This window comes from Erpetoichthys calabaricus, chromosome 17 (assembly GCF_900747795.2).
Source record: "Erpetoichthys calabaricus chromosome 17, fErpCal1.3, whole genome shotgun sequence".
NCBI lineage: Eukaryota > Metazoa > Chordata > Cladistia > Polypteriformes > Polypteridae > Erpetoichthys > Erpetoichthys calabaricus.
In genome coordinates this window covers 9,866,652-9,988,547 of record NC_041410.2, presented here as the reverse complement: position 1 = coordinate 9,988,547, position 121,896 = coordinate 9,866,652, and the positions used below count along the sequence as shown (strand labels likewise).

The following is a 121,896-nucleotide window of genomic DNA, read 5'->3' as shown; positions in this document are numbered from 1 at the left end:
AAGTATGCACGAAAACATAGGAACTGGGGTGCAGAAAAATGGCAGCAGGTGCTCTGGACTGAGGAGTCAAAATTTGAAATATTTGGCTGTAGCAGAAGGCAGTTTGTTCGTCGAAGGGCTGGAGAGCGGTACAATAATGAGTGTCTGCAGGCAACAGTGAAGCATGGTGGATGTTCCTTGAACGTTTGGGGCTGCATTTCTGCAAACGGAGTTGGAGATTTGGTCAGGATTAATGGTGTTCTCAATGCTGAGAAATACAGGCAGATACTTATCCATCATGCAATACCATCAGGGAGGCGTATGATTGGCCCCAAATTTATTCTGCAGCAGGACAACGACCCCAAACATACAGCCAAAGTCATTAAGAACTATCTTCAGCGTAAAGAAGAACAAGAAGTCCTGGAAGTGATGGTATGGCCCCCACAGAGCCCTGATCTCAACATCATCGAGTGTGTCTGGGATTACATGAAGAGACAGAAGGATGTGAGGAAGCCGACATCCACAGAAGATCTGGGGTTAGTTCTCCAAGATGTTTGGAACAACCTACCAGCCGAGTTCCTTCAAAAACTGTGTGCAAGTGTACCTAGAAGAATTGATGCTGTTTTGAAGGCAAAGGGTGGTCACACCAAGTATTGATTTGATTTAGATTTCTCTTTTGTTCATTCACTGCATTTTGTTGATTGATGAAAACAAATGAGTAACACTTCCATTTCTGAAAGCATTCTTTGTTTACAACATTTTTTCACACCTGCCTAAAACCTCTGCATAGTACTGTATAATAATATAATTTTTTTTTCTGCTGATATCTTGTTTGCCTGTCTGGGTTGGTCTCACATTTCTTTTCTACTTGTCACTCTACACGGTGTGTGACTTCCTTTCTTTCTTTTAATGGGTCCTTTTGCCTGCCACTCTGCTAATTTTCTCTCGTTATCACATTTTTAATGCCATTCCCTCTTTCCCATTTTTGGGTGGGCAGGTTTTCTTTGATTTGTTCATTTACTTTTTTCTTCTTCATGCCTCTTTGTTTGCTCTTGGCTGTTCATGTATTCTCATTCTTCTTGGTTTTTACACAATGGCAGAGGCCCGGCAGATGGGGAAACTCCTTTGTGTACAAATGTAGTGACCAGTGTTTTCAATGACTGCACTAAGTAAGGACTGATTAAAGATGTAATAATTAACTTTGCTCAAATACATGTTGCCCTGTCGCACATCACAGTATTGTATGCAAGCAAAATAAAAATCACAGCTTCTTTTTTTTTTTTTTTTTATTAATCTTTCTTACCTTCAGTCTTCCGCTGTAGACCGGCCAATCCTTTTAGATGTCGATGTCCAGATCTGCGTGTTCTCGCAGTGTGTTACATTAGAACCCTCTAGACGTGAACAGGCCATTCAGCCCAACAAAGCTCGCCAGTCCTGTCCACTTATTTCTTCCAAAAAAACATCAAGTCGAGTTTTGGAAGTCCCTAATGTCTTACTGTCTACCACACTACTTGGTCGCTTATTCCAAGTGTCTATCGTTCTTTGTGTAAAGAAAAACTTCCTAATGTTTGTGCAAAATTTCCCCTTAACAAGTTTCCTGTGTTCTTGATGAACTCATTTTAAAGTCACAGTCTCGATCCACTGGACTGATTCCCTTCATAATTTTAAACACTTCATTCAGGTCACTTCTTAATCATCTTTTGCTTAAACTGTAAAGGCTCAGCACTTTTAATATTTCCTCATAATGTCATTTCATAATTTCTTTATACAGTTTGCGGGAGGATTCACATTTTGACAGCCATTGTGGCCCCTGGTTTCGTTCTGCGCTTTTTGTATTCTGCTGCCCCTTTAATATGGAATGGAGCGACATTATTCTAGCAGGGGTGGAACTCTCCTGACAAAAACAGCAATTCTGCTTCTCTTTCATGGCATAAATATTGACATGATAGAGAGAATGTCACATAGCACTGCAATAAAATTGGAATAATTTGGTGAAGTGCTTTCTTAAGGCCTGTCCAGATTTAAGAAGTGCACTATATAAATAAAAGTCAGTCATTTTCCAACCTGCTATATCCTAACTACAGGGTCACGGGGGGTCTGCTGGAGCCAATCCCAGCCAACACAGGGCACAAGGCAGGAACAAACCTCGGGCGGGGCGCCAGCCCATCGCAGGACACACACACCAAGCACACATTAGGGACAATTTAGGATCACCAATCCACCTGACCTGCATGTCTTTGGACTGTGGGAGGAAACCCATGCAGACACGGGGAGGACCCGGGACAGGAACCCTGGTCTCCTTACTGCGGGGCAGCAGCGCCACCACTGCACCACCATGCTGCCCAAAATAAAAGTTAAAAACTAAATTTCCAAGAATGATCCTCAATAACCAAATACTGAATTGCTTCAATACCTAAATAATATTTAAGTATTTCATTGTCATTTTCTAACCTGTTTAATCCAGACCAGTGTTGACGGGAGTGTTGGAGCCAGTCCCATCTAGCATAGGGTGCAAGGCAGGAACAAACTCTGGACAGGGTGCCAATTCATCACCAGGTGAACATACACACACACACACATACCCCAGGGCCAATTTAATGATGCCAATGCACCTAACCTGCATGTCTTTGGACTGTGGGAGGAAACCCACGCAGACACGGGGAGAACAACAAACTCCACGCAGGGAGGACCCAGGAAACAAACCCAGGTCTCCTAATTACAAGGCAGCAGCACTACCCACTGCGCCACCGTGCTGCCCATTATTAAAAGTAGTATTATTATTAGATGATCCGTCTCCCAAGTTATCACACCATTAGGTCCTGTTGCTGATCACACCACCTCACTTTCAGCTCACAGTTGTTAATAGGAGTGCAGTTTTGTCAAGGCATCTTTTTATCTACTTATATATATAAAACCAAATACCACTGAGTCACTCATCACAAAATCTCCTGAACCATGAGGACTTGGGACTTGAAATTTGGACTGTAGGTTACGTTTGGCCCATAGGGGCTCGCTAAGAAACAGTTTTAAAAATTTCGTGGTCCAAGCATGAAAACTCCAACGTCTGTCTCTCTGTTTGTATATCTGTTTGCTTTTCACGAGATAACAGATTTAGTTCGGGGTTTTTTTTTTTCTTTAATTTGCTTAGACATTCCGGTTGATTTTGCAACTTTCTCATCACGCTAAGTATCAGAGTTCGCTTGCAGGACCGATATATTCACGCTAATCCAAGACAGAGGCTGCGCGCCGAGGGGAAGGGGAAGAGTGACGTCAGGAGTAGAGAGCGGACTGGGTTTCAAAACCGGCCCAGGCATCCTTCATCGAGTGAGGTGACGAACTCGACCCCCTCGGCCCAATATTCATTGTAATTTTCTTAAAATTTGTGATGAGTACGCGGCTCGCTACGAGCCTATGATATGAACTCTGTCTAAAACTGTTTCCAGACTTAATCTGTACACTGTTGTTTAGTCACAACTTAAAGTTTGACGACATGCTTAGAAATAAAATGTAATGAAAAATTTAGTAACACGGCTTACACGTTATTAGAGTACGTGTCAAATGTCAATGTCATGTCCAAGTGCCAGTACCCTAGTAGCTGCTCATTTACAATGGAATAAATGATATCCGAGGTTATAATGAAAACCTCACATGATTGAAATGTTCCATTAACTTAACGATAAACTATAAATGTTCCGTCCTAATATGAAAAATTCCTATCCTGTGCTTTATAACTTTATTTCATCATACTAATAATCCATCCATCCATCCATTCATTTTCCAACCTGCTGAATCCGAACACAGGGTCACGGGGGTCTGCTGGAGCCAATACCAGCCAACACAGGGCACAAGGCAGGAACCAATCCCGGGCAGGGTGCCAACCCACCGCAGGACACACACAAACACACCAAGCACACAGTAGGGACAATTTAGAATCGCCAGTCCACCTAACCTGCATGTCTTTGGACTGTGGGAGGAAACCCACGCAGACACGGGGAGAACATGCAAACTCCACGCAGGGAGGGCCCGGGAAGCGAACCCAGGTCTCCAGGTCTCCCAACTGTGAGGCAGCAGCGCTACCCACTGCGCCACCGTGCCGCCCCATACTAATAATCATAACTGAAAACCAGTAATTATCGCTCACGCCGACGACCAGAGAACAATAAAATGCATAATACATAATCTAAACTAAATTATTAGTACCGAAGAATTTAAATACTAGATATGAGATAAAAAAAATTTCAATAATGTATATGCTAACCAAAATGTCGAGGTAACGAAACAGAAATCGGCAAAAGGCAGTTTTGACCAAATTTTTCTCTGCAACGTTGTGTACTGACAACTAAAACAGCTTTATGACGTCCATCCATCCATTATCCAACCTGCTTAATCCTAACACTTGGTCACGGGGGTCTGCTGGAGCCAATCCCAGCCAACACAGGGCACAAGGCAGGAACCAATCCCGGGCAGGGTGCCAACCCACTGCAGGACACACACAAACACACCCACACACCAAGCACACACACTAGGGCCAATTTAGAATCACCAATCCACCTAACCTGCATGTCTTTGGACTGTGGGAGGAAAACCACACAGACACGGGGAGAACATGCAAACTCCACGCAGGGAGGACCTGGGAAGCGAACCCGGGTCCCCAGGTCTCCCAACTGCGAGGCAGCAGCGCTACCCACTGCTCCACTGTGCCGCCCCCATCCATTATCCAAACCGCTTAATACTAACCCTTGGTCACGGGGGTCTGCTGGAGCCAATCCCAGCCAACACAGGGTGCAAGGCAGGAACCAATCCTGGGCAGGGCGCCAACCCACTGCAGAACTTGATAACGTAATACGGTATAATATATAGGACTATAGAAATCGCAGTACCGGACAGATAATGTGTAGTAGTTTAGAAAATTAATTTTAATGTCAAACAGTAACCAGTACATCAAATGTATTTTATGAAACGGCCGGCCTATGACCAGACCAGAGTTCGCAGCCCACCGGGCATTGCCCAAATGCCCTAATGCCCAGTCATTGCCCGGGGCCCTCCTCACTGTCCTGTTTCATTAATATGTGGGCAAAGCCGCAGGGGATGGCTAGTATACACATTGTGACAGGCAGCCGGGTCCCTTGCCCAGCCGGGACGCCCCTTCTATATATATTCCGGGGGAGCAGCTATGGACATCTCACTACCTCCCCCGGGACACTTGGTGGCAGCCTCCCTGGCTGACGATGGTGCCTCAGTTTCCCGCAGGGTTTCCTGGGAGATGGAGTTCTCCACAACCCTGTGGGGAGCTGGGGTGGCCGCCAGGGGGTGCTGCATGGAGCCAGGAACCCACCTGGACATCTCTGCAGCCCCACCTGGAAGTGCAATTAGCCGCAGGTGATCAAGCACCTGGAGCACTTCCGGGTGGGCTATAAAAAGGGCCAGCATCCACCACTCAGGAGCCAGAATCGGGAGGAAGAGGACGAGGTTGCCTGGGAGGAGTGGTGGTGCCAAGGTGGAGAGAAAAGAGTGTTGTTTGTGCTGTATAAGTGCTTATGGGACTGTGTTGTGGCTGGGGGGATTACGGGGAAGACGTGCCCTCCAGTTGAAGAAAAATAAAAAGACTGTTTATTTTACACGTGCCTCTGCGTAAGTCTGTGCCGGGTCGGGCGCTATATAGCGCCTTTTCTACAACATATATATATACTGTCACGTAAAAAAGGAACTCTTGATATGTGGACAAAGCAGGATCGGATCTTCATTTAAACTGTGTCTTTATATAAAGTTAATGTAATTGGAAAAAAGTGAAAACTTGGCATTGCAATAATTTATTCAATGAAACATGAGCAAATATGCCAGTTCTGTCTGTGGAAAATGAAAGTCCCCACCTTGGCTGTACTAGCTAAGTCGTCATTTCCTAGACCCGTCTAGCAATCTCTGACATCGACTGGGAGAAAACAGTTTGTCCCATTCCTCCATGCAAAATGTATTCAGCTGTGTGATGTCTGAGGTTGTCTCGTGTGACAAGCCCATTTCAATTCCCCCCACAGCATCTCGAAGGGATTCAGATGCAGGCTTTGGCTTGGCTATTCCAGAATCTTCCATTTCCTTCTTTTCAGGTATTGCCTGTTGCCTTTACTGGTACATTTAGGGTCATGTTGTAAGATTCACTTTTGGTTGAGCTTCAATCTTTTAACAGATGGTCTCACATTGTTGTCAGGCCTCCTCTGGTACAATGAAGAATTCATAGTGGATTCTATGATGGTGAAAAACACATTTCACCACCATGCTTCACAGTTAATATCAGTTTCTTCTGGTCAAACACTGTCTTTGGTTTTTGCCAAACATGTCTCCTGGTATTGTGACCTTTGTCTTGTTCCAGAAGTCTGGGATTTTGCCTGACTGTTCAGGAGGAAAACTTCAGTCTCGCCCTGATGTTCTTTCTGGTTTCCTCTTGGCACCCCTCCTATGTAGATCTAATTTGTGCAGCATCTTTCTAATAGAAGACTCATGAACTTTGACATCAACAGTGGCAAGAGCTACCAGGAGGTCTCATGATGAAATTTTGGGGTTCTTAAGGATGGATAGGATTAGGAATGAGTTCATTAGAGGGTCAGCTCAGGTTTGGAGACAAAGTCAGAGAGGCGAGATTGTGTTGGTTTGGACATGTGCAGAGGAGAGATGCTGGGTATATTGGGAGAAGGATGCTAAGGATAGAGCTGACACATAAGAGGAGAAGAGGAAGGCCTAAGAGAAGGTTTATAGATGTGGTGAGAGAGGACATGTAGGTGATGAGGGTGACAGAGTAAGATGATGAGGACAGGAAGATATGGAAGAAGATGATCTGCTGTGGCAACCCCTAATGGGATCAGCCAAAAGAAGAAGAAGAAGGGACTCACTCCTTTTAGCATGCTGTTTTCTGCTCTCAGACTAACCTTGCTGAGGTGGCCCTGCCTGGACAAACTGGCAGTTTTTAGAAATCATCTCCACTTCTAGATGATCTTCCTGACAGGGGAATGGTGAGCATGGTGATAACACATACTGTATTACAACAACAAAGAGCAAGCGAAATGTCTGACCTTTAAACAAGACCGGTTTCTCCGAGTTCCTTTTTAATGATGTTCTAATCATTTGCACTCGATCTGCTTCACCTGATTCTAATTTTTGTAAATTTGAGAGGTAGAGTCCTGTGCAGGTCAAGAACTGAATCTGACCTGTACCTGCATCTATTAAAGTGCACTCGAACCGCGGCCAACAATTAAGTGTTGATTGAAACTGCAGCCGGACCTGCCCTGCTGATTTAAGAACTATGACCCAAGCTGCACCTACAAATATTCGTAATTAGGGACAATTAGAGGTCCTAGAAATGCTGTCAAGACAGGCAACAGCAACATTTTGACCAATACTCCCTGAATATCCTAGAGGAAAGTGTGAAGGATCAAGGCTTAGAATGGCCAAGTCAAACTCTGTTGACGTGATATGCATAAATGACGTGTCGAACATTAACTCTTTGAGGGCTGAATATCCATCCATCCATCCATTTTCCAACCCGCTGAATCCGAACACAGGGTCACGGGGGTCTGCTGGAGCCAATCCCAGCCAACACAGGGCACAAGGCAGGAACCAATCCCAGACAGGGTGCCAACCCACCGCAGGACACACACAAACACACATTAGGGCCAATTCAGAATCGCCAATCCACCTAACCAGCATGTCTTTGGACTGTGGGAGGAAATGCATGCAGACACGGGGAGAACATGCAAACTCCACGCAGGGAGGGCCCGGGAAGCGAACCCGGGTCCCCAGGTCTCCCAACTGCGAGGCAGCAGCGCTACCCACTGCGCCACCGTGCCGCCCAGGGCTGAATATTTTTTCCAAAAAACACAGTTTTCTGAAAAGCACACAAAGCAATGGTTTCACACATAAGTCAACATAAAACGTCTGTTGCTATGTGCTGTGGCTGCTGTTGGCGCATGTTCGGTATCTGTGGCGGCAGTGGCTGCGTTGGGGGCACCTCTATGGTCAGCAGGAATACATGGTGGGCTGGCTGTCTTTGCACAGCAGGTGGGTGGCAGTCGCAGTGTGACACAATCTGGTTTGTACCTCTTGTCATCATAAGTGGTGGTCCTCCCATGCAAACATTGCTGTAGGCACATCTATATGAAAGTGTTCATCACTTGAGGACCGATCAGATGATGCTGGTACCTCACTTTCGTTTTTGATCTCCATCTCCATATCTCTTGCATCAACTCAGAGTCCTATTCAGCGAAATTACGTAAAACATCCATGGAGTATTTTGCTTTGCACATTCACTTTGGTCTCTCGTCAGATGTCGGTGCCATTTTAGAGGTTGTTTGCTCTTCGCTACTCATGCACGCGTAGGGAATCGAGGTAAAATCAGCAAAGCTATGTAACTTTCCTTCTAGCAAAAAGAGTCGAACTAAAAGGTAAGGGTGAGTTTTGTTGCAAGTTTACAGCTGATTACCATCCTCTACTCCTGAATTTGACAAAAAGTCGACATCATCCCTGAAAGAGTTAATGAACTGAAGCGTTGCAGTTATGTTGGACAAAATTCCAGCAATTTGCCGAGTACTGCTGAGATGCTCTCTGGTCCAGAGCCTTTACAATAAAAGAGACCAAAGATCTTGCACAGAAAATTATTAATTCAAATTATTGTTAATAAAGGTGGTTCTACGATATGCTGAGTCAATGGGTGTACGTACTTTTTCACACATGGCCTTGGAATACTGGTTTATTTTTTTGGTTGAATTTTCCTGTTAAAACGTGTAACATGCCACCTGAGGGATGACTGATTAAATTTTTGGACTCAGTGGGGACTACATACATAGGCAGAACTTTATTTGACCCCAAGGAGAAATTTGACTTTTTACAGAAGCTCAACAAATAGATAAATAATATAGCAAACAACTCCTCCCTTCTCAAATACACAGCAGAATGACTAAAGTGAAATAAACAAAAAAAGAAGCTTCTCGTTTGGCTAAAGATAAAAAGCAGCCTCAGTAAGACATCACAAGGGCCTATTGTGTTGGTATAATGGAGCCTCCGCAGCATTTCCTGACACACTTCTGTTGAAAGTCCTCAGTGTTAGTGTGTCAGACAGAGAATGTGCAGCATTGTTCATAATGACACTCGGTTTTGTCTTCATTCTCACCTCCACTACTACCTTCAGCAGGTCCCGAGTGTATCCCATAATTGATCCTGCCTTCTTAATATGATTGTTGATGTCACTGGCCCAGCACACCACACTGGCCATCACAGAGTTGTAGAACACGTAGAGGATATCAAACCCACATTAAAGGAACACAGTGATGTTTTGATATTTAAAACTACAGAAATTACAGAACTGAAAGAGGAAACACCTACCTCTACACCTGACTAGTTTATAATGGTGGGTGTGTATATTGTGAAATCATCCCTGGCACAGACAGACGCAGGAGGCATAAGTTCAAGCACACGCTTTATTTTTTCTTTTTTTCCTTTGTGGGAAACGCCTTCTCTGATGCCCACAAGCCCAGCACAGTCCAAGCAAGCACAACACAGCACAATTTCTTCCATTTCACTTTCACTTTTTCCTCCTCCAGTCCTCTGATCAAGCTTCGTCTCCCTCCTCCTGCCTCTGGCTCTCAGAGTGATGTCTGCTGGCTCCTTTAATAAGGCACCCAGAAGTGCTCCAGGTGGTCAATGACCTACTTCTGGCAGCACTTCTGGGTGTGGTGAAAAATTGGCCCATACGGGTTCAGCAGCAGCTGCAGCACCACCTAGTGGTGCCCCTAGATCCCAACAGGGCTCTATCCAACTCCAACTCCCATGGAGCCCTGCGGGAGTCTGCAACCCATGCTTCCTCCCCCAGTCCTTCCATTGTGGAGGTGTCGTGGCTGGGCAAGGGCCCTGGCCGTCCACCACTAAATATATTGTCACACACATGCGCTTGGGAGGCAGCCAAAGGGTCCAAATGAGAGTGAATGTATGAGAGATAAGGGGTTGGTAACAAGCACTAGCACCTTTTTCCCTCTTTTGGCAGAAGAAGAGAAGAATAACCATACTCTCCCGCTTCCATCTTCATCAGACGGCATCACTTCCGTTTCCATCTCTTTGAGATCACTTCCGGCATCCAATAATGAATGTCACTTTCCGGCTCCATCCTGATGACGTCACATACGTTTCCACTGTCTAGTGACATCATTTCCACTTCCTCCAACAGCCATTTTCTTTAGTATAAAAACCTCCATGAACCATCTGTCAAACTGTCAAATGTATTTTTGTAAAAACACCTTTCTCTTGCAAACAATTCTCATCCGAACATTCCAGACATTACATGGGGAGGCTTCCCCAAACCTTTATCTTTGTTTTGTCTTCTGATTTCTTGACAATATATATATATATATATGGTTGAAATAGTTTACTGTCAAATAATGCAAAGATTACGCGACACGTGTTTCGCCCTAAATCTGCGATCATCAGGTGTACACACTCACTACACCCCCCTCTCAGGGAATCGAACCGCGAGGGAGTGCAGTGAGTGTGTACGCCTGATGAGCCCAGAATTAGGGCGAAACACGTGTCGCGTAATCTTTGCATTATTTGACAGTAAAACCATTTCAACCGTTCTATGATCTGCTTGCAACTGAAAGAAGGCACAGTGGCAGATGTTTGCCGATTTGCTGACCAACCACAATCCATACAATCAGATTGTGATTCAGACTACGAATGCCATATATATAAATAATATATATATATATATATATCTTACTAAACCACAGGTAATTTATGCATGGCGGACGCACCGAGGCGCATGCAACTGCGGCCTTGGCACCCGCCCCAGAGGCCAGAGTCAAACGCAGCGGCTTCCCAAAACGCGGCGGCACCCGCCCCAGAGTCAAACGCAGCAGCTTCCCAGAGTCAGTAGGTGGCACCCAAATAACACAACGTGCTGCGCCGTGGCGCCCGCCCCAGAGTCAAATGCAGTGGCTTCCCAAAACGCGGCGATCTTCCCAGAGTCAGTAAGTGGCGCCCAGACAACACAATCTGTACAGTCATGGATACAAACAATGAACGAAGGCGCCCACACGAAGAAACCGCTTTAGTTCAAATAGGGTTAGTGAATTAAACGGAAACTTTACCATGCCTACGACCTGTGAACTACACCTGAGGTAAAGCGTGCACGCCAGGTTGTACAGCCGCCCGGACGTGACCGCCCAAACCACCGCATATACCCTCCATGATGTGTCTTCACGTCACGGCTTCCCACCGAGGCACATATTGCGCCGTGGCGCTCGCCCCAGAGTCAAACGCAGCGGCTTCCCAGAGTCAGTAGGTGGCACCCAAACAACACAACCTGTTCAAGCAGTCGGTGTCAGCGAAGGCAACAGAGTCACGTCTCCACAAAACAAAACCGCTTTAGTACAGATATGCTTATTGAATTAAATGACATTTCCCCAGACGCACCCACCCTCCATGATATGTCATCCATCCAGATATCGGACGGAACAGAAACTGATTGCCATTCTTGGATTTCCGATTCGCTAGCGAATCGCGGGCTTACTTGTATAAGAAAAAAGAGTGAAATCCACAAAGGGAGACAATGAATGACATATCCTGAAATAGACTTTTATTCCTGAGCTTTCAACACCTATCAGGTATCATCATCAGAGGAAAATGATTAGACATACAGGAATCAAAAGCAATATACAACAAATGAGGAAGTGGGGGTGTCAGTCATGAAGTCTTTTTTATTATTTGGATGTTCTTAATTTTAAGCCTGCATATGCTGGGTTCGTGTCCAAATGTCTGTTAATGGTGTCTTCATTTGAGAGCTATGATTGAACCATCTCTCTCTCTCTCTCTCTCTCTCTCTCTCTCTCTCTCTCTCTCTCTCTCTCTCTCTCTCTCTCTCTCTCTCTCTCTCTATATATATATATATATATATATATATATATATATATATATATATATATATATTATGTCCTCACAGGTGGCGCAGTGGTAGTGCTGCTGCTTTGCAGTAAGGAGACTGTGGAAGATTGTGGGTTCGCTTCCCGGTTCCTCCCTGTGTGGATAGCGCTTTGAGTACTGAGAAAAGCGCTATATAAATGTAATTAATTAATTAATATATATATATATACAGTATATATATATATATATATACACACACACACACACACACCAAGGGGCTTTGCTCCCTGCTCACAGCGCTAGCCACTTTGCAGTTCTGCCACTTGTGTATGTGGATGCAGATATACATTTTAAACAGATTGTTATTTTCATGGGAATTGTTACATTTGCATAATAGAACTAACTATTTTACATTACAATGAGTAATTAACCATAGTAAAAAATAGTAAAACGTAACAATTTGAAAGAAAATTATGTTTTATGTTGCGTTAGGGTTATTTGTTGCTTTGTATGATTTTGTTCTGTTTGGCTTTGAAATTAATACACAAATACATTTTAAACTTACACTTTTACTGTAAAATTTCAGTAAAATCAATTTTTTGAATTAAAGTTTCTTCAAAATCGCGTTGAATTTTGATTCTGTGTTCAGCTTACATCGTGACAACGCGACGTATAACTGCCAGTGAGTGAAGATCATTTCTTTCTCTACTAATAAATAAACCAACGTTTTTGAATGTTTGCCTCTGTGATTTGTTCATTGTCTTTGCAAAAGTTACTCTAACAGGAAACTGTTAACGTTTTAATACGAATGGCATATCAAGATCTCCTTTGCTGTCTAATGTTATCCCCTGAAGATGGACTATATTACCTTTCTTGGAAACAAAACAGAGTCTCTTGTTGTATGCCAATGCTCATTTAGACAAGCCAGATTCATTTTGGAACAAAGTGCTTTGGACTGATGAGACACACAAATGGAGTTATTTGGTCAGAACAAAAAGCGCTTTGCATGACAGAAGAAGAACACCACATTCCAAGAAAAACACCTGCTACCTCCTGTCAAATTTGGTGGAGGTTCCATCATGCTGTGGGGCTGTGTGGCTAGTTCAGGTACTGGGGCCCTTGTTAAAGTCGAGGGTCGGATGAATTCAACCCAATATCAACAGATTCTTCAGGATAACGTTCAAGCACCAGTCACAAAGTTGAAGTTACGCAGGGGTTGGATATTCCAACAAGACAATGACCCAAAACACAGTTGGAAATCTACAAAGGCATTCATGCAGAGGGAGAAGTACAATGTTCTGGAATGGCCATCACAGTCCCCTGACTTGAATATCATCAGAAATCTATGGGATGATTTGAAGCAGGCTGTCCATCAAATTGAGATTTTGTATGAAGAATGGTCAACAATACCTCCATCCAGAATCAGACACTCATCAGAGGCTATAGGAGGACAGCGTCTAGAGGACAAAAGGAGGCTCAACTAAGTATTGATGTCATATCTCTGTTGCGGTGCCCACATTTATGCACCTGTCTAATTTTATTATGATGCATATTGCATATTTTCTGTTAATCCAATAAACTTAATGTCACTGCTGAAGTCCTACTGTTACCATAAGGCATGTCAGATATTAAAAGGAAGTTGCAACTTTTAAAGATCAGCCAATGAGAAACAAAAGTCCAAAGAATTAAGAGGGGTTCCCAAACTTTTTCATAAGACGGTAAGTTGATGTTTTCATCTTCCGCACCATCACCACCAACTGTTTCAGCAGAGTCTATTGATACGCATTTAAACAATTTGCCGTGTAACTGATCGACAATTTTCACGTTAATTCATTTGACTTCATCATTTCTTGGTGCTAGGATTGCCTGTGTACTAATTTCTTCTGTTGATAATCCTTCAGGATGAAATTCTTTGATAAGATTTGGACATAATAAGTCTTCTTTTATTGGGAACTTAAAGTGAGGAAAATATAACGTATAAGAGCTGAGAGCGCAGGAAGTGTGTCTGTCAAAAGCTTTCACACGAATGAGAGGTGAGAGGATCGTGGACGTGGTTCAATATGGTTGAGAGGAGGACGTGACTTGAAAACATCTCATGGTAAAAGGCTCGTCTCGTGGGACTTGAAAAAATCCCTTGGAAATATTCTTGTCTCGTCTCAAGATTTTCTTTTATAATAGAGAGATATATACAGTATCTCTGAAAAGAAAAGAAGTTAAGAGACACAACGTTTAGGCTGCGTAGCCTTCATTAGGTATACTGTATAACTCAAAAGGATAAAGCAGGTAACAGACAACTGAAGGAGGAAGAAAGCCAGGAAGATGAAATGTTTGAAGGGTTAGCAAAGGTGTGAAGAGGTTCATTAGAGAAGATGAAGTGAGAGATTAAAAAGTTAGAAATAGGTCATCCCAGGATGAGAATGAGCTCATCTTCTTTGGTTTTCTTTGAAACTGCTTATTATATATTAATAGATACATGGCCATGATTAACTCACTCATTACTGACTGACAAGAACTTCTTTGCTCACAACCTAAAAGAAAAATGTTTTTTCACTAATGGATCAATCTTATGGCCCTGAGGATCAGAAAAATCCAAGCATTGAAAAGTTAAACTAATCATTGAAAAGAAAGACATAGCGGCATTGATGTTTCACGTTTACTATTCAGAAAGGCCAGTCCTGGTGACTGCAGAATACAGTAGTGCAGATAAGAGCAGGTCAGTGGCATGGTGGTTTTTGTCCTGCCTGTACCTTTTTTTTTTTTTTTAGTATATATTGATGTTATTTATTCTTCGTATGCCATTTTTGACTGAATCTCTTCAGTGCCCCGAGAGTTTAGTGTATCCTTAACAAGCACACACTACACATGTACTTTTCTATAAAAGCCTGCAGTTGTACGCAGTGTATCTCTTTATCTGTCTACGTGTGAGTGGGCATATTAGCTTTTTTCTTTTATTGCATTTGGTCAAACATTAGCTGTTGTAATGAGAAGCTAAAAATGGAAACAGAAATATCAAACCACAAAAGCGAGCTGATCTGAGTGTGCAGGTCTGGCTCTTGCAGTAAGTACACATGCTTTGTTAACCAGTTAAGCTAAGATATATTTTTAAAATCTTTTCTTTTTTTTTTCTTTTCAGATACTTTCCACCAGAACTTAGTAATAGACTTTTAAGTAAATGTAAACTGGTAATTATAAGAAAACCGATCACCCACATTTTCAAATATTCTTAATGCACCCCTGCTGTTATATACAGTATGTGGACTCTAAGGTGCTGATGAAGAATGCTTGTTTTGCCAGAACAGCTGTTGATATGGAGATGAAGTAATTAAAGTGAAGAGTAATGAATAATAAATTAGAATACATTAATAATGTACAATATCACGAAAGAGCTTAGCAGGGTAATCCAAAACAGCATTCATAGACACAACAATTACACAAAGTGGGCAAACTAAGCAATTTGTACTTAATATAAATCAGGTAACTTTATGTTAAATAGCACAATTATATAATAAAGAAACATCACAGAATATATTATGTATACAGTGGTGTGAAAAACTATTTGCCCCCTTCCTGATTTCTTATTCTTTTGCATGTTTGTCACACAAAATGTTTCTGATCATCAAACACATTTAACCATTAGTCAAATATAACACAAGTAAACACAAAATGCAGTTTGTAAATGGTGGTTTTTATTATTTAGGGAGAAAAAAAAATCCAAACCTACACGGCCCTGTGTGAAAAAGTAATTGCCCCCTGAACCTAATAACTGGTTGGGCCACCCTTAGCAGCAATAACTGCAATCAAGCGTTTGCGATAACTTGCAATTAGTCTTTTACAGCGCTCTGGAGGAATTTTGGCCCACTCATCTTTGCAAAATTGTTGTAGTTCAGCTTTATTTGAGGGTTTTCTAGCATGAACCGCCTTTTTAAGGTCATGCCATAGCATCTCAATTGGATTCAGGTCAGGACTTTGACTAGGCCACTCCAAAGTCTTCATTTTGTTTTTCTTCAGCCATTCAGAGGTGGATTTGCTGGTGTGTTTTGGGTCATTGTCCTGTTGCAGCACCCAAGATCGCTTCAGCTTGAGTTGACGAACAGATGGCCGGACATTTCTCCTTCAGGATTTTTTGGTAGACAGTAGAATTCATGGTTCCATCTATCACAGCAAGCCTTCCAGGTCCTGAAGCAGCAAAACAACCCCAGACCATCACACTACCACCACCATATTTTACTGTTGGTATGATGATCTTTTTCTGAAATGCTGTGTTCCTTTTACGCCAGATGTAACGGGACATTTGCCTTCCAAAAAGTTCAACTTTTGACTCATCAGTCCACAAGGTATTTTCCCAAAAGTCTTGGCAATCATTGAGATGTTTCTTAGCAAAATTGAGACGAGCCCTAATGTTCTTTTTGCTTAACAGTGGTTTGCGTCTTGGACATCTGCCATGCAGGCCGTTTTTTGCCCAGTCTCTTTCTTATGGTGGAGTCGTGAACACTGACCTTAATTGAGGCAAGTGAGGCCTGCAGTTCTTTAGACGTTGTCCTGGGGTCTTTTGTGACCTCTCGGATGAGTCGTCTCTGCGCTCTTGGGGTAATTTTGGTCGGCCGGCCACTCCTGGGAAGGTTCACCACTGTTCCATGTTTTTGCCATTTGTGGATAATGGCTCTCACTGTGGTTCGCTGGAGTCCCAAAGCTTTAGAAATGGCTTTATAACCTTTACCAGACTGATAGATCTCAATTACTTCTGTTCTCATTTGTTCCTGAATTTCTTTGGATCTTGGCATGATGTCTAGCTTTTGAGGTGCTTTTGGTCTACTTCTCTGTGTCAGGCAGCTCCTATTTAAGTGATTTCTTGATTGAAACAGGTGTGGCAGTAATCAGGCCTGGGGGTGGCTACGGAAATTGAACTCAAGTGTGATACACCACAGGTTATTTTTTAACAAGGGGGCAATTACTTTTTCACACAGGGCCATGTAGGTTTGGATTTTTTTTCTCCCTAAATAATAAAAACCATCATTTAAAAACTGCATTTTGTGTTTACTTGTGTTATATTTGACTAATGGTTAAATGTGTTTGATGATCAGAAACATTTTGTGTGACAAACATGCAAAAGAATAAGAAATCAGGAAGGGGGCAAATAGTTTTTCACACCACTGTATGTCATAACTATTTTCATATTGGTAAAATACAAGCTTTGGCATATAGAGCTATCTGGTGGTGTGATTGGGGTGGCACAGTGGGTAGCGCTGCTGCCTCGCAGTTGGGAGACCTGGGGACCTGTGGTTCACTTCCCGGGTCCTCCCTGTGTGGAGTTTGCATGTTCTCCCCGTGTCTGCGTGGGTTTCCTCCCACAGTCCAAAGACATGCAGATCAGGTGGATTAGCGATTCTAAATTGGCACTAGTGTGTGCTTGGTGCGTTTGTGTGTGTCCTGCGGTGGGTTGGCACCCTGCCCGGGATTGGTTCCTGCCTTGTGCCCTGTGTTGGCTGGGATTGGCTCCAGCAGACCCCTGTGTTCGGATTCAGCGGGTTGGAAAATGGATGGATGGATGGATTGTATTTTATTTGTTCCAAACGAGAAATGCAGCTTGTAAGAGAAGCTTAATAAATAAATAAATAAATATATCCAGAAGGCTCTGGTTCAGTTCTGGCCTGTCCACTGCTTGACTGGTTTGATGATACGTTCTCCTGGTGACTGTTTGGATTTTCTTGTTAGGTTTTCCTTCTGGTCATCCACCCAAGTCACGAGCATTTAACATGATGTTCCTGTAAAACACTACATAATAACGTCTTGTAAAAACACAAAACCTATCGATAGTTCACAAAGACGGCCGTTCTTCCCCTGAGTTCATTTGTTAGGTAATGGTGCATTCTTTGAAGGCTTTGCTTGTTCTCTCCGTCTGGTTCTTCTCCTGCCAGGTCTGAAACAACTTAAAAATCGGGCACAGCAAGAATGATTGGATGGTAGTGTCGTGGCCCTGTGTCCAGTTCGGGGCTCTTTCTGCCAATTATAACTGTAGAAGAACGATAATCGCGCAAACTTACGTTATATTTTACAACGTTGCATGCGGGACAGAAGCGCGTAGGGCCGCACAGGCACAGTACAGTGTTACCAGAAAAGCGGTATAAGAGGAATTAATATTGAATAGCCTATAAATGTATGTGTCTCCCTATGCGATAATTACCATTTGTTTTTGTTTTTGTCTTTATTTCGCCTTATATTACTGCTAATAGCTCACGTTCCTATTGATGAATCTTCCATTTGAATTCGTATGAAACTGAACAAATCAGAAGTTGCACTAAAAATGCAAACGTAGTTGATTTGAATTTTGAAATCTTTAATTTTCTTTTGCGTTCCGCTCAAACCGGTAGAGTAAACACACCTCTGTCACCTACGGTGTCAATTAAGTTCACGCACAGCCCTTTCTGACACCTACAGACCAATCGGAGCGCGAGGAGGCGTGGCTTCGACGGCCAGGTTGTCTAGGGCTCATTCTTCCTTGCGAGGTTATGTTGGAGTCCCTTTGGAAGAGAAGGAACTAAAGGAGCTAAAAAAATAAATCAATAAAGCAGTGTGGCAGAAGGGCGCATCGTTTTGTTTTTCCACCCCAAGACGACGAGTTTGCCTTTATGCGACTAAACGAAGAGTCTGGAAGTTAAAGCGGGCAGTAAGGAGCTACGCTGAAGACCAGAGCGAGTAAGTGTGCCAGGAGCTAACGAGTGAGCGACCGGGCCGGGTCGGGCGGGGCGACGGCGTCAGACACTCCCGCCTTGTGCGAGTCTCGCTACGCCGCCAGCTCGCGCCCCGACCCGAGTTCTAATGGGTTTAGAAATTCTTTTTCGCACGTTAGATTTCGGCATGGAAGTGTGCAAGTTGTGTTTTTTCAATCAAACGTGATGATGCAGTCGATTTTGAGAGCGATGTATTATTTTTTAAACTGAAAAGTTTGGAGGCTCTTCCGACTCCACGTCGGATCAGGCATTAAATACTAAACACTTTTTTTTTTTTTGTGTTCCACATACAATACCATTGGAGCATTGCATTCTCAGACTCGTTTAATCCAGTTCAGGGCCTCGGGGGACCGGAGCCTATCGGGGCAACGCAGGGTGGGGATGGGTGCCAGTCCAGCAAAGGGCAGTACCCCAAAGTACTTCCATATAAACACGGGGAGAAGGTGCAAACTCCAGATGAAAAATGTCCATCTGCAATCCTGATACAGGGCGTTTGATCAGCGAGTCCGTATTAACGATGGTTGTAGAATGAAGTTGTGTCCGGTTATGTATCCATGCTTTCTTCGCGTTTTAATTATTGATGTAAATGCAACATGCTGTCTCGATTAGTCTTTATCAGGCGGTGTAAAAAGTGTCCTTGTAGCACTGCTAGAAGTACTGTATACTTTTCAATGTTAACGGGGGCTGCATTTGAATACGGCCTCAGAGGGGTCTTGTTTGTGGGCATAACGTGCCAATGTGTTCCTCCAAGTGTACGTTCTTCCTTCCATAGTTCAAATGCATGCTGTCAAGTTGACTGTCAACTTAAAATGGACTTGAGGCGAGTATTAGTGACCTGTTAAGAAGCAGCGTTCTGGTGTGGTTCTAGCCTGGGGAACCTTGCTGTTTGGGACAAGCGGTTTTAAATAATTCAGAGGAAAAGAAATCACATGTACATTTAAGAAGACTATTGTACTGTTGAGTCTGAGGATAAAACAAAGCATGGAACATGGAAAAGAAGAAAATAAAAATGTCTGGGTGGTATCGTAGCCTTACTTGGTGGAACCCTGGTTTTGAGTGTTCCTGCTGGTAGACTGGCAAGCATCAGTGCTGCAAAGGACTGGCTACAGGTGAACTGACAGCATGATGTCACAGTAGGTAGCATTGCCACCTAACAGCAGTTGACCCACAGCTCCCATTCCACTGGGTTGGTTGCCCTTATTACAGAGTTATAATAATAATACATTTTATTTATATAGCTCGCTTTTGTAGCTTCTTATTAGCATTTGTTTTTTGTGGCACCGTCCTAAGGGTGATTCTGGACAAAGTGTGGCAGTGTGTCCAGCAACAGACTGGCAACCTGTCCAAGATAGGTTCTCCCATTTCACCATTGCCTCCAGGATAGGAGCCGTGTTTTCGTGACCCTGTAATGGAATTTACTAGTTTAGAAAAATGTACGGGCGATTGACTTCATTTGTGCAGTTCTGGTGTTTTCAATTAAGGCTCTGTGCACGCATACCGTCAAGTTTGAGACCACGCCTGCATCGTTTGGTGCCTACAGGATTGTGACAGGGTAAGAATGCAGTAAGTGACTCGATAGTGGGTTGTCCATGCGATTGTAAATTTGGGCTAGAGGACATTTTAGCATTGAACTTTCACATTTAGAATGTTGGCATTGTTCCATTGGTTCTGTTTATTTGTTAACCTCCCTCTCGTTATTTGTATAATCGATGATTAGTTTCACAGTCTACTCCGTGTTTTGAAAGGAAATCTAAAAAGAAATGTGACGCTCCCCCCAAATTGCAGGATAGAACAATAAATAAGACGCACTTTCGCCTCTGTTTGCGTCGTGATTGTCTATTGTCAGGCGTTTCTCTTCCACACCACATTCTCCTCAGTCCTGCCCAGAGTCGGTATGTTTACATTAGTTTCAACTTGCAACACATCAGAGATGGCCGTTCACGGTTTTTAAAAAGTGTCTGAATAACAAATCTGAGGGAGATCAGGAGTATTAATGTGTTAGGCAGATTTCTGGTTTAGTCCCGTGTCCCTTTTGATGTTTGGTATACTTTTTGAATCGGGTCAGAAGCTACAATGTGATGTTTTCTAAATTAAGTTTCAAATCCTATGCATCTATATTTGTGTCATCTGGGATATGGCTTTACAAGTGAAAAGGCCAAGTGACAACTCTGATTATTCACTTTAACTCTATATTTTATTGTTTACTGACTGCATCACTGATCTTAAGCTATGGGTGGAAAATCACTTTCTCAAACTTAATGCCAATAAAACTGAAGTGTTACTGGCAGGTCCAAAATCCCAGCTTTCTAAGGCATCCGATTTCTCTGTTTCTGTTGATGTCAAACCTGCTCCTGTTGTCAGAAATCTTGGTGTTTTGTTTGATTCATCACTTAACTTTGAGCTACACATTCGGCCTCTTTCCAAAATTTCATTTTATCGTCTCCGTCACGTTGCCCGCCTCCGTCCATTTCTGTCCTTTAATGACGCTCAATCTCTGGTTCATTGTTTCATAATGTCTCGCATTGATTACTGTAATTCCCTCTTCATTGGCCTCCCTGCAAAATCTCTACAGAAGCTCCAGGACATTCAGAACTCCGCAGCCACATAATGCGTTTTGCTCCCAGCTTCACTGGTTACCGGTTCCATCAAGGATTAAGTTCAAGATTCTGCTTCTCACCCCCCTCTACCTCACTCATCTACTAGCTCCTTACACTCCTTGTCGTTCTCTCAGGTCCTCCTTACTGTCCCAAGCACCAGACTCTCCACCCTGAGAGGCAGGTCCTTCAGTGTTATGGCCCCTCAACTCTGGAACGTTCTTCCTCAGTCTCTCCGAGATTGCTCCTCTTTCTGCACTTTTAAATCTCAACTCAAAACTTTCCTCTTCTATGAACTTCTGTCAACTGTGTAATTTTTTTTTTTACACTCTGTATGGATAGATAGATAGATAGATACTTTATTAATCCCAGGGGTACTAGGGTGTTGTACCGTGTTAGCCATTATGAATGTAGAGAAAAGCCAAGCAAAATGACACCTTTTATTGGCTAACTAGAAAGATTACAATATGCAAGCTTTCGAGGCAACTCAGGCCCCTTCTTCAGGCAAAGATGTAAGATGTAAGAAGGGGCCTGAGTTGCCTTGAAAGCTTGCATATTGTAATCTTTCTAGTTAGCCAATAAAAGGTGTCATTTTGCTTGGCTTTTCTCTTAATCCCAGGGGGAAATTCACATACTCCAGCAGCAAAAAATATTATCCAACCCGCTATATATCCTAATACAGGGTCACGGGGGTCTGCTGGATCCAATCCCAGCCTGTATAGGGTGCAACACAGGAACAAATCCCGGGCAGGGCGCCAGCCCACCACAGGACACACACACACACACCACACTAGGGACAATTTAGGATCGCCAATGCACCTAACCTGCATGTCTTTGGACTGTGGGATGAAACCCACGCAGACACGGGGAGAACATGCAAACTCCACATACGGGAAGTCAACCCAGGTCTCCTAACTGCAAGGCAGGAGCACTACCACTGTGCCACAGTGCCGCCCATTATTATTGTCCTCACAGGTGGCGCAGTGGTAGTGCTGCTGCTTTGCAGTTAGGAGACTGTGGAAGATTGTGGGTTCGCTTCTCGGTTCCTCCCTGTGTGGATAGCGCTTTGAGTACTAAGAAAAGTGCTATATAAATGTAATGAATTATTATTATTATTATTTGATATACAATTAATATTTAGTGATTGGCACAGTTTCTGTTTCTAATCTTGGATAACTGGCAGGTTAACAGACTGATTTGGGATCTTCTAACAAGTCAGAGGTGGATGCTGAACCAGCAACCATGTGCTTTATTGTCAAACACTTTAGCCTCCAGGGCACACGGCATAGTCTTGAGATTAGTTACAGAAGGAATGCTCGTGACCTTCAAAAAACGACACACCTCTACAGCTCTAGCTGTGTTTGTAGCAGCGAGTGCAGTATACACAGACTGCAGGGTATTTCCTGTTAGTACGTTCACTTGTTTGCATATGATAATCACGCACACATCCTTCAGTGCAGGCTCATGGAGAGCTTAAGTCTGTCACGGCTGTGGTGTGCACCAGGCAGAAACCAACACCGTCACCAACAGGAGTCACTTGTGGGCACACGCGCTGATTGACACTAAACTGGCAAAGAGTCACCCATCAGGGTGCTTTGGGCTGTGTGTATGTCTGTCAGTGTTTCTGTGTACTTCATTAGAGGTGTATGTTTGTATAGATACTGTACTTGTGTGCACAATGCCTTTAACCACCTGTCCTCACTGCAGGTATATTAATATTATAATCTTATTCTTCTTTCAGCTGCTCCCGTTAGGGGTTGCCACAGTGGATCATCTTCTTCCATATCTTGGGTATACGCATATAATAATAATATTTTATTTAATAGGGGCCTTTCTTAGCACTCAGGGTCACCTTACAATGAAGTTAAACAACATTGGTAAAATAGAAACAAAGAGAATGATAAATCAAAAAGCAATAATTAGCAAACAAACAAAGATAACAGGGCGGCACAGTGGTAGCACTGCTGCCTCGCAGTAAGGAGACCCGGGTTCACTTTGCAAGTTCTCCCCGTGTCTGCGTGGGTTTCCTCCCACAGTCCAGAGACATGCAGGTCAGGTGCATTGGTGGTCTTATATCGTCCCTAGTGCAGCGTTTCTCAGCCTTTAAGTGTTTGCGACCCGAGTTTTCATAACAGTTTTAATTGCGCCCCCCCCCAATGTTTTTTTTGAAAGGAGCCCACTAATGCCAATTTGTTCTTTTTTAATTAATGATATATCATAGATGCATATTTTTTTATACCTACTTAACTTTTATCGACATTTATCTAACTCTATATTTATTTTTCTAGTATGCAGAATGTAGTTTAAGTTCATTTGTTTTGGTTTCAATAGATGTATTTTTCATATTTTCGATTCTTGTTTTCTTTTTTTCACATCTTTGCACCCCCCCTAGGTGGGCCTGCCCCACAGTTTGAGAACCACTGCCCTAGTGTGTGCTTGGTGTGTGTGTGTGCGCCCTGCGGTGGGTTGGCGCCCTGCCCGGGGTTTGTTCCTGCCTTGCACCCTGTGTTGGCTCCAGCAGACCCCCGTGACCCAGTGTTAGGTTGTAGTGGGTTGGAGAATGACTGACAAAGATAACAGGCAGTAACAGTGCAAAATTTTAAGTTTGAAAAGATAAAGTTTTAAAATGTGAAACTGAATCGAGCTGACGAATATGAGAGGGAAGAGAATTTCAGAGTTGAGGTCTGTGCACTTTGAGCGAACACTCGAGCGCCCATAGAACAGAGTTTGACATGTGCTACAGAAAATAGAACTGCAGAGGTGGATCTGAGGGAGTCTGGAGGAGATCAGTAAGATGGGGAGAGCTTTAAATGTTCAGAGCAGGATTGTGTATTGTATTCTGTAGTGAACAGGGAGCCAGTGAAGCTGAGAGAGAAGAGGTGTAATATGTTCAGTGGATTTACAACAGCAGGATATTATCCTGGCAGCAGAATTTTGAAGAAGTTGTAAGCGATGGATACGTTTTTGTGGGATACCAGATAGAATAACATTACAGTAATCTATACGTGAGGTGACTCGGGCATTAACCAATACTTCAGTACTGTGTTGCGTAAGAACAGGATGAAGTCTAGAAATGTTTCAGAGATGGAAGAAGGCAGTCCGAGAAACATATTGGATGAAAAAGAGGGTACTGTCTAGAGTGATGCCCAGGCTTCTCACGTGGGTGGAGATGTTTGTGTTAAGGCTGTTAATTAAAATAGAAGACTGGTTAACCTTAGCAAGTGTGGATTTAGAACCAATGAGGAGCAACTCAGTTTTATGGACATTTAGTTGGAGAACATTGTGAGTCATCCATATATATATATATATATATATATATATATTGAAATAGTTTACTGTCAAATAATGCAAAGAGTACGCGACACGTGTTTCGCCCTAATTCTGGGCTCATCAGGCGTACACACTCTACTGCACTCCCTCTCGGGAATCAAACCTCGGACGTCAGCGCTAGAGGCGAAGCCTCTTTACGTTGCGCCACGGCGTGTGGTTTGTTCATTTGACAGCATGTAGATCGGGGTAATTACATTCACGGCATTCATAGTCTGAATCACAATCTGATTGTATGGGTGGTTACCTACCATGTAATGCTTATGGTTGGTCAGCAAGTCGGCTAACATCCGCCACGATGCCCTCAGTTGTGAGAAGCAGATAGATAGATATATATATATATATATATATATATATATATATATATCTATCTGTGTATGTGTGTGTGTGTGTGTACTTGCAGTGTACATATAATGGGGTTAGTAAAGGACTGCATCACTGTGCATCTAGAAAAAGAAACAAAATAGGCAATTTTTCCCTTACTGATATATGTGCCCTGGGAGTTCAGGGCATAGTGTGTAGATGGGTGCATCATTAGTTAAAACAGATGGTAAAGGGTCATGGTGTAAAGAACCTGATCAGAAGTAGGTGATATTAAAAGTGGTGCCCCTCAGGGGGCAGTGCTAGGGCCACTGCTCTTTGTAATATAATTAAATGATCTGGATAGGAATATAAATAACAAGTGAGTTAAGTTTGCAGGTGATATTGAGCTCGGTGGGATGGCAGCTAATCTAGAATCGGCCAAATCATCACAGAAAGACAAGAGTGTAGGCTTGGGCCGATGTGTAAATAAATGATATTGTACGTTGGAAGTAAAAATGACAGACAGATCTTTTTTTGTCCTTGAGGGGATTTTTTTTTTTTTTACAGAAGCTCTTTAAATAAATACAGTATATTTATTTATGTATTCTCTATCTATTTATATACACACAATTTGAATACATAATGGGATATCTGCAACTTGAAAGTGCACCTTATGAGCAGAGCTTAAGAATCATAGACCCTGAGGTTGTGGGTTCAAGTCCTGCTGCTGACACTGTGGGATCCTGAGCAAGTCACTTCACCAAAATGTGACCAGTTGTATCTTAGATGTCGTAAGGTGCCTTGGATAAAGGTGTTTGCCGATTAATAGCAGACTTGTCGATAAAGACAGCAGACAGAAGCCATTAAAAAAGCCAACAGAATTATATAGCGCCCTTATGTGTTGAGTACAAGTATTGTTGTCTGCATATTGATTTGGCAAAATTTTACACCGGATGCCCTTCCTGACGTAACCCTCCCCATTTATTCAGGCTTGGGTCCGGAACGAAGAAACACACCAGTTTGTGCATCCCCTGTGGCTGGGTTTAAGTCAAACGGGCTTATGCTTTAGCTTTATAACTCATTAATGAGGCTTTATCTGGAGTACTGTATGCAGTTTTAGTTCCCAGGCTACGACAAAGGACATAGCAGTACCAGAGAAAGCCCAGAAAAGAGTGACTTCTGAGTTATCAGGAAAGATTAAAGGAACTCAGCCTTTTAAGTTAAAAACAAATGGAGATTAAGAGGTGACATGATTGAAGGGTTTAAAGTTATGAAAGGAATAATCAATATGGTGGATCTAGGACATTATTTAAAAGTGATTTCAACAGAAACACGGGGGACATATTTGGAAATTTGTTAGGGGCAAATTGTGTATAAATGTCAGAAAGTGTTTCATCACACAGAGAACCGTAGAAACATGAAATAATTTTTCAAGCAGTGTGGTAGAGAGCAGTACTTGAAGGACCCTCAAAAGTGAACTTGATGTCATTTTGGAGAACTTGGGTGGATATGATTGACGAGTCTTGTTGGGCTGAATGGCCTGTTCTTGTTAATTTTTCTTGTGTTCTAATATATTATACGCCACTGTGTGCGTGTGTATACTGTATTGAGAAAGATGTATGAAAATGTTTGTGTAATTGAGTATCAGCAGTGTGATTGTTGATAATGCTTTCAGTAAATGATGCTCTATAGAGACTGATATTTATATAAATGAGAGGAGGAAGATGAGTGATGGCTGCCATGATGTCACCTGTACCCTCTTATGTGACACCCTACATGTAACTACTCATAAAGAGTAGGATGCATCCCGATCTCTGCTGGCTAAATTGCCCAACACAACCTAGTCATTCTGCCCCACTAATCATTCCCTGTCTCTAATTGCCTCTCTCGCCTCTTCACCACCTAATAGCTAATGTGCAAAAATGGCTGCTGTTGCATCATCCAGGTGGATGCTGCACATTGGTGGTGAATGAAGTGGCTCCCCAATCATTATGCAAACTTCTTAGCAAGAAAAGCGCTATGTAAATGTAAAGATTTATTATTATTATTAACCAATTTGAGACAGTGTCATTAATAGAGCACAACGGAATAGCCTGCTTCTTGAAACTCAAGCTGAAACTCAGTATTCAAGATAAGGTAGGCAGCGTGGTGTAGTGGATAAGGATTGCTAGTCCACTCCCTCACCTCTCTGAACCTAAAGTATGATTCTGAGCAAGTCACTTGATTTGCCTTGTCCAACTGTAAAAAGATCTGATTTTCATACTGTGTGGTGTAGTGGTTAAGGATCTGGACTTCAAATGCTGAGGTTGTCGGTTCAAATCCTGCTACCGAGTGTGTGACCATGAGCAGATCACTTTATCTACCAGTGCTCAAATTTGGGGAAAAAAACAAAAGCAGTGTAACCGGCTATATATCTCCAATATTGTACGAGGTCCATCCATCCATCCATTTTCCAACCCGCTGAATCCGAACACAGGGTCACGGGGGTCTGCTGGAGCCAATCCCAGCCAACACAGGGCACAAGGCAGGAACCAATCCCGGGCAGGGTGCCAACCCACCGCAGGACACACACAAACACACCAAGCACACACCAGGGCCAATTCAGAATCGCCAATGCACCTAACCTGCATGTCTTTGGACTGTGAGAGGAAACCGGAGCGCCCGGAGGTCATCTTGGATAAAAGTGTCAGCCAAATAAGTAAATATAAATGTGTAGCGGAGTGGTTAAGTGTTTGGACTTGAAACTCTTGAGGTAATGGGTTCAAATCTGGCTACTGATACTGTGTGAATCTGAGCGAATCACTTCACACCACTGCGCTCCAACTGGAAAGACTTAGGAAATGTGGACAACTGTATCTAATAGTAACAGTTTAAAAGCATTTAATCAATACAGTACACCAGAATTCTGACACCTGTTTTTGTATGAATGCTAGCCACCGACTATCCGCTTCTTTGTTTTTGAAATATAATTTTATTGAACTGCCGGGCGCCCCACGATGTCCTGTGGTAATATGGGTGTTGGTGCAGTGGAACTTAAAGTAGAAATTTTGAGTGCGTGTGATCACTGAAATAATCAGTTCTTGTGAACAAAGCACTCACATTGAAAGTGTCTGGCGGATGAAGAGTTACGTCTGCTATTTTCTTATCACCGCGTGCCATTTTTTAAATGTTGTTAGGGCAGCATTGTGCAGATGGCTTTAGAAGTGGCCACCCCGTTGTCATTTGCCTAATGTTAAACGTTTGCGGCCGATCTTTATTATATGCGTGTGCGGTGCATGTAAATAGTGCTTATCACCGTGACGCCAACATTCTTAGACTCTCCAGCACGTAATTGTCTCTGAAGTAGAGCTCTTATGTCGAGCCCAGTCGGTTAACGCGAATGCACAAGAGCTTAAGTTAGCGCCGGCTGCGTGTGACGAAGGGCACAGTGCACCCCTCAATTCCGCCCCCCGTGTCGCTTGGACTCGTCCCGTGCAATGTAATACCGAAGGGGGAGGGAGAGCTCGGGAGCGGCTCCTAATTCCGTGTGTTGTCGCTTGGTGTTCTTCAGCACCTTTTGTTCTCCCTTTCAAATGAAGCTGCGTTATCAAAGATCCCTGTGATTAGTCGGTGTTTACATTATTTAAGTGTTTGCGCCCCCTTGGGTGCTCCTTTGTCTTCAACTGATTACATTTCTCCGACGCTCTCATTCGAAACTGACCTTATTTATTTATTTATTTATTTATGTTTTTGCTGGCGATCGAAGTCTAGCAGAGAAAAAGGCAAACAAAAACGGAAAGATTTGGCCCGTGAGCCGTCTTTTCCAGTCGAAAGTTCTGCATGCTGTTTTAAGTCTTAAGTGTCGCTCGCTTATTTTCCGACTAGAAAGTGGTAGTTGGTGCGTGTTTTTTAAAAAAAAAAAAAAGAGAGAGAGAAAAGAAAGGTTTCAAATTACGATTGTTGTCACAGGCAGCTGGCCTCCATTGTAGAAAGGAGTGGCCGATCCGCCGGTGTGTCCTTTAAAGCAGCTGCCCGACTATTAAAGGGTTAGACAGCGAACCTGGAAAAATAAAGTGCACGGAGACTTTTGTGTCTTGTGGTGTCGCGTCTCCGTCTATAATATGCGTTTACACAGACACGCTTAGTTTTAGTACGTATGGGAAAAATGAGCTGTCTTATTCCAAAAGAAATCGCGGTGAACAAAAACATTTCCCGACAAGACAGAAAGCCACACTGGACGCGGTGCCAATGTGTTCAAAACGACCCTGCGCTCTAAACCGGGCCAATCAGTAACGCGTATAAAACAATATCAGTATATAAAGTCTGAGTGTATGGACAAGATTAAACGGGGCAAATGTGTGTGTTTGTGTAATACACCGTATGTGTGCGTGCATTAGATGTAGCTGAACTGTTGGGGTTGTCATAGATAGATAGATAGATAGATAGATAGATACTTTATTAATACCAATGGGAAATTCACAAATTCACAATTCCTGGTGAGGCACATAAATGTTTATTACTTAAAGTTGCACTTACTGAGGACTGGGTTAGTGACCAGGCACGGGGGGTTTATGGGATGTTTTTGCATTCCCTCCGTGTCTGTGAACGGCCTCCCCAACCCCATATCACAAACGTACATATTAGTTTTACTTTAAAATGACCCACCATGGCCGACTGTGGGGAATCAGTGCGTCCCATTCTGAGTTCATCCATGCCTCATGCTTGATGCTGCTGGATTTGGGCTTTAGTTTAGTTTAGTTTTATTTGGGCCTGGAGTTTTTTTGTTTTCTCTGTCCACCCTGGCCATCGGACCTTACTCCTTTTTTATGTTAACTAATGTTGTCTTATTTTATTATTTTGTCTTTTATTTTTCTTTTCTTCATTATGTAAAGCACTTTGAGCTACTTTTTGTATGAAAATGTGCTATATAAATACATTTTCTGTAACCCTGAAACTGGAATAAGTGGCATCAGAAAATTAGTGAGCACTGAGTGTCCTTACAAAGCCTTACAGACTTCTGTGCAGCACTCCCCTTATGCTTGGACCTCAAAACTCTGCTAAGTGAGGCAAATAAGCATTGTAGTTCAGTATTTCATGGGATAAAAACATGTAAATAATAAGTACATTCTAAATGATGTACTTATATGATAATTTAGATTAAATGATTCACAGAGAGTGAGGGTGGTATGGTGGCGCTGTGGTAGCGCTGCTGCTTCACAGTAAAGAGACCAGGGTTTGTATCCTGGATCCTCCCAGTGTTTGAGTTTACATGTTCTTCTATGCAGGTTAGGTAAATTGGGGATGTTAAATGGGCCCGTGTGTGTGTGTATGTATGTTCACCCTGCAGTCGACTGGCGCCATCTCCAGGGTTTGCTCCTGCCTTGTGCCCTATGCTAGCGGGGATAGGCTCCAGCAGGCTCCCGCAATCCTGTTCAGTACTAAGAGCGTTAGAGAATGACTGATTGATTTGCGGGTACATGTAGAAATGGGGTTATGTGCAGTGTATGCTGTGTATACATATATACTGTGTGTGTACTTCTACACTGTACATAACCCCATTTCTACATATACATAAAGATTCACAGATTAATTTGTTGATGTGGAAAGAAAGCAGATCACCCACAGAAAACCTACACTTATACAAGGAAACAAACATCAAACCAACAGTGAATCAGCTGGAGTTTGACCCACAACTACGGAGCTGTGTGGAAGTAGCATTAATAGATGACTCTGCCACATTATCCCCCTGTATAAAATTTCGGCATGAGTGAAAAAATATGAAAAAATTGGTGTAATTTATATATAGGGATGTATATATTTAGTTGTGCAACTGTCTAGCTCTGCTTTTAACCCAGTGCTGCCAGGATAGACACTGGCACCAAGCAACCCTAAATTGAACAAAACAAGTTCAGAAAATGCGTGTTTGTATAAAGTATAATGTACATAGACCCACTTAGTCCAATTCAGGGTCATGGAGGTCAGAACCTCTCACAGCAGCAGTGGGTGCAACAAAGGCAAGAAAAGCAGTGGGTTGGGTACTAGTCCATCGCAGGACCCACTCAGTCACACGTTCACACTGATACCTGAGCCAATGTGGATTTGTCATTTCACCTGACCTGTTAAGGGTGTGGGCGGAAAACCCACACAGACACAGAAAGAAGGTGCAGACACCACACAGAGAACACACAGACACAGGGTACTGGGGTACTGGACCTGTGAGGCAGCATTGGTACCACTGTACCATGGTGCCACCTATACTACAAATAGTTCTTTGTGTGAGTGTGTGTGTGTGTATATATATGTGTGTGTATATATATATATATATATATATATATATATATACTGTTTATATATATATATATATATATATATATATATGTGTGTGTTATATATATATATATTGCATTCGTAGTCTGTGTCACAATCTGATTGTATGGGTGGATACCTACCAGGTAACGCTTGTGGTTGGTCAGCATGTCAGCTAACATCCGCCACGGTGCCCTCAGTTTGTGAGAAGCAGATCATAGAATGGTTGAAATAGTTTACTGTCAAATAATGCAAAGAGTACGCGACATGATGAGCCCAGAATTATGGCGAAACACGTGTCGCGTACTCTTTGCATTACTTGACAGTAAACTATTTCAACCATATATATATATATATATATATATATATATATATATATATATATATATATATATATATATCTAGTGTGTGTATACTGTATATATGTATGTGTGTGTGTGTGTGTGTGTATATATATATATATATATATATATATATATATATATATATATATATATATATTCATAGTCTGAATCTCGATCTGATTTTATGGGTGGTTACCTACCAGGTAACGCATGTGGTTGGTAATATATACATACTAGCCATCCCCCGTGGCTTCGCCCGTGTATTAGTGAAACAGGACAGTGACGAGGGTCCCGCCCAGCTCTCTACTCCTGACGTCACTCTTCCCACTCCCCTCGGCCCGCAGCCTCTGTCTCGGATAAGCGTGAAAATATCGCTCCTGCAAGCAAACTATGATTCTTAGAGCAATGAGAAAAGTCACAAAATCAACTGGAATGTTCAAGCAAATTATAGAAAAAAAAATCTAAATCCGTTAAGTAGTTCTCTCGTTCGCTAACTAAGCGGAGGCAGGCCCCGCCCACCCCCACACACACACAGCCCGAGGAGTCTCTCTCGGATTTGCGGTAATAAATCGGTACCACAAGTGAACTATGATACTTAGCACGATGAGAGAATTGCAAAATCAACTGAATGTTCAAGCAAATTATAGAAAAAAACCCGATCTAAATCTGTTAAGTAGTTCTCTCGTGAAAAGCGGACAGACAGACAAACAGGTCTAAAAAACTATAAGAAATTTCATGTTATGATCACCAAATTTTTTAAACCGTTTCTTAGAGAGCACCTATGGGCCAAAGGTAACCTACATTCCAAATTTCAAGTCCCCATGGTTCGGGAGATTTCGTGATGAGTGAGTCAGTGGTATTTGGCTTTTATATATATATATATTCACGGCATTCGTAGACTGTGTCACAATCTGATTGTATGGGTGGTTACCTACCAGGATATATAGATATATAGATATATATTATTGATATATAGATATACAGTATATATATATATATATATATATATATATATATATATATATATATATATAGATATAGATAGATATATATATATAAATATATATATATATATATAGATAGATATATAGATAGATATACACAATCGCACACACATGCACACTGTGTACATTAAATATATATTTTACATATACTCTGATGCATTTAGACCTTTTTCTTTTGAAACTCATATGTAATATATCTGTTTTGCACTGTGTGATGCTCCATGTCAGATGCACACAGTGATGTGTATTATTTGTAATTTGAGCCTTATTAAGACCCTTAATAGTTTATCATTTTACAATAATAAATTAACCTTTACAAAATAAGAAGGTTCATTCATTATTGAATTTATAGTTGCCTCACATTCAGACGTGTGTACTTTTCATTTTTTTGTGTTATAAAGCCATGTGTGCTATACTGTATTACATTTTGTCCTCAGAATCTGCTTTTTCTGTTTATCACTTGTTTTGTTTTTTTTATCTTTGTCTGTTTGCCCCCTGTGGCTGGCGCTTTCTTAATTATCTGCTAGTCTGATAGACTTGATGGGTAAATTGCCTCTTACTGCTTGGGAGAGTTTCATGTCTTCTTGGTAAGAGTTTCACATGTCATTATTTTTCGTTTTCTTTGGCAGAGAAACCTTTGGGGGCGGTGGCAGGATTGGCACTCCTGGCACTGTAAATATCAAAAAAAAAAACCTCACACTGTTCCAGCGTGGTGCTGAGGTGTCACCCGCTGCACTCGGGTCCCAATCCAGGTGGTTCATCTTGTGGTGGGTGCGACAACTCGCTATCAGCACATGCTCCCAACCTCTCTGGCAGTGGGCTGCAGATTGTCCAGCGAAGAGTGGTCCAAATTGTTGCATTTGGATCTTTTTTTTTTTTCTTTCTTAATATGAGGTGTTTGGGAATTTTGCTGGGCTAAAGCTAATGATCGATGACACACAAGGGAGGAAGGACATTTCTTCATGTTTGGATGCCTTGGTGATGCAGTTTTAGCATTGCTGGCTCGCAGCTACAGGGCACTGGATTTGAATTGTGCAACTAGTCGATGCCTGTGTGCAGTTGACTTGCTCTCCGTGTGTTTGTGTAGGTTTGGATTGCATTCTCAAAGATCTACATGTTCAGTTAACTGTCAGACTTACACTGGCTGGGCGTCCATAAGTTTGAAACAGTGCGAGATAAACTGACACCAAAACTCGTTCTGTCTTTGTTCCTGATGCTACCAGGATAAGCTTCAGTCCTCCAGTAGATTAAGGAGATTCAGAAAAAAACATAATATATGGGTGGATGTTTCTGAATTTGTGGCCAGTGCATTGTTGGATGTGGCCAAGATATGTTCTCCTGCTATTCAGCAACACAAATCTCCACCCTGTATGCCACAATCCTATGCTGTGACAGACATCACTGAGATATGTTTGAATACTGTTCTACAAATAGCCGGGCCGTATCTTACTTTGTACTTGATTTTCAAGTTCCTTGCATCCTTTGTAATTTTTTTAGATGACTTTAATGGCAAAATAATTATCAGCTCAAACAAGTCGGACTGGTTTGCTTATCCATAATTGAAATGTGATCTGCTTGTCATGTTACAGTTTTTGGGGTCTCATATCCTAAAAGATTAAAAGCAGTTTCTTTTTTCCCCCCCACACGCACAACCTCTTTGTTTGGGCAGTTGTGTGTATTTACCCTCCACTACATTTTGTTTGGTATTGTGGAGTGAGATGCATTTCACTTTTTCACCATCATCCGTTCATTTTGTCCTGGTCCGGGTGCATGAGGAAGAAAGCGGAAATCAGTCAGAACATGACGCCAATCCATCGCATGGGCATGCAGCCACACTTTTCATGAGTCAATTTTGCCAATTATATGTGCATCTTCAGGAAGTGGTAGACTATCAGAATATGCAGGGAGAGTGTTGAATCTGACTTGTCCTGCGTGTCTCAACATTTTCTCTTAATGTACTTTTTACACATTTTGTACATTTTGTATTATCACAATTAATTTCTCTTTACACCCATCTTGTAATCTCATGTAGCTATCCCTTTATGTGACATTTTTACTGGGTAGGTATGCCAGTAAGTCCTATGCATATCAGAAAATATACATCTAGAGGGTGCTATGTTTGCCTCTCTCTCTCTCTCTCTATATATATATATATATATATATATATATATATATATATATATATTTATTCACGGCATTCGTAGTCTGAATCACAATCTGATTGTATGGGTGGTTACCTACTCTTTGCATTATTTGACAGTAAAACAATTTTCAACCATTCTATGATCTGCTTCTCGCAACTGAAAGAGGGCACCGTGGCGGATGTTAGCTGACTTGCTGGCCAACCACAAGCGTTACCTGGTAGGTAACCACCCATACAATCAGATTGTGATTCAGACTACGAATGCCATGAATGTAATTACCCCGATCTACATGCTGTCAAATAAACGAACCACACGCCGTGGCGCAACGTTAGGGGCATCGCCTCTAGCGCTGACGTCCGAGGTTCGATTCCCGAGAGGGAGTGCAGTGAGTGTGTACGCCTGATGAGCCCAGAATTAGGGCGAAACACGTGTCGCATACTCTTTGCATTATTTGACAGTAAAACAATTTTCAACCATATATATATATTTATTTTTATATATTTTATATTTTATATATTTATATATATAAAACCCTTGGCCTGTGGGTGCTCTCTAAGAAACAGTTTTAAAAATTTCGTGGTCCAAGCGTGTTCTGTCTGTATGTCTGTCCACTTTTCACGAGACACCTACTTAACGGATTTAGATCTGGTTATTTTCTATAATTTGCTTGAACTTTCCGGTTGATTTTGTGACTTCTCTCATTGCACTAAGTACCAGAGTTCGCTCGCAGTACCAATGTATTTATGCAAATCCAACAGAGTGGCTGTGGGCCGGGGCCTTCCTCATTCACTCGCCAGCCTCTGTTCGAGTTGGTCTACATCTCGCCACGTGTTGGAGCGCACCTTGCCTCCGCTTAGTTAGCGATGCCTGTTTGTTCAACAGACGTTATCATCTACAGATTGTTAAGGAGTAATGGTTGACGTTTTTGAGAGAGAGATCAGAGCTCCGTGTGTTTTAGAGGGTAACTGCTGATTGACAGAGATATCACGGCCATGTGCTTTTCTCCCCACACGGGGAATGCTCTCCTGTCAGAGCTGAACACGGTCAGGTACGGTGCCAACGTCTATTGATTTTTAAAGTTTGTCCTGTTTCATTACTATGTGGGTGCAGCCATGGGGTACAGCTAGTCAAATGTAAGCAAAAATAAAAATGTATTTCTATATGTAAGTGTCTTGGTGGGTGAGTAAATAAGTATGTCTGGTACCTTCGTATCCTTCAGATTTTACAAACATTTAACATGCTAGCTTACTACTGCCTTATGTACCCTCTTTGCTTTGCATCTTGCATCATCCCTCAACGTATGTATTCATGGAGTGTGAAGTTTGTTTAAGCGAGTGCATTATACAGTATATGTGCGTGCAGAAAAATTAATTTACATGAAGTCAACCTGCCTGCTGCCAGATATGAGCACAGCTGATGGCCATCATTCAGTAGGTAGTAGTAATTACACTGCAGCAATAAATTATGGAAGAAGTCATAGTTTTTCCAAATAATACCTCCACTATTCAGGACCACCTCCTTTGCCCTGGGTGATTCATTGGAATTAGCCGACGCCTCTGGATTATATGATTCTGGAATCAGCACCCTTTATGCCTGCTAGGGACTTGACAAGTTAGTCCTATTGTTTGCTTTGTAAAGGGTGCTTACTGTAAAAGGACCAGATAAATAACAATTGACTGACTAGTTGTTCTTCAGGGTGAGCCATTGTACTTTTGTGGTGTAAAAATTGATTTAGGGTAGCAATTATTACAAAAAGCATTATCGAGATTAAAGAGCAAATGGTTAACAACGTTAAATGAGGCTGGTTTGTTCAGGAAGTATGCTGTATATATAGTTGTTTTGCAGCATTAGAAGAATTTAGGAATTAAAGCAGAAAATGTGTGTGCATTGGGTAAAACCGTACATATACAGTATATGTCATTGCGTCAAGTGACATGTATTTAAAAAAAGAAAGAAATCAGATAGCCGCCATGAAAACTAACTGGCCAGCAGATTATTATACTGCAGTGCTACAGCCTAATCTGGGCAAAGCTGATTATTTTATTTCTCTTTTTTTTGTTTGACGAGTTCTTTTTTTTTTTTTTTAGAAGTTTCGGCAGACACGATTAGCTTTTCTCAAATTAAACTTTTATGTTTAACAGTCAACGGATTGATTATAGGCGTGTGCTCTGCACTAGCTCTTTAATCAGGAATAAGGGAAGATGAAGTTAAGAGACGCCTTCATCTCTCAACAAAGCAAAACAGAAACACGGCTCATGATACTGATAAATAATGAAGATTAGAAGTAAATAGTAAGATCTGTGTGACTCCTGTTCAACATTTGAAGTGAGAACTGATGATAGCCTGATGTGCTTTGCTTAGTTTAATTACGGTTATCCAATGATCAGAAACACAAAAGGTAGATAGTGAGCAGCAATGGAAACCAGTCATTTTATTTCAGATGTATTATATATTAGCTGCTCACTAAAGCCAAACCCTTCCACAAATAAGAAGAGAAAAGCAAAATAGAGTAAAAGAAATGGAATTTTTTGGGTTTTTAACTTTACAAAGCAGCTACCCCTACAACATTAGGTTAGGTTAGGTTAGGTTTCATTTGTGTCCCTGATGAGCCCACATTGACTGGCTGACCTGAGTTTTTCGACCCTGTTGGTGGTAAGCCTTTCAGTTTCACCTTTTAGCAACACCTTCAACATGAAAGAGAACATTTAGGTAACACAGACATAACAAAGCAAACGATGTATTGTATGTTTATAACGGCTTTCACAGAATACTTTCCAGGACAGTCACTATTTTGCTAAATACCTTTCACAGTGACAACTATCACAAAATGTTGAGAACGACTCCTTTCTATGCCTCCTGTTTTGTTAACAGCAAAAAGTGCAACCAATTGGCAGCCATTATGTGGGGATGTTCAGAGACCATACTTTCACAAAGCACTTAAAAGAAGGTCTAATTGATCTGGTTGTTCTTCCTTTGCTTTTTTTATGTGTTGAATTTGAAAACAATCACCTTTACGATGTGTGTTATGGCCAATCTGATTTTAATACGGCATTTTACATGGCGAACACTGTCACAGAGCATCTGGATCAGATGATTGGTGGTGTGATATGAATTCCCCTCCTGAGTAAGTCAATTATTGCCATTTTTAAATTAGAGGTCAGCTGATCGTGAGATTTCCTCAGATGTAAGGATGTGATGAACACAGCACTAGATCAAGTTTCATCTTCTGTCTGACTCATCTTTGGATAATGTCCACTTGTGCTTGTCCTCTCAGTACATAACTATTTTAAGCTTGTGTACAGAACTGTGATCAGTGGTCCTTTAAACTACATGGTTTCCAGTTTAATTGTCATCTCTGCCTTATCTAATGACCATAAACAAGTCACTTAATCTGCCTGTGCGCCAGCTGTTAAAAAATATGTGTGTGTGTGTGTATATACAGTCGTATGAAAAAGTTTGTGAACCCCTCTCAGCCTGCATAATAATTGACTTTACTTTCAACAATAAAGATAACAGTGGTACGTCTTTCACTTCCTAGGAACATCTGAGTACTGCGGTGTTTTCTGAACAAAGATTTTCAGTGACGCAGTATTTAGTATGAAATTAAATTAAATGTGGGTCCCCTTGTCATTGTGCTGATTTGAATGCCTGTCACTGCTCAATGCTGATTACTTACAACACCAAATTGGTTGGATGAGCTCATTACGCCTTGAACTTCATAGACAGGTGTGTCCAATCATGAGATATAAAGGTATGTAAGGTGGCCAATTACAAGTTGTGCTTCCTTCCCTTTGACTCTCCTCTGAAGAGTGACAGCATGGGATCCTCAAAGCAACTCTCCAAAGATCTGAAAACAAAGATTGTTGAGTCTCCTGGTTTAGGGGAAGGCTACAAAAAGCCATCTCAGAGGTTTAAACTGTCAGTTTGTGTAACTGTAAGGAATGGAATCAGGAAATGGAAGGCCACAGGCACAGTTGCTGTTAAATCAGCAGGTCTGGCAGGCCAAGATGAATACAGGAGCGGCATATGAACAGGATTGTGAGAATGGTGACAGACAACCCACAGATCACCTCCAAAGACCTGCAAGAACATCTTGCTGCAGATGGTGTATCTGTACATCGTTCTACAAAGCACAATTTGCACAAAGAACATCTGTATGGCAGGGTGATGAGAAAGAAGCCCTTTCTGCACTCACGTCACAAACAGAGTTGCTTGTTGTATGCCAATGCTCATTTAGACAAGCCAGATTCATTTTGGAACAAAGTGCTTTGGACTGATGAGACACACAAATGGAGTTATTTGGTCAGAACAAAAAGTGCTTTGCATGGCGGAAGAAGAACACCGCATTCCAAGAAAAACACCTGCTACCTCCTGTCAAATTTGGTGGAGGTTCCATCATGCTGTGGGGCTGTGTGGCTAGTTCAGGGACTGGGGCCCTTGTTAAAGTCGAGGGTCGGATGAATTCAACCCAATATCAACAAATTCTTCAGGATAATGTTCAAGCATCAGTCACAAAGTTGAACTTACATAGGGGTTGGATATTCCAACAAGACAATGACCCAAAACACAGTTGGAAATCTACAAAGGCATTCATGCAGAGGAAGAAGTACAATGTTCTGGAATGGCCGTCACAGTCCTCTAACTTGAATATCATCGAAAATCTATGGGAGGATTTGAAGCAGGCTGTCCATCAAATTGAACTGAACTGGAGAGATTTTGTATGAAGAATGGTCAACAATACCTCCATCCAGAATCAGACACTCATCACAGGCTATAGGAGGACAGCGTCTAGAGGACAAAAGGAGGCTCAACTAAGTATTGATGTCATATCTCTGTTGGGGTGCCCACATTTATGCACCTGTCTAATTTTGTTATGCTGTATATTGCATATTATCTGTTAATCCAATAAACGTAATGTCACTGCTGAAATCCTACTGTTACCATAAGGCATGTCAGATATTAAAAGGAAGTTGCTACTTTGAAAGCTCAGCCAATGAGAAACAAAAATCCAAAGAATTAAGAGGGGTTCCCAAACTTTTTCATATGACTTTCTATCTATCTATCTATCTATCTATCTATCTATCTATCTATCTATCTATCTATCTATCTATCTATCTATCTATCTATCTATCTATCTATCGTGCCTTTCACATCTATCTATCTATCTATCTAAATGCTTATTTCTCTTTTGTTGTTTTCTTATTATTTTCCCGTTTTCATGTGTAGTTTGCTTCCTTCATTTAACCCTGATGACACTGCTATCGTGGGCTGCATCAGAAGTGGGCTGAAGGAGGAGTATAGGGACCTAATCAATGACTTTGTTAAATGGTGCGACTCAAACCACCTACAACTGAACACCAGCAAAACCAAGGAGTTGGTGGTGGATTTTAGGAGGCCCAGACCCCTCATAGACCCCGTGATCATCAGAGGTGACTGTGTGCAGATGGTGCAGACCTATAAATATCTGGGAGTGCAGCTGGATGATAAACTGGACTGGACTGCCAATACTGATGCTCTGTGCAAGAAAGGACAGAACCGATTATACTTCCTTAGAAGGCTGGCGTCCTTCAACATCTGCAATAAGATGCTGCAGATGTTCTATCAGACGGTTGTGGCGAGCGCCCTCTTCTACGCGGTGGTGTGCTGGGGAGGCAGCATTAAGAAGAAAGACGCCTCACGTCTGGACAAACTGGTGAGGAAGGCAGGCTCTATTGTTGGCATGGAGCTGGACAGTTTGACATCTGTGGCAGTGCAACGGGCGCTCAGCAGGCTCCTATCAATTATGGAGAATCCACTGTATCCACTAAATATATCATCTCCAGACAGAGGAGCAGCTTCAGCGACAGACTGCTGTCACCGTCCTGCTCCACTGACAGATTGAGGAGATCGTTCCTCCCCCAAACTATGCGACTCTTCAATTCCACCCAGGGGTGTAAATGTTAACATCTAACATTATACAAAGTTATTGTCTGTTTTTCACCAGCATTATTATCAATCTTTAATTTAATATTATTTATTGTATCAGTATGCTGCTGCTGAAGAATGTGAATTTGCCATTGGGATTAATAAAGTATCTATCTATCTATCTATCTATCTATCTATCTATCTATCTATCTATCTATCTATCTATCTATCTATCTATCTATCTATCTATCTATCTATCTATCTATCTATCTATCATATAGTGCCTTTCATCCATATCTATCTATCTATCTATCTATCTATCTATCTATCTATCACAATTAACAGCCAGCACAGCAGACACCACAGATGATGAAAGCAGCAAATACTTCAATGTCAGGCTCTCTAATTAGTAAAGAATCAATTAAACAACCAGAATACCTGGAAAAGCAGAATGAAAATTAGGTTGAAAATACTGTTAACGTCTTAAAAAAAAATACAACCGGTCGAGATATGATCATCTCGGAGAGACACTTTGAAGTCTCGCGAGACGTCTTGCACGTCACGCCCTACTTACAAACAATTTCTCGGAGACACTTTTAATGCCCCGTGAGACAAAAGGACAACTGCTGTACAGGCTGCTTGTGAACTTGTTTTAAATGTCCTCTCACTGCCTCTCACTCTCGCGGGGCGTCAAATTGTCTTCCGAGAAGATCACGTCTCGTCTCCCTTCCGAGAGTTTTTTTTTTTCATAATAGAGAGATACAGCTCTAAAAGGCTGGAATGTGCCTTAATCTTGTACATCACCTTGGATTGAAGACATCAGATGAGTATAAAATAGCAATAATAATTTTGATGACTATTTCATTTGGACTCCCAAAGGCTTTTTGAATGCTGTCCGGCTTTGAGGAGTGAGATTTCAGACTCCGCTCAGCCATAACTGATGGACCGCTATCTGTCTACACATTTGGCAATGTTTACGAGCAGCTGACACTTTTACTGTGTGTGGTTTTGCTCAGTAGGATGAGGGTGCTGCTTCATGACAGGAAGTTGATCCTTTGTCTAGTAAACCTGCCCTTTTTTATCCTGGGACATTGGGAGTGACTGTGTGTCACACTTCCAGGAAAAAATATCTGACCACCCGTCCCCCACACCGCCTTAGACCTTCAGAGCACTTCCCGGGTATGATGAGTGATCTGGCCGGTTTGGCTCATGGCAGGTGGTCACATGTGCTCCTTTTCCATTTTTAATTTTGGACTTTTCTGAAACAGGCCACTTGAGTTTGTGCAGACTACTGAGTCTATGACAGCTTCTGACTTTGAACCTTGTGAGCTCTTGTCTGGGTGGGAGGTTATCCTGCTCTGATCAATGTCAGACTGAGATTTGCACTGACCTTTGGGCAGTCAAAGTTTAATTTCAGCTGAGTCATGTAGAGCAGCCGCTAATTCCAAGACACCTGGTGTACCGTGGGTAGCTACAGCCTTTTTCAAAGTCCCTTTTTAAGAGTTAGGGCAGCTGTGAAGGTGCTGCTGAGAAACAACTGAATATAACGCAGTCCGTTTCCCACATTCAATATTGTTTAATTGTATCTTACAGGGACTCGGAGGTAACGCCTTGGGAAAAAAAGCAATGCGTGACCTTATTGACAGACCAAAAGATGTGTGTCCTATAACTTGGCATCGATAAAATTTCTGTAAGACTCTAAGGAGCTGGAAAGCATTTTTGCGTTCTGCCCTGCATTGTGCCCACACGGGTAAGTTTTCTCTAGTTGTTGCTTTTCATGGCTAATTCCAAGCAGACCTTGCATTACATCAGGACACCATTTGTTATACTGGGAATTGCCTGTCATTACGAAAATAACGTTGAGTTAAATGAGTAAGAGGGATTCGTGTTAGGGAGCGGTTGCATGGTGTGGCACGTGCTAAGAGGAGCTTTGCAAAATGCGCGAGGCAATCGTGGTGACAGGCTGATCTCCACATCTGCTTTCCATTGTCTGCTATTCTTTGAAGCTCACCGGCAGGGGGGCTGCATGCATTTCCTGATTAGTTTTCTTCAAGTTTCACTCAGTTTGTTTATTTCATTTGTTTGTGTGCCCCAGTAAGCATAGGGATTCTCAGGCCGCCCCTTTCCATTTTGACAGTACGTTTCCTGCCCACCAGCTTTTAGATGTTTTTGCAGCCTGCCGTCCCCTCGTGAGATTCAATTGCGGTGTGGCTGACAGATTTGCTAGCGGCTCAAGGCAAGGCCTTCAGACTGCTGACAAGAGAGTGGAAGTGCACCACCCCTGTTATCTGGGACAAGGCAGTGTCTGACTTGAATATGGGAGCATGACGTGCATACAAGGTGCTCGACAGCAATGTACAGGCTTGGGAGTTTTTCATGGCGATGAGAAAAGAACCCTTTGGGCAGAGGAAAGAAAGGGAAAGTGATGAGCAAACATGTCAGTCGTTGGACAGTGTGGATTTGGGTGTGCCAGTCAGTTGTTAAACGACATTTGCATCCATCGGACTGTGAGCACTGGAGACTGGAGTGTCATGATCTATACTAATAAAAGGCAAAGCCCTCACTGACTCACTCACTCACTGACTGACTGACTCACTCATCACTAATTCTCCAACTTCCCGTGTAGGTGGAAGGCTGAAATTTGACAGGCTCATTCCTTACAGCTTACTTACAAAAGTTAGGCAGGTTTCATTTCGAAATTCTACGCGTAATGATCATAACTGGGACCTCTTTTTTGTCCATATACTGTAATAGAGTGCACCTCCATGGCCGTGGGAGGCGGAGTTGCGTATCGCGTCATCACGCCACCCACGTAATCACGTGAACTGACTGTGAACGCAGTACGTACAAAACAAGGAAGAGCCCCAAAGAGCGCTGAAGAAAACATTCATTACACAATTGAGAAGGCAGCGAAACAATAAGAAGCGAGCGAGTGACGCATACAAGCATATTCATAAGTGCAGCTACTGCGGAAAAAAAGCACGGTGTAAACCGTAAGTTTAAATTAAGTTTATAGAAATGCTCCCGCTGCCGTTTGCAATACCATATTCGCGACTTACAAGTTTAATGAGAAGACACGAGGTATAAACGAGACTTTGGATCACTTTGTAACGGAGTTAAAATTGCTGTAGCAAGAAACGTTTAAGTGCCGGGTCTTAGCTAACATTAAATAAAGCCGTGGACATCGCAACATCACACAAGAGAGCGGCTCACGTGAACATATGAAGCGACTGACGCATACAGACATATTCATGAGTGCAGGTACTTGGGAAACAAAGAACCGTGTAAACCTAAAGTTTAAATTAAGTTCATAGACCTACAAAAGGTTGCCATTGATTTGAGGCAAGATTGCTTTTCTCCTGTACAACTATACGTTGCATTCTCAACAGTAAGCTTGCACGGCTTGCTCATATTACAACCGGAGTGCTGAACTGACAACGTGATATACAAACAGAACAATCGTAAAAACAGGATTAAATAAAAAGGCTGCTTCCGTTGGCAAAGCAACGAAAAAGGAAGACCTTATATGACGTTCGTTTATAAAACAGCGGAGAGGCTGTGTGAAGTCAGCTTCACAAAAAAACAGATCCTTAACAAATTTTTATTGGTATATTTTCACTCAATTTAAAAAGGTTTTCTTCTTAATAAAAATTTAAAAGCAGTACTTCGCTGCTGCAAAGCACGGGGATGTATATATATAGATAGATAGATAGAGATATATATGTGTATATATATATATATATATATATATATATATATAGATATATATATATATATATATAGATATATATATATAGATATATATATATATATATATATAAATAGATATATATATATAGATATATATATATATATAGATAGATATATATATATAGATATATATATATATATATAAATAGTTATATAGATAGATAGAGATAGATAGATAGATAGATATATGTGTATATATATGTACATATGTAAATATGTATATGTATATATATGTGTCTGTATGTGTATATATATATATATATATATATATATATATATATATGTGTGTTTGTATGTATGTATGTGTGTATATGTATGTGTATATATATGTTGATATATGTATATATATGCGGATGTGTATATGTATATATATATGTAGATATGTGTATATGTAGATATGTATATATAAGTATATATGTTTATGTATATATATGTTTACATAACCTCTTTAACACACTACTTCTCCGCTGCGAAGCGCGGGTATTTTGCTAGTTAATAATAAAATAGGACATGGACATGCATCTTTGACTTCATGGGGCGACTTTTAGCAAATCGTTTTGTTTGGTGGTCCCCTGTCACCTGGTTCCTTCATTTCAGCTCTTTGATGATGATGGTGGTGCTCCTCTTGAAAAATAATATTCTTAAACCTGCTTAATCCAGTTAAGGATCACAGTGGGAAAGAGGCTGTACTGGCAAAAACTAGTAACCATTTCTGGACAGAGCATCAGTCAATTTGCAAGGTCCACTTATACACCCGTTCTCTGTCAAAGCAGGCCAAATTTAGAGTCTGAAATCATCCAACGATGCATGTCTGGGGATGTGGGAGGAAAAATCCATGTGCATGTAACATAGGCTTGACATTGGACTGCTAAACAATGCGCCACCATGCTGCCCTTAACACACATGAAGATGGATTGATGTCATTCATGTACTTCTTTATAAAATGCTTAGCGACATTGCACATTATAAAATGACTATATAGCATAAAGGCTGGTTAATTGTTTGAAATGCATTTATGTTTTTATGTTATGCAAAATAAACTTTGATTGCTATGTACAACACTTAATGAGCGCTACGTTTAAACAGTACAATATGAAATAAAACATGGTGGTTCTGTTAGGGACCACTGCTTTATATAGACAAGTTAGAAATGGGGTAACATTTAAGTGCATCCAGAGGTGTAGTTAACTGATTTTAAAGTTATAGCCTTTAAAAAAATGTACTTGCTTCATCAAAGAGTCAGTTCATCGTATTTTTGTGTATTAAAAAGTTTTAACAGCGAGTCGTATACAAAATAAAAATAACAGTGCTAATAGAATTGAAATACATGTCTTAATAGACTACATTAAATCCCTGCTTTCAACTTCACTTTCCAATGTCATATACCGAAATTTTTCGCTCCATAAGACGCACTTTTTTTCCCCCAAAAGTTGGTGGAAATATCTGTGCGTCTTATGGAGCAAATATTGTGTCACAGACCATGATGTGTATTACCTGACCTGACTCAGTTGGTGATGATGAGGGTTCTACATCGGAGAAAGAATGCACATCGCACTTTTGCCGTCACTGTACTTTGTACAGTATTTGTACAGGGGGTCATCGGGTTACGACACAGCTCCGTTCCTACAACAGTGATGTAACCTGAATTTTGGTGTAAGTCGAAACACACCCTAGCGTAAGTCACTTACCTATCTAAACACATTTGCAAAATCATATTCTAGAACATAAAAACACAACTAAGCCACAGAAAAAGGACACAAATATACTGTACTGTACCCTGTACTGTAGTAACAGAAAAAATGACATAAAACGAGTTTAAAAAAAAATCCTTACCCTTATTCCTTCTGATCTCATTACAATGTCTAATTTCACTTCCATCGTGATGGATTTCCTCTTCTTCGAAGCACTACCATGTGAAGACTCTGACTTTCGTTTAGGAGCCATGATAAGGGTCAAAAAGTCGCCAAACAAAGCAACACAAACGGAACACTTGTGCCGTGCACAACCAAACTACTTCGCCAACTCCCTCACTCATACGCCGCATTCTTCCGCTGCACGCAACCAAACTAGTTCGCCCACGTAACCTGAATGTACGACGCTAACGGCATCTCAATTTTTCAATTTTTTTACGTTTTTATGGGAGTGAGCGTTGTAAACTCGAAACGTCGTATGTCGAGACGTTGTAACCCAAGGACCCCCTGTAAAACGGGAAGCTCTGCGGTCTACTTGTGCCTTTACGCCGTAAGTAAATAAATCAAGGTAAATAACATTCGATCTGGCTGTTATTTACAAAGTACAGCGATGGCAGCTTCCACCTGCAGCTATACTGTAGACTCGTCCGTATGAGAGCGGCTCTTCATGCTAGTCTTTAGATCTCGACGGTCTATGTGCCCAAAAAAGAAGTCTGACTGCATTCTCGTACCGTTGCTTGCGAACTGAAGTGTCGGCGTGCACTTTTCTTGACATTACACGTGTATTTTTTGAGCATCCCCGTGTCGATCAAACACAGGAAGCTCTGCAGCCTACTTGTGACTTTTACGCTGTAGGAAGTAAGTAAATAAATCAAGGTAAATAACATTCGATCTGGCTTTTATGTAAGTAACATATAAATGTTAATGTTTTGGGCACAAGCACTGTCCAGATCTAAACACTAACGTGGAGAGTCGCTCGCGTACTGAAGAGTCTATAGTTGCAGGTGGAAGCTGCCATTAGCATTGCCTTAGATGGAACTGAAAATAGTATCATACATAAAGATAGCGAAGAAAGTGATATCAGTGATTGTGAGCAACTGAGCTTCATAAATTCTGACACGAGCGATGAGGAGTTCTTGGGGTTTCCAGAAAACTAGAAGAGTGCTTGAACCTTAAAGTCTCTCCTCATTTGTTAACGACAGTGATGATGGTTCTTGATACCGCTGTTGACTTTACATGGTTGAAATATTATTCTGCTATATTTTATTGAATACCAGTAATGGCGCACTGCATGATAACGTGCAGTGAATACACTTGACTTGAGCATTCATAGTATTGATCCTCTTTCTCTGTACGTTTATCATTCGTTTGCTCAGAGGCTGATGCGCTTGTTGCTCTCAGAGCAGCTCTTCTTGTCTCCATCCTAGCAACCCAGCTTCTTCTCTTCTTTCCTCGGCATCTTTTCGCGTTAAAACTGATTAAGTCAGTGTTTGTGTTGCAATTACTTAGTACGATTTCTTTAATTTTTCACTTAAGCTGGTCTTCAGTCTGCCCCAAGAATGATTTAAGATATGAAAATGTAAGGGAAGTGACGGCGAAGGTGGTAGGGAATGAGAACGGCTCCCGTACACATGCGCCACACTGGTGCCCTGCTAGCCGCTGCCGAGAGTTGATTCTACAATAAATTAAAATTAAAATTAAATAAAAAGAGGAATAACCTTGGAGGTCAATCATCACCCCGAAAGCGGATAGTAGTCGTCACGTAGTATATGTGTACCCAATTTCAGGTCAGTGGGTCAAACGGTTTGCGAGCTACAGGTGATTTAAAATCCTGGGCAGACAAACAGACAGCCACGGTAGCGTATTATAGAAGATCATAGCAATGAAGGTGTTGTGGCCAAGTTTACTGTTAGCGGGTATAATAATAGACTTTAACTGAACGATCAACTGCTCGGCTAAATTATTGTTTTGTAAAAAAAAGAATTTTGATTGCGTGTTGTCTTGCTTAGACATTACAAATGGGAAGTTTTTGAAGCAGAAACACTGACAACTTTTAAAAAGCAACTGGATCTTCATGTATAAGGCAGCAGAATGAGCCCACATGGGCCGAGTGCTCGTCTCTTGTTTATAAAACTTGTATGAAGATGTTGCCTCCATTTGGTTTCCTTGTGAAAACGCCTGCTATTAAAGGTGCTAAACAGGGTTATGGTTGTCTGACCTGCGCAGTGCTTTGTGATGGCGTCTGCTATGACATGGGCTGTATGAAATAAAGATTAATTACTGTTGATTGTCTCGTACATCTGTGTAATTCTACTTATTCTAAAAGGCACTACTTAAAATTAATGTCTTTTGTGCCTTGCAAGGTGCTATGTATTTTTAATAATTGAAATGAAGTGTTGTATAAATGAAGACTTTGGTTAAAGTGTGTGATATTGCTCAATATAAAAATAATGACATAAAATAGATTATTTGGCTAATTAGTTACTCCATCCATCCATTTACTAACCCGCTGAATCCGAACACAGGGTCACGGGGGGTCTGCTGGAGCCAATCCCAGCCAACACAGGGCACAAGGCAGGAACCAATCCCGGGCAGGGTGTCAACCCACCGCAGGACATACACAAAAACACACACACACCAAGCACACACCAGGGCTAGGGATGCACCGATACCACTTTTTTGGAAAACGAGTACGAGTACTTGCATTTCAGTACTCGCCGATACCGAGTACTTAATAAAAACATGATTTAAATTTACAGGTAACAGCTTTAGTCATATAATTTAACAAAAAAAAGAAGAAACTCTCGTCTATCCACTGGGAGGTTAGGCTAATTAGCGACACGGGGCTAACACTGCTTGTCCAAATATCCGTGGTGAAACTAAACTCAGAGGAGGCTTGCAGTAGGCTATGGATATGTTTTTTCACAGAGTCGTGTAGTTTAGGCAGCTCCGTGTCAGTCATGTAGCGGCGGCTTGGGACATCATATCTGGGCTCCAGAACATGGAGGAGACGCAGGAATCCCACATTTTCTACCTCCGAGAGTGGCTGGTCACTCAATGCAATGTACTCGATAATTGCACGTGGATTGTCTCTGGACATTTTCTCTCGTCTTGCAAGAGTTTGCTGCAGCGTGGGTTGTGTTGGTTTAGAAGCGTGGGTCAACTCTTTGTACTCGTTGTTGTGTTGGGATTTTAGGGGCTTGATTAAATTACTTGTGTTAAATGCGCTACCTTTTGAGCCTCCTCTGGACAATTTCGCTGAGCACAATTTGCAGTCCGCCTTTGTTTTGTCGTCTTCATTCACTCTGAAATAGTTCCACACGGCTGACATGTCTCGCCTCACCTTGCCTTCTCCCCACTCTGAGCTGCAGCCGGGGCCTGGGGGCGGGCACTCGGCGCCTGTGATTAACCCCTTACACGCCGCTCAAACATAGACATTTCTCAGACCGTGGTATCGGTCCCCGGTATCGGGGGACTTTTAACGAGTACGAGTACTTTAGAAAATGTGGTATCGAGGCCGATACCAGATACCCGTTTCGGTATCGGTGCATCCCTAACCAGGGCCAATTTAGAATCGCCAATCCACCTAACCTGCATGTCTTTGGACTGTGGGAGGAAACCCACGCAGACAGAGGGAGAACATGCAAACTCCATTCAGGGAGGACCCGGGAAGCGAACCACAGGTCCCCAGGTCTCCCAACTGCGAGGCAGCAGCGCTACCCACTGCGCCACTGTGCCGCCCTAATTAGTTACTCTGTAAAGAATATTTTGCTTTTGAAGGCACTGTATAAAAGTTTTCATTTTTGTTTGCAGCGTCAGAGATTTGAGCGTAGACACACCTGGACTAACCAGCAGTGTGTGCTGCCAGAGCAGATTTGGGTCAAATAAACCCAAGAGGAGGAGGAAATCAATTTAAGCTCACTGCATGGAGTTTACGTGTTCTCCTTGTGTCCATGTAGTTTTCCTCCAGGTACTCTTGATTCTTACCAGAGTGTAAAGACATTCAGGTTAGGTTAAATTGGCCCAGATATGTTGTGTTCACACTGCAATGGGCTGGCATACCGCCTAGGGATTTTTTCTGCCTTATGGCCCGATGCTTTCTGGGATCAGCTCCAGCTACCCTGTAATGCTGCTGTGGGTAAGCAGGTTTAGAAAATGGGTGAATGGATAGTAATCTAAATGTTCCTCTGACCACTAGATTGACGTGTGCTAGTCTCATACTCCTCAGTACAACCCTGTGGTTTAGGCAGCAAGCAGGAACATATGGTGATATGATAGGTGAGCTCCTCGTGAGCACCACCAGAACTCTGAATGGTCACCAAGTATCCAGAAGTGTTTCTGACCCCTGACTTAAATTCTCTGAAGCTGGAAGGTAGTTGTGAACAAAGGCTCAACTGAAGTGAGGAAAGACAACTGGAGGAGAGAAGGTAAATTAGGGAATAAAGTACAGAAGCAAGTAAATGAACTAGCTGCCCCAAATCGCAGTTATTGTCTTCTGGCATCTAATTAGACCCTGAGGGCACAGGCTTTGTTAGTTTTGTTCTTGTGTATTCTTGTACCGTGTTCCTTGGTTGTCATTTGTTTCATGGTTTATTGTGAAATCAGCCTTGCATTGTGACTTTGGACTCCCCAGTTGTCATTTGGGTTTACCTAGAGTGCCATAAAGTCCACAGCGTTTTGTCCTATCAATAATATGGTATGTTACGGAAAAGAAACCCAGCAGTAGAATGACTGACTGCTCTATAAAATGTTGTGAAAGAAAACTTTGTTTTATTAGGATTAGCTCCCTTGAAAAGAGCTTCGTGCGACACTAAGGAGATCCTTGTCAAAGGTGGTACTGGCTCATTTGTGGTCCTCATTTTAAATCCCAGGATGCCCAGTAAAGGTAACTGGGTGATGTCCAAGGGGATTTTTCTGTCTTTCTTCCATACGAGGACAGGCAGTAGCAATGCAGCCTAACCGGTCACAAACAATTTCTACCGCTGCATGATGATGGAAATAGTTTCTGTGGTAATGTTTAATATGAATACACTTTAATAACACAGCTTGCCTTAACAGGGTGGGGGGGGGGGGTCACACAGTTCCATTTGACGAAAAATAAAATGACAGGCTAATATTAGTTCCATATATCTGTCTGTCTGTCACTCTCAACTAATGTCTCCGTAAACGTCTGAGTTTATTTCATGTTTCTTGCAGTAAATCGTTATGAATGAGAGTGCTGACGAGACCAGAGTTGGGGTAGTGGTGGCCATCACCATGGTTGTTCTTGACACGCATGTTGCTCTTTTATTTATAAGCTTTCCTTTCCTTCTTATTTTGGCAGGTTTTCTACTGTTCTAATCAGGCAAAGGCACCATGGAGAAGTGCTACTATGATGAGCCTATTGAGTTCTTCTACAACCACAGCACCAAAACCATCAGCCAGGAATGGCGGCCAAGGGACCGGCTGGTGGTTGGTCTGGGCCTTTCAGTCAGTATCATTGTCCTTCTAACAAATGGACTGGTAATGGCAGCCATCATCATGAACAAACGATTCCACTTTCCCATCTACTACCTTCTTGCCAACTTGGCAGCTGCTGACCTTTTTGCTGGTCTCTCCTACATGTTCTTGATGTTCCATACTGGACCCTGGACGAGGAATCTCACCCAAAATATGTGGTTTTTCCGCCAGGGCTTGCTGGACACCAGTCTGTCTGCCTCTGTAGCGAACCTTCTAGCTATTGCTGTGGAGCGACATAAAACTATCTTCACAATGCAGCTCCACAGCAAGATGACAAACCAGCGGGTGACCATTCTCATTGCATTTATCTGGATCTCGGCTATCCTGCTGGGCCTGGTCCCAAGTATGGGCTGGAACTGTCGATGCCATCTCTCAACTTGCTCCAACATGGCACCCATCTATAGCCGTAGCTACCTTATCTTTTGGGCTGTTCTGAACCTTCTAACGTTCTTTATCATGGTGGTAGTATACTTGCGCATCTTTATCTATGTCCGCAAGAAGACAACTCGCATGTCCCAGCACACAACCTACTCAAAGCAGAAGGAAACAGTGATGAACCTTATGAAGACAGTGACAATTATTCTGGGTAAGTTAATAAGCCATGGCTGACTGATTGGATGCTAAGTGGGACTCCATTGATGCTTTATTGGTGCTTGTATGTTTGAGAAATGGTTCTGTATGGTTCTCTGAATCCATGGAGCATTTTGGAGGTCATTCCAAGCTTCTTTAACAGCATCCTTAGTGGGACCTGATGAAACTGATGAGTGTTTCTTAACCATTGTTGGCTGTGTGCATAGCCTTACGTAGATCTTAGGTTAATCAAACTTTGCATTTGAATGTGCCCTACATAGCACACACAGTTGAAAGTAGATAGGCATTAACAAATCAGTCCTGGTGATATTTAGTGCATATTACTGTTAAAGTGTGTTTAAATAGCATTTAATAGCAAATATCAATCCTTTCATTTTTTTGAACTTCTATATAAGAAGCTATATAGCAACAGGCACGCTCAACAGTCATGATCTCTTCTAGTTGCTCATGGCTTTCATTTTAAATCCAGTCTTCTTTCTCATAGCAGCCCCAGAATAAACAGCTGAGGCTGTCTAGTAGCACAGTGATCCCGAGGCTGCTTGGAATTGAAGTCCTTTCTATGTAGTCCTGCTGCACTGTGATAATTTCATGTGTAATAGTGATATGATATGTTTATGAACTCTTTGAGGGCGGAATATGTTTTCCAAAAAGCAATGGTTTCACTCAGAAATCAACATAAAACGTCTGTTGCTGCATGCTGTGGCTATCAGTTTGCCAAGAATGTGCGGCTTACTTGCTGCCAGGCTGTCTTTGTGTGGCTGGGACACGGTCGCAGTGCATTACAATCTGGTTTCTACCTCTTATCGTTGTTAAGTGTCTGTCCTCCCTGGCGAACATTGTCAGTACCACGACTAGCTGGGAACCAATCAGCTGAAGCTGGAACCTCACATTCATCTTTGATCGCTTGTATCAAGAACTTGAGTACGACAACTCCTAGTCCAGTTCAGAGATAATAGGCGACAACGTCGTCCACAGAGTATTTTGCTTCACTCATTCGCTTTTATCTCTCGCCAGATGTCAGTGCCATTTTTGCCGTTGTGTGCGCCTTGCTACTCACGAGAGTGCAGGGAATCTCGGTCAAACCAATGAATCTAACTTTCCTTCTAGCAACGAGAGTGCAACTAAAATGTAACGGTGGATTTTGTCACAGTTTACAGTTGATTACCATCGTCAACTTTTGACAAAAGTCAACATCAGCCCTGAATGATAATACTTCTTTGCATTTATATAGTGCTTTTCTCACTACTCAAAGGCGCTCAGCAATTGCAGGTTAAGGACCTTGCTTAAGGGCCCAACAGAGCAGAGTCCCTATTGGCATTTACGGGATTCAAACCGACAACCTTCCGATTGCCAGTGCAGATCCCTATTTATTGTTAACGTATGTAGAAGATGGATGTCACAGTGAAACACAGTCTATGTGTTTATGTCATTTGTTTAAAAATGTTTTGATTTAATAATTATACCCAGAAGTACATTATACCTGTATCTTCTGAAACAGTCAATAATTATACATTCTGACTTTTTGGAAATTCCTAGTTACACTTCTCCATAAGCAAAGCATGCGCTTGTTTTTAATGGGCAATAAAATGGATGCAAAGATAGGTGTTTCTGGGGAAACTGAAAGCTTTGGATTTGATTTGCTTGATTTTTATAAGAGACTAGGGGACTTTGCCCCCTGCTTGCTTCTCTCCCCAACACCCGGCCTGCACTACGTGCCAGCCACTTGCCATCTCTGCCGCTCGTGTATGTGGATTTCACTTTCACCAAACAACCAATCTTAATTCTCGCGGATATGCCTCTTCATTTGGAAGAAACACTACTTTTCCCTGATGGCAACACGAATTAGATGATCTACAAGTGTCCGACTTAAACTGTAAAGCCATACATTATCTACATACTATGTCCATATATTCTAACTCTTTTCGCTGTTCTGTTATTTCACTGTCATAATTTCCATTTGTTATCGCTAATGCAATGTTTACTATCAGTTTTTTGAGATTTTCGCATTTTAGTACTTTCATAATCTCTAACCTGCTCTGCATGTGTATCGCTCCAACGTTTTTGAACCTCTTTATGACGTTCTACTTTGTCTTCTACTCTTTGTCTTTTATTTCCAACCCCACTTGCAGCTGAGAGCACAGGAACTGTGCCTGACAATAGCATTCACACGACTGAGAAGTGATTGGACTGTGGGCGTGGCCGTCAATGTTTGTTAGGAGGGCGGGACTTACTTGTCACTCTCTTGGCAAAAAGCTCCGTCTCGCGGACGTTGAAATTCCATCCATCCATTTTCCAACCCGCTGAATCTGAACACAGGGTCACGGGGGTCTGCTGGAGCCAATCCCAGCCAACACAGGGCACAAGGCAGGAAGCAATCCCGGGCAGGGTGCCAACCCACCGCAGGACACACACAAACACACCCACACACCAAGCACACACTAGGGCCAATTTAGAATCGCCAATCCACCTAACCTGCATGTCTTTGGACTGTGGGAGGAAACCGGAGCGCCCGGAGGAAACCCACGCAGACACGGGGAGAACATGCAAACTCCACGCAAGGAGGACCCGGGAAGCGAACCCAGGTCCCCAGGTCTAAAAACTGTGAGGCAGCAGCGCTACCCACTGCGCCACCGTGCCACCCTATTGGATGTAAATGTTTATATTTTTTGACCAATTCGAACTCTCATACAGTCACATCCCTTCTTTATGTGATTTATTTTGGAGTTCTGGCCTCTACACCACATGAATGCCCAGTTTACAGTAGCAGTGGTCTTTGCCAGTCTTGGATTTTAGCACAGTCAGTTACAGCAGACATACTGTACTGAGATTTTACTTTTAAGTATATTGCCTTTTCTTAAGTTGATGTCACATCACACAACTTCTAGGCGTTGGATATGTCAGACTGGCTGACTCAAAAAATCGATGGGCATGTTGCATTTAGTGACTGTGTGCCACCCTTCCAGCACAACCCTGCTTGCTCCTTTTTTGTACAGGGTGGGGCAGAAATAACCCCCACATTTTGAAAAATCACTATGGGGTCCCCAAAGCAGGTAGAGGGGTGCGGTCTGTTCCATTAGGTAGGGTACATAATAAAGTTTTCAGTCGTCACCATGCCGTGGTCGGGTGAGCATCGAGGCTTTGTAGTGGAGGCATTTTTCAAAAATGGCGAATCTGTAACTGCGATGCAGAGGGCGTTTCGCACACGGTTCGGTTTACATGCTAATGAAAGTGTTCCAGACCGGAAAACAATTTTGCTGTGGGTTCAAAGAGTAAGGGCAACAGGATCTGCACTGAAGAGAAAACCACCCGGACGTCCCAAAAATGTGAGAACACCCGAAAACATCGCTGCAGTGAGGGCTTCGATTGAGCCATCTCCAGCGCGTTCAGCACGGAAACATACCTCAGCTCTTCGGATTTCGGAAAGAACTGTGAGGCGCATTTTGCATACTGACCTTCATTGTGACATTTTGTGACTTTTTTCTGTGGGGGTACCTCAAGGCTGAGGTTTTCAAACATCGTCCTCGGTCCTTGGACCAACTAAAGGAGGCCATTCAAGAAGAAATTGAAGGAATTTTGCCCGACATGCTAGTGAGAGTGATGGAAAACTTCCAAGAACGGCTCCAAATGTGTATCAGCCGTCAAGGCCACCATTTGGACAATACAATTTTTAAAACTTAAAGTAAAAAAACTTTTTGATATCTACATTTGGGAAATAAAAAGTTTTTGATGATACCTTGTACCATTTTTTTTTTCAATCCCACTTTGAAATGTTGGAGTTATTTCTGCCCCACCCTGTAGCAGCCAGTAACATGCTGCCTGACAGAGCCAGTGCTATGTGAAGGGTTAACTGGGATGGCAAGCTCAGCCTCAACCTCTGCCTTTTTCTTTCCTTTTTTCCATTCTTGCATGGTCTGTAAAACATCAGACAAACGAGACCCCCATTTCTTATTCCTTGTCCGCTGCATTGTGTGAATTGTAGTTCCAGATGAGCATTCATTGGTCGTCAGCTCTCGTGCACACAGAGCCAACCCTGCGACTAAAGACAAAAATCACGCCTGTTTGACTTTATTGAAGAGGTTTGTGGACTAGATAGAGTAAGTCTCTAGGCACGTAACATTATGCGATTGGAACCATATTGGCAGGAATGCCTCCGACTTGCTAAGGTTATGTAAGTGAAGGCTACAACTGAAAACCTCTGGAAGTCCATCCATTTTCTAACCCGCTGAATCCGAACACAGGGTCACGGGGGGTCTGCTGGAGCCAATCCCAGCCAACACAGGGCACAAGGCAGGAACCAATCCCGGGCAGGGCGCCAACCCACCGCAGGACACACACAAACACACCAAGCACACACTAGGGCCAATTTAGAATTGCCAATCCACCTAACTTGCATGTCTTTGGACTGTGGGAGGAAACCCAAGCAGACACGGGGAGAACATGCAAACTCCACGCAGGGAGGACCTGGGAAGCGAACCCAGGTCTCCAGATCTCCCAGCTGCGAGGCACCAGCGCTACCCACTGCGCCACCGTGCCGCCACCTCTGGAAGTCTTTTTTTTTTTAAATTTTATTTATTAATTTTATTGTAATCATTCCATACAAATAGATCAATTTATAACAAAAAAAATTGAAGACAAATCAAACCCCACCCCTGAGAAGGAGAGCTTAGCCAAAGGAGAATTGCTTAGGGCTTTTTAATAAGGCAACAATAAACAAAAGAAAGGAAGAAATATATATATAGGTAAATAAAAAATGGAGAAGGGAAATAAATGCGGTAATAGTTATTTCTCTTATTCTAAAATAATATTGATTAGATCCTGCCAGGTTTTGAAAAAATTCTGTACAGATCCTCTAACTGAGAATTTGATTTTTTCCAATTTCAAATAATATAAAACATCGGTTTCCCACTGACTTATCAGAAGAGAGTTAGGATTCTTCCTATTTAACAACATAAGTCTGCGTGCCAAAAGTGTAGTGAATGCAATCACCGTTTGCTTGTCCTTCTCCAATTCAAGTCCATCTGGAAGAACACCGAACACAGCTGTTAGTGGGTTAGGAGGGATTGTGACCCCAAGGCTGTCTGAAAGGCACTTAAAGATTTTGGTCCAAAATGATGTTAGTTTGGTGCAGGCCCAGAACATGTGACCCAGTGAGGCTGGAGCTCGATTGCAGCGTTCACAGGTTGGATCTCGCCCTGGAAACATTTTGGACAGTTTTAAGCGAGACAGATGAGCTCGATATATAATTTTTAGTTGAATAATTAAAAAAAAAAAAGTCTTCTAATGTGTCATGGCCTTTAAATCATCTTTACTGTGGAACTGTCATGCACTTCTTGACAGAATATCTGCCCAGAAATGGAGTCCTTATATTAACAGGTAATGTCAAACTGCATGGTTTTGGTCAGATTTAAAGGAAGGCTTCCAGTAGAACAGGGGCTGCCAACTCCGGTCCTGGAGGACCACCGTGGCTACAGGTTTTCATTCCAACCCTTTTCTGTTTTTGATGCTAATTAACTTCTTTTGAATTCATTTTAATTGCATTGCTCTTGAAGACTCAGACTCCTTAATTGTTTCTTTTTCCTTAATTAGCAGCCAAACAATAATGAGATACAAAATGAGCCAAAACAGGACCAGCAAACTGTGACCATCACACAATATCTGAAAATAAAGAAAGGTGAAGGTCTCAAGGATGCTGATCTGCTCAGGTCCACAAACAGAGCTCTTAGAAAGAGAAAATCCACTATTTCAGAAATGTCTGCTAATACACAATGAGAGCAGCAACAAGCCGTGGACTTAAAGAACGAGTTTAATTAACAACGAGAATTGGCGCCTGATTAAGCAGCTGGTTGGAGTGAAATGGACTGGAGTTTGAGGCCCTGACTGAGTTGGTCTCCTGTTGGCTCACTCACTTCACGTTTCATTTCTGTTTGGGTGCCGTTTAAGGAAAGAAATGAAGCAACTCAGAGGAACGATGAAGAAATCTTAAAAAAAGCAATTCAATTTAAGTGAATTCACAAGAAGTTAATTAGCAGCAAAAGGGTTAAAATGAAAACCTGCAGCCATGGTGGTCCTCCAGGACTGGAGTTGGCGACCGCTGCAGTAGAGGGTGTGAATCTTAAAGTTCGTATGAGTTTAACTTGGTAGCTTTGGAGTTGTATGTAACAGAAAACGTCACACATAAATAACGTAATAACACAAGTTTAACGACATACATTATAAGCAATTGAAGAATCGTACGATTTATAAAGTTGTTGGGGTCAGTGTTAAAATGTGTTGCCCCAAATCAAACTTTCATTTACAGACCGGTTCTTTTTTCTAGTCTCTCTATTATAAAAGAAAATCCTGAGACGAGACGAGACTATTGCTATGAGGTTTGTTCAAATCCTGCCCTCCTCTCCACCATTTACGGTTCACACCCCTCGCCCCGCGGTCCTCTCATTGGTGTGAATGCGTTTGTCACTACACACTTCCTGCTCTCTCTCAGCTCTTAAACATTTTTTATGTTTTCCTCACTTTAAGATCCCAAATAAAGAAGACTTATTATGTCCAAATCTTATGGAAGAATTTCATCCTGAAGCGTTATCAACAGAAGTAATGAGCACACGGGCAATCGTAGCACCGAGAAACGATGAGGTCAGACGAATTAACACGAAAATTGTCAATCGGTTACACGGCAAATTGATTAAATGCTGTGAAAGGCGCTATATCAGTGCCGACCTGACACTGGAGGCACACAAAAAATAAAACACAAAGATTTATTTTTCGTCAGCCATGGGGCACATCTTCCCCGTGTCCCACAGGCCCAACACAGTCCCCACAACACACAAAAGACACTCTTTCTCCTCCACTCCTCCCAGGCAGCTTTGCCCTCTGGCACCTCAAGTAATGGCTGCAGGCTCTTCTTATAGCCCACCCGGAAGTGCTTCAGGTGGTAATTAACCTAATTAGGCTTCATCACAGACCAGGTGGGCTCGTTAACTTCTTGCAGCTTCCCCTGGCGATGGCCACAGAACCCAGCAGGGATGAGCTCTGAAGTCCCATGCCTGTGGTCCCGATGCAAACCAGGGGGGCTGCCACCAAGTGTTCCGGGTGGACGTAGCGTGGATCCCATGGCTGCTTCCCCGGCTCTAGTGTCAAACAGGCGTCCCGGCTGTCGGCCACAATGCGTATCAACAGACTCTGCTGAAACAGTTGGTGGTGATGGTGTGGAAGATGAAAACGTGACTTACAATATCACGAAGAATATCTACAACCGTTAACACCATTGAGCGGCAGAAACGCAAAGTGGCTAGTGCGTATCGCTGGCCTGGGGCTTGAAGAGCGAAGCGAGCAGGGGGGCAAAGCCATCCATTATCCAACCCGCTATGTCCTAACTACAGGGTCACGGGGGGTCTGCTGGAGCCAATCCCAGCTAACACAGGGCACAAGGCAGGAAACAAACCCCGGGCAGGGCGCCAGCACACACCAAGCACACACCAGAATGGCCAATGCACCTGACTTGCATGTCTTTGGACTGTGGGAGGAAACCCACGCAGACACAGGGAGAACACGGAAACTCCATGCAGGGAGGACCCGGGAAGCAAACCCCACTGCGCCACCGTGCTGCCCCCTATTACCTTTAATAATAATAATTCATTACATTTATATAGCGCTTTTCTCAGTACTCAAAGCGCTATCCACACGGGGAGGAAACGGGAAGCGAACCCACAATCTTCCACAGTCTCCTTACTGCAAAGCAGCAGCACTACCACTGCGCCACCTGTGAGAATGGAAAATACCTCAACACAAGTGCTTTATAAAGTCAAATACAGTAATCCCTCCTCCATCGCGGGGGTTGCGTTCCAGAGCCACCCGCGAAATAAGAATATCCGCGAAGTAGAAACCATATGTTTATATGGTTATTTTTATATTGTCATGCTTGGGTCACAGATTTGCGCAGAAACACAGGAGGTTGTAGAGAGACAGGAACGTTATTCAAACACTGCAAACAAACATTTGTCTCTTTTTCAAAAGTTTAAACTGTGCTCCATGACAAGACAGAGATGACAGTTCCGTCTCACAATTAAAAGAATGCAAACATATCTTCCTCTTCAAAGGAGTGCGTGTCAGGAGCAGAGACTGTCACAGAGATAGAGAGAAAAGCAAACAAATCAATAGGGCTGTTTGGCTTTTCAGTATGCGAAGCACCGCGGCACAAAGCTGTTGAAGGCGGCAGCTCACACCCCCTCCGTCAGGAGCAGGGAGAGAGAGAGATAGAGAGAGAGAGAGAGAGAGAGAGACAGAGACAGAGTTTGTTTTTCAATCAAAAATCAATACGTGCCCTTCGAACTTTTAAGTATGTGAAGCACCGTGCAGCATGTCGTTTCAGCAAGCAGCTGCACAAATGATAGCAACGTGAAGATAATCTTTCAGCATTTTTAGACGAGCGTCCGTATCGTCTAGGTGTGCGAACAGCCCCCCTGCTCAATCCCCCTATGTCAGGATCAAACAAAGTCAGCACAAGAGAGAGAGAAAGAGAAAAGTAAGCCGGGTAGCTTCTCAGCCATCTGCCAATAGCGTCCCTTGTATGAAATCAACTGGGCAAACCAACTGAGGAAGCAGGTACCAGAAATTAAAAGACCCATTGTCCGCAGAAACCCGCGAAGCAGCAAAAAATCCGCGATATATATTTAAATATGCTTACATATAAAATCCGCGATGGAGTGAAGCCGCGAAAGGCGAAGTGCGATATAGCGAGGGATTACTGTATCCGTTTAGTTTTTGTTCCTTCTCCATTAAAAGGTTGTCAGAAGCTATTCAGGGTGGATCTGACACAAGACAGGAACCAACCTGAACGTGACGCCAGTCCATGACATGGCACCCTCGCTAATGCCAGGCCAATGTTGACTAACTATAGCTGTGTTTCATTTTAGATGTAGTAGTAACTCCACACTGGAGTGCTTTACAAAGCTGTCAGCAGCCATTAGCCAATCTCTCTTTGTGTCGCAGATTGACGTGGCAGCAGCAGCAGCAGCAGCAGAAAGCACTAAAAACCTTCATTTGACATCTTTTGTAATGTGTACGGTCGAGAAGACGTTTCTTACAGTCTTTGTATGTAATACTTTCAGTAGGCCTGTGGCGCACAGCATCCTCTACAGGGCTCTGGTGATCTTTGAATCCCAAGGGTCACAAGTGCGTCATTTTCTCCTCCATTGTATTCCTGCCGATCGTTTTCAGGCTCTCGTTTTCTTGCTGTGGTTTCTGATTAGAATTAAAAAAGCTTGACTGGTTATTACATGCATACTTGTGTTTGTATATGTACACACACACACACACACATGGCAGCGCTCGAGTGTTCACAAGCAAGCAGGCTGCCTGCCAGTCAGCAGAGCCGCACAGTTTCGGCGAAATAGTTTGCAAGTCTCAACGTTGCCCTGCATGCCAGTGAGCTGAGTAAAGTGTTGATTGGGATGAGATTGATGTGGGATGGGGGGATGCAGGGGCCTGGATCCCATACCAGTAACCCTACTGCACTACAGGAATGTTCTTTCTGATGCTAGTCGGCCAGAATCTCATTTCTTCGCCTAACTGTCCGTTTTTCTCTTCACTCCTTAGGTGCGTTTGTCATCTGCTGGACCCCTGGCCTGGTTGTCCTCTTACTTGACGGAGTCTCTTGCAACTGTAATGTCTTGGAGTACGAGAAGTATTGCCTGGTGCTGGCAGAGTGCAACTCACTAGTCAATCCCATTGTTTACTCCTACCGAGATGTGGAAATGCGCAAGACCTTCAAGCGTATCCTGTGCTGCCAATTTGGCCAAAAGAAAGCCCCCAAATCTGTGAGGTTCAACACGCTGGAGCAGGAGATGATTTCAGACAATGGGCACAGCCACCCTAGCTCGGTGCTCTAGAGGATAAGGGTCTGGATGGACTGGACAGCGCCAGCAGCTGGAGGAATCTAAATATTATATGCATTCATAACAGTTGTGACAGTCCTCCAGGATCCGGCCCCGGCACACGTCTCTTACAATATGATTGTGACGTGTGAGCCGTAAGGACCGAGTGTGCGACTTTTCCATCTCGCCCAACGCACAGCCTGCCCTGCTTTCCTCCCCACAAATGGATTTCTCTACAAAGCCTTCCAAGAGAAAAGGGGGGTAATGTTGGCATTCAGGGGACTCTCAAGTGGCTCGGGCACCACATGTGGGAAAGCATACTGTGGTGTTTCGTAACAAAAGAAAAAACAGGAAAATGGAATTCTTTTATGAAAAGAGAAAAGTTCTAATGCTGTATCTCCATTTGTAAGGTTAATATACCTGCTTATTGCCAGGCTGCCTAAATAAAGCATCTGCCGGTAGAATTTTGTTTCCACCACTTTTATTCTGATAAAAATATTCTAAAAAAATATTCTGTTTATTTTTGTCTTTGATCAAATCCAAATAATGAGCGGTGAGTGTATGACATGTGAGGTGTGTTGTGGGAATCATTTAATGTTTCCTCTTATGGGGAAAACGCATTGCGACGGCTCAGTGGTTGGATGTTCTGTAGAAGACACTCCATCTTTTGATTCTGTATATTCTGGGTTACTAGTGTAACAATTGAGGCCGCTATTGACCTCTCGAACCCTCAGGTACCACGCCAAACACCAGGTAAAAGTCCAAGAATTATTTATTTGGACACTACTGAAGTGCACAAAGCACCGCCACTCCACAATACTCGTATAAACAACACAGTAATCAATCCTCCACACTCCCAGACACTTCGCCACCCTTCCTCCCAGCTCAGCTCAGCATACTGGTTTCCCAGAGTTCTTTATATAGTCCCTGACCTGGAAGCATTTCTCTTTCCTGTCCATGTGATCATGAACACTTCCGGGTCAGATAAAAAGCTCCTTTCTTCAACCCGGAAGTACGTCGTTTTTTCCTTCCTTTCGTGTGACCCTGATCATGACGCACTTCCGGGTTATAGGGCAAGTAAGAGTCCAGCAGCCTCCCTACAGTGACTCCTGGTGGTCCCCGTGGTATCCAGCAGGGCTGTGCATATAAACTACAAAGTCCATGAGGCCCTGCTGGAATTTGGGGAACGTCCATGCCATCGGGAGAGCTCCACCTGGCGGCCTGGGGGTGAGGGCCGGAATATTTAGCCGGCCACCCACCACACTAGTCATCCTGTCCTTAAAAGACTCACATACATACATAAATTAGACTGGACTGCCAATACTGATGCTCTGTGTAAGAAAGGACAGAGCTGACTATACTACCTTAGAAGGCTGGCGTCCTTCAACATCTGCAATAAGATGCTGCAGATGTTCTATCAGACGGTTGTGGCGAGCGCCCTCTTCTACGCGGTGGTGTGCTGGGGAGGCAGCATTAAGAGGAAAGACGCCGCACGCCTGGACAAACTGGTGAGGAAGGCAGGCTCTATTGTTGGCATGGAGCTGGACAGTTTAACATCTGTGGCGGAGCGACGGGCGCTGAGCAGACTCCTATCAATTATGGAGAATCCACTGCATCCACTGAACAGGATCATCTCCAGACAGAGGAGCAGCTTCAGGGACAGGCTGCTGTCACTGTCCTGCTCCACAGACAGATTGAGGAGATCGTTCCTCCACCAAACTATGCGATGCTTTAATTCCACCCGGGGGGGTAAACGTTAACATTTAACATTATACAAAGTTATTGTCTGTTTTTCACCTGCATTATTATCATTCTTTAATATTATTTATTGTATCAGTATGCTGCTGCTGAAGAATGTGAATTTCCCATTGGGATTAATAAAGTATCTATCTATCTATCTATCTATCTATCTATCATATAGTGCCTTTCACATCTATCTATCTATCATATAGTGCCTTTCACATCTATCTATCTATCTATCTATCTATCTATCTATCTATCTATCATATAGTGCCTTTCACATCTATCTATCTATCATATAGTGCCTTTCACATCCATCTATCTATCTATCTATCTATCTATCTATCTATCTATCTATCTATCTATCTATCTATCTACAGAGAAATCTCCACGTGAACCCAGGAGAAGTGGACATGTTAGGGTGGTGTGCCCATCTTACATCACACAGTCCCATTCTCACGTCTTTTATCCCATTAGAAACTCTTATTACACACGTGTGCACGCTAATGTTTTTGATTTTGATATATGAGGGGGGAGTCAAGCTAGAATTAGGTTAGGTTTAGGTTTATTTGTCATATATAGGTTAACACAGGGTCAACATACAATGAAATGTGTGTGACAAGAAAAACAAGTCACTCAGCCTAGATCTAATAAAGCTTAAAAAAAGATTACAAGTTAAAAATAGACAAGCCATATAAAATAAAATATGTACGTTTTAAAAGAAGTTATAGAGCAATATGAGTTGAATGAGCAGCAAGTACAAATGCCAGTTATTGCACAGATAATGTTTTATGAGTACAGATGCATATTCCATAAAGTGCAGACTCATGTTCCAGTCAGTACTCCGAGTGTGTGCAGGTACAGTGTGTGTGTGAGTAGTGTAATGTAGGTGTAATGTAAGTGTGTGTAAGTGTTCAGGTGTTGCTGTTGAGGAGTCGAATGGCCTGGTGGTAAAAACTGTTCTTAAGTCTTGTAGTCCGAGCAGCCAGACGGTAACAAGGAGAACAGCTGGCGTGATGGATGGCTGTGGTCCTTTATGATGCTGCTTGTCTTACGCAAGCACCGATGGAGGTAAACGTCTTCAATGGCAGGGAGACTCTTGCCCGTGATGTGCTCTGCTGCCTTCACCACTCTCTGTAGTGATTTCCGGCTGCTGGCAGAGCAGCTCCCATACCAGACAGTAATGCAGCCCGTCAGCAGACTCTCGACCACACTCCTGTAAAAGTTTGAGGTGATGTTGGCATTCATGCCAAACTTCCTCAGCCTCCTCAGGAAGTAGAGCCGCTGGCAAGCTTTCTTGACCACAGTGTCCATGTGAAGGGTCCACGTGAGATCCTCGGTGATGTTTACCCTGAGGAACTTGAATTAGAAAGTGGAATGAACCTTCACAAAACTGTCATTTCTCAATGGAGTCTCCACCACGTCTCAATGCACTTGTGCCACCTGCCTGGAAGTGCCAGCAGAATAAAAGGTTTTGTTTTGTACTCACAACTACTTGTTATTGTCGAAAACGACATGACGAGGGGTATTCCAGTCACCAGTGCAAGTTACTGTGACTCGCTGGAGACCAACGTGAAGCCTGCTATTCGATCAAAGTGACGGGGGACTGCTGTCTCAAGGGGTCCTTGTGCTGCAAGACACACTGCTAAGGACACCAAGGCTTGTCTGGAGTAACTGAAGTTTGAGGGATCCTCCTCATTCATGTGATTTCCACCATTTTGGACCACTAAAAAAAACCAAAAAACAAACATCTGAGTGGCCATCGATTCACGACAGATGAGGATGTGAAGAAAGCGGTGCACGAGTGGCTGGCGAGGACGACACAAAACTTTTTTATTCTGCTGGCACTTCCAGGCAGGTGGCGCCAGTGCATTGAGAAAGGTGGAGACTCCATCGAGACCTGACATGATCGGGTTTGTGAAGGTTCTTGCCATTTTCTAACTCTAGATTGACACCCCCTTGTACTTTATTAATCACTAGCCATGTGCGCCCAACTACGTTGCACGTGTTAAAGTTGTCTGTGAAGGACTCCCTGTTTAAACACGGCTGCCAGTCGTGAACTGGGCCCTTCGTCACACAGCATTATGATTTTTTATAAGGGAAACAAAATTACAAAACAAAACCATTGGACATTGATTCGATAGGAACGGCCTACTCGGGAATCACTGTCCGAATAGTAATTATGTGGTGGTGGAGGAGCATTTCTGCTTCTCTCCGTTCACAGTCTGTCTCGTTTTTACGACGCTGTCGTTTCCTCTCACGATCTCTTCTCAACCTTTCTCCAATCTCGCAGGTTGCTTTGTGACAATCCAAAGAGTAAGGAAGAAGCAATGCTTCTTTCTTGAACTCCAAACGCCTAATGATGGAAAATCGAAGAAGTGTGTCCGACTTATATACTCTGACTGCCGACTCCAAGAAGTGGGTGAACATTCGATTTGGACGAAGTGCTGCCAACGACGGTCGATAGAAACACAAAAAACCACAGTCTTGACAACGAAGCAGGTGTCAACGCCAGGTCTAAACACAAAGAGTGGTATCGACAGTGTTTGTAAAGAAAAGTAACAACCAAGGCAGTGTCAGGGGAACATGAATTCACAGACAAACAAAGATCAAGATCCAAATGAAGATTATATATAAAGATTAATTTAAAGCACAACAATTTGTTTAGTCTGAATGTCTGTGTTTTGAGGTGTGACTGGAGTACTACAGTCTTCAGTAGTATAAGCCTGGAGGAGATTCTTAATGCAATGCCTATGTTTTAGCTGTCTCTCTACTGCCATCTAGTGCTGCTTCTTCTAATTCATTCGCGGACAAACAAAGATCAAGATCCAAATGAAGATTATATATAGAGATTGAAGTAAAGTTGTCTTTTCACATAAACCTTTTAAAACCCTATACAGCACGGGTGTTGAACTCCGGTCCTGGTGGGCCGCCATGGCTGCAGGTTTTCATTCTAATCATCTTCTTCATTAGTGACCAGTTTCTGCTGCTAATTAACGTCTTTTTGCCTTCATTATAATTAACTTGACTCAGGCCCCTTAGTTGTCTCTTTTTCTTTAATTAGCAGCCAAACAATAAGGAGACTCAAAACGAGCCGACACACAACCAGCTCACCTGAGAATAAAGAAAGGTGAAGGTCTCAGTCATGTTGGTCTGCTCAGGTCACCGAAACATCTTGACGGCGTTCTTAGAAAAAACAGAAAAGGTAACAGTTTTGGAAATGTCTGCTGTGGCAGAATGAGAGCAACGACAAGCCACAGAATTAAATGACGAGTTTAATTAACAGCGAGAATCAGCTTCTCATTAAGAGACTGGTTGGAGTTTGAAATCCCAGTTCAGCTGTCGGCTCGTTTCGCGTCTCATTTCTGATTGGCTGCCATTTAATGAAGAAACGAATCAATTCAGAGGACTGAAGCCTTAAAAGCAGGGCTGTGAAAATGAAGGGAAAAAGGAGTTCATTAGCAGCAAGAACTGGTCACTGATTAAGAAGATGGTTAGAATGAAAACCTGCAGCCACTGTGGCCCTCCAGGAGCGGAGTTTGTCACCTCTGCTTTATAAGAATTAGAAATATTTCATGTTACGGTGGAATATTGTGGGTGAGAAGATGGTTTTTAATTCTAGCAGGGGAGGCCTACTGTGGGAAGGCACAGGTGTCATTGGTCAGCGGAGGTTTTGCTTATTCTCCATTTATTCTTTTGTGCATTTCAAAACACTCGACAGCACATTACAAAAGGATAAAACACAACCGGGGCAGCATGGTGGTGCAGTGGGTAGCGCTGCTGCTGCCTCGCAGTTAGGAGACCTGAGGTTCGCTTCCTGGGTCCTCCCTGCGTGGAGTCTGCATGTTCTCCCCATGGGTTTCCTCCCACCATCTAAAGACATGCAGGTTAGGGTGCATTGGTGGTCCTAAATTGTCCCTAGTGTGTGGTGGGTGTGTGTGTGCCCTTATATCCTTACAAAAGGATAAAACACAACCGGGGCGGCTCACTGATTAAGGAGAGGGTTAGAATGAAAACCTGCAGCCACTGTGGCCCTCCAGGCCCGGAGTTGGACACCCCTGAACTAGTGGTTTTTGGATACCCAGTGGTCCCTACAAATGGTCCAAGTACACCTCACAGTTATGTAGTCAGAGTCTGGAGTTGGACATCCCTGCACAAGTTCAAATCTGAAAGTGTACGGCTATAGCTTTGTGCAATTTGGGTTCTTGTGCCAAATATAAAACTGTGTGAGAGACATTGTCGGGGTCAGTAAGACCAGCATCTGCCATTGTGTTCATGTGGTGTTACATTAAAAATGATTTATCATTAAGAATAATTATGAAGGAAGCAAAACCGTCTGCAGCCAAATTCACAAATAATGTATTTTCATTTTATCATTAAACTGTTAAGCCACAGCAAGTGTGGTTATAACAAAAAGAAGTGAAATATGCAGGGCCGGATTTATATGAAAAGAGGCCCTAGGCTATTCCACTTATGAGGCCCTTTCACCTTCCATTTTTAAGTTTGTAAATTACATGAGAGATAATAAAATACATCATTACTGTGATTAACCAATACATTTTTATGTTTGTTTATTAGTCATATGCGTAGAATTTCTCCTTATTTTCGGTTCAGTGTTTTAGTGTTCACTGTTTTTAGAATAGTGTAATTTTAATTTTGCTAACAATTTGAATGTAGGCCCCTCTTGATCTTGAGGCCCTAGGCTGAAGCCTAGTTAGCCTATAGGAAAATCCGGCCCTGGAAATATGCCACAGTAGGCCCAGAGAAGTATTTGCAGTACAATGTGATGAACTAGCGGCACGGTGGCGCAGTGGGTAGCGCTGCTGCCTCGCAGTTAGGAGACTCGGGTTCACTTCCCGGGTCCTCCCCGTGTCTGCGTGGGTTTCCTCCCACAGTCCAAAGACATGCAGGTTAGGTGCATCGGTGACCCTAAATTGTCCCGTGTGTGTGTGCCCTGTGGTGGGCTGGCACCCTGCCCGGGATTGGTTCCTGCCTTGTGCCCTGTGTTGGCTGTGATTGGTTCCAGCAGACCCCCATGACCTTGTAGTTAGGATATAGCGGGTTGGAAAATGGATGGAAAACATAACTGATGTTAAATATGATTAAATGACCTAAAACATCCCAGCAGTATCACAAGAAATAACAAATAAAGTCTCATCACACAGATACGTATAAAATGAAAAGTTTTAAGTTGCTTTTTAAACAGTAAAATTGAGTCTGAAGACTTAAATTCTAAATTTATTATTTATTTCTTCCTGACACTGCCTGACGTGGATTTGTACACAGAATTATTATTTAATTCAAACTATCCATCCATCCATTTTCCAACCCGCTGAATCCGAACACAGGGTCACGGGGGTCTGCTGGAGCCAATCCCAGCCAACACAGGGCACAAGGCAGGGAACCAATCCCGGGCAGGGTGCCAACCCACCGCAGGACACACACAAACACACCAAACACACACCAAGCACATACCAGGGACAATTTAGGATTGCCAATCCACCTAACCTGCATGTCTTTGGACTGTGGGAGGAAACCGGAGCGCCCGGAAGAAACCCACGCAGACACGGGGAGAACATGCAAACTCCACGCAGGGAGGACCTGGGAAGTACACCCAGGTCTCCTAACTACGAGGCAGCAGCGCTACCCACTGCGCCACCGTGCCGCCCTAATTCAAACTATATGTAAATTATTACTTGTGTTGTGGTTTGATTGTTCTGATTTGCCGCTGCTGTGGCTTTGCGCCAGTGCTGGAAGTCCGACTACATTTCCACAGAGCTTTTCCCATCACTGATCTTGGTTTACTTGTGGAGCTAAGACAGCATCCGTAGCACCTGCACTTCAGAAAAGCTAAATGTGTTTGGGATGGGAGACCATCCAGGAAAAGCTTGGGTTGCTGCTGGGGAGGCCATCAGGGGGCACACTGTGCTGTGGGAAGACAGGAGAGACGACAAGTCTATAGCAACTGTGGGATGCAATCATGTCAACACTGACCAGGATCTCAGATGATTGTTTCCAACGTCTTGTAGAACCCATGTCATGAAGAACTGAGGCTGCTTTGAGAGCACAAGGAGGTCCTACCCAGTATTAGTGTAGTGGGCCGAAATAATTTTGCCAGTGAGTGTTGTTCTGGCCCTCAGTTGATTCCTTCTTTACTTCCAGTGCTCATGTTTTTAGCTTACTACCCCTGAAACTGGGATTAAACACAAGCAGTAATGTGACACGTTCATTTAATTGAGGTGCCCAATGCAACACTAAATTGGGTTTAGCAGGTTGGACCACCAAGAGAGAATACATGAGTGTGAATGAGAGGAAGGTCAGAGGAATGGTGAGGATGAGGGGAGTAGAGTCGGCGAAGGTGGAGGAGTTGAAATACTTGGGATCAACAGTACAGAGTAACAGGGAGTGTGGAAGAGAAGTGAAAAAGAGAGAGCAGGCAGGGTGGAGTGGGTGGAGAAGAGTGTCAGGAGTGATTTGTGACAGATGGATATCAGCGAGAGTGAAAGAGAAGGTCTACAGGACGGCAGTGAGACCAGCTATGTTATATGAGTTGGTGACGGTGGCACAGGAGACAGAGCTGGAGGTGGCAGAGTTAAAGATGTTAAGATTGGCATTGGGTGTGACGAGGATGGACAGAATTAGAAATGAGGACATTGGAGGGTCAGCTCAGGTGGGAGACAAAGTCAGAGAGGAGAGATTGCGTTGGTTTGGACATCTGCAGAGGAGAGATGAGGGGTATATTGGGAGAAGGGTGCTAAGGATAGAGCTGCCAGGGAAGAGGAGAAGAGGAAGGACTAAAGAGAAGGGTTATGGATGTGGTGAGAGAGGACATGCAGGTGATGGGGGTGACAGAACAAGATACAGAGGACAGAAAGATATGGAAGAAGATGATCCATTGTGGCAACCCCTAATGGGAGCAGCCGAAAGAAGAAGAAGAAGAAGGCCTAGAATACAGATGGATAAATGGAAAACTGGGCTGTGATTTAAAGATTACTTCTGCTGTTTTAGAATATTCATAAACCGCAATCTAAATAAAAAACAACAAAAATCTACACCAGCTGTGCTTTGTGTTAGTATAAGATGAATGAGGCTGACTTTACAGGATGGTCAAGACTTGTTGGTACTCTCTGGAGGCTGATCTCATTGCTTGAGTGTGAAATTTTTATAGAAACAAAAAAATAATCAACCATGCATTTATTTTGTTATTTCTATTTTTTCATTTACAGGGTTTCTTAGCGTATAACTTGAGTTGGTACTTTCCATATCGATAACCCAGCATGTTAGTAGCTAAACGCAATGTCTTCCTGATAGCCTGAAGTATTAATTGTGTGTGTTAAAGACACAGTTTAGCTTCTTCTCTATGGTTTACACCTAATCGAGCTTTTTAGGCAATACGGCTTTTATGAAGCTGTCGCCAGCGGGAAAGTTCGCACTACGATAAGCAAAATACAAAGTGAATGGCAACAGAGAAGAAAAACACAAAGCGCTTTCGGAATTTGCGTTTCTGAATAACAGTTTGAACTGCGCTCCTCTATCGCCCTCTTGTGGCTTCTCTCCGCAACTACACAGGAATTCGTCTCAAAGCATACATGGAGGACGGCGCAAAACAGGAGGGCTGATCGGGCAATAAATGAACATTCATTACAGAGGGAGAGACACGTAAACAAATAAAAATAAAAAGCTCCCTTAGTAAGGAGCGCAGTTTGTAATCTTGTGCACCATTAAATATTATTAATGTACGTGATGTGACTCTTCCTTATTAAACATTACATCCATCCATCCATTTTCCAACCCGCCGAATCCGAACACAGGGTGATACATATATATATATATATATATATATATATATATATATATATATATATATATATATATATATATATATACACACACACAAAGATGTATATATACAATATACATATATATACATATATTTATATATATATATATATATATATACATATACAGTACATACATATATATACACACACACACACACAAAGATGTATATATACAATATACATATATATACATATATTTATATATATATATATATACATATACAGTACATACATATATATACACACACACACACACACAGGTGTATATATACAATATATATTGTGATAGGGGCGGCACGGTGGCTCAGTGGGTAGTGCTGCTGCCTCGCACTTAGGAGACCCAGGTTTGCTTGCAGGGTTCTCCCCGTGTCTGCATGGGTTTCCTCCGGGCACTCCAGTTTCCTCCCACAGTCCAAGGACATGCAGATTAGGTGGATTGGTGATTCTAAATTGGCCCTAGTGTGTGCTTGCTGTGTGGGTGTGTTTGTGTGTGTCCTGAGGTGGGTTGGCACCCTGCCCGGGATTGGTTCCTGCCCTGTGTTGGCTGGTGTTGGCTGGGATTGGCTCCAGCAGACCCCCGTGACCCTGTCTTCGGATTCAGCGGGTTGAAAAATGGATGGATGGATATTGTGATAGACGACCAGGAACCCTGCCCCACCGGGACGCCTGGAGGGAGGAGGAACCGGGAGAGCGGCACTTCTTTTCTCTGGGCACCCGGCCGGTCCTTGAGCCCTGGGGGACACCACTTGCGGGACACCAAGAAGTGCTGACAGACCAGGGGTGGTTTATGCCCGGAATGCTTCAGAGTGCAAGGGCAGCACTTCTGGCACACTGGGGAGTGCTGCCGGAAGTTCATCGCCAGGCACCTGGAGCACATAAGGGACAAGATAAAAGGGGCCGCCTAACTCCATTCAGGAGCCGGAGTCGGGTGGAAGAGGACGAAGCTTGCGTGGCAGGAGTGGAGGTGGCCCGAGGAACCAAGGAGTGAGTAAAGATTGTAAATAGTTGTATATAATATAAATAAACGTGTGTGTGTTTGGACATTGTGGTGTCGTGTCTGTCTGTGGCCGGGCTAGCTATCCATCCATCCATTTTCCAACCCGCTGAATCCGAGCACAGGGTCACAGAGGTCTGCTGGAGCCAATCCTAGCCAACACAGGGCACAAGGCAGGGACCAATCCCGGGTAGGGTGCCAACCCACCGCAGCGGGCTAGCTATTACAATATATATATCTATATAAACACTTTATATGTATAAAACCAGAAAATTGTGTTATATTTATTTTGCATAGTTTAAGAAAGGAAAACAGAAGGACAACTGGACATCACAGACTAAAATCTTTGGCACTTCATTAACGGCAGTCACAGGATTTAAGTTACAAAGGCTCCATGTCCTGTTGTATTTTATCACTGCCCAGTTTTACTTACCACCCTACAACTAGAGCTGGAATAATACGTTAGCATCGACTGTTCAAAAGCTTACTTTGCTCATTGTTTTTTTTTTAATGGACAAAAAGATATACAGAAAAGTAGTGTTATGAGACTAGCTGAGTAATAGTTGTATGTCACAAGGCAATGGAGCGGAAGGCATGGTGGTCCAGGATTATTGCTGAATGTATGAAAGGGCCTGGTGATTAAGTGAGCATCAGGGATGGCTGAAAGCTGCTTGGTTTCATCTGTCACCATAATGCTGCTGCTACAGGTGCACATTGAGAATGATGAAACAGTCGCCAGCTCAGCCATCATCTTTCACAGGCAGTGATTGGCCTCCTGCTCAAGCGTTCTACCTGTCATTCTACTTTGTGTTGCACAGCAGTCTTGTCTGTGTGTACAATAGAAATATTAATTAAAGCAAAAAAACTTACACTTAAATTCCGTATAAAAACATTTATAGAGCAACATCTTTAAGCATAAAGTAGAAGAGCAGCGATAGGACGACAAAATAAAAGGAGATCTCTAACATGAAAAATCACTCCGTGTTGTGGTGTCCATCTAAGCGCACTCTAATCTTAAAACCCTATACCTCTCGTTATTTTGTTCTGTAACATTTCAAGGCAATAGCTTAAATCACATTAACACAGTTGGATTCTGAAAACAATGAAAGAAAAACAAAAATCGAAACCCAAAAACAGCAGTGTTTCCTACGATGCCTTCTGATAAGCAGGAGTCAGTCCCACATGACTGAAGTCCGAATCACAGCACATGACTTTTCCAGCTGCAGATTTTATTTACATACTCTTAGCAAGTCGGGGACAGTCGTGGTGGATTCCTGTGGCTGTCCGTCGTGCCATTTGACATCCCCAGTGTGTAACTCGCCCCGACTAAATCAAACCAGTTCGATTTTGTCTTAAGTCATAGTCTTTTTGTGCCCACCCGAAGTACAAGGCGTGCATTGCGTGATGTTCTAGCCTGCTTGTTTGACGGCTAGTTTTTGGAGTCTGGAGTTTTTTTGTTTTTTCTGTCTCCCCTGGCCATCGGACCTTACTCTTATTCTATGTTAATTAATGTTGTCTTATTTTAATTCTTATTTTGTCTTTTATTTTTCTTTTCTTCATCATGTAAAGCACTTTGAGCTACATTACTTGTATGAAAATGTGCGGTAGAAATAAATGCTGCTGTTGTTTAGATCTGTCCTGCTGAACAGGGTCAATACTCACAATGAGTGACTGGAAGGAAGGAGGTTTGAAAGTGTAACGGATGATTCTGCTTCTGCCCTTATAAGATTTGACTATTGCATTTCGTTTCCCTCTCCATTTATCTTTCTTGCCCAATTAAACTCAACAATTTAGCTATGTTTACAAGCCTTAAGTATTACTCCTTTGGCCATGCTCTCCTTCTCAGGGGTGGCGTTTGATTTGTTTTCAATCCTATTTTTTGTAAAGATTGATCTATTTGTATGGAATGATTACAATAAAATTAATAAAAATAAAAAAAAAAAAAAAGATTTGACTACCCCTCCTCGAACCGCCACCTTATCGTGGTGGAGGGGTTTGCGTGTCCCAGTGATCCTAGGAGCTCTGTTGTCTGGGGCTTTATGCCCCTGGTAGGGCCACCCAAGGCAAACTGGTCCTAGGTGAGGGATGAGACAAAGAGCAGTTCAAACCTTCTATGATGAATGAAAACTTTGGACGCCGTTTTCCCTTGCCCGGACGCGGGTCACCAGGGCCCCCCTCTGGAGCCAGGCCTGGAGGTGGGGCTCGATGGCGAGCGCCTGGTGGCCGGGCTTGCACCCATGGGGCTCGGCCGGGCACAACCCGAAGAGGCAACGTGGGTCCCCCTTCCCATGGGCTCACCACCTATGGGACGGGCCAAGGAGGTTGGGTGCAGTGTGAGTTGGGTGGTGGCCGAAGGCGGGGACCTTGGCGATCTGATCCTCGACTACAGAAGCTGGCTCTTGGGACGTGGAATGTCACCTCTCTGAAGGGGAAGGAGCCTGAGCTAGTGCGCGAGGTTGAGAGGTTCCGGCTAGATATAGTCGGGCTCACCTCGACGCACAGCTTGGACTCTGGAACCAATCTCCTTGAGAGGGGCTGGACTCTCTACCACTCTGGAGTTGCCCCCGGTGAGGGGCGCCGAGCGGGTGTGGGTAAAGATAGGGTGAGAAGCTCAGTCATCCGGGAGGGGCTCAGAGTAGAGCCGCTGCTCCTCCGCATCGAGAGGAGTCAGATGAGGTGGCTCGGGCATCTGATCAGGATGCCTCCTGGACGCCTCCCTGGTGAGGTGTTCCGGGCACGTCCAACCGGGAGGGAAGACCCAGGACACGCTGGAGGGACTATGTCTCCTGGCTGGCCTGGGAACGCCTCAGGATTCTCCCAGAAGAGCTAGAAGAAATGGCCGGGGAGAGGGAAGTCTGGGCATCTCTGCTCAAGCTGCTGCCCCCGCGACCCGACCTCGGATAAGCGGAAGAGGATGGATGGATGGATGGAAGATTTGACTATTTACAGAGAAATAAAGTCAAATTATTGCTTGTCAACGCGATTGCAGAAAAAGAGTTAAACAATAAAAGCAATAGACCGAGATTGGCAATTAATTAATAAAATTGTTGGAATGAAAATCAACAATCCTAGTAGGTCTTTAATACTCGGGTAAGAACCACTGCTCTGCTAGTCTTTCTAATATATATGCAAATTCGACCAACTTATTTCCTATGTATTTGTCATTATTAATGTAACTGAAAAAGTGCAGAGGCCACAGCACCGATTCCTCCAGGACCTCAATTTTAGACATCTGCCATTAAAAAAAGATACACTACAGTCTCTCTCCGTGCCGGAATCCATCATACGTTCACATTAATAATTAAACCACCTACAGGGCACCACATCAAATGTTTCATGAAATTCAAAGTAAAAAAAACGATCAAATGCTCGACTGCTACTGAACACTGTGCTGCTGCATCTTACCTTCACAAAGCTAATCATCATCCGGCTGTCTGCGAGTCCATCATTCTGATCAGGACGCGTAGTTAATGACGGCCATAACAGGGAATAGGCGTGCTGGTAACGCTGGAATGATAGCTTGTTGCAGGAACCTCGTCAGATTGTGTGGCACATGGAGATATATGAACTGATGAAGAGGTTAGAAAAACACGACAGGAGCGCAGACACACGCCATGCACCTCACACTACTGGCTTAAGCAATGGATTGTGCAAAGCTTGGGGGGGCCCACAGAGATTTTTAAAAAATTTAGAATAACTAAAGCAGAGGTGTCGCAATCTCAATGCAGTGACTTCAACGGTCCATGTCTTGTTAGCATCAGCTCTGACCTTGATGGCTGACAACAAATTGCATGTGGTTGCAGATCTTCTTGTTGAATGTTATAGCTCTGACATTTCACTGGCATTTTGCGCTCAGTTGTTGCCATTTTCAATCCATCCTGTCAACCAAGTGGACTGTTTTCAAAGCAGCTGAACTGTTGTCGACAGATCACTGTGCGCCGTCGTCTACTTTCAGTGACGTTTGCACGTTTTACACGTTACTGCTGACTACGCCAATGACTGCTGCTGCGTGCGGACGATCGTCCAACAAGTTAAAACCCATCAAAAATGACCTCAGAAGCATCGCGTCACAAGGCAGGCTGTACTCAAAATCGAAAACGAATGTGTCGGACAACTTGACGTGTCAAACATCGCTGAGAACTTTGTGCAATAAAAGGCATGCAAGCGACTATTTTAAATTACTAGTGATGTTAGAATACGATTTGTGACTTGTCAGTCGGCTTCATTTTTGTAAGCTTTAACAGTTTAACAAATCTGAAATCCGTTATACTGTGTACCTGAGTATGGCTTACTGTGCGTTAGTGTCGCTACCGTGAGGATTTGTGAGCGTCACCACTTTATGATATCCATTTTCTCAAAACTTGTGTTAAACAGGTCGATGATGTAGTAATATCCTATCAGCCGGTGTTGTCACTTTGTTACAAATATACTTTTTAATTTAATATAAGCGTGGTTTTTAAAAAGTGTACTAAAAAGTAAAAAATAAGTCTCTCATACATCACTCGTAAAATAAAAGCGTGGGCGCTTTTGCTAAGATTTTAAGAAGTGTTTTTTGAATGTTGATTGATGAAAAGCGCCCTAATCAGTGCTCAGTTTTCACTGCTAACTCCTTTTCATAATCCTGTTTTTAAGGATTCAGTCCTCTGAGTTTATTCTTTTCTTCATTAAATGGCAGCCAATCAGAAATGAGACGTGAAACGAGCCAATAGATGACCAGCTAAATCGGAGCTTCAAAATCCAACCAATCTCTTAATGAGAAGCTGATTCTCGCTTTTGCTCAGATTTTAAGAAGTGTTTTTGGAAAGTTGATTAATGAAAAGCGCCCACGCTTTTATTTTATGAGTGATGTGTGAAAGTCTTATTTTGTACTTTTTAGTACACTTTTTAACTTAATATAAGCGTGGTTTTTAAAAAGTGTTTATATATATATATATATATATATATATGATTTTCAACTTTTTAGTCTTGGGTTTGTTTTAGTATAATTTTGTAATCAATATTTTAACACTTCCTTTAATATTTCTATCCTTTACTAGCGCCATCTATTGGTGAAATATTAAACTATTCTTCATATGAAAATTTCATTTCTTAATTAACATGGATTAATTGATCAATTAGTGAAACTGATTATTGATTCATGTATTGTCATCGGAAGTAAGTGTGCAAGATTTCAAGTCATTTGGACAATAGGAAGAGGGTTAAAAATCGATCACAAGATTTGTGACAACAAACAGGTGAAGTTAAAATAAGCGTGGTAATAATAATAATAAAAATCAATAATAAAATGGAAATGGCTTCATTTTACAACACGAAACAGTTTCTACTTTGTAGCTTACGTTATATTTTAATCATCTTCTTTATAATTCTAATAAAAATAACTAGCCAACGCCGCATAATTATTTATTGATGGGTGAACACTTAGTGAAAGACACAGTTGTCCAAATGGGGTGGATTTGAGGATACGACTGTGAGTGAATGAAAAGATGGAACTCTGGAGAGAGCGACATACAATTGTCCGTGACTGAAAACAGGTTTTGGCAGATACAGGCATATCGTTTTGAAAGTTTGTCCCTGTGCCTTATTAATTGTCATTGCAAAGGCCAATCTAACAGGAAATTGTCTGCGTGTAAAATTAAAAGGCAAATTTGAATCTGATGTGGTCAGGGATATCTGGGAAATAAGGACAGTTTGTGAGGTAGCTGCTGCGATTGTCTTACACCCCAGTACATTGCAGTGAATGCTGGTAACAGTCAGGCAGGCGGGCGGGCAAGCCAACAAAAACACTATGCTCTTAGTATGGTATGAATCAGGTTTTTGTAGACAAAGGTTTTCCTTGTTCCTGCAGAACCATGTTTGTCATGGATGGGAATTGCTGTATGCAGCGTGTAAAACAGTTTGCGAGGGTGGACGCAGTCGTGCGTATCCCATGACGCGAGAGGAGGGTTAGAGTTGGTGGGCGGGGCTCTGTCGTGCGTATCCTATAGTCTTAGAGTTGGTGGGCGGGGCTCTGTTGTGCATATCCTATGGTCGGCTGCTTAGTGAATTATATATATAGATATTGGTCTGGATGTTTAGGGGGCATTTATACATTTATATATATAGTAATATAGAGAGAGATTTTAAGAGTGTCCCGCATTTCTAATCTGGCAACCCCATGCTAGACAGGATGGGCCCACCTCAGGGCGCTGCATGGGGGTCTACAGGAAGCCAGCTACGCCACTGTCTCACACTCTACAGATTCTGGCAGCAGCTTTATAATTTTCTCTTTCCAACAATCACTAAGCATTTTATAAAGCACTTGATGTTCACCTTCTGTGTAAAAACTTGAAAGTTTTGTTTCTTTTCATTTATCAAATAGGTTCCAACTTTGAGGTAAGATAATTATTTCACATACAGAAGGGAGAGGTTTGGAGGTAAAGTTGTTCTACTCACTGATCATGGCACCAGAGTGCGTGACACGTTGATTAGCACATGTCAGCAAGAATTTCTGCGTACACGTGAGAATAATGATCCTATGAACCACACATGTAAACACCATCCCTATTACTCCAAAAGAGCAGACCGTGTGTTATAATGAAGCCGGTTCATGCCTTTGTCTCCTCCAGACTGGACTATTGTAATGCACTCCTCATTGGGATCCCCAGCAAGAGCCTTCAAAAGCTCCAACAAATGCAAAAGAGTGCTGCGAGGACCCCGATGAGGGCGCGGAAATATGAACACATCTCACCAATCCTTCAGTCACTTCATTGGCTCCCTATTCACCTCCGTATTGAATACAAACTCACCAATGTATCCATGGAAAGGCTCCACAATGGTTCTATTCAATAAGGGCGCGCACAAAAAGGAGCGCTTCAAAAAGGTGACCTCAATTTAATCTAATTTTCTGTAATTTTGAAAACAACGAAATATAGAGAGCTTTAGAAATAGTTCGTTAGAAGTTCATGCATTAATTAATTGGATGTTTTAATATTCTTGCGTTCAATCATTGCCTTTGTCTAATAAATTTTCTGTAATCATTTTGTTGCGGTTGCCTTTATTCGCTGCGCCCAATTGACGTCACCCTTTTAAAGCTCGCCTTTATTTACGCGCGCCTTTATTCGGCGCTCAATTGACGTCACCCTTTTAAAGCTCGCCTTTATTTACGCGCGCCTTTATTCGGCGCTCAATTGACGTCACCCTTTTAAAGGTCGCCTTTTTGTGCGCGCCCTTATTGACGGATACCCTCCAGGATACCTTAAGGACCTCCTTATACTACAGTCCAGTACAAGAAACCTTCATTTTACGATACCCACTTGCTTTCACCCCCCACCCGTGACCAAACTTCGTACAATGGGTGACCGAGGCTTTACGGCCGCTGCTTGACGGCTTTAAAATGTCCTACCAGAGAGCCTGAGAACACAGCAGATTGTGGGCTGATTTTATAAAACAACTAAAGACTTTTCTATTTAGGAAAGCTTATTAACAAGAATGCTATCATTATTGTTTTATCTTGTTGTGTCTTTGTTTCAATTTTCTTTGTAGCACTTTGTTTACTACAAATGTAAAGTGCCTTATAAATCCATCCATCCATTTTCCAACCCGCTGAATCCGAACACAAGGTCACGGGGGTCTGCTGGAGCCAATCCCAGCCAACACAGGGCGCAAGGCAGGAACCAATCGCGGGCAGGGTGCCAACCCACCGCAGGTGCCTTATAAATAAATAACAATTCTTTGCATTTATATAGCGCTTTTCTCACTACTCAAAGCCTTGCTCAAGGACCCAACACAGCAGAGTCCCTTCTGGCATCGTACGGGATTCGAACCGTCAGCCTTCCGATTGCCTGTGCAGACCCCCAGCCTCAGAGCCAGCACTCCGCCTGTTATTAGAATTAGCCTTCCAGTAATGCATGCTGTTGACCCCTTGAACATATGGGGGTCGGGGGGTCTAATGTACCTCTACTGATACATTACCATCGAAATACAAATCCACCTTTCCACAGTTTTCTTTAATCCTCGTCTCCTGCACGTCCACAGTAGCTTGAGACGGCCATGACAGCATTGGCACCTTTTATTTTTTTTTCTTTACTGTGAAGCTGCAGATGTTTGAGATGAATCCAAAGTGGGCTGTAGCTCGATGAAAAGATCACGGCTACTGCTTAGAATGCTGCTTCTCCCATCCAGCTTTCTTTGAACAGCACATTTAATTTTCCAAGGCATTGAATCTTAGGTACCGTTTTGCTGACATTTCAGAATCTTTTGTCGCCTCCTTTTTTTTATTTCCCACCTCCGAACTAATTAGAAGTGCGCCTCACTTTTCTTCCATTTCTTTTTCATTTCTTTCTTTCTTTATTTTTCTATTACTTGACCAAAATGAAAGAGCAGGGGTGAGAATCAGATAGGGAGCTCCAGAAGGCTATTTATCAAGGATCTGAAAAGACAGCCCTGGTCTTCCTGAAGATCCTGCGTCAGCAGGAAAGAAAAATAAATAAATAAATAAATAAGAGCAGCCAGCTCTCCGCACTACAGTTTAATTTCGTGTCAACTTTATAATCGGAGGCTGCCTTTCTCCCTAGAGACATCTTTTGAAGCACTAGGGAGCTCCGTGATTAATCAAATGTAAGCAGACGTTTCATCTTTCATCCAAACTAGCCCTACATTTATTTTTAATCCCTTTTCTCCTGCTGTCCCAGTTTTTTTTTTTTTTTTGGGATTAAATAAAATTGTCAACACGCTCCACCAAAATACGTACATTCCATTAACAAGACAGGTAAGAAGAGAAATCTAATTGATTCATTCAGGAAGATTAGTTTATTTCTAGACATTCTGGTCAAATTCAGTCCATCATAGCAGAGCGTAGGGTGCATTGGTCAGAATGGACGTCCATTTCAGGTTTAAATCACACAAAGTCAATTTCAACTTCAAGTGTGACGTTTCGGGTTCATTTACACAGCTTCCACTTTCCAGATAACGTGATACCTTAAGACTTGATCAAATGAATATCATAACGCTGCCTTCTTGCTGATAGTTCATCACATCCATCCATTATCCAAACTAGAGGGTCACGGGGGTCTGCTGGAGCCAATCCCAGCCAACACCGGGCGCAAGGCAGGAAACAAACCCCTGGGCAGAGCACCAGCCCACTGCAGGGCACACACACACACACACACACACCCACACCCAGCATGCACTAGGGACAATTTAGGACCACCAATGCAATAAAAAACTGCATGTCTTTGGACTGTGAGAGGAAACCCACGGAGTCACGGGGAGAACATGCAAACTCCACGTAGGGAGGACCTGGGAAATTGTCAGTCAGTCACAGGGGTCTGTTGGAGCCAATCCCAGCCAGCACAGGGCGCAAGGTAGGAAACAAACCCTGGGCAGGGCACCAGCTCACCGCAGGGCACACACTAGGGACAATTTAGGACCACCAATGCACCCTAACCTGCCTGTCTTTGCATGTTCTCCTCCCACCGTCCAAACTCCACGCAGGGAGGACCCTGCAGCACTACCCACTGCGACCACCATGCTGCCTCAGTTGTGTTTTATCCTTTTGTAATGTGCTCTCGAGTGTTTTGAAATGCACAAAAGAATAAATGGAGAATAAGCAAAACCTCCGCTGACCAGTGGATGCCTCACACCTGTGCCTTCCCACAGTAGGCCTCTCCTGCTTGAATTAAAAACCATCTTCTCACTCAAAATATCCCACCGTAACATGAAATATTTCTGATTGTTATATAGCAGAGGTGACAAACTCTGGGCCTGGTGGCTGCAGGCTTTCATTCTGGGCAGGGCGCCAACCCACCGCAGGGCACACACACTAGGGACAATTTAGGACCACCAATGCACCTAACTGTGGGAGGAAACCCACGCAGACACGGGGAGAACATGCAAACTCCACGCAGGGAGGACCCGGGAAGTGAACCTCAGGTCTCCCAACTGCGAGACAGCAGCGCTACCCACTGCGCCACCGTGCCACATTGTACAGCAAATACTTCTCTGGGCCTACTGTGGCATATTTCACTTCTTTTTCTTATAACCACACTTGCTGTGGCTTAACAGTTTAATGGTAAAATGAAAATACATTATTTGTGAACTTGGCTGCAGACGGTTTTGCTTCCTTCATAATTATTCTTAATGATAAATCATTTTTAATGTAACACCACATGTACACAATGGCAGATGCTGGTCTTACTGACCCCGAAAATGTCTCTCACACAGTTTTATTTGGCACAAGAACCCAAATTGCACAAAGCTATAGCCGTACACTTTCAGATTTGAGCTTGTGCAGGGATGTCCAACTCCAGACTCTGACTACATAACTGTGAGGTGTACTTGGACCATTTGTAGGGACCACTGGGTATCCAAAAACCACTAGTTCAGGGGTGTCCGACTCCGGGCCTGGAGGGCCACAGTGGCTGCAGGTTTTCATTCTAACCCTCTTCTTAATCAGTGAGCCGTTTTTGCTGCTGATTCACTTGTGCTGCCTTAGTTTTAAATGATGTGACTCAAAGCCCCTTAGTTGTTTCTTTTTTTCCTTAATGAGCAGCCAAATAATGCAGGGGTCCTTAATCACAGTCCTGGAGGGCCGCAGTGGCTGCAGGTCTTTGATTTAACCCAGTTGCTTAATTAGAAAGCAATGCTTGCCAATAATTTCATTTCATGGCTTGTTAGTACTTTAACTCTGCTATGTCAGATCCTCGATTTTCTTCCCCTTTCTAAGGATATCATCCAAATGATCTGAAGGCTAAAATGGAGGAGTAATTCTCAGTCCTTCACTTTCCTTCCAAGTATTTAATTAAACCCAATAGTGCGTGATAAATACACACGGGTGTAAATGGAACAATGCTGGTCTCTTTTGTCATTTGCATGTTATTATTGCTAATCAGGAGCAATTAAAAAACAGGAATACAGCTGTTTAAGACTAAAATAAGCAATGAGGCTTCAAAATCTTAAAGAGCGAGACATCTAAAGTGAAGCAGAAAGTGTTACTTGAGCAATGAGGGCTTCTTATTAAGCAATTGGGTTGGTGCAAAAACCTGCAGCCACTGCGGCCCTCCAGGACCGTGATTGAGGACCCCTGCATTATTTGGCTGCTCATTAAGGAAAAAAAGAAACCACTAAGGGGCTTTGAGTCACATCACTTAAAACTAAGGCAGCACAAGTGAATCAGCAGCAAAAACAGCTCACTGATTAAGAACAGGGTTAGAATGAAAACCTGCAGCCACTGCGGCCCTCCAGGACCGTGATTGAGGACCCCTGCAATAATGAGACACAAAACAGGCCTGCACATGACCAGCAAACCTGAATATAAAGAAAGGTGAAGGTCTCAGCCATGTTGGTCTGCTCAGGTCACCAAAACATCTTGATGGAGGTCTTAGAAAAACAGAAAATCAACAGTCGGCTGAGGCAGAATGAGAGCAGCAACAAGTTCTGATATTCAATGTGAATTTCCCCTTGGGATTAATAAAGTATCTATCTATCTATCAATCAATAAGGGCTTTAATGAACAGCAAGAACTGACTTCTCATTAAGAAACTGGTTGGAGTGAAACTGACTGGAGTTTGACGTTAAACTGTGAGCTTGTTTCACATCTCATTTCTGTTTGGCTGCCATTTAATGAAGAAACAAATCAATTCAGAGGGCTGAATCCTTAAAAGCAAGGCTATGAAAATGAATGTAAAAGGAGTTAATTATCAGTGAAAACTGATCACTGATTAGGAAAAGGGTGAGAATGAAAACCTGCAGCCACTGCGGCCCTCCAGGACCGTGATTGAGGACCCCTGCAATAATGAGACACAAAACAGGCCGGCACGTGACCAGCAAACCTGAATATAAAGAAAGGTGAAGGTCTCAGTCATGTTGGTCTGCTCAGGTCACCAAAACATCTTGATGAAGGTCTTAGAAAAACAGAAAAATCAACAGTCGGCTGAGGCAGAATGAGAACAGCAACAAGTCCTGATATCTAATGAACAGCAAGAACTGACTTCTCATTAAGAAACTGGTTGGAGTGAAATGGGCTGGAGTTTGACGTTAATCTGTTGGAAAGTTTCACGTCTCATTTCTGTTTGGCTGCCATTTAATGAAGAAATGAATCAATTCAGAGGACTGAAGCCTTAAAAGCAGGGCTATGAAAATGAATGTAAAAGGAGTTAATTATCAGTGAAAACTGATCACTGATTAGGAAACGGGTAAGAATGAAAACCTGCAGCCACTGCGGCCCACCAGGCCTGGAGTTGGACACCCCTGAACTAGTGGTTTTTGGATACCCAGTGGTCCCTACAAATGGTCCAAGTACACCTCACCATTTTGCAGTCAGAGTCTTCAGTGAGAATGGATGTCAAATACACATTCAGAGAACTTTCTGACCTGCTGTCATTACAAGTGAAGATTTTTGAAGGCACATCATAAACAACTGCTTCAGTTGTCTTTGGATGTCACTAACTGCGGTGGCAAACTGAGACATGAGAATTTGTACAGAATGACCAATATCACCAGTTGCTTGTCTTGCCTGTCCATTTAGTTTTTGTCACTTTTACCAGTTAGGATATGGCCAGGTCAGGGCATCCAAAGGCAGATAATTCACAATCTATTCTGAACTTCAGAAAGGAAGCACATGAAATGACTTTTTGATTACAATAAAAAACTTTTTTTCAGCAAATAGCATCATTATGTACAGTGCATCTGGAAAGTATTCACAGCACATCACTTTTTCCACATTTTGTTATGTTACAGCCTTATTCCAAAATGGATTAAATTCATTTTTTTCCTCAGAATTCTACACACAACACCCCGTAATGACAATGTGAAAAAAGTTTACTTGAGGTTTTTGCAAATTTATTAAAAATAAAAAAACTGAGAAATCCCATGTCCATAAGTATTCACAGCCTTGCTCAATACTTTGTCGATGCCCCTTTGGCAGCAATTCCAGCCTCAAGTCTTGTTGAATATGATGCCACAAGCTTGGCACACCTATCCTTGGCCAGTTTCGCCCATTCCTCTTTGTAGCACCTCTCAAGCTCCATCAGGTTGGATGGGAAGCGTCGGTGCACAGCCATTTTAAGATCTCTCCAGAGATGTTCAATCAGATTCAAGTCTGGGCTCTGGCTGGGCCACTCAAGGACATTCACAGAGTTGTCCTGAAGCCACTCCTTTGATATCTTGGACGTGTGCTTAGGGTCGTTGTCCTGCTGAAAGATGAACCGTCGCCCCAGTCTGAGGTCAAGAGCGCTCTGGAGCAGGTTTTCATCCTGGATGTCTCTGTACATTGCTGCAGTCATCTTTCCCTTTATCCTGACTAGTCTCCCAGTCCCTGCCGCTGAAAAACATCCCCACAGCATGATGCTGCCACCACCATGCTTCACTGTAGGGATGGTACTGGCCTGGTGATGAGCGGTGCCTGGTTTCCTCCAAACGTGACGCCTGGCATTCACACCAAAGAGTTCAGTCTTTGTCTCATCAGACCAGAGAATTTTCTTTCTCATGGTCTGAGAGTCCTTCAGGTACCTTTTGGCAAACTCCAGGCGGACTGCCATGTGCCTTTTACTAAGGAGTGGCTTCCGTCTGGCCACTCTACCATACAGGCCTGATTGGTGGATTGCTGCAGAGATGGTTGTCCTTCTGGAAGGTTCTCCTCTCTCCACAGAGGACCTCTGGAGCTCTGACAGTGTGACCATCGGGTTCTTGGTCACCTCCCTGACTAAGGCCCTTCTCCCCCGATCGCTCAGTTTAGATGGCTGGCCAGCTCTAGGAAGAGTCCTGGTGGTTTCGAACTTCTTCCATGTACGGATGATGGAGGCCACTGTGCTCATTGGGACCTTCAAAGCAGCAGAAATTTTTCTGTAACCTTCCCCAGATTTGTGCCTCGAGACAATCCTGTCTCGGAGGTCTACAGACAATTCCTTTGACTTCATGCTTGGTTTGTGCTCTGACATGAACTGTCAACTGTGGGACCTTCTATAGACAGGTGTGTAGCTTTCCAAATCATGTCCAGTCAACTGAATTTACCACAGGTGGACTCCAATGAAGCTGCAGAAACATCTCAAAGGTGATCAGGGGAAACAGGAGGCACCTGAGCTCAATTTGGAGCTTCGAGGCAAAGGCTGTGAATACTTATGTACATGTGCTTTCTCAATGTTTTTTATTTTTAATAAATTTGCAAAAACCTCAAGTAAACTTTTTTCACGTTGTCATTATGGGATGTTGTGTGTAGAATTCTGAAGAAAAAAATGAATTGAATCCATTTTGGAATAAGGCTGTAACATAACAAAATGTGGAAAAAGTGATGAAGCGCTGTGAATACTTTCCGGATGCACTGTACATTTTTATCATTAAAAGGTAGTTTGATGGAAACAAGCAGCCCAGATTCACAAAGAGTTTTTTCTTTTAATTACTTAACAATGTGCACTTTCATGTTTCTATCAAAGAAAAACAGTAGGCAACACTTAATTCTTAGATCGATCCTCAAATTCTTCCCACTTTGAAGTGCACCTCGGTTTTTTACTTCACCTTTTTGGATCCAGATTAGGACCCGAGTGCAGCCATGCAACAGGTGACTCCTCCTCTTCCTCCTCCTCCTTTCACCTCTTTGTCATCACTCTGCCATCCCAGCTGTGTTCATAGTCTTGGGCTTTGTCTCCTTCTCACTTCCCCTTGCTTTCCTCATATCTTTGTAGCGCCACGTCACACTTCATTGACAGACACACTTGATGAAGGTTCACTACTCAAACACTGAATTTCCAAGTCTTTTCATTGTGTGGAATTACGTACATTCTCCTTTTACTTTGTCCATTTGTCTTATCAGTGCATGCCATGTGCATCACCTGGCATTGTTTTGCCTGCCTAAGGTAAAGTCATCGCTGATGGAGGATCGCAGGAATCGTGGGAAGGAGGGGTCCTTTCATCGGATTGGCTGTCTCGGCTGTGGAATGGCCAAATGGGGGAGGCAGCTTGATGGCTGACGTCTCCAGGACCCTAAACATATCTAAATCTTCTTACGCGATATCATCTACTGTTAAATTCTGCTCCGTACTTCTAAAATTTTTATTTTTATACTGTATTGAGGATTTGTTCTGTTCTGTGTATTGTATTGACCCCCTTCTTTTTGACACCAACCCACCTGGAACTGCCTTTCCCAAGGTTTCTTCCATTTTTCCCTACTAGGTTTTTTTTGGGAGTTTTTCCTCATCTTCTTAGAGAGTCAAGGCTGGGGGGGCTGTCAAGAGGCAGGGCCTGTTCTTTATTCTTTTCTTTATTTCGCCTTATACAATTTCATACCCCTTGGGGTCAGAGCGCATTGTGCAGCGCCCCTGGAGCAATTGAAGGTTAAGGGCCCAGCAGAGTAGGATCTCTTTTTGGCAGTGACGGGGATTCGAACCGGCAACCTTCGGGATACCAGCGCACATCCTTAGCCTCAGAGCCACCACTCTGCCCCTGTTAAAGCCCATTGCAGCACTTCTTGTGTGATTTTGGGCTATACAAAAATAAATTGTATTGTAATGGATTGTATCCCTGGAACCATCCATCCATCCATTTTCCAACCTGCTGAATCCGAACACAGGGTCACAGGGGGTCTGCTGGAGCCAATCCCAGCCAACACAGGACACAAGGCAGGAACCAATCCCGGGCAGGGTGCCAACCCACCACAGGACACACACAAACACACCAAGCACACACCAGGGCCAATTTAGAATCGCCAATCCACCTAACCTGCATGTCTTTGGACTGTGGGAGGAAACCCACGCAGACACGGGGAGAACATGCAAACTCCACGCAGGGAGGATCCCTGGAACCAGAGGAATACTATTTTGATTTTAAAGAGCTCATTTTATGGCCACTGTTTAATTCTTTGACACACCCCAACAGCTAAGACAGCTAAAACAAAACCCCTTACTCACCAATCACCATCTTTACTGGACAACTTCATGGTCAACAGTCCACAAATAAATGTTACAAGCTCCCATTTATGACCAGACTGGAATCCCCAAAATGTACGCCAAACACGATTTAATTAGTCTGTACGCAGACAATTTTGCTAATGCCAACATTCTCTCCCTTGTCTGAAGGCGGACACATAACATAGTATGTAATAAATCGAGGCAGGCTGAATCTTAAAAGTGAAAAAATGATACACATTTATGACAATTCCGCTCCAACTTTCTGCCATAATTCAGTGCATGTCTAATTTTTGCCTCAAATGCTGGAATCTCAAACTCACACATGGACACTCCTTCAACAATGGCATCTCAAACCTTTCAATAGATTGCATTCTCAAAATACTTTGGCAAATCCCAACGCACAGATGTGAACTTCGGAGAGGTTCCACTTTGTCCTAAAAAGCACTACATTATTGTAATGCGGTTACTTCTTTCTCTTATAATTTTCACCTGAAAGAAAAAGAGAGAAAGTGTGGTTATACAGTGTATGCAGTTGACTTCAGCAATGTGAGAAGTTTCTTTATTTGAGACAGTTGACTCTCAATTCTAATTGGTTTTATTTTGAAAGAAGATGTAACCAAAAAGAATACTACACCAACTGTGCAATTCCTATCTTCATTCATCCATTCTTGTTATCTATGCTTCCAGTGAAAGGTTACTAGGAGGCTGTAAAACTTCCATTTTCAAAACAGAGTAAAACTTCAATATACAATGAAATCGGAAAGCATTCAGACTCATTCATTTTTTTCATATGTTGCAGTCTTATGCTAAGATCATTAAAAGTAATTTTTACCCCACATCAAGCAGCACTCAATTCCCCAGAATGACAACACAAAAACAGGATTTAAGCAATTCTTTGCAAATTTATTAAAAACGGAATCATCTCTATATATAATCTTCATTTGGATCTTGATCTTTGTTTGTCCGTGAATGAATTAGAAGAAGCAGCACTAGATGGCAGTAGAGAGACAGCTAAAACATAGGCATTGCATTAAGAATCTCCTCCAGGCTTATAGTACTGAAGACTGTAGTACTCCAGTCACACCTCAAAACACAGACATTCAGACTAAACAAATTGTTGTGCTTTAAATTAACTAATCTTTATATATAATCTTCATTTGGATCTTGATCTTTGTTTGTCTGCGAATTCCACGCATGCATAGACCACCTTCCAGTTTAGTACGTTGTTGTTACTCACGGATGTCAACAATGTGCCAGAATAACGAAAGGGGTGGTGGACAGTGTTACGCTGGTTAGCTCCTGAGGCCTGGTTAGAGAATGAGATTAACGAAGGTAAAAGGTACATGCCTACATAACATATGAATGAAAGACAGACAGTGGGTAAAATGAATGACAACGTAACGGCAAGTTCCGGAAATTATTATTGTTACGTTGTAGCCGGCGAGTGCTGCGCGTCTCACAGTTGTACCGTGGCTTGCTCACATATCAGTGAAGTGATCCCTATTTATGCTTTAAACAGCCTGGATACCTATGTGTCCCCCTTTTATAACCATTACTCCGTGTATATTGCCTTACTCTTTGGATTGCCACAAAGCAACCTGTGAGATTGGAGAAAGGATGAGAAGAGATCGTGAGAGGAAATGACAGCGTCGTGAAAACGTGTGAACAGAGAGAAGCAGAAATGTTCCTACATCACCACATAATTACTATTCGGACAGTGATTCTGAGTAGGCCGTTCCTATTGAATCAATGTCCAAGGGCTTTGTTTTCTAATTTTGTTTCCCTTATAAAAAAATCATAATGCTGTGCGACGAAGGGCCCAGTTCACGACTGGCAGCCGCGTTTAAACAGGGAGCCCTTCACAGACAACTTTAACACGCGCAACGTAGTTGGGCGCACATGGCTAGTCATTATATATAATCATAGTTTGTTAATGATTATATTTTAGGCATATAGTATTTAGACTACTGTAATCCCTCCTCCATCGCGGGGGTTGCGTTCCAGAGCCACCCGCGAAATAAGAAAATCCGCGAAGTAGAAACCATATGTTTATATGGTTATTTTTATATTGTCATGCTTGGGTCACAGATTTGTGCAGAAACACAGGAGGTTGTAGAGAGACAGGAACGTTATTCAAACACTGCAAACAAACATTTGTCTCTTTTTCAAAAGTTTAAACTGTGCTCCATGACAAGACAGAGATGACAGTTCCGTCTCACAATTAAAAGAATGCAAACATATCTTCCTCTTCAAAGGAGTGCGTGTCAGGAGCAGAGTCTGTCAGAAAGACAGAGGAAAGCAATTAAATCAATAGGGCTGTTTGGCTTTTAAGTATGCGAAGCACCGCTGGTACAAAGCTGTTGAAGGTGGCAGCTCACACCCCCTCCGTCAGGAGCAGAGAGAGAGAGAGACAGATAAAAAAATCAATACGTGCCCTTCGAGCTTTTAAGTATGCGAAGCAGCTGCACAGAAGGTAGCCAACGTGAAGATAATCTTTCAGCATTTTTAGACGAGCGTCCGTATCGTCTAGGTGTGCGAACAGCCCCCCTGCTCAATCCCCCTACGTCAGGATCACAGATAGTCAGCGCAAGAGACAGAGAAAAGTAAGTTGGGTAGCTTCTCAGCCATCTGCCAATAGCGTCCCTTGTATGAAATCAACTGGGCAAACCAACTGAGGAAGCATGTACCAGAAATTAAAAGACCCATTGTCCTCAGAAATCTGCGAACCAGCAAAAAATCCGCGATATATATTTAAATATGCTTACATATAAAATCCGCGATAGAGTGAAGCCGCGAAAGGCGAAGCGCGATATAGCGAGGGATCACTGTATATTGGCAATAGATATCTCTACTTTTTAATCCTAAAACGCGGCTGCGTGGGGGCTTATTTATTGCTTTGGACGTGCTGTGTCTCTAGGTATGACTTTGTGAAGTGGGGTCCAGCCTCACGTGGGGAGGCAAAATGGGGGAGAGGGAAAGAGAGCAGGCTATAGCTAATCTGTCCTCTTAATCCTTATAATAACTACCAACGTAACAATAGGCTGCATGGCAATAACTCTCGGGGAAATAGGAAGTTACGGTTAAAGCTGTCTCACTTCCAGTTAAGACTATAAAATGACATCAAAAACTCAGAATCAATGTCTCCGTGATGGGACAGTTAACTTTGTGAGCTGGAATGTTAAAGGCCTGAATCATGAATTAAAGAGAAAGAATTGCTAAACTGGAAGAATCCTAACTCTCCTCTTTTAAGTCAGTGGGAAACCAATGTTTTATACTATTTCAAATTGGAAAAAATCAAATATTCAGTTAGAGGATCTGTACAGAATTTTTTTAAAAACCTGGCCGGATATAATCAATAAAATTTTAGAATAAGCTCTTAAAGCACCGAGGAAGCAATTATCTCCGCATTTCATTTTCTTCTCCATTCATCTCTACTGGCCTATTAAACTCATCAATTTAGGTATGTTTACAAGCCTTAAGTTTTACTCCGTTGGCCATGCTCTCTCTCAGGGGTGGGGGCGACTTGTTTTTCTATCCTATTTTTTTGTAAAAATTGATAATTTGTACGAATGATTACAATAAAATTAATAAAAATATTTAAAAAAAAAACTGAATCATCATACTGATACACAAGTATTCCGACCCTTTACTCCATACTCACTTGAATCACCCTTGGCAGCGATTACAGCCTGGAGTGTTCTTGGGTTTGACCTGACAAGCTTTGCACACCTGGATTTGGGGATTTTCTGCCATTCTTCTCTGTAGACATTCTCAAGCGGTCAGTTTGGATTGAAAAACCAATGGAAGTCCGCTCGTTTTCAGGTCTTTCCAAAGATGTTTGATTGGACTCAAGTTTGGGTTCTGGCTGGACAAGTCAAGGACACTGACAAAATTGTCCCTAAGTCACTCCTGTCCTTTTTCTTTGCTTTGTGCTTAGGGTCATCGTCCTGTTGGCAGGCGAACTCTCAACCCAGAGTTAGGTCCAGGGAGCTCTATAGAAGGTTTTCATTAAGGATATCTCTGTCCTTCCTGGACCTCACTAAATCTACCAGTCCCAGCCACTAAAAACCAACTGCAGTCCAAATGCCAATCATGCTTCACCGCTGGAATGGTATTGCATAGGTGATGAGCAGTGCCTGGTTTCCTCCCGATGCTTATCTTGCTTTCATCAAACCAAAGAATCTTGTTTCTCACATTCTGCGAGTCCTTCAGGTGACCTTTTTTGTTTTTCAGTCTCCAAGCAGGCTTTTGTGCGTCTTTTAGTGAGGACAGGCTCCTTTCTGGCCACTCTGTTACAAAATCCAGATCAGTGGAGTTCTGAAGTGATGGTTTTCCTTCTGGAAGTCTTCTCACATCTGCACACAAGCAATCTGGAAGTCTGTCAGAGTGACCATCAGGCTCTTGGTCACCTCTCTTACTCTGGTCCTTCTATCACAATTGCTCAGTTCGGTAGAGAGGCTGGATCTAGGAAGCATCATGGTTGTTCTAAACCTCTTCCATTTAAAAATTATAAAGACAACTGTGCTTTTGGGAACCTTTAATGCTGTGGGAATGTTTGTTTTTTTTCATCTTTCCCCAGATCTGTGCCATGACACAACCCTGTCTCTCTAGCTCTTCAAACCTCATGGCTTGGTTTGTGTCAACTGTAGGACCACAGTCATGAAAAAGTTTGGGAACCCCTCTTCGCTCTTTGGATTTTTGTTTTTCATTGGCTGAGCTTTCAAAGTAGCAACTTCCTTTTAATAGATGACATGCCTTATGGAGACAGTAGTATTTCAGCAGTGACATTCAGTTTATTGGATTAACAGAAAATATGCAATATGCATCATAATAAAATTAGACAGGTGCACAAATGTGGGCACCTCAACAGAGATATGACATCAATACTTAGTTGAGCCTCCTTTTGGCCTCTAGACGCTGTCCTCCTATAGCCTTTGGTGAGTGTCTGATTCTGGATGGAAGTATTGTTGACCATTCTTCAATACTAAATCTCTCCAGTTCAGTTCAATTTGATGGACAGCCTGCTTCAAATCATCCCATAGATTTTCGATGATATTCAAGTCAGGTGACTATGACAGCCATTCCAGAACATTGTACTTAGCAATCTGCATGAATGCCTTTGTAGATTTCCAACTGTGTTTTGGGTCATTGTCTTGTTGGAATATCCAACCCCTGCGTAACTTCAACTGTGTGACTGATGCTTGAACATTATCCTGAAGAATTTGTTGATATTGGGTTGAATTCATCCGACCCTCAACTTTAACAAGGGCCCCAGACCCTGAACTAGCCACACAGCCCCACAGCATGATGGAACCTCCACCAAATTTGACAGTAGGTAGCAGGTGTTTTTCTTGGAATGCGGTGTTCTTCTTCTACCATACAAAGCGCTTTTTGTTCTGACCAAATAACTCAATTTTTGTCTCATCAGTCCAAAGCACTTTGTTCCAAAATGAATCTGGCTTGTCTAAATGAGCATTGGCATACAACAAGAGACTCCATTTGTGACGCGAGTGCAGAAAGGGCTTCTTTCTCACCACCCTGCCATACAGATGTTCTTTGTGTAAATTGTGCTGAATTGTAGAACGATGTACAGATACACCATCTGCAGCAAGATGTCCTTGCAGGTCTTTGGAGGTGATCTGTGGGTTGTCTGTCACCATTCTCACAATCCTGTTCATATGCCGCTCCTGTATTTTATTTGGCCTAACTGACCTGCTGGGTTTAACAGCAACTGTGCCTGTGGCCTTCCATTTCCTGATTCCATTCCTTACAGTTGAAACTGACAGTTTAAACCTTCTGAGATGGCTTTTTGTAGTCTTCCCCTAAACCAGGAGACTGAACAATCTTTGTATTCAGATCTTTGGAGAGTTGCTTTGAGGATCCCATGCTGTCCCTCTTCAGAGGAGAGTCAAAGGGAAGGAAGCACAACTTGTAATTGACCACCTTAAATACCTTTATATCTCATGATGGACACACCTGTCTATGAAGTTCAAGGCTTAATGAGCTCATCACACCAAGTAATCAGCATTGAGCAGTGACAGGCATTCAAATGAGCACAATGACAAGGGGACCCACATTTGTGCACAGCCAGTTTTTCATATTTGATTTCATTTCATACAACTAAATACTGCGTCACTAAAAATCTTTGCTCGGAAAACACCGCAGTGCTCAGATGTTCCTAGGAAATGAAAGACAGACCACTGGTATATCTTTTATGTTGAGAGTCAATTATTATGCAGGGTGAGAGGGGTTCCCAAACTTCTTCATATGATTATATATATTGGGCGGCACGGTGGCGCAGTGGTAGCACTGCTGGCTCGCAGTAAGGAGACCCGGGTTCGCTTCCCTGGTCCTCCCTGCATGGAGTTTGCATGTTCTCCCCGTGTCTGCGTGGGTTTCCTCCGGGTGCTCCGGTTTCCTCCCACAGTCCAAAGACATGCAGGTTAGGTGGATTGGTGATTCTGAAATTGCCCCTAGTGTATGCTTGGGGTGTGTGTGTGTCCTGCAGTGGGTTGGCGCCCTGCCCAGGATTGGTTCCTGCCTTGCGCCTTGTGTTGGCTGGGATTGGCTCCAGCAGACCCCCGTGACCCTGTGTACGGATTCAGCGGTTTGGAAAATGGATGGAACTAGTGTGTGTGTCCTAATCACGTCCAGCCTATTGATCTGAACACAGGTGGACTCCAGACAAGAGTCAGATAAATGCCAATAATGATGATCAATAAATGTGGCACCTGAACCATATTTCCAGTGTCATAGGAAAGGGTCTTAATACTTGTGTCAATGTGATTTCTGTTTTTTTGCCAACAATTATAAAATTACTTTGGCTTTGTCATTCCGGATTTTGAGTGTTGCTTGATGGGGGAAAAATAATTTGAATAATTTTAGTTCAAGGCTAAAACAACAAGTGAAGGGGTCTGAACTCTTTCTAAAACCACTGTATTATAAATACAAGTACTCAAATAGATTCTTGGCACAGGCAATTAAAAAGGCATGGTCACACTCAAAAAAAAAAAAAAAACTCAAAAAACTATAAAATACAAAGCATCAAGTTATCACTGACAAAACACAAATATCCTCGCAGCAGTTCAGCTAATTTAGTAATCCTGCTCCTCCGTCCTCCTTAAATTGTCACTTCTTTAATCAGAAAGTTCCAGCACTGGCTGAAGTGAGAAAAAGGTCTCTAAGTAAATAACACACATTGTCATTTATTTCCTATTTAATGGAATCAAGAAAACAATTCTCACCGGCCTATCATTCAAGGAAGTATAGCAGTAATTTGTTTGAGACTTAACACTTCACATTTCAGAAGAAAAAAGCCAAATGCTTGTTGGATTGAACTCCTCCGTTAGCTGGAACAAGCAGCAAACAGCCCATATCTAAGCCCCATGCCAACAGCAGCAGGCTTTCACTAAGAAGACTTTCTTTTTATTTTATTAAGAAAAGCTGAATTAAAACAGGTCCACAGTGCCGTATTCATGGAGGGTGTGACACAGGGAAATCGCGTGCACTGCAGGTTTTCTTGTCATGTCTAACATGCATACTGTATGTATATAATGAGATTGTGGTTTCATTTGCCATCAGTTGTCTGCATGATGCCAAGGCTGTCACTTAACTTGACCTTGTTCCCAATTTGTGATTGTGACGTGGAGCACAACCCAAAGGTAACCTATCGATGAAACAGAATGGAGTTAAAATGTGACCCACAGACAGAACATACTATTAATTCATTAAGTCACCGCTCCTTATCTGGTCGTCTTTTTATCTCAACCTCCGTGTTTAGTGTTCACCATGTTTAGGTGGGAATTACAGAACTACAGACTGTATAAACAGCTGGTAATTGCGAATACTGAAAGCTGACACCTGAACATTGAATAACTTATTCTTATGCATACATTAGAACCTCTTTGGAGGTTAAAGCAAAGCGATTTTGTGAATATTATGATTTGGAGGATTACTTTGATTAGTGGTGGGTAGTATAGACAAAAACCCGTATCACGTTAAAATTCAAAACTGTCACAGTTTAGGTAGATGCCACTATGAGTGTGTTTGTTTATACGTTTTTCAGACTGAATTTTTAATTGTGCACATAAACACACACCTCTTTATCTAAATGCTCGTTATCTCTTTGAGGACTGAATAGTTTTTCAAAAAACAGTTTCTGAAAAGGAATGGTTTCACACAGAAATTTAGATAAAACATCTGTTGCTGCATGCTGTAGCAGCCAGTTTGAGAAGAATGTGCGGCAGGCTTGCTGCCAAGCTGTCTTCACGTGGCTGAGGTGGCAGCAATCACGGTCACAGTGCATCACAATCTAGTTTCTACCTCTTATCTCCTCCCTGGCGGATATTGCCATAGGTGTATCAGCTACATGAACCCGTTCAGCACCGTGATTAGCTGGGGACCAGTCAACTGAAGCTGAAACCTCACATTCGTTTTCAATCACTTGTATCAAAATCGGAGGCCGACAAGTCACAGTCCAGTTCAGAGTTAATGGGCAAAGCGTTGTCCATGCAGTAGTTTGCTTTATTCAATCACTTTGATCTCTCAGCATTATGTCGGCGCCATTCATGCTCTTGTTTGTGCCTTACTACTCACAGGACCACAGGAAATCTCGGTCAAACCAATGAAGCTAACTTTCCTTCTAGCAACGAGAGTCTAACTAAAACATAACGGTTGGTTTTTTCAGTGTACAGTTGATTACCATCGTCAACTCCTCCTTTTGACAAAAGTTGACATCAGCCCTGAAAGAGTTCATGTGTTTCTATTAAAATAGATTTGATAGCAGATATCTGCCTCTGCGGCTGCTGAGCAAACACAGGACGAGGCACTGATTTTTCCTTTCTTCCTTCCCTATTTAAAATCGGTGGCTTTAAACATACATACCTTGTCAACTCGGCTTAATCCAACGCAGACTTGGAGGGGGTCGGATGCTAACGCCGACTCACCAACCAGGCTGAACTGCACGTTACTCTGGACAATATTCTTAAAAGGGTTTAACAACACTCAGTTCACATGCAAATCCACACACAAAGATACTACCCATAAGACTCGAATACACAGACATAATTACATTTCACCTTTTTCTTTTGCACGCACAGATTTGCACGTTTTGTGATTGGATGTGTTTTGAATTTAAATAGCCAGGTTTGCAAGTTTCCTACTCATTCGTTTTCTTCTTCTTTGAGATTTTAAACATATTTCAAAATTAAATCAGATCATACAATAGAACAGACATTTCCCAACTAGGCACCATGACGCACCTTGAGGAGTGTCAGTAATGCTCCAATTTGTTTCCATTGTTTTTAATTTCAACTTCTACTTTCAACACAGAATAAACAAACCTGGGGTAAGTCTGTCAAAGTTGCGAAAAAAAATAAGATTCCAATCCTCCTATTAAAAATAAGTATAGATTAACATTCCAGGTGCTGCATATACATTTGTCCTCTAGTTTTTTTTTAGTATTTGTTATTAATGTAACTTTTACTTCACAATGGATATACGAAACACAACTCACGCACAAGTTGTTTAAAATTACAGCATTCAAACGAATGTGACATTTGACAACACAGCCCTTCACAAAACAGGAATCTCTGTGCACACAAAGCGATCGTAAAATGGGATACAATTACTTTCAATTCTTCATGCAAGGAAAAACTGTAGATATGGTACAAAGGTCCAGAACCCAGTAACGCAGCTAACACAGTATAGGAGACCCTCAAACCTAAGCTTGATATCTTTATGCATTTATAAGGTGAAGAGATATTGGTGAGCTTCTCTGAACTGAATGACTGCTCTCAGAACCTAGATCTCTTTTTCTTCTGCAGCATTTTTTCCCAGTGCGTTTTCTTGGCAATCCATATAAATGTTAAAAGCACAACTGGCAACTTGGACTGCTGTACTGTACGTCATGACGTTCCTCTACTTAATAAACACAACCCTTCATTTGCACACACAGTATATATGGCTAAACTACAAAGAAAAGCACAGTGTTAAAGGATGCCAAAAACATCTCTCCTTTTCATTTTAAACCACATTATTGTTTAATATTGTTACGGCTAAAAATAAATCAAGTAGTAAAAATGATTTAATGTACAGTGCATTATTAGCAAAACAGTAATTTCTCCGTCAAAGACAGAAAAAAGAAACTTGTTACAACTTTAATAATTACTCTTATTTTGTACAAACTTAGAGGTGAGCAGAACTTAAGATATCAGCTAATTTTCATTAACAAAAAAAAAAAAACACATACACACTAAGAGAAAACACACAATTGGGTACCTGGAATGAGAAACAAAAAAGAACATCTTTCTAAAAAGGGTTTGTGAAAACAATGAACATTCTGCCCACCTCTAGTTAGGATATGAACACTGCTGCCTCAGCTAAAGCTAGGAAAACAAAAGTGTTGAACAGGACTGAGGGTGGCAGATAAAAACAAAATGTACCAACAACCTTTGGATTTGTATTCAACTGATATTAATTTCTTCTAATTTATATATTTTTTAAAATTACAATTAACAAGACATCTCTAAAATTGAAAACATCACATCCAACAGGAAGATAACGTGAAAGGTGTGTCTATAAAATTAGTAGAACCTAAAAGCATATAAAAAATGTCAACTGCTTGTGGAAGTATGCAATGTATGGTGTAGATTTCTTTCACATATTTCCATTTTTGGTTTGGGCTGTCATGATGTGTTCAGAAATTTAATTTTGGGTACTAATCCTTATGTGTGTGTATTAGACAAAATAAATTCACCAACAGTAATGACAGAAAGTAGAATTCTTTTGTTCTCATTCTGCACTTAAAGAAAAACATTGTATATTAAATAGACCTTTTATTATCAATGCTATTTTCCCCTATTGCCTAAATAATTAAAACGAAAATATTTTTTAAATATGCTCATATTATGAAAGAAACCAATACAAAAAGAAACAGAACAGTAACTTGCCTACTAGAAGTGGCCACCAAGTGCCAAAATGTGTTAAAACAAATGCAAACAAACTCAGATTTCCTTGAATTACTGAGGCAACTTTGGCAAAGTTATTTCCATTCTTCATTTCATTTCCTACATCTTTCACGCAACTATTCATGGAAAAGGCAGAACCGAGAGCAGTGTTGCTTCAGAGAGACAGATGTTAACATGCCTAAAGTGGCTTATGGGGTCAGTAGAGGTTTATGGAAGGTAAGAGCAGGCACCAGTGTCAAACAAAACCTGCTGATAAGGCCTTGTTCTATTCTGGACCATGATAATAAACTGAGGAGGAGTCATCCTGAATGTGGTGCAGAAAAGATACAAAAATCTCAGATCTTACAGGAAGCAAGCAATATCTTAATATGGCTTTGAAGCAACTAGGTATTTGCATTCATTGCCTCAGTCTATAAATGATAAAGCCTCCTCTTACAACTCAACATAGGTTTCATTCAGCTTAGAACATTTAAGTTTACAGCAATGGGAACAGATCTTGCAGTCTTCAAGCTTGCATACTTAACCATTAGGCAGTTACACCCAATAACAACCTCACTTTTGTTTTCCGCCCCTTTCCCTCCCAGCATTACTGATCCAGATTGTAAAACAGACCTCTAACAGGACATCCAGAGAAGTAGAGAAGCACTTTGGCCAGTTTAGGACTTAGCAAAAAACAGAATCTGTGCAATGCTTTTCGATACCTTAGTGACGAGCACTGCTCATGTCTTTAGGGTGTAACTACTATAAACGGCTAAACAGCTCTACTAATAAATAATCCAAGTGATTTTTTTTCTTTTTCTTTCTTGCAATTCAATGCTGTATGCCATGCAGATCTCTGCATGAATAGCCCAGATAATGGCATCATCTTCCAGCAAAGAAGGCAATCACACTTCTTTAAATTAAAAGCATTCTTCAGGTACGAGTTGTGTTATGTGGGGAAAACAAAGACATAATTGATATCCAACCGAGGCACAGTCTTAATGTAAACTGCAAAATACCTTAAAAATTCCGGTTAGAATCTGTAGGCTTAAAAAAATTAAACACAAGGAGAAAGGAACCATTGCAATACATGTTTCATATGCTATTTTAATTACATTGACTTCACTTAAACCTCAAAAAAAAAACATTATAGGCCCCAAAAATTCAAATTTGAAAAAGTATTCTGTTTACTTTTGTTTTAACAATTCAGACTTTGCACCAGGCACAACACACATGATTATGCTGCATCTCTCCAGGCCTTATTCTCAAGTCTGCCACATTACAAAAATGAGGCCAATAGGGTTAATTACTTTCTCAAATTGCAAGTCTGGCCAGAACTGCAAAACATGGAACCCATAACCCCCCCCCCCCTTTTTTTTTGTTTGTTTGTTTTAAGGAAGACTTTACAGCAGCAAATGTCCATTTCTGTCAATACCAACTGGACCACAGCAGCTCTGCCACACAGCAGATCATATTTTGTATAGGTGACAGAAAAAAAAACAACTATATATCTTTGCTCCATATAAAAGGAATATTGTAGGTAGCAAGAAAAAAAGAATTACTCCATCCAGATCATAGGTAGTGCTGCCAGGCTATATTTTAAGGATTAAGAGCAATCACACACACAGGAACAAAAATCTCAGAATTATCCATAGCCTAATATCTGTGTGGGCAGCCCACTAAATAAAAAAAGATAAACAATTAAATTTTAATTTAATCCTGTAGTACAAGTAGACAAAAATATTACTACAGCTTGGTAATATATTACAGGTACAGTTTTATTATTATTATTTTTTTTATCAAAAGCATTTCTTGTTTTATCTGTACCATCTCTTTTTCGGTACCCTTTCTCCATCACTTTCACAAGCAACACAAAAAGTTTTTCCAAAGAAAGGCACAAGTAGAACAAAAAAAAAAAAAAAAAAAAACAGAAGACAATTCAATCCTCAATTTAAATGAAAGTAGAGAGACCCCCCAACCAGGAGGTGAGTTGAGGTGCCAGTGTTTTGTACGCCACCCGAATTCCCTTCCACTCAAACTGGCAGCTCCAGAGGTAAAAGTGTGCCCCATCTCCACTAGACAAAAAAATGTATTTGGGAAGCTACATTGTTAACAAAAAGATTTAAAAGTTTATTTGAGCTTAACAGATAAAAATAATAAAACAAAGACATTTGGAGGAGAAATATATTTGGTCTTAAAACTGTTCCGCCTCTTATCCCATTTTAGAGTAGTCGTAAATGATTTTATTTTAATGAAGACTAAACGTATTGCTTTAAAAAAGGTTTAAAATTTACTTGATTAAATATTTGTATGTTTTGTTCATATTTTAGATAAAAACACAACATTTACCACTTAGCAGTAAACCGAAGAGCAAAGTTCAAAACCTTTTTAGTATATAAATCTCATCTTACGTGATGATTTACTTTTTAGTGTTAAGGAAGCTTTTGATTCTGATGAATTAAGTACAAGTGTTAACAGAGGCATGGTGACCTGTTTAACATCAGCATAAATGTACTTCAAGACATATAGTATCGCTTGACCAAAATAGACTGTGTATTCGTTATATTTATGAATTCACCAAGAGGCTGGCAGAAAACAGGAAGAAGCCGCCAGAAGGCACTGTAGCCTACTGAGTTAGGACCCCATTTCATGAAATGTTCCCCCTCCTCTCATTTGAGCAAAGGGAAAAGAACCTGAACCACCGATGTGAAAAGAGGGTTCTTGAGTGACCTGCTTCACAAGAATCGTGATCACAGTGAATGTGAGTAGAAGATAAGAAATCCACTTTAAAACTCCACTTTTAGTTACAGCTGCCCCTTCGACATCTTTATTCCACAATGGACGTCCCTTTAAGCTACAACATAAACAACTGGTAATTTAAGGTGGGTGTTCTCCATCGTTATACCAGCAAGTGGCCACCTTAACACCCCTGTGCCTGGGAGAGCTTCACTCCACTGCCCTTTTTCCTTTCTTTTTAATCCATTTCTCTACCTTAAATTTCAAAACTAACCAGCAGGAGAAAAACAGTAATGTTTACTGTAGATACTATACAAATAAAAGTAAGAATAAAAAGAATTCTATATAGCCAAGAGGTCTGACAAGAAAACTTTAGCTGCTCCAGTAATCGGCAGGGTTGTTGCTTATTGTGGGGAAACATGCAAATAATTTTTGTATATGCTGTGAGGTGTGGATGCCCTCATTCAATTCCAAATATTACATCTTGTCATTAAGCCTATAGGTGAGATACTATTTCTTTTGGATACATTTTCCTTTTTTTTTTATGGTTACTCCATAAAAACCTATTCATCCATTTTATTAAGCCACTATTCCATTACAGTTTTGCTGCCAGCTAGAGCATCTGGTACAAGTATATTAAAAAAAAACAAAAGTCAAAAATGGATCACCAGTCCATCATAAGATTATTCTTACACACCCCAACTAAGCCATTCTGAGCCAAAACTGCTGTTGCCCAATAAACAGCTCAAAGAGGTGCAAGTTAATAATCTAGAAGAGCTGCAGTAATCTCATGTGGACACAGGAAGACACAGATGGTGAATAGACAGAGACTCTAACCTATAAGGCAGCAGTACTAACCACTGAGCCAGTGCACATCAGTGTACACGGTTTAAAAAAAATCCCCATGATGAAAAATATTTTGAGCAATAACGTGCCACATCATTTCAGAAACACAGTGACACTAGAGAGCTACATCCATTAAGGAGGATGACAAATAATCAATGTGAACAATTAGCAGTTTTTTTACACTGTATAATAAAGTCAAATTAAAGAAAAATGTTATTTTTACACTTGGAGTTAGTATTAAATTTGCACTTTCATTTAAAAAAAAAAAAAAAAAAACACCCATAAGTGACATCCAGGCCTAGGGGGTGCTAATACCAATGACAAATCCACATTCATTGTGTGTCCCTTTGCCACTAACTAAACTGTCAAGTTAAAACTGATGTTAAGCAATCCCTCAATCAGTTACTGAAACCACAAATTCTAAATATAAATTTAGCAAAACTAGAAAACCTCTACTAACCTCATCTGAGGTTTATAAGGTTCTTGGTTACCAGCCATTTATACATTCGTTTGATTTCCTGAACCCTTCTAGCTCAATACAGGGTTTGTGTTAGCCAGTGCATATTCTGGCAGCATCAGATCCACTCTGCCTCTGGATGAAGGAGGAAATGCGCATCTCCTCCATATTTACACTGAGAGGACATGAAAACCCCCACATTGAGTTTCCACACAGTGACCCAGACAGGAATCAAACCCTAGTCTATGGGCACCTTTGTTGTGCCGTCCCACTATCTATGTCATTAGATGCCTTTCCACTTCTTGGTGAAAAATGAGAAAACACAATAAATAGAATTAACAGAACTAAACTAATAAACCTACTAATAAAAAACAACTTCTGAGGCACACTTTGCAATACAAAAACAATGCTCACCTGAGCACTCGCTGGTGAGCTATCAGGAAAATAATGCTCTTAGGACATGGTCTTCTCAAGCACTGCTACGTCTAGTGACCAGAGTCTTCAAATTGGCTTGTGGTATGGCTTGGTGCAAATGGTCCTGGTGCTATATTAGTAACACAGGCATGCAAAATGAAACGAGGCAGGAAGGTGACCAGGCTCTCAATGGTTTGGTGGGGTTGTGAACAGACAAGGAGCTACTTAGTTAGACACAGACAGTGATTTTCAAAAGGCTAATGGCATGCTGATTAGTGTCTACAAAGTTCAAGTCAGACTTGAGCATCTAAAGATGTGAAAGTGGCCAATGTAAGTAAGATGGAACTCTCTACACACATGCTGCCTGCAACTGCATGTTTTGGGCTTCAATTTAGTCCAAGAACCCAACCCAAATGAATTCATTTGATTTTCTAGATTAACTCGACAGTGTTATAAATACCACTTAGGAATCACACCATGAACTGGCTGAATTGTGCTATAAATTCAAAGTATGAGGAAAACAGTCTAAGAGTCTGATCTAATCAGGCTGGATGAAAATCCTTGCTTAGTTCCTTATTGGGCTCTTTAACGGACAACAAAAGATTGTAAATATGTCTCTTATTCAAGAGACTGTCGCAACTGCCATTCTTGACCCACAATGTACTATAAAGACAAAGGACATCTTAACATGCTGGATAGTGCTTGCAACCTTGGTTTCAGAATACAGCACCTCTCTCTGGGGATGTGTTAGTCAGTATGCTTGACACAAACTATATCTTTACAATGTGCCAATTACAGTATTTAACTGATTTTATCATCTGTACACATGATGTTTTATGATGTTCTATTATGTGTACATGACCAGCACTTTATATATAACTAAATGTTCAGTAATGAGCTACTGCATGCCCGAATATTGCATTAAAATATAACATCTCTATTAGGTAGTAAGATTATAAATATGCCTGATGACCACTCTAATACGGTATCTCTGTATCAACGAAAACACACCTAGCCTTGCCATACAGAGCTGGTGTGTATGGTGTTGCTCTTTGTAAAAAAAATAAAAAATAAAAAATAAATAAATAACGTGCTTCATCATTACTTGAATGCAGATAGGCATTTCATTATATAACTAGCTGAGCAGTGCATCTGGCCATCAATTTATAACAAACCATCACGGTGTCATTTTACACTGCTTCCATGTTTGCTTGATATATGCATTTTCCATCAGTGTACTAACCTTCTGTTTAAAATACAATACATCGAGAACATCTTTAAACAATATACAAATGCAATACTATAAAGTATTAGTCAAAGCCAATTGGCCCCCACTTAAACTGATAGATATTCTGGTCAGTGGATCGGACATTTGTTATGCTGTAGCAAATTTGTATCAGGCGATATGTTAGTGTGCTTCATCATTACTTTAACAAATCTTTTACATAAACCTGGTATTGTTATAGTGTAGTGTATGCTTGCTCTCTGTCTAGCAATAAAGCATAGTCTCCTGACACACAGTGCTGGCATGCACAGTATTGCTCCTTCAAATGCCTCTCAGTGAGTTTGATTAAAGCGGCAGCAGAACTCACCACAGAAACACAAATCCTGACACAGTTGATATTTCTTAACGGTTCTGGGCTACATAAAAGTAGAATTTAAAGGGAAAAAATGACAACATAACCAGAAATGTGGTTGTATCACTGGGTTTAACAAAGAAAAGGGGGCAAGAGTCCACCAAGCCTCTAGACAGCAGCTACAAGGGCTATTCTGAGAAACAAAACAAAAACCCCACAATGTAAAACAGAACCTGCCCAATATCTACATGGTCACAAATAAAAAAGAAAAAAATAATTAAAAAAAAACAAAAAAACACACACACAGAAAAAAACAGCAAAACCTCTCTTAAAATTAACCCTCTGAATCTGACAATGAAGGCAATATTAATTTTAGACAAATAAAAAATTCTATACAGCAACAACTGAAACATTTCATAGAAAAGGAGAAATCCATTTGGTGTATTCATAATATCAGAAGCGATTTTCTAGGCTGTGAAAGCTATTTTTAAACCCTGGTTTGTTTGTTTTTTTTTTTCCTTTCTTTTAGTTCTTTGTCTATTAAAGCAGGGCACAAGGTTAGATAGTCAGTGATATAGAATGCTGTCCACAGAAGCTCTCTCCATGTTCTGGCTGCTGCAGCAAAAAGAAAATAAAGAAACAATCCATTTTAAAATTTCAATATGGAAACCCTCACATCCAACATACGTCGACTATCCAAGATCCACTTTGTATCATTTTAATCCTGGTTCATCAGTGCTTATTGGAGGGGAAGAGTCTCACGGGCACAGCTTAACAGTCATAGTGGCCACACCAGAATCTGCACAGAAAAGACAAAAAGTGCCACAAACCCATCCCACCCACCTGGTATGATGGTGTCATGCATTCCAAAAACTTCTCCCTCTACGATGTGACCAGTACTAATTCCAGGACATGTTGAACTCATTAGCTGTCCCATCAACTCAAAAAGAGTTTTGTTCAGGGAGGTAACAGGAATGTGTGGGTGGGAGAGACGAACGTAAAAAAAAAAAAAACCTAAAAACCCCCCCCCCACTATAGCACAGCATCACCTAGTGCCCTGCTTATCTGATAACTTTTCAAACACAGAGGCAATGTTAGTTTTCCTCTGTCTGCTAGATGCCAGTCTGCAGCTCAAATACATATAGAATATGAAGATCATAGTTCCAGCTTTGTCAGCTTTCTGTCCATCTGTTTCTTGAATCCTGGGTGGAAAGTGTGTGATGGATGGCAACATTGAAACAGTCATTTGCAGTGGCGGGTGAATGAGCGTTTTATGGTGCCTTTTTGTTATCGTTTCTTTATTATTTAATTTTCGCTTCTTGGTTTCATTTGGTAATGTGGAAGAGCTCAGTTAGACGTGTCTGAGTGAACACTCCCTGGACCTCCGGGGGGTGATGTCACGGAGGAAGAAGTTCCATCTTGCCAGCTGCCATTGGCCTAGAGAGAGAGAATTAGAGAAGTAAGCAGTTTTCATTATATTATACAGCTCCTTTAATAATTATGTTAGCCGGAGAGGCTCCAGTCCATTGCAGCTCTATATTGCATTAAATCAGTTTGAGAATGTTAACTTTCATCAACTATATTTATGAAAAAACAACTTTGTAAAGCAACTAAATGTACACAAAATACCAATATGGATTCTAAAATAATCGTAAAAGTATAAATATGACATAAAAAAAAACTTTATGATGTAAGGCAGACAGTGTGACATAGTGGGTGAACTTCAAACCCTGAGGTGGTGGGTTCAGATTTCACCGCTGACACTGTGTCACCAAGAGCAAGTCACTTCACCTGCTTGTGCTTCAACTGGAAAAACAAAGAAAGAAAAAAAAAAAACGGAACCAACTATATCTCTCAAATGTTGTAAGACGCCTTGGAGAAAGGAATCAGCTAAATAACAAGTAATAAGTATGTAAGCAATATTGACAGCATCAACTGATAGATTTTAATTTAGAAAACAGTACATTACATTATGTTGTATTTTGTTGCCAAATGTATGTTACAAAATTCATTATAAGGTAGGGTTATTGGAGAATACTCCCTCCCCCCTATTGGGGGAAGGCTATTACACTGGTACACAGACCGTGAGTATTAATACTAATTTTATGATGCACAAAGATTCTCTAGTATTTATTCAATCAGTTAGTCCTTCATGATCCCTTTAATAAATATCACTAAGATAAGACTACATAAAACCCATAAATAAATTACTTTAAAAATTAGGTAAAATCACAGTCCCATACCAATGACATAATATATTAGGGTAAATAAAGACTTTCCAAAAACTTAGTTTATGATCCAAGGGATAATAAGAATTATAGAGTACATCCTGGCCTTTCCTGTTAAATATCAGAGCCAGTTTAGCACCCAAATAAATCTTAAGATTAGGGACCCATTTCAATCTTAACATTAGGCATATGTAGGGTAAATGCTACTCCAAAAAACTATTAATAAAAACACTCTCTTAGCATCAGGGCTGCCCTTTCTACTGACTTTAAGTTTAGTCTTTGGGCAACGGGTAGACAGTTTAATTATTTTTAGTAATTGGAATTATTTTAGAACTATCAAAATAAATTGCCAAATCTACCAAAGCATCAAATGCTAAGGATGGTTCCATTTTACAAAATTTTAAAATTTTATTTTCCTCATAAAATTTGTCCAAGAAGAAGTTATATCCTGTGGCTCCTATCGCTTTTACTCCCTCAACAGTCTCATATTCCTTATCAATTAATTCGAACCATTCAGCTCTAAGCTCTTGGAATGGTTCCATATTAGGTGGCAATATAAGACTCACATATCCTTCTGGAAAATTTTGTGAATAAACCTGTTTGAGTTGTTTTATTATATGCAAATCAGGTTTCATTTTACGCATAATTTCTAGGAGACCTATACTACAAACCACCTCCTTAACATGAGGCTGTGGTGGTATCTTTTTAAGGGCCTTAAATAAACCTATCAAATTAAATTTCATAATTAATTATTATATTATATGAATTATATGCATTATTATTTTTCTGAGGCCAGGTGTGAATAACACTTCTGTTGTAATGAGAAATACTGAAAAAGAAACGCATACTGTAAGCTAAATGGCCTGATTTCCTGCATACCAAATTAGGCACATAAACAGTAAAATGCAAATAAAAATAGTTTGTTCTTATATTTAGCTGTTCTCTAAGAGAAAATGCTATACTGACAAATTCAGTTTTACATCCCTGAAATCTGACAAACTTTATTTCTATAGCATATTTTAATACAAAGCATACAGCTCAAAGTGCTTTATAAGAAATCAATGAAATAATTACAAACCAAGTAAAAAAAAAACAAAACAAAACACAAAAGTAGATAATAATAATGAATAAATAGAATGCAGAATAAATAATGGATACTTGCATAAGATAGATATATAATGAAGAGGATACAGAATTGTTTTTTAAAGTCTCTAAATTTAAATTCGATGAGAAGGTCTGGTGGTCAGGGTTCCAGGGCAAATAACTCTCCAGTCCCCACTGGGCATTCTCTCGGACATAAATGTTCTTAAACTAAAGTACAACTGATACAGACAAAATAAGGAAGGACATTATAGGTCTGGTAGTAGTACTAGTATCTAACTCTATAAGGATGTAACTAACTGTGAACTTTAACTCGGAAACCACTGGAGTTGTGAAGGTCAGAGTCAGAAAGCCTAGCTGTCAGTGTAAAGTGTAGTGTTCAAAATGATTACAGGTGAACTTGTGTGGATGAACTGCTTATGTGTGCAAACGCTTTACCTCTAGGCCCATTATATCTTAGATGTTACCCAATATGGACTATATTAAAATATCATGCATATTTATTAAAATTTTAACGGGAGTATCCTGTAAATAGCACTACACCAAAACACACATTATGGTTTACATTTTACATTTTTTATTATATGCAGGGCACCTCAAGAGCTGCATGCATTTTAGGAAAAAAAAAAAAACCCAAAAAAACTAGATACCTTTGAGCAAAATATTGATTGTGTATTAGAGAGTGATTTCGTAACAAATGATGAATTAGCAGAAATAGTCAAATTGTGCATCATTTGTTTTAAGGCAATGTTGTCAGCAGTAACCAACGAAGACAACATAATCTCCACTGTCACAGCAGGATATTTGTGTTTGTGGTTTGCATTACAGACAAGTTTATTGCATCGTTAACACTTAAATTTATTACTATTTGACTTGTGTGTGGCACATGACACTATTCAGTTAGCTTTTTCAGAAAAGCAAACAATTGCTGTATTGTAAAGGAGATATCATTTACACTGGAGAATGTAATCCATTCAGTTTTAACTTAGATGAACCTGAAGAAATGATCTGCCATCCGTAGTCATGTAAACTAAAAAAAACAAACTGTGTTAGTAAAATGTTTCTACACATGCTGGGGAACTAATGGCTTACTATAGGCGAATTCTTTATGCTGCTCAAAACTATCTTTTAAACTGTATTTTAAAAAACGTTTGAACTATACTTTTAAATATTACAATCTTTAAAAGGTGGTGCTCTTCACTTAGTGCTTACTGCTGAGTTCAACTTTAAAAGTGAAAGCACCTTCATGTCTATGTATATTATGACCAGAATGAAATTTCTAATATCTAGTTTAACAAGTGTTACAAGCTATAACAATGCTATGCAGCAGTGTTTAAATCACAGGAAAACAAAGACGAATCATCTGAAGTGCAAGTAAACAAGTAGAAGAGGTGAAAATGTACATGTCAAAAGGTACTTCGTTTGAGGCAAAGGCAAACCTTCAATGTTTTGTTGGCCAAAAGCAAAGGCAAAAGTGAAAAAAGCTATAAGTCTGCATTCCACTGATGGGATTACCTACAGGCGTAAAAGAACAGGGGTAGGAGAAAGGTTACTGGCTGTGAGAAAAGGATGTGCTTACTCAGATTCTAGCAGATTGAGCACATTCATGGAGAAAGAACAGGGATTTCAGGTGGTGTGTAGTTGCTGCATGTGTGTAGTGTAAATATGACGAGTTAAAAGTCGTGACAATGTTAATACCGTTGTATTTGTTCAGCAAAAATTTTTTTAACTTTTTTGTAAGGCTGGTGTTGAACAGCACAGAAAGTTGTGAAACATTGCAGAAATAAATGAGGCTATCAAGCAACATCTGCTGTAACAGTGAATACAAACCAAAGACACAAATTTATCACACGCACACAAAAACACTTACATCAATGCGTCGTGGGGTGTAGACTGGGTTGCCAGCCATGTCTTCATATCCTCCCGTCTGGTGTATAGCATGGCGCAGGGTATCCACCTACAAGATTTATATGGAAAAAACAAATGCAGCACAGAAAAGCCAAAGACCAATATTTGAAATCACTTTCTATGCAACTTTACAGTTTAAAGTAAGTCTAGACCTCAACCACTAGAGGGCACTGTTATTTCATTACTCTTAATAAAGAAGAACAGTATTCAGAAAATTATTGCATTCAGTAAAATATAATCATGCAAGAAAAACAGTTTATATAGAATTGAAATTGTTTCTAGGAAACATATTTTCAGTGGCTTGTTCTTTATTCTAATCTGGTGCTCATTTTACATTTTTTCAGTATGCACGGAGGTTTCCATACAGAGTATCATCTACCTGTATATACCAATTTGAGGAATAATTATAACAAAAAAAAAGCATATATAGGCAAAACAGGAAAACTGATAAGTCAAGAGACTAAAAAAGGATTTATAAACTCTACATATTCTGCATCCATTTTTCATTAAGCAAGTGATGAAGTCAAACCTTTACAGCTCTTGACTTTACTCAACATCATTTTTATGTAAATGAAATATGCTTAGATAAGATGGAAATGCCTGCTTTAGAGCAAGTGTGCTTATCTTAATTATAGCTTAATTTAAACAAACTAACTTCACAGTGGGACTATTCCGGGTTCAACTATCATGAAAGTTGTGTGCTTGTCCCAAGAAAAAAAACTTTTGCAATTAAACAAACAAAATAAACATGTTGCTTCCTCCCACTGTGCCATTATTCATCATAGCCAGTTTATAAAAGACACATTGGCATAGTGTCAATAGTTTTGGGTATGCACTTATATTTATTTACCAGTCTATTGTCTTAAGCACAATCAAGGTCTGCAAAATGTATAAAAAAAAAAAAAGCTACCATGAATTTGGTAGGCCTATATTTATTACACTTTCTTCTGAGATACAAATATTACACACTTGAGCTGCCCCAAACTCTGCACAGTTCTGCTTATAGGACACATCCTATAAAAGGAGAGGCACATGCGCCGTCCTGTTCCGTGTCCTGAATTAGAGACAGATTATTTTGTATACAACTCGTACAGTTTGTAAAATAAACTGAATTTATTTTATGATATGCATGTTTTCATTGTGCTGCATTCTGCTTTACATTGTAATATTCTTTGCTCTGAAAATCACCTTGTGATGCTGTGAAGTTTATCTAACTAATCATACTTATAGACTCCATGCACATGCTGCTCCTGTGCACCAGAAATAGATTTACATTTAACTGGGATTATTCATATAGTATGATTTTACACATTTGACTAGTTTTAAAAACAGAACAATGACTTCAAACTGAGATTCAATAATGGTTAAATTGGGAAAAAAAATCCTAAACAAAAGAGGAAACTATCAATTTTTTAAACCACTTAAAACCTTGATGGAAATAATTACAATATAGAAATGGATACAACTTCTGATATCTTGCACTTCTTATTAAATTAAATCCCAACATGTTTGGCCTCAGAGACGCTGCCTGAAGCTGAAGATTGGCGAATGAGGTCAATGTTCTAAATTTAAAGCTGGTGGGGAAATCTGGGGGGTTGCTCTTAGCTCAAATACATTCATGCATAAAATCTGACGGGAATGAAAAGCATGCAAGTCTAATATTGGTAATCCATTAACCCATCTAGAACCTATACTATAATAAACCCCATCCTCAGGTATCAAATATATTACTACTTCTGTGTGCCACAATTACAGGCTCTTAAAAAAATATAAGCACTTTATAAACATGCAGCCCTGAGTTGTGAAGATGCTCATCTGGAGCAGGTAATGGTGATTAACAGAGAAAACTAACACCCATTTGGCTTTACATAGGCCTGCAAGCAGTACTGCTACAAAAACATGCAGATGCAATGATAAATGCAAAAAAAATGGTTCACTTCATGGCTTTTCTGCGGCTGGAAAACAGTTGCCAATTGCGTAATACCCAAAAATAACAGGTGTTGAACAAAATCAAAAAATATGACTGTCAAAGGAGGCAGACTTCAAAACTGCCCCTGCTAATCAGGTACACCTGGTTTTACCATTTAGCAACGGCTTAGCCTTTCTTCAAAAAAAGAACATACACGGAAAACCTTTTAAACTAATTTGTAGCATACAAGAACGGAAGTTAAATCTCACACACAAAAACGCACATTTTGTTTAGGATGTCACTGTAAAGCACTACTCTTCAAATTTAACTCAAAAAATGTTTCCACAAGACTGCTTCCATTTCCGGTAGATACACAAGGCAGAGAAAGCCCATGTTATATCCTGCCAGCTCCAATCCTTTGTACTAGGTAGTGCTAGGGCGGCTATGGGCTTAAATGAAAATCCAGCTGATTCTTCTCCCAGTACAATGAGATTCCGACACACAAATGTTATAATAATTCTGTCTTTTACAGCGACCATATTAGAATTTTGACTGGTGGAGAGGGCTTAAATTACAGTATTTGAACTTTCCCTTTACTAATGCCAAACAAACTATTAACTGCAGAGATTATGCCAATATTATCTTAACTTACGGCTATCACATAAGGGTGGTAGTGGTTACTCCTGTCAAATACAGTGGGATGTTGAAATCTGTGGGGATATACCTTCTATGGGATGCCACGAACATACACACTAGTCAAAGAGAGGTAACAGAATAAATTTAAAAATATTTGATATCTTTCGCCCTACGTGTACCTTCAGGTCCTCTCTCTCTTCACTGGCACTCCTCTCTGATGAGTTTGTTCCTGTAAATTCCTACATCTCAGATTTTGTCATTTTGGGGCACCTTGCTCTCCTCTGTCTGCTTTTAAACTTTCCATCTATGAAGGTGGCTTTCAGCATGCCTCCTGTGCATTTACTCCTCTCCTTGTGCGTCTCACACTCACACTTCCTCTTGCAAGTACGTTACAAAAGTCAAACTAATCAAACACACAAAAAGCCAAACCATGATGGACCAGACACACAGACCTTAGCATTTTAACATATATATAGCAGATTTGTCTCTCTCATGTGTATGTATGAATATAAAGGGCAAGCCAAAATGAAGTACCCCATTTCTCAATGTCATTGCGTGAGGTAGGGGCAGTCGAGTGGGTTTCGGTCTTTTGACAGTTTTTCGTTGGTAACATGCCTTGGTCCAGTGTGCACTGTGCTCTCCCTGTCGAAGCGTTCTTCAAAAATAACGAATCAATCATCACTACACAATGTGACTTCCAAACGCACTTCAGCATTCCTCCTAACGGTGACGTACCAAATCGGAAAACAATTCTTCAGTGGGTGGCCAAATTTAGACAGATGGGTACAACATTGAACAGAAAATCTCCAGGCCGTCCTCGGACTGTACGAATGGCAGAAAACATCCAAGCTGTAAGGGCATCAACTTTGCAGTCTCCTAGACGTTCAGTGTGCAAACCTGCATCTGCCTTAGGTATTTACAACATGTTTTTGAGGAGGATTTTGAATGAGTACCAATAATTTGCATTCATACAAAATGATGGTAGTGCAGGAACTCACCGAGAGATATTGGGAGAGCCGTAGAGAGTTGTGCACAAACATTCTGCAAACCACTCATCGGGATGCCACTGTCATGTGCAGCAATGAGACACATTTCCATTTGAATGGTTGCATAAATAAGCAAAACTTTTGCTACTGGGCTGAAACCAACTCTCGTGAACTTCAGAGACCTCTGCACAGTAAGCATGTTACAGTTTGGTGCACCGTTGCAGAACTTGGCATTGTAGGCCCTTACTGTTGGAGGAGTGGGGAGCAATGGTCACTGTCACTTCAGAAAGTCACATTGAAAAGCAACTGGAAGAAATGGATGTGGTGGAGTCCTAGTTTCAACAGGATGGAGCAACAGCTCATATGGCGTGGAGATCCATGCATGTTTTGCAGGAGATGTTTCTGGGGAAGCTGACCTCCCTGCGCGGTTATGTCAGTGAGGCTTTTCAAGTCACCTGATCTCACTCCATGCGATTTCTTCTTGTGGGGCTACCTCAAGTCAAAGGTATACAAACACCATCCTCAAAACCTTGAAGCCCTCAAGGACGCTATTTGCCATGGAAATCGCCGCTATTCCCCTTGAAATGACCAAATGAGTCATGCGAGCATTCAGAAATGGTCTCAAAGAGTGTATCGCTAATGATGGCCACCACCTTGAAGACATAATTTTTAAAAGAGTGAAAAAAATGTATTTTGCATACCTTTTCTTGTGTTGTAATAGAATTTATTTTATCTTAGCATTTTTGTAGAATAAATATTTGAAATGTACTTCTTTTTGGCTCACCCTGTGTGTGTGTGTGTTTATATATATATATATATATATATATATATATATATATATATATATATATATATATATATATACACACACACACACACATACATATATACACAGAAGCCTTCAAGGAGACAACACTCAGAATTACTAGTCATATTTCAATAGAATTCTGCCAATTGCTGTTCTTACACAGGCCTGAGCTTGGAAAAATCAAACATTTTAGATTGAAATATCCCCAACCACCTAGCTACAATCACACCTCATCAGAAATGTAAGATTTATTAACTGCAGCCATAGCACTAACTGATTACAGAACTATTATAAAAAAAAAAAGAAAATGCAGAAAAAGTAGTCAGCATTTAGTGTTTTTGCTTTATTGAAAAACAGCACGGTATTGTGGCAGCACGGTGGCACAGTGGTAGTGTTGCTACCTTGCAGTAAATAGACTGGGGTTTGTGTCTCAGGTGCTCTCTGCATGGAGTTTGCATGTTCTCCTCATCTCTGTGTGTGTTTCCTCCAGGTGCTCCTGTTTCCTCCTGCACTCCAAAGACATGCAGGTTAGTTGGACTGCAGATATTAAATTTGGCTGCAGAGAGTGTATGTGTGTTTGTCCTGTGATGGACTAGCGCCCTTCTCCAGGGTTTATTTCTGCCTTGCGCCATTATGCTAGCTGGGTTAAGGCTCCAGCACCCCATGCGACCCTGTTGAGGACTAAGTTGGGGGAGGGGGGTGTTAGAAAATGAAATGACTGAAAGAATAATTTAAAAAATTACATTATGGTTTCTGAGACATGCATACAAGCAGTTCAGTAACAGATACATTTTTAAAGAGCATGTCTTCTAAGAATATTGGGCAAGCCTGGATACGTAACCAGCTTTAATCTGTTTTCCTGTAAAGCAGAACTTCCATAGAAATATTGAGAAAACAAAATGCACACTGAAAACACATTACACAGTATCTGTGTAATTAACAGTTTGAAACATAATTTAACATTTATGTATATATGATGGAAAATAAGATAAATATCTTATTTGTTTAAGTTATTTATTACATATAAATGAAGGCGGATTTCAATGAGTTAGTCTTTAAGTGCTGTCCACCACATCTGTGACTATCTTCATTGCAAGTGTGTGTGTGTGTGTGTATACATAGTTTAAATATTTATTGTTCGATTTTTATGTATTTATAAGCAGATTTATTAATTTCACTTATTATGTTTAATTGTATATTGCATTTGAGTGATAAAAAAATTTGTGTTTTTATTACTATGACCTCAGACATTTATTACATTAAGTATTACACGTGGCAACATGTAGATCTAATGGTAAATTTGTTCTACATTTAAAACTAATCCTATGTATATTATATACTAGCAATGACAATATAAATGTAAAAAAAAAAACATTTACAAAAACATAGCAACTTATACTGTACATTAGTAATTTTATTTTTGTTTATTTGAAAGGATTTAGATCAGTAAGCACTAATTACCATCACTCCCTTTCTATCACACAAAAACACAAATCTTGAAACCTGACAAGGACTTACAATTCATTTCTACTCCCCCCCACCCCAAGTATAAGCTCTACTGACCCAAAAGCAAAAAATTTTCTTAGCAGAGCCACTTTTACTGGAGGAAAGTCAGCTCTGCAGGTCAACATTTGCGTTGTCATTTTTATTTTTGGTTGGGGGAACAAATGCAGTTCATCTCTGCAGTCTGAGTCAACCTGTGCCTACCAGCCAAGCACAAGAATCATCCCAGTTAAACAGGCTCTAGTTGGTTTGCAGCAAAGTGACATTTAGACACTGTTCCCCGAGCTATCATCTAACCCACTTCCAAGAGGAAAAACAAAACAGTGCTTCAGAGGAGGGAGAAAAAAATATGTTCCCGAGGCAGCATATTCTAATTTAATTAATAGATACATACACACAAACTGAAAGAGACTGTAGGCTGCAGAGCTTGAGCAGGGAGAAAATGAAAATTAATGCTCAGAAGAGTGAAACAGTTTTATTTTTCCTTAATCCAAATTTATAAGAAAATGAATGCCCATACTGTATTGGTGAATCTAAAAATATAAAAATTGCAAAACTGCAGTATGGCCTGGAACAATCAAGAACGAATAGCATGATAAGTAACTAAAAATAGATATAAACAATAAATATGTCTACTATGTATTAAAACTGACATATGAAAATGGCATGAGGAAAAAATAAAGTCAAGCTAGAGGTTAGGTTCTAAAACGTAATGGCAGATGGTAAGAAATTAGCTTTCCTGATTAATTTGTTAAGACTGTTGGTATCTCCAGCTCTCAAGCTACTTCTCCACCTAATGCACAGAACAACCATCCTGCAACTACTGATTGCTAGAATGTGTGTAGAAATATATCTATGCCAATCGAACTATGCCTATTTCTGAAATTCCTGTTTATAAAGCGTCTGTTTTTGAACCTCATCACAGATTAAAGTACCAGCCATATCTCCAGGCACTTTTGTACCTAACCACCACAAATCATACTAGATGAAGACCAGAATCATATGCCTAGATCCTCCAGGAGTCAACCATCGTCTCCTTGCTTTGCAAACATTGTGGTACTGGTGGCTTAATTTGAACCAACCAACCAAAGAAGCTGAAACACCTGGCTTCAGTATTCCCAGTGGTGTAACTAGGGGTGGTCCGCCCCGGGCGGCATTATTGGACAAAAGGTTCAGTACAATTCATGTGTAAGCAGCAGGGTTCGGAAAAATATCACTCATGAATGAAAAAAGTAAAATTCTCAGATTTTTATCCACAAAGGCGTAAATAATAATTTTCAGACTTCCCTTCTGTGACGGCATCAAAAACAGCAGTTGAAATTTATGAGGCAATAACAAAAATAAACATTATACCGATAATAATTTCTAGGAAGATGAACAACTAATTTACAATTTCGTTTCGTTATCAATCCAAATGTGTTCTTGCTCATCTCCACCTATCACTTGTACACTACACTGTTTGTGGTTTTTGCAGTGTAATTACATTAAACTAATAATCAGAACATGGCTTATCAGTGCGGCTATACTATATTTTTGTCTAGTTGATGCTTATAAATATTTATATGTGAAAAATGTATTGCTGTTTCTCTATATATGAATAAATCTATGCAAAATTTATGTTACATTTTCTCTATACGTCATTTTAATTTTCTATTTAAATAGGTTAACATATTCAGATATGTTGGAGGCTGGCAAATAGAAACACTGCCACCCACCCAGAGTGGCACGAACTCGAGCTACGCCACCGAGTATTCCTCCTTCTGTCTACTTCCTGTACAACCCCAGAAAAGATAGATAGATAGATAGATAGATAGATAGATAGATAGATAGATAGATAGATAGATATGAAAGGTGCTATATGATAGATAGATAGATACGAAAGGTGCTATATGATTGATAGATAGACTGATAGATAGATAGATACTGTAGATTGATAGATAGATATAGATAGATACTTTATTAATCCCAAGGGGAACTTCACAGTGCGAAAGCTTGAAAGAAAATTCAGTGAATACATTTAGAAATAATAGAATATGAGAAGGAAAAGTAACTTGTTGCCACTTCTTAATTAGAAATAATATCAGCCAATTCATTTACTAGGGTCTGTGCAAGGTCAGTACTAAAGGAGGATGGACAGGACAGGTATTTAGAAAGGTTATTTCGCAAAGTCACATTATCCATGGGTTTATAGGTACATACAAGGCATCAAAATCATTAAACATTCAACACTCAAAACTTGTAAGTGAAACAAATAGGAAAACTTGTGTTAAAGTACAAGAAGCGGAGAAAAATCAACACTTTAAAACTGTCAATTCGTTGTATTTTATTCACAAAGTAGGTTCAAAATTTGCTTGTTGGGTAGTGCCAAATCTGCCAAAAGCACATTCATGTCTAAGGTAGCCAAAAAAGTATTCTGCACAGTCATGAGGAAGTCATTCATTAAAATGTTTCCCAAATCCGATCAATTAAGCTGGTTGGGCGCAGTATAATGAAGTGTTTAAGGCACAAACTGGACTTTTTAAGCTGAGCAAGATCACTAGTTTAATGCTATAAAATATGTGCACATTGTTATCAAGCAGCTGATCTACGACATCTATGCTACTATAGAACACTTTGGAGTAAATAACGTAGATAAAATATTCTTCATTCAGTGTGCTGCTATACTGTGACCATTTACTTCACTCCAGCAATTGCAGTCTTTCATTATGCATTTATTTAATGGTAATAAACTTTTCAAGACCACGACACAAGATTATAGTTAAGGTGGAAGAAAAATGCATTATAATTGTTTGGTTTTTATATTTGTGGTCCAGCAAAAAACAAATATCATACATTTTACTTCTGTTCAAAAATAAGCAACAGTTTGCAAGGTATTTGCTTGTTAGACACAGCTTACTGTGTAAGACCATTACAAATATATAGTAAGAATCTGCTACCTCAGTAGAGTTACAAAAAGGCTTGGCACCATGAAACTGGTAAAACTGCGAAGTACCGCAGTTAATCTATGAAAAAGAACTTTCTCATGCCAGTGCTGATACAGTGCTGTGCAGCTTTATAACAGGCTAAAGATAATTAAAAAAAAAAAAAAAAAAAAAAAAAAGGTTACTAACAACTGAAGAATTGTAAAGGTCATCCCGAGAAGCTGCCTCAATACATTTATTAAACAAAGATTTAGATGAACCTTTTCAAAGCCACAAAAATGGATGGTGTCTATAACTAATCTGAAACTTTTCAAAGTAATTTGAAAGATCAAGTATTTCAAAATATGTAACAGTCACTTCTGCACAATACATACTAGTGTTGATCATGAAGTAGGCAATTAAAAGAACATCTTAAACAAAATCTTGACATTTGAGTAATTTCTGGCTTTGTTTAACCCTGAAATAAACAAGTGTGACTACAGAAAGATCACAGTTTTCAGCTCAGGTTAGACTGTTTAATGATATTTCACAGGCTGATGCTGTTAGAATGAAAGCCAGTGGTTCCAAGATAGCACACTGTACGGTATATAGAATGTCAGCATTTACACATCACCTTAAAAAAAAGAAAAGAATTTTAAGCTACATAAATCCATGCAAAGTTGTGATTAGGTGCTACTGCATGTCACATAAGGCAACATGAACTTACTGGCCAGGGTGATGTGATTTATGCCATATATAGTAAGTAGTTAGAAAATGACACTAGCTTCAAACAGAAAGTTTAAATGACATTATATGGTTAAATTAACAAAAATAGTATAATTGACATAATCTGTACAGGCATTTACAAATACCCATGCATTTAAATAAATAAAAAAATTGTGCTTTATTACTAAAATACGGAAATTACTGCATTTACTATTAACTGTATGTTAAGCCAAGACCATCGCCTTCAGTTTTAATGGTCACTGCAAGGTAACCCGAGCTGAAAACAGTGATCATTATTTTTCACGTTATAAAACAAAATTCTAATATAAAACAAACATAAAATACCATCCAAGTTTGACAAATGAATACAACTTTAAAACAGTGGTCCTTATGCAAACCACAAGCTACTCATGTGTTTGGTCATTTGTCAAGTTTGAAACAGTCAGCAGATTTTTCCCTCATATTGGTCAACTAACCTCAATCCGGTGCAACAAGATCCATTACTTTTTCTGATTGTTTAACAAAGGTTCAACAGACAGCAAACATGAGATGAAATACAATTTTTTTTTAGAAAAAACAGGGAGCTAGGAGTTGCGGGGAAGGGTGAAGTGTAAAACTGTTCCCAATTGCATGCTGTAAACACCCAACGCTACAAACAAAAAACACCGGAACAAAGCTCCTGCACATTACAATGAAGCAATCAGGTTTAGGTGGAACCAAAAACTTGGACTGGCAGAGTCACTTCAAAGCAGTGATGCTCCAGTCGGATTGTTTCTCTTCCACATTTGATGAGTGGAGGAAGGGAAGGGGAAGAGCAGGACAGGATGGGAGAGGACAGAAAGCATATTTTAGGCAAAGCAAGAGGTTGGGGGGGGGTCTTTGCCTACCTGAGTCTGCAGGTTAGGTGGCACCTGAGAACTTGGGTAGGAGTCACCATTGAGAGTGCGCATGGTCATGTACAAATCCGTTGAGTTCGACATGTTATGGGAGCCGGAGGAACCTGGAGGGAGAGAGGCAGGCAGGCTCAAGGTGGAACACAGCTCACCCTTCCCCATGGGGGTAAGTGTATTCCTCTAACAGCAAGTTTCAAAGTAAAATTGTACTGAGTACAAAAAATAGATTTGGTACCCTTCATTTCAGAGATTCTGGCTATTTCAACAGTATGCTTTACGCATTCTTCTGTGAGGACAGCTTTCCATCTGGCCTCCATATTTTTAGTTCACATATAACACTTAATTTTCTTTTTTCATACCACTTAAATGCATCTAGTCAACAATGAAAGAACAGAACCCATTAAACTACAAAAAACAGCTACTGTTACTGTAAAATCTTAGTAAATACCTCTTTAATATTCTAGTAAATTTTCTTAATTTGTCTAGATTAAAAGTGAAAATGACACTTCGGACATCAAATGTGGAGTGGTGACGGCACTGCAACGTTCATTTCTAATGAAGCATTTGCAAAAATATTTCACATTGGCAGATATAAATGTAAGAAACAAAAGCCTCACAATTTGCTAAGTACTACACACACACATACACACACGCACGCACGCATACATACATTATGTACACACAAACACAACACAATTTACATGGCCATATACCTGTATTAAAAACAATTTGTATGTGTACAGTTTGCACCTTCTCTCATAATCTATAGCAGTTTCTCTGGCTATTCTGGTTTCCTCCCACATTCATTGGTTAATTAGTGACTACAAACTTTCTTAACATGCTTGTATGACTGGGTGTGAATGATTGTATGTGCCCTGCAAAGAACAGGGACCCCATCCTGGGTGGTTTCCATACTTATACTTATTGCTGTTGGGATAGCCACTGTCATTATATAACCCTGAACT

The 121,896-nt window shown here is 41.4% G+C and overlaps 2 protein-coding genes across 6 annotated transcripts in view; one reads left to right on the top strand and one right to left on the bottom strand.

Moving 5' to 3' along the window:
- Window positions 1–18,332: 18,332 nt before the first annotated feature.
- Window positions 18,333–62,371, top strand: LOC114667768 (lysophosphatidic acid receptor 1-A-like). Of its 2 annotated transcripts, none has more exons than XM_028823205.2 (3): window positions 18,333–18,567; window positions 51,272–52,033; window positions 61,630–62,371. In XM_028823205.2, exons 2-3 carry the CDS (start codon window positions 51,304–51,306, stop codon window positions 61,920–61,922), a joined length of 1,023 nt encoding a protein of 340 aa, XP_028679038.1. In that variant the 5' UTR covers window positions 18,333–18,567; window positions 51,272–51,303; the 3' UTR covers window positions 61,923–62,371. The 2 variants fall into 2 exon arrangements, with proteins under 2 accessions (XP_028679038.1, XP_051776673.1); XM_051920713.1 differs by lacking the exon at window positions 18,333–18,567 and adding an exon at window positions 42,127–42,257.
- A 38,629-nt stretch (window positions 62,372–101,000) lies between these two features.
- The window catches only part of pbx4 (pre-B-cell leukemia transcription factor 4), a 216,894-nt gene continuing 195,998 nt past the window's right edge, over window positions 101,001–121,896 (bottom strand). For 3 of the 4 annotated variants that reach the window (XM_028823599.2, XM_028823600.2, XM_028823601.2), the window contains 3 exons: window positions 120,926–121,038; window positions 110,533–110,619; window positions 101,001–106,770 (listed from right to left, as the gene is read on the bottom strand). In XM_028823599.2, coding sequence (XP_028679432.1) covers window positions 106,681–106,770; window positions 110,533–110,619; window positions 120,926–121,038 — 290 coding nt within the window. In that variant the 3' untranslated portion in view covers window positions 101,001–106,680. The remainder of the gene's footprint in view (window positions 106,771–110,532; window positions 110,620–120,925; window positions 121,039–121,896) is intronic. The other variant, XM_028823602.2, reaches the window with a different exon arrangement.

Coding starts and splice junctions, on each gene's coding strand:
- LOC114667768 (XM_028823205.2), top strand. CDS start 51,304: ATGGAGAAGTGCTACTATGATGAGCCTATTGAGTTCTTCTACAACCAC. Junction 52,034..61,629: donor GACAGTGACAATTATTCTGG/GTAAGTTAATAA, acceptor TTCACTCCTTAG/GTGCGTTTGTCATCTGCTGG.